This window comes from Peromyscus californicus, unplaced genomic scaffold (assembly GCF_007827085.1).
Source record: "Peromyscus californicus insignis strain IS unplaced genomic scaffold, ASM782708v3 Scaffold_19__1_contigs__length_69161282, whole genome shotgun sequence".
In the NCBI taxonomy this organism is placed as follows: domain Eukaryota; kingdom Metazoa; phylum Chordata; class Mammalia; order Rodentia; family Cricetidae; genus Peromyscus; species Peromyscus californicus.
The window spans coordinates 60,302,309-60,444,171 of record NW_026294491.1 but is presented as its reverse complement, the minus strand read 5'-3'; the positions used below and the strand labels follow the sequence as shown (position 1 = coordinate 60,444,171).

General features: G+C 43.7%; 2 protein-coding genes and 2 long non-coding RNA genes across 6 annotated transcripts; 2 read left to right on the top strand and 2 right to left on the bottom strand.

Annotated features, from left to right (window-relative positions):
• Positions 1-29,379: 29,379 nt before the first annotated feature.
• On the top strand, positions 29,380-71,615 carry Spats1 (spermatogenesis associated serine rich 1). Of its 3 annotated transcripts, none has more exons than XM_052745415.1 (9): positions 29,382-31,732; positions 32,050-32,184; positions 40,833-40,983; positions 44,797-44,951; positions 48,147-48,308; positions 52,315-52,435; positions 53,707-53,769; positions 63,273-63,388; positions 63,625-63,870. In XM_052745415.1, the coding sequence occupies exons 2-9, from the start codon at positions 32,058-32,060 to the stop codon at positions 63,651-63,653; spliced, it is 924 nt and encodes a 307-aa protein (XP_052601375.1). In that variant the 5' UTR covers positions 29,382-31,732; positions 32,050-32,057; the 3' UTR covers positions 63,654-63,870. The 3 variants fall into 3 exon arrangements, with proteins under 3 accessions (XP_052601373.1, XP_052601375.1, XP_052601374.1); XM_052745414.1 differs by lacking the exon at positions 63,625-63,870 and adding an exon at positions 70,482-71,615 and having other exon boundaries at positions 29,385-31,732; XM_052745413.1 differs by having other exon boundaries at positions 29,380-31,732; positions 63,273-63,870.
• Positions 65,108-77,341, bottom strand: LOC128114955 (uncharacterized). Its single transcript, XR_008219948.1, has 2 exons — positions 77,272-77,341; positions 65,108-68,736 (listed from the first exon to the last, which is right to left on the bottom strand). It is a non-coding gene; the product is annotated as an uncharacterized LOC128114955 (long non-coding RNA).
• Positions 77,342-77,419: 78 nt separating this feature from the next.
• LOC128114954 (uncharacterized) lies at positions 77,420-80,574 on the bottom strand. The gene is made up of 2 exons (XR_008219947.1): positions 79,972-80,574; positions 77,420-77,969 (listed from the first exon to the last, which is right to left on the bottom strand). It is a non-coding gene; the product is annotated as an uncharacterized LOC128114954 (long non-coding RNA).
• A 153-nt stretch (positions 80,575-80,727) lies between these two features.
• Positions 80,728-121,519, top strand: Cdc5l (cell division cycle 5 like). Its single transcript, XM_052745412.1, has 16 exons — positions 80,728-80,888; positions 83,510-83,613; positions 84,883-85,044; positions 85,848-85,975; positions 87,078-87,177; positions 91,376-91,594; positions 94,560-94,704; positions 96,023-96,211; positions 97,169-97,317; positions 98,462-98,624; positions 99,743-99,907; positions 102,596-102,676; positions 102,978-103,220; positions 109,178-109,375; positions 120,211-120,423; positions 121,098-121,519. Exons 1-16 carry the CDS (start codon positions 80,844-80,846, stop codon positions 121,200-121,202), a joined length of 2,409 nt encoding a protein of 802 aa, XP_052601372.1. The 5' UTR covers positions 80,728-80,843; the 3' UTR covers positions 121,203-121,519.
• The last annotated feature ends 20,344 nt before the right edge of the window (positions 121,520-141,863 follow it).

The following is a 141,863-nucleotide window of genomic DNA, read 5'->3' as shown; positions in this document are numbered from 1 at the left end:
GTCTGGGAAATGAAGCAGATCTGGAGAGAGAAAGGGATTTGCCAAGTTTCAGAGTCAATAGAGGTAACAGAACTGAGGCTGTTGTGGTCAGAAAGATGGCCTTGGCCACCCAGGGGCTCTTTTGGCCCTCAGTCTTTCCGTGTTATTTGAATCTTCTGAAATACAGTTTCCTCGCAGGGAAAGCACAGTCTATTTTGGACTTGAGTTTCTATAGCAATAGTGAATTCTGACGAGCCTGTCATATCTACCCCATGCTCCTCTGGTTTTCTCCCTTTTCCATGTAGGTTAAAGGTATTGTTTTGGTTTCCCCCAGTGTTTTTGGAACAGATGGGGATTTCTAAGATCGGTGACCTTGAAAAAGACTGAACTCCTTTCCTGACACTGCTTTCCAGATAGAGTAGCTTCTCAGTCTAGCACTGATATTACCCACAGTCATTGTGTTATAGAAGGGAAACTGTAGTTTAGACTAACCTGGATCTAGTGTGGCACTACAATTTTAAAAATTAGATTTATTGAGCTGGCATAGTGGCTCGCACCTTTAATCCCAGCACTGGAAAGGCAGCGGTATGTGGATCTCTGTGAGTTCAAGGCCAGCCTAGTCTACATACAGAGTTCCAAGACATCCAGAGCTACATAGAGAGACCCTGTCTCAAATAAAAAAAAAATAGCTTTATTAGTGAATGAAAAAAAGAAAAAGAAAGTTTATTGTGGGTATGAGGGAGAGCACAGTCAGAGGCAGAGACATCTGGGAGAGTCCAGAGAGAACATGACCCTGTGCCAGACTATGAGAGGAGAGGGGGAGGGGAGAGAGGAGAGCCAGGGCACCAGGAGAGGGCTGGAGAGATGGCTCAGAAGTTAAGAGCACTAGCTGCTCTTCCAGAGGTCCTGAGTTCAATTCCCAGCAACCGCACGGTGGTTCACAACCATCTGTAATGAGATCTGGTGCCCTCTTCTGGCCTGTAGGGACACAAGCAGGCAGAACACTGTTTATATAATAAATAAATAAATCTTTAAAAAAAAAAAAAAAAAAGAGGCCAGGAGAGTAAAGCGTAAACAAAAAGGACCAGATAACCAAAATGCCTGGATTATATAGGGAAGGGCAGCTGGGGGAAGGGAAGCTCAGCCCCTGGGCTGGAGCAGTTTAGGATAGGGGATGGGGTATGCCAGCCACACCCTGTAACAGGTAGGGACCAAGGATGCTAGGAGATATGTTAAATAGACACCTCAGTTAGCCATTTGTCCCGAGCTTGAGACCTAATAATTGGGGCCTTGCCTAGCATCTAATGAACTACATAAACTGGGCACTCTGAAGCATATCTGTAATCCCAGCATTCCAGAGGCAGACGCAGAAGGATGGGAGGTTCAAGGTCATCCTCAGCTACACAGACAGTTTGAGTCCAGCCTGGGAGAAATATCCTATCTCAACAAGCAAAGAAAAATATTTTTTTCCTCCAAGACAAGGATTCTTTGTGTTGCCCAGGCTATCCTAGAACTCTCTCTGTAGATCAGGGTGGTCTCGAACTCAAAGAGATCTGACTGCCTCTGCCTCCTGAGTGCTGGGATCAAAGGCGTGCACCACCACTGCCTGACCAAAAGTAAAAAAAATTCTGTTGAACTAAAACTTAAGACTAGAGTGATGACTCAGGGCAAAGTGCTTGCCACGCAAATGTGAAGATGTGAGTCCAAATCCTCAGAACCCATGTAAGGTCAGGCAGATGTGCACATCTTCCCAGTGTTCCTACATTGAGATGGAATGCAGACTCAGGCTTCCCAGAAGCTCATGGGCCAGCCAGAGTAACAACTGCAGTAGGGTCAGCAAAGACACCCTACCTCAGAGGTGGAAGGCAAGGACCGACACCCTAGGTTGTCCTCACACCTCTACACTTGTGTGTGCACAGACACATGTTCGCACTCATCACATACCCAAGAAAATCCACACCACACATACAGTTCACCCACGTAGAGAGAACAAAGCTTTTAGCATGTCCGCAGCCATCGCTTTAGAAACCAGTCTTGCATTCTTGACCAGTAAGTACCCTTAGAAACTTCTTGACCAGTACCCTTAGAAACCAGTCTTGCATTCTTTAACCAGAACCCTCCTGTCCTTCCTTCCCTCCTAGCTCCAGGCAGCCATTAATCAGTTTTTTGTCTTTATATAGATTTGCCTACTGTGGACATGTCTATCAGTGGCTTCATTTATATGTGGCCTTTTGTGGATGGCTTTTTTTTTTTTATTTTTTATTTTTTATTTTTTTTGGTTTTTCGAGACAGGGTTTCTCTGTGTAGCTTTGCGCCTTCCCTGGAACTCGCTTTGGAGACCAGGCTGGCCTCGAACTCACAGAGATCCGCCTGGCTCTGCCTCCCAAGTGCTGGGATTAAAGGCGTGCGCCACCACCGCCCAGCCTTTTTTTTTTTTTTTTTTTTGGTTTTTCGGTGGATGGCTTTTTTTAAAAAAGATTTATTGTTTTAAAAATTACATGTGCATTCATGCAAGTGTGTGTGTGTGTGTGTGTGTGTGTGTGTGTGTGTGTGTGTGTGTGTGTGTGTGTGTACATGCATGTGAGTGCCGGTGCCTGTAGAAGTCAGAGGTTTTCAATTCCCTTGGCGCTGGAGGCGTTACAGGCAGTAGTGGGCCTCCTGGTTGGGTGCTGGGAACCGAATTCTGGTCTTCTGGGATCAGCACACGTGAGGCTAAAGTTAACTTGTAGGTCCCACTTGCCCAAGGACAGAAAACTTCCTGGAAAGCTGAGGGCTGTTGTTCTTGTAAGATAACAAGTCATGTGACTTCCCTTCAATAAACAAGGTTGCTTGCCCCAGTTGCACAAGATGTGCTTGATCACATATAGGCAGGAGGTATGTAGGCAGGAGGTATGTAGGCAGGAGGTATGGCGGGATGTTTGCTCGCCCCCCAATACCATGAAGGTGGGAAGTCCTGTAGCCTTGTGAGTTTGGACCTTGACCGACCTAATTCAGCACCATTTCTCTGGAAATCCCAGGTATGGACCCTGCCAGTGCCCACCTTTCTGGCCAGTATTTAATAAAGCTTGCCTTCATTGGATAGTTGTGGAACTGGTCTTTCTCCTTGCAATTCTCACGTTTAACACACATTCCTAATCGCTGAGCCCTTCTCCCAGCCCTCACCACTGGCCTCTTTCATTTAATGTTTTGAGGATCAATCATGGGGAGCATGTATCATGGATCTTAGAAATGCATTTTTTGGGGGTTTCTATTTGAAGTAGGCTCTCCCCTCTTCCTATTTTGCGCTTGCTGTTATGCGGTGATCATTTTCTTTTCTTTGAATGTGGAGTTCTAGGTGGTATTTCCTGGTGAAGCAGAGGTTGGTCTGGGGACACAGTTGTTTTCAGTTGCCACTGTCACCTGATGAGGAAGTTAAACGGAAGGTCTGTACCTTCCCGAGATAGCTGGAGATGGAGAGACTTCGTCAGACAGGAAGTTACCAACCTGGGGAAGTCTCTCGGGAGAACCGCTCCACTGCCTTAGTATTTGGAGGAATTTCACTTTGTGGTTTAAAATGCAGATGTAGACTGTCTTCTGGCCATTCCCCAGCCGGAGCTCCGTGAGCACTACGCTGAGAGCAGCCTACATGGTTGTTAAGAAATCGGGACTTTTTCTTCTCAAGGGCTTTCTCTTTCGCTGACACCTGACCTACTTATCGTGGAAGATACAAAGCGTCCGCCTCTGACACCTTTCTTCTGTTTCACTTGTTCAAAAGAGGTGACACCCTTGTGCTGGCGATGGAACATGTCTTTTCTGGTTTCCCCTTTGCTTTAAGAGCAGGAACTCAAGGTCAATGAACTCTCTGTCCTGGACTGATGGACAGAACCGGAAGAGGGACTTTTCACCCTTAGAGCGCAGCCAACCAGCTCTGGGAACTTCCTCCTAGGAAGGCTGTTGAAAGTTTACTCTGTAAGAGGCCTCTCCACGGGATGTATTTGTCATGGAGTTGTCTCATCTGGGGTATGAAAAATAGGTCTCCTAGGCTATGGCTAAAGGTGCAGATACTGGAGGCTGAGGATTTATCTCAGTCACTAAAGTGCTTGGCATGTGAGCATGAGGACCTGGGTTTGGTCCCCATTCCCCTCATAAAGATCAGGTCTTGGTGGCAAGTGCCTGTAATTCCAGTGCTGGAAGGTGGGCAGGAAGCTCTCTGGGTTGGCTGGCCAGCCAGACTAGCCTATTTTGGGTGATCTGTAGGTCCTAGAGTCTCAAAAAATGAATATTTCCTGAGAAATAATACCCAAGGTTGACCTCTGGCTTCCAGTCAGATGCACATACACAGGCATCATCTTCGAAACACCCATCCCACAAAAGTGCAGACACTGATTGATTAGGTCTAGGATGGGGTTCCAGAGCGAAGAGAAGTCATTGCTGTCTGGTTTTAGTGGGATCTTGTCTTTCTTTTTTCTTTGATAGATGTATATCATCTATCTATTTTATCTATCATCTACCTATCTTATCTATCATCTATCTATCTGTCTGGGTTTGTTTGTTTGTTTTGTTTTGTTTTTCAAGACAGGGTTTCTCTGTGTAAAAGAGCCCTGGCTGTCCTGGAATTTACTCTGTAGACCAGACTGGCTTCAAACTCACAGAGATCCACCTGCCTCTGCCTCCCAAGTGCTGGGATTAAGGGTGTAAACCACCATGCCCGGCGTCATCTGTCTTATTAATGTGGGCATACACATACCACAGAGTATCTATAGAGGTCAAGGGGACAACTTGCAGGAGTCAGTTCTGTCCTCCCACTATGTGGGATCTAGGGATCAGATTGTCAGGGTTGGCAGCAAGCACCCTTACCCACCGAACCATTTCACCGGCCCAGGATCTTGTATTTCTAGCAGGTTTCCAGGTGATGCTGTTGCTTGTCTTCTAGATTGTGCCTTAAATGGCAAGGGTAAAGTAGAGGGCTTGAGTCTAGGCCCAGGTCTAGTTGGGGGCCTAGTGTTTGGGTGAACCTAGGTTATCATTTCTCTTGGGCGTCGTGCTCCATGCTTTTTCTGAGCAGTTGGGTGGAGCCCAAGCTAGTCCTGTGGTTGTGCCTGCATGGTGGCTCCTTTTCTCCCGTTGCTTAGAGACAGAAAGAAGTTGCTCTCAGCCCAGCAGAGGGAGGGAAAGGCACCCTCAGGGATGGGACACTGTGTGCAGTTGGCCAGGTGGGAACTACCAGGGATTGGGAATGCAAACAGTAGTGGTCCCCCAAGGTCAAGAGCGCTACAGACATAGGCTTAGTGTTAAAAAAAGTTGTTATATAATTGCATGCATAATGTCCTCAGTTTGGGCACTTAGCCTGCAAAACCTGGTCCTTTTAAAAGTTTCCCCGTCTCCAATGCCAGGCTGTGGTGGCACACACCTTTAATCCCAGCACTTGGGAGGTAGAGGCAGGCAAACTCTGTGAGTTCGAGGACAGCCTGGTCTACAGAGCAAGTTCCAGGACAGCCAGATCTATGCAAAGAAATCCTGTCTCAAAAAACCAAACTAAAAAAATTAAAAAGTTTCCCAGCCTCTGCATGAAAGATTGTTAAACAAACAAGCAAACAAAAATACATTTATAGCTGCCCCATTAAAGTCTTTAATCCCAGCACTAGAAGGGTAGAGAGAGGCAGGAGATGTAAGTTTCAGACCAGCCTGATCTACATAGTGAGTTTCAGGTCAGCTAGGAATACGGTGAGCCCTGTCTCAAAACAAACAAACAAACAACCCCCTCAAAAAAACTCAAAATAAAACAAACAAACAAAAATTATTTAGACATCACAATAAAACAAAAATATAGAAACTCAAGCAAGACAAATGTATAGCTTAATATTTAGAAAGCCAATATCATGGGCTGGGATATAGCACACAGGATGGAGAAATGGCTTAGCACTGGCTGCTCTTCCAGAAGCCCTGAGTTCAGTTCTCAGCACCCATATGGCATCTCACAATCTGATGCCCTCTTCTGGTGTGCAGACATACAAGCAGATACAGTACTTATATATATTTTTTAAAGTGTCTATATCATGGGCTGGAATAAAGCATACAGGAAGAGCGTGTCCAGTATGTATGAGGCCTTGCTTTGATTCTCCAGCAAGCAAACAAAACAAAAACAAACAAATTAAAATCCCCCACACAGGCCGGGTGGTGGTGGCGCACGCCTTTAATCCCAGCACTTGGGAGGCAGAGGCAGGCGGATCTCTGTGAGTTCGAGGCCAGCCTGGACTACAGAGTGAGTTCCAGGAAAGGCGCAACCCTACACAGAGAAACCCTGTCTCGAAAAACCAAAAAAAAAAAAAAAAAAAACCCCCACACAAAAGAAATCAGCATTTCTCTCTATTGTCTTGGATGTGAAATAGAACTTGGCAGTTATATTCTCCGTCTTCTGCCTCAACCCCAACCCACTTTCCTCCTTCCAACTTGTAGTTCTTGGCCCTTTATTAGTGCTTTTTTTTTTTTTTTTTGTTTTTTTGTTTTTTGAGACAGGGTTTCTCTGTGTAGCTTTGCGCCTTCCCTGGGACTCACTTGTTAGCCCAGGCTGGCCTCGAACTCACAGAGATCCGCCTGGCTCTGCCTCCCAAGTGCTGGGATTAAAGGCTTGCGCCACCACCGCCCGGCCCTTTTTTTTTTTTTTTTTTGAGACAGGGTTTCTCAGTGTAGTTTTGGTGCCTGTCCTGGATCTCATTCTGTAGCCCAGGCTGACCTCAAACTCACAGAGATCCACCTGGATCTGCCTCCCGAGTGCTGGGATTAAAGTAGTGCACCACCACCGCCCAGCTAGTGCATCTTAATTGTACAAAATAATGTTTTCATATTGTACAAAAAAATTTTCATATATGTATATAATGGACCTTAATATTCACATTCAATTTGCATTTTCTTTTTTTGAGACAAAGTCTCAGGTAGTGCAGAGTGGCCCCCAACTTTGAAGAGCATCATCTTCTTGTCTTGTCTCCTGAGTGCTGGGATTATAGGCATGAGCCACCACGCCTGGTTTATGTGATGCTAGGGATGGAACCAGGGCCTTGTGCGTGCCAGGCAAGTACTTCACCAAGGAGCTCCACCCCTGCTTTGCCTTTCTTTCATCAGCCAAATGTGCGGATTTTGTTTTTTTGTTTTTTGTTTTTTGTTTTTTTTTGAGACAGGGTTTCTCTGTGTAGTTTTGGTACCTGTCCTGGATCTCGCTCTGTAGACCAGGCTGGCCTCGAACTCACAGAGATCTGCCTGCCTCTGCCTCCTGAGGGCCTCCTGCCACTACTAGTCTTATGCTGAAGTGGTCCTTGCAGTTCGGCCCCTCTAGCATTACTGGCAGTGCAGACCTGCAGCAGCACAGTCAGCCTGATGATTTAGGACGCGTTTCGTCTTTCCATCTAGGGGTCCTGCTTCATCCTTCTCCTCTAACTCCCGCTGCAGAGCCAGGCACCTTGACCCGCACTGTTCCTCACAGTCTGGGTGTTTGTGAACTGTATTCAACACTCAGTTGATGTTCCTCTGTCTTCTCTGTTTTATGCAAGTTAGCACCTGGCTGTGGAGACCTCTTAGGCACAGGTTTGGGTCCCTTTGGGAAGACTACAGTTGCTCTTTTGTTTTGCATGTGTGCTGTGCATGTGTGTGGGTTAACATTGTGTGTCCCTGTGTGTGGAGGCTTGAGGCTGACCTTGGGAATCTTTCTCTATTGCTCTCCACCCTATTCTTTGAGGTGGGGTTTGCCAGCTGAAGTCAGGGCTCACTGAAATGACTAGTCTAGCTAACCAGCGTACTCTGGGGAACTCTACTTTTTGAGTATTGGAATTCCAGGGGGGCTACCAGCCCTGCTGGGATTTATGTGGGTACTGGAGCTCCAAACTCTGGTCCTCAAACTTGCTCAGTATGCACTTGACCAGCTGAATCATCTCTCCAGTCCCTGGTAGATGCTCGTATCCCACACAGTGCGTTCCAACTCGGATGGCTGTCTTTTTGTCTCCTCATCAACATCAATAGCATCATGCCTGTTCCTATTAATTTGATAGAAGTTGCAATTCTAGTTCTTTCTTCTCACTTTTATTGTTCAGTTGGAGTCTTGCTATGAGGAGACACTTCCCCTGACCGGTTGACTAGCCAGCAGCATATTCAGTATAGAAAAGGGCAAATGTTTCATTTCCCTCTTTGTGTGAAGGTCAGAAGACAGCATCAGGTGCTGGACCTCACCACCCACCTGATTGAAGCAGGCCCCGTTTTTTACCGCTGCTGCTGCTGCCAAGCTAGCTGGTCCACCAACTTCAGGGGATGCTCCTGGTCTGTCTTCCATCTCCGTGTAAGAGTGCTGGGATTACAGATGTGCCCAACTGCATCGGCCTGAATGTGGGCTCTGGGGGTTGCAGTGCCAATACTCACACTTGTGTGGCAAGCGCTTTATCCATTGGGCCATTTCCCCAACACCCTGGGTCCTTATGAATGATTAATAATATAGTCTCATTATTATTACTGTTACTTCCAACTAGTAGTAGGTTTTTTTTTAATTTCAGTGATATTTATGACTTATCTGATACATTTTTTTCTTTACTTTTTGTTTGTTTGTCTTTTTGATATAGATCTCTTGTTGCTCAGGCTGACCTCCAGCTGACCACATAGCTGAGGCTGTCCTTGAATTCCTGATCCTCATAGCCCCACTTCCCATGCACTAGGATTACAGGCATGAGCCACTATGCTTGAGTATTTTATATATTTCTTGCCTTGGACCTGGAATCAGCTATTTCTAAAAGCCTGAGGTTCAAAATTGTAAGGATTCAGTCCTTAATTACGTCATCAGCCTGCGACGGTGTCCCAGCCTAAAAAGCGGGTAGGCCTTCTGTGCGTCCCTCTCTTTCCTTTCTGCTCCTTCCTTCCGTCTGTCCTCTCTCTCCCTCTCTCTCTCTCCCTTTCTCTCTCCCCCTCTTCTCTCCCAATAAAGCTCTAAAAAGGTAACCATAGCCTGTGATTCCTCCAATCAGCACTCTCCTTTGCCGGCATGGCCGCTGCGGGTGGCGGCCAGCCACAAGCATCACCGTTTAACCAACAAAAATGCCTTCCTTCCTTCCTTCCTTCCTTCCTTCCTTCCTTCCTTCCTTCCTTCCTTCTTTCTTTCTTTCTTTCTTTCTTTCTTTCTTTCTTTCTTGTTTTTCAAGACAGGGTTTCTTTGTGTATCTCTGGCTGTCCTGGAACTTGCTCTATAGACCAGGCTGGCCTCGAATTCAGAGATCTCCTGCCTCTGCTTCGAAGTGCTGGGATTAAAAGCGTTCACTACTACGGCCCAGCTGTGAATGCTATTTCAAAACTATAATTTAAACTGGGCATGCTGGTGCACACTCATTATCCTAGTTAGTACTTAGGAGGTAGAGATCAGAGGCTGGCCTTGAGGCCAGCCTAGGCTACCTATGAGTTTCAGGCTAGTCTGGGCTACATGGCTAGAGTCTGTCTCAAAATCAAACATAGCATAGTAAAATGAAACAAGTATAAGGTAACACAGGCAAGAGGGATACTGTGTGGGTTGCTTTTAAATTTCTATTTTATTGGGCTGGAGAGATGGCTCAGAAGTTAAGAGCACTGACTGCTCTTCCAGGGGTCCTGAGTTCAATTCCCAGCACCCACATAGTGGTTCACAACCATCTGTAGTGAGATCTGGTGCCCTCTTCTGGCCTGCAGACACACATGCAGACAGAACACTGTATACATAATAAATAAATCTTAAAAAATTTCTATTTTATTTTGTTTTATTATCAGTTTCTTCCATGTTCTAGATTGTCCTCCTTTGCTCAGTACAAGCAAGCCTGCATGCTGCTTTCTTCAAGACCTGCAAACGTGAAAAGAAAGCTGCTGCTGGGGTGGTGGGTGCTGCCACTGTGCGCAAAGGCAAGCGTCTTTGCATCTGCTTGTGTAGGTGTGGAGAGGTATCTGAGGACAAGGGCTTCTGGGATTCAAAGGGGTGGGGCTAGGCTAGATGGGTGGGGTTTCTGGAAGCTTCCTCTGGATGCTTTTTTGTAGGTTTTTTTTTTTTTTCTTTTTGAGGCGGTGTCTTTGTGTGCATATATTTGTGCATACGTGTGTGGTATGCATGCACATGGAGACCAGAGGCTGGCATCTGTGTCTTCCTCAGCTGTTTTTCCTCCATGTGTTTTGCAGACAGGGTCTCTCACTGGACCTGGAGCTGGACAGTTTGGCTACACTCCTTGGCCAGAGAGCCCCAGGACCCCTGTCTTCCCATCCCAGCGCTGCTACACTGGTTTTTTATAAACACTGGGCTTTATAAGTACACGGCAAGCATGTTACAAGCTGAGCCATTTCTCCAGCCCTGCTTTTGTAGTTTCAGAGTTTGTAAACGAGATAATTGCTTTCTTGTTCCAGATTAGATGAAGCACAAGAACAAAGCATCTGAAATAGCATTTGCTTATTTTCCAAGGATGTTTCTCATTGAATCCCTCTCCGTTTACAGACATGTGGCCGGGTTTCTTTCCCAAAGGTGGGATTCGTGGTATGAAAAGAGAGCTATCTTCTGGAACACACGCTACCACAGCAGGTGTCATGGGACGCCTGCGGCTCTTGACACTCAAATGGGCTCATTTATCCAGGTAGCTGATGTCCTTCTTTGTCACTTAGCTGTCATGGGTGGAGGCAGTCACTACGGCTTTGATTTAGAAGCTCTCTCACAAAAAAATACTTAATAAATCAGAACACAGAGTTCCATTATCCCATCCTGAAGTGGAGCCTCTGTCTGTCTGTTAGGACGTCTGGAGCGTAGAGATGTAAACACAGAGCTGAAGATCTAACCGTAGTGCAGTTTCATTTGCTATCAGCTTCCTCCATTACCCTTTGAGATGTCATTAAAAATGCATTCAGGATGTGAGCGAGATGGGCATATCAGAATACAAGTTGATTCTAATTGATGGTGGCACTCCATTTCCCTGGCCCTTTAGTTTCCAGTGGCTTTCAGCCATCTGGGACACGACCCAGAGCAGAACATGAGTGTGGATGATAAGTGCTGTCAGAGGCCTAGGAAGCCAAACTCGATGAGGCTGTCCGCCATCCTTACTCGGGACCTGGGACTCTGCAGAGTTCGGATGTTCCTAATGGTAGCCACTCTGCCGAGCACCCCATATGTGTCCGGTGATGCATTTTTCTTCCCCTCAGTGCTGGGGCTCCCACCCAGGCCTCCCGCATGGTAGATGAGTTCTCCACCACTGACCCTACGTACCCAGTCTCTGGTGACATGCTTTATATGTAGTAACATGTAGTTCTCACGTTAAGCTCTTATTAACCTTATTTTACACATGAAGAGGCTGAGACTGGTTGAGTGATGTGTTTAATAACATGCAGGCAGTAAGTGGTAGAGAGGGGATTTGAACTCAAGAGCCTGGTTCTAACACACATGCTGTTAACTCTGTGTGTGTGTGTGTGTGTGTGTGTGTGTGTGTGTGTGTGTGTGTGTGTATGTGTGTGTCTGTGTCTGTGTGTAACACACAATTCTGGAAGTCTATGTATCTGTGATCCTAATTCTCAGTAGAGTAGGAAACAGGGTCACTAGGAAGTCCACTCATCACAGTGAAGACTTTACCGAGGACCCTGGCGGCTGAGTTTCTTGCTGCCAGGCACAGGCAAGTAGCTCAGAGCTGTCCCCGGATGGGGGTAGAAACAATCTGTTCCAGGTCATACAACCTCTCCCCTTCTGCCTTCTGTTCTTCATAGGCTGAGACACAGACTTACAGGTTGGATTGATGGAAAGGGCCACATCTGGCCATGCCAGAGAAAAAGGATGGAAAGACCAACATGTCTGACCCTGCACAGTCACGCGGGAACCTCGGGCTGCATTGCTACGGGCGAGAAAAATAGACCTTCTTGTTAAAGTCACCTGACTCTCTATATGCACAGCCAGATTCGCAAGCTGACGGAGGCACCACGGGAGGCAAAAGACAGATTGGGATATGTTTGCCTCATTTTGGTAGCAAGCCAAGGAAACATTCAAAGCATGTTAGAATAAGTGCAGTAGCCCATGGAGCTCTGAGGATCAGCAGGGGCACTTCAGTGATTCAGAAACGTCCTTGGAAAATTCCCCAATGATAGTAGAAAAGGGAGGGCTGAATTCTATTTGGTTGATAGAACTCAGAGTATACATAAGTTCCTTTCAGTTCTGCAAATGTGTGGAGTGACTACTGTGTACCCAGCAAGGCTGATGAGCCCTTGCCCATAGGGGGTTTGTGTGTGTGTGTGTGTGTGTGTGTGTGTGTGTGTGTGTGTGTGTGTGTGTTTGTGTGTGTGTGTTCCCAGGAAAAGGCGGTGGAGAACAATTGACTCCAAAGATGCTAAGGGACAGAAGAAAAAGACAGATCCAGGGTCACAGTTTATTGGGGACCTTCGGGCAGAAGCATGGCCAAGGGTAGCAGCAGGACAGCTGGATCCCTGCCATTTGGGTCAGAAGGAGGGGCTCCTACTGTGGTCAGGAAAGAAATGACTTTCCTTTTGGCTACAATACACCTGGTTTACCTCAAGCTCACATTATTGGCTCTGAGAGCACCAGCGTCCAGTCACAGAGCTTTGCATAACCTTCCCATGGTTTTGACTGTCTGTAGCTCTGGGAAGCAGGTGGAGAAACAGGCCAGGGCCAGTGTTATGGTGCATGATGGCTGCACTCAGGTCAAGCCGCTGTGGTGGCAGAGGATACAGTCAGAAGAACATGTGGAGACCAAAAGAGGTCAGTAGTCGGGAGCACACAGTGTGACTTTGATTTGGGGACCAAGATGCTCCTTGGGGGTCAGCTGGTAGAGTGCAGATGTGATGGTGTGCACCTGTAATCCCCACACTTAGGTGGCAGAGGTGGAAAGACAGATATTTCCATCCTGTTTCTCTGTCATGGCCAAGAGGATCAGCAGTGCAAAGCTATTCTCAGCTATATAGTTACAGTGAGTTCTAGGCTAGCCTGGGCTACATCAGACCCAGTATTGAAGAAAAGAGATTCTAGTGGCGTCCAAGCAGACTTCTGTGCTGGGCTTTGGGGAGCTTCTTTGCTCAGTGATATGGAAATTCTCTCTCTTTTTTTTTTAGGGTTTTTTTTTTTTTTTTTTTTTTTTTTAGGTTTTTCGAGACAGGGTTTCTCTGTGTAGCTTTGCACCTTTCCTGGAACTCACTTTGTAGCCCAGGCTGGCCTCCAACTCGCAGAGATCCACCTGACTCTGCCTCCCGAGTGCTGGGATTAAAGGTGTGCGCCACCACTGCCCGGCGGAAATTCTCTTAAATAAAGGCTTATTCCTGTTCTATAGAAGGGAAGCCAGAGGGCTTCTCTGTCTAGAGAAATATACATGGCCACAGAAACGTCCATCCTCAGTTCCTCGGTTTCCCCTTTGTTCCAGGGTCCCCCCACCTGGAGGTAGGTTCTTGCAGACTTTAAGGTGACCATGTGGCTCTTGGTCAGTAGGTGTCACCTCCAGCTGTCATCTGGGCGACAGAGGACATTCACCTCTACTCTCTCCCTTCACCCTTTTCCAAAAGACAAGGTCTCAAGTTCGAGACCAGGCCTTCCTTCCCTCCTCCCCTCCCTTCCTCCCTCCTTCCCTTTCTTCCTTTTCTTTTCCTTTCTTTTGAGATGTAGCCCTGGCTGTCCTGGAACTCACTATGTAGACCAGGCTGGCCTCAAACTCAGAGCTCTGCCTGCCTCTGTGTCAACCGAGGGCTGGGATTAAAGGCACGTGCCTCCATGTCCAGTGGTCTTGAACTTTCTAGGCAGCCAAGAATGACTTCGAACTTCTGATCCTTCCTGCCTCCATGTCTTAAGTGCCGGGATTGCAGTATGTTCCTCCATCTCCAGTCTCCTCCTTCATCCATCCTTAGAAAGTGGTGAGGGTGGAGGGGGCAGTGGGGCCTCAGGGATAGAGCCAGCACTCACAGACAGTGTTGCCCGCAGTGACAGGCAGACAGATACCAAGTTAAAAACCCTGGCTGTCAGGTCTGTGGATGATGATGTTGCCCTTCCGCAGGCAGGGACCGCAGGGAATGATAAATTGAAGGTATTAAATGGCACTTGGGAAGCTGGGGGGAAAAAAAAGTCAGTAATGAATTACTTTGGAACAGTCTTGCAGAAATATCGATGCCTGCAAGACACTTGACATTTTCTTCTCTTCAGACACTGAGCTCAGGAAGAGTCTGGATGATGGCAGCTGGCAAGAGGGAGGTGAAACTCGGGGAAAGGCAAGAAACAGTGGGCTCAGCCAGGCGAGGGAGCGCGTCCCTCAGAGCTGGCTTCCCTGGAGTCTCGGGCGACCTTACCTTACTTCCCAAGTCTTCAGAGATAAGAGTTGAACTGATTTGGGCTGAGCTTTAAGTCAAAGCCAAATCCAGCAGCAGATGGTCATGAGCTTAAGAACTGTCTATAATTTTATTGTCAGGAAAATTGCTTTCTTTTACATAAACTAATGTAAATACATATGCATGTACATATGTATATATACACAGATATATACACACAGTACACACATATTCATTTGGCTTTCTATTTTATTTTTCACAGTGCTCGGCATGCAACCTGAGCTTTGTGTTGTCAAGTAAACATTCTAGTGCTAGGCTACAGTCCCCGACCTTCATTTGACTTCAATTATTTTTACACTTTAAAAATTTATTTGTGTGTGTGTGTGTGTGTGTGTGTGTGTGTGTGTGTGTGTGTGTGTGTGCATGCGCACACATGTGCACATACGTGCATGTGGCATGTGTGGAGATCAGAGGACAACTTGAAGGAGTCAATTCTTCCCTTCTACCGTGAGTGCCAGGGGACATCTCAGGTCATTAGTCTTGGTGGCAGGTGTTTTTACCCGACGAGCCACCTTGCACGCCCTAATTTGGCTTTCAATAAAAAGACTCATCAGAATTGTTTTTCATGCAAAACTTTGTGAGCAGATTCAAAAATTTATACTACCACATAGTAAATAAGATATCGAGATGGAAACCCTTGAATATGGCCAAAATTAAAATTTAATTTCTGTGCATGAGAAATCCTGCAGTTTATCCCCAGTGACTTGACATTGTACTCTTTGACATAATAAATATATCGAACCATCAATGTTTAGTATAGTATACCCAGCACTTGAATTTTTGTCTATATTTCCCCCCAAATAGTATAAACTCGATTCTTGATGTTCATAGGAAAATTAAATTGGTAACATGGTCCACCATGCCCTGAGGACGCCAAGCCCTGCCTTTTCCCTCCATTCCTTACACATGCACAATTTCTCTTTCTTCTTAGAGTTCAGTTCCCTCCTCACTTCCATATTTATTTCTCTGTCCTGTAAACACGGCCAGCAGGACTGGGAAGATGGCTTAATTGGTAACATGTTTGCTGCCTAGGTGTGAAGACCAGAGTGCAGCTTTCCAGTTCCCACATAAAAAGCAGGGCATGGCTGTGTGTTCTTGTAACTCGATGCTGGGTAGGGAGCTGAGGCAGAGGCAGGAGGATCGTCGGGGCTTGCTGGCTACCAGCTTAGCTGAAAGAAGAAAATGGCAGGGCCCGGGGAGGTCGGCCAGTGGATGAACCACTTGCTGTGATGTGTGAGGACCAGAGTTCAGCTCTCCAGGGCCTACATAAATGTCCAGGAGTGTGGCTCTGTCTGCAACCCCAGCAGTTGGGAGGCACAGTCAGGAGTTTCCCGGGACAATCTGGTTGACAAGGCTAACCAGATCAGCCAGAGACCCGGGATGGAGAGTTCAATAAAATGGAGAGCAGTTGAGGAAGACACAGAGCATCAGTTTCAGATTTCCACAGGTACACACAGGCGTGTGCACTCAACATATGCAAACACAGTGTAAACCCCCCCATACCTACACATGATCAAACACACACACACATACTTGCACTAATGAGAGTGCACACACACACACACACACACACACACACACACACACACACAAATAGTGATGTCCATCTTAGTGAGAGAGCACATCTCAAAGGAATAAGGCAGAAATCAATAGAGGAAGGCCTCCATCTTTCTCTGGCTTCTCCATACCCATGCATGGGCACCTCACCCCCACCTCAGTTACCACCAAAGTATAACACAGATGCAGAAAGGTGGATTTCCCAGTGATTACAATTTTTTTTTTTTTTGGTTTTTTTTTTTTTTTTTTTTTTTTTTTTTTTTTTTTTTTTGGTTTTTTGAGACAGGGTTTCTCTGTGTAGCTTTGCGCCTTTCCTGGAACTCACTTGGTAGCCCAGGCTGGCCTCGAACTCACAGAGATCCGCCTGGCTCTGCCTCCCGAGTGCTGGGATTAAAGGCGTGTTTTTTTGGTTTTTTGAGACAGGGTTTCTCTGTGTAGCTTTGTGCCTTTCCTGGAACTCACTCTGTAGCCCAGGTTGGCCTTGAACTCACAGAGATCTGCCTGGCTCTGCCTCCCGAGTGCTGGGATTAAAGGCATGTGCCACCACCGCCTGGCGTAAATTTTAAAACTAAAATTATTTATGTACTAGTTTACCTTTTTTTTGTTTTGTTTTTTTTCTTGAGGCAGGTCCTCATGTAGCTCTGGTTAGCCTGAAGCTGACTACATAGATTAGGCTGGCCCTGAACTTTACTGATCCTCCTGCCTTTTGAGTGCTGGGGTTACAAGCATTTGCCATCACTTCCCCCAAACATTATTATTATTATTATTATTATTATTTTGAGACTTTGTTATCTTGAGGCAGGGTTTCAAGTAGGCCAGGCTGACCTCAAACTCTCTATGTAGCTGAGGATGAATGACTTCGGACCAGATCATCCTGTCTCCACCATCCAATCCCACCTCCATCCTTGAGCACTGGGATTGTTTGTTTTGTGAAGTACTGGTATTGAACATATAGGGCTTTGTTTTTTGTTGTTTTGTGTTTTCAAGACAGGGTTTCTCTGTGTCCTGGAACTTGATTTGTAGACCAGGCTGACCTCAGACTCACAGAGATCCTCCTGCCTCTGCCTCCTGAGTGCTGGGATTAAAGGTGTGCAGCACCACACCCAGCTTAAAATTATTTGTAACTGTGTGTGTGTGTGTGTGTGTGTGTGTGTGTGTGTGTGTGTGTGTATGCGCACATAAATACTGGTGCTCAAAGGAGCCAGAAGAGCGTGTCAGACCCCCAGAACTGGAGTTATAGGCCATACTTATAGCTGTGAGCCATCTCACTTGGGTGCTGGGAACCGAACTCAGTTCTCCATGGGAGCAGCGAGACCTCTTAACTGTTGGGCCATCTCTCCAGCCCCCATTTAATCACTTTAAAGTGTCCACTCACGTTATCGTGCCCATCGCCGTTTTCTATCTCCATACTGAAGCTCCGTGCCCTCTGCACACTCCCCTGTCCCTGGCGGCCACCAACCCACTTTCTGTCTCTGTGAACGGGGCCATCCCAGGTATGGCCGTGTGATGTGTAGCGGACCAGCTGTTACCCTGAACACCAGGCGCCTCCCGCTCTGGTCTCTTTATACTTGACATAAGTTAATTAGTGTGCAGCTGTGTGATGGCCGTCCCCAGCCAGCTGTGGTGCGTTCAGGGCCGTTCCTGTGGATTTTCCTCTCGTTACCTGTCCCCACTGGGAGAAGCTGCTAGTCAGCTGGCATTCAGACTCCCATCGTGGTCCAGGGCATGTGGAATAGGAGCTGCCGACTTCATAGCCAACAACATAGCATCACAGTAAGCAAGGTGGACGGCATGGGGCGGGGTTCAGCTCAGTGAGCCCGGCCTCTCAGGCATGAAAGCTGTGTTTGGAGCTGCCGCCGCCGCCGCCCGCCTCGGCCAGTGATGGTTTTGGAATCTTTCTTCTTCGTTTTTTTTTCATTTTTTCATCGGCTCTGAAAGTCTGGAAGATCTCTCTCTCTCTCTCACGCTCCATCTCTCTCTCATCTCTCTCTCTCTCTCTCTCTCTCTCTCTCTCTCTCCCCTCACGTGCCACAGCATGGTGTTGAAAGGCAGCTGACAAACTTCTGGAACCCCATTCTCTCCTTCCACCACGTGGGTTCTGGCAACCAAACTCCAGTTATCAGGCCCCTTTACCTGCTTAGCCATCTCTCTGGTCCTTCTCTGAAAGGATTTCTTTCCAAATTGGTAGGCTTTGTACCCAAACATGTGCTTATTTAAAAGAAAAAATAGTGTTGGAGGCTGGAGAGTGGTCAGGGAGTGCTTGCTGTCTCCAGCAGCCCTGAGGAGTTCCTTTATCCTTTAGAGACTTTCCACTCAGGTAAAGCTGGATCCTTTGCCAAAAAGAATTTCAAGGTGAGCCGATATGAATCAGGGTTGGAGTTCATTAAAAGACATTTAAAAACAGGGCTTAATAGAAAGAGGCGCTTGGAAGCTGGGCCATGGTTCCACACGCCTTTGATCCCAGCATTCAGGAGGCAGAGGCAGGTGGATCTCTGTGAATTCCAGGCCAGCCGGGTCTACAGAGTGAGTTCCAGGACAACCTGAGTTAGCTACACGGAGAAAATCTGTCTCGAAAAACAAACACAAACAAACAAACAAATCCCTATGGCTGGAAAGATGACTCGGTGGTTATGAGTGCTTGCTGCTCCTCTAGAGGACAGGAGTTCTGTTCTGAGCAACATAACTGCCTGGAACTCCAGTTCCAGGGGATCTGGTGCCCCCTCTGATCCGTATGGGTGCAGGCACTTGCCTGCACGCACACACACACACACACACACACACACACACACACACACACACACACATACACACACACACACACACACAGAGTACATTAATTAAAAAAAGAAAGAAATACTGTCTCTATGTCAGCAACCTTCCCAGCAAATCTTTATGACGTTGTAGTTGATTCCCAGCCTGTGATGAGAGGCTCCAACCAGACTCCTTTCCCTTCCCATGGCCCCTTCATTTCTTCTTTCTGCCCTGCCTCAGATGAGATCTATGTTCTCAACTCCCCAGCTTGGGCTTTTCCCGTGGGACTCTGAGTAACAGCCCGGAGGGAAGTGACAATATGACATTTTCAGAAAGTCGAATCATCAGGCATTCTGTCTCGCTCACCTCCTGCCGTTGCCATCTGACATGAGAACACCCTTCCTTGGGCAGCTGCTGCTCCCAGGAGAGTGAAACAAATCCAGGAAGCAGTCCTGAGCCTGAGCTGTGCCCAGCATCCGGGCCACCTTCAGCCCAAAGCTGACAGGTACTCACTGATCTCCAGAGTCACGAATGAGAAAATCCCATGCTTGCTGTTGTAAGCAGTTGAGTCTGGGAGCTGTTTGTTATGCAGCATTGTTATGGCCAGAGCTGACTAATACACAGAACCAATGACAGGAGCCAGGGGTCAAGGGTAAGGGAAGCAGATGCTGGCGTGTGAGGCAAACAGGAAGTGACAGTTGATGGTGCAGTTCCTTCAGAGCTGAGCAGCAGGAAAAGGACACACACACACACACACACAGAGTCATTTGTGAACACTGTACCTGTCTGGTGTCTTTGACCAGTACTGCCAGTGACTGAGAGTTTTCCAGAGTTTGATTCCTATGGTGGCCCAGATTTCTCCTTAAAAATAAGAGAAAGGGGAGGATGCTGTGTTTTCTCTCCCTAGACACTGACCAACAGCCCAAGTCTGATGTAATGAGGGCAGCACCCTCTGAACTGGTCAGCGCCCCCCATTTTGTTCCCTCAGCTTCTCATTGGCCAGCCTGAGGCTGGCCTTAGTTTTCTCTTTTCTTTTCCCAGGGAAACTGTCTATTTTCACGCTTGTGTAGAAGGTGGAGTTGGCCCTGGGGATTGGCCCGCAGAGCTCAGCAGGTCATTCCATCCTATGACCAGCCTGGGCTGTGGGCACACTCTCTTACACTCTTTCAGGGTGACTGGCGACCACGCCACAGCACGCGTGTTTGTGACCTTTAGTCGTAGCACGAGCTGGAGCGTTTTCCGCTGGACTGACGCCTTCACACTAATGTGCTGCCTTTCCTCCTCTCTTGAGCTGTCCTCCGGTTCAGCTTTGCACTCTTCTTTTCAGGCCGAGGATATCCCACACCGAGGTCGAGGATATCCCACACCGAGGTCCCTGTCCAACCCAGTCTGCATTTTTTTTCTTAGAGTTTGTGTGCAGAAGCCCATCTGTCCCAAGAAGGAATCTTCTTCTTCATCTCCTTTCTAAAACCATCTCTACTGGATGGAAGCTCTTTGCCCCTGGTTCTGATCAAAGGTCAGCAGAGAGGCAACCAGGCTGGATTAGGGACTTTTCTCTTTGCTGTGACCAAATCTCTCACAAGAAGCAACTTCAGAGAGGAGGGATTTCTTTGAGACACAGGTTGAGGGGATATAATCCATTACGGCAAGGGTAGACATAATATCATTATTTTAGATACAGGTTGAGGGGATTTTATCCATTATGGAAGGGAAGACATGATGTCAGTGTGATGGGTGAGATAATACAGAGGCTCCTTCATCTTGTATTCTTTCTGAGGCCATGTTAGATTTAACTAGAATTTGATCTCCTGATGAGAAGCTCCGTGGATTGGTTTAATAAAAATCTGAACAGCCAATAGCTAGGCAGGATTTCCAGGGCAGAGAGGATGCTGGGAAGAAGAAAGGGAGATGCCAGGAGACACAGAGAACAAGCAGGATGGGCAATACAGCGATGAGGTAATAAAACCACAAGGCAGAAAGTAAATGAATAGAAATGGGTTAATTTAAGTTATAAGAGCCAGTTAGAAAAAAACCTAAGCTATCAGCCAAATTTTCATAATTAAGAAGTCTTTGTGTCATTATTGGGGAGCTGATGGTCCCGATGAAAAAGTCAGACTACAAATGGTGTCCAATGTGGAACCTCAAATAGCCAAACATAGGACCTGAAAAAGAAAAAAAAAATTCTGGACAAAGAGCCAGATGTAGCTTCCTAGTCCTGCAGTCTCAGGCAGGCTGGTTCTTGGTGGGCTGGAGCCGGCTGCCAGCACCGTGTGCTAAACTAAGCTGCATGGTGGTTTAGGTTTTGCTCATGCAGTCAGAAGGAGTTACAGGTATGTAGTCAAGACAGATCGAGATGAAAAAAACCCTCTAAACAGGTTACAGCGTGTTTAAAAAATGTTCATTAGGCTTAAAAAAGAAAAGAAAATAGGTATAGACATAGAAAAAAATAGTTTATAAATAATAAGATAAAATCTTTAAAGAGAAAATTAAATAATATAAAAAGGATAAGACATGTAGAGAGGGGAAATACACGGGGAGTTTGGATCCTGTAGGGTGTTGTATTGTCTTTAAATTTTTTGATTGGTGATGGGCAAACAATAGCTGCTGAGAGGACACTGGATTATGAAAACTCCTAAATTAAACCAACCTATATATTTTAAAAATGTTTTAACTTCAAAATGGAAGTCAAAAAATATATTACTTTGGGGAAGAGGTTATGCTGTTTCCACAGAAAATGAAAGGCTGTGGAATTCATTAAGGTTGATATAGATCAGATTTGATCAGGGGGAGACCTCCTGAAAATCCTGGTTACAGACATAAAGAAATAAACCTAGGGGGCTAGAGAGATGGCTCAGAGGTTAAAAGCACTGGCTGCTCTTCCAGAGGTCCTGAGTTCAATTCCCAGCAACCACCTGTAATTCTCATTACAACCATCTGTAATGAGATCTGGTGCCCTCTTCTGGTGTACAGGCAGAACACTGTATACATCATAAATAAATAAATCTTTGGAAAAAAAAAAAGAAAAAGAAAGAAACCTAGAAAAACTACAAGACAGGTGATATATATTTTACCTGCTCAAACAAAGAACAAAAAATCATCTTTGCCTGGCTTGTGCACACTGCACAATCCGTATTTGTGTTAATGCAGATATGCATGTTACCTTTGAAAGTTTATGTGTTTTCAGAGCCAGGGGGACCAGACATCAATGAAAATGGGTGGCCCACGTGATCCAGCCTCCCAGAGTGCCTCTGTTCAGAGTTCTGCATCCAGAACAGCTTCAAGGTTGCTGGCCGAGAAGGTCCAACCTCACAGACTATTCTAGCCAGACTTGATTATTATTCTAATTTCCTCAGGGTCCCCCAAAGATGCCAGCACCCCCAGACAACATGAAGCAGTCTAGAGAACATAACTCAAGGGGTGGGGTGGGTGGTTTTGGTTGTTTGGTGGGTTATGGATATTTGTTATCATTTAGGGGGGTTGGTTACAAATTGTTACTGGTCATGGTCAGGGAGAAGGCTAAACAAAGATTAGATTCAGGGATCTCTTTCTGAAGGAAAAAGAGGAATGTAATATAGAAATGATGAGATAAAATGGTCGATTGCTGAGTCTACTTTTGAACAACCACTAGTCTCAAATATTTTACATTGGTATGGATTTTTGCATACTGATACACTTTTTTTTTTTTGGTTTTTTGAGACAGGGTTTCTCTGTGTAGCTTTTGGAGCCTTTCCTAGATCTCGTTCTGTAGACCAGGCTAGCCTCGAACTCACAAAGATCCACCTGCCTCTGCCTCCCAAGTGCTGGGATTAAAGGCGTGCGCCACCACTGCCTGGCACTGATACACATTTAAGGTTATTTTTCTTATACTGTATATATGTTTCTTGTTTAAGACATTGTACCTCTACAGTTCATTTTAAAAATGTAATGTACTTGAAAGCTATTTAGGATAATAAAGAAATACAGGTTAATAGTTAGTCACCTATTACAATTAAGTTTATAATCATGTTACATATGTTTTCAAAGTCATACAAAGATATATTTTAGATAGAGAAGCCATCTTCAAAGACTTCAGAGACCTGCAGAATATGGCATTTAAAATGTTTTAGGAATAGAAGGCTTTTCATGACAGTGAGACACATCTGCTCTTGGAAGTACCAAATTTACTTCAAAAAAGGATGATGGGATCAAAGAACCTCCATATGGAGTTTGCTTTTTTTGTGGCAAAAGCTAGCCATTTAGGCAAGAAAATGACCTTGCCTGGATGGCTGACAGCATGCTGTCCAAACAGGACAAGCAGGGCACAAAAGAAGGCAACTGCCAAGACGAGGTAGGACAGTCCTTCAGAAATTACTGCTTCACAGAAAAGTCTGTCAGATATTCTAGATCTGTAGGCCATAGTTGGATGCCCCAACATTACAGAGGAAACTTGAGTGACTGTCCAGGCAGCCAGAGGTTTCTGTCATTTCTTATAGTTTTTGGAAGATGCTTGCTCTGCACTTCCTGTTTACTCAGGTAATATTATATCCTTCTCAGGTCTTTGATGCAGTTGAAGATTAGATAGTTATAGAGTTTTCCTTAGTCATGATAGAAAGTAAATTAGGTACAAAACTCTGGACTCCTCAAGAGAGGATAAATAATGGAGTATTTTCTCTGAATTTGCCAAATACAAATGGACTGGACATTGTGAATATAATTCTTACTTGATAATTGTTTCTATTGTATGTAGTTTTACTATGTTAGAGCTAAAACTTTTCCTTTTTAGACAAAAAGGGGGATATGTAGCTGAAAGTTTTCCTGTGTCCTGCCTGGCCAGTGGTTGGGACAAATCTCTTCCACTTGAGCCCCCCAAGTGAGCACACAGAGGCTTATATTAATTACAAACTGTATGGCCATTAGCTCAAGCTTATTACTGACTAGCTCTTACACTTAAATTAACCCGTAATTCTTATCTATGTTTAGCCACGTGGCTTGGTACCTTTTTTCAGTTCTGCCTAGTCATCTTGCTTCCTCTGTGTCTGTCTGGCGACTTCTGACTCAGCCTTCCTCTTCCCAGAATTCTCCTCATCTGCCTGCCTTGCCTATACTTCCTGCCTGACCACTGGCCAATCAGTGTTTTATTTATCAATCAAATCAGAGCAACACATATTCACAGCATACAGAATGACATCCCACAGCAGGGAAATGTTGCGGAAGAATCTATTTGTAGCTGGGCGGTGGTGGCGCATGCCTTTAATCCCAGCACTCAGGAGACAGAGGCAGGCCTGGTCTACAGAGTGAGATCCAGGATAGGCACCAAAACTACACAGAGAAACCCTGTCTTGAAAAACCAAAAAAAAAAAGAATCTATTTGTACACTGTGAAGATATGTCACTTGGATAGCTTTAATAAAAAGCTGAACAACCGATAGCTAGGCAGGATATTTGGGGCAGAGAGGATGCTGGGAAGAAGAAAAGGAGATGTCAGGGTACACAGAGAGCAAGCAGGATGGGCAATACAGAGATGAAGTAATAAAGCAGAAAGCAAATTAATGGGTTAATTTAAATTATAAGAGCTAGTTAGAAACAAGCCTAAGCTATGAGCCAAGCTCTTTTTTTTTTTTTTTTTTTTGGTTTTTCGAGACAGGGTTTCTCTGTCTAGCTTTGCGCCTCTCCTGGAACTCACTCTGTAGCCCAGGCTGGCCTCGAACTCACAGAGATCCGCCTGGCTCTGCCTCCCGAGTGCTGGGATTAAAGGCATGCGCCACCACCGCCCGGCTGAGCCAAGCTTTTATAGTTAATAAGAAGTCTTTGCATCATTACTGGGGAGCTGATGGTCCCTGTGGGGAAAGTCAGAATACACTTACTCTAAACACTCCAAGTGAGGCTACACTTGGGTCCCGAACACCTGAGTGTAGTTCCATTGGCTGGAATAAAGCCTTTCAGTTGACTATAGACTGTCTGAGTGGTCTTCTCTGTGAGTATCTCATAGCAGCAGGAGAGTGAGGGGTTAATCGCATTACTTCTGAGGCAGAGAGTAGAGAGCAGACAGGAAGTGGGGCCATAGAACTTTAAACCTCACCCTCAGTGACCTACTTCCTCCAGTGAGGCTCTACCTCCTAAATTTGACAAGCTTTCCCAAACAGCACTATTAGTTGGAGACCAAATGTCCAAACACACTTGCCTACTGAGGAAATGGAAATGGGGGCATGGAGTGTGGGCAGGCTGTCCGCTGACAGGTCATCTTCAGTCCACAAGGATCTAGCATCCCTCCTCACAGCAGGCCTGCTGAGCACAGTTAGAGGGTAGCCCAAGGTTGTGAACCCTCCCAGGGGGAGGCACTGCTCATATTCTGCCCCACAAGTAAGGGGCCTAGGCTCTGGAGGGTTCTGCAGGAGTCAGCGTCAGGTATCCATGTTACCATGTTGATTTTCACAGTACTGGCTGGTTTGATGGCTCCAATAACACACACACACACACACACACACACACACACACACACACACACACACACACATCTTTTTGGAAAAGGGACAAAAGTTTTGCAGCATTTAGCTGTTAACACTTTTTTTTTAATTAGGCCCCAGGAAGAGTCTGCCCCCTGCTGGCAGATGTTCTCTTTTTTTTTTTTTTTTTTTTGGTTTTTCGAGACAGGGTTTCTCTGTGTAGCTTTGCGCCTTTCCTGGAACTCACTTGGTAGTCCAGGCTGGCCTCGAACTCACAGAGATCCGCCTGGCTCTGCCTCCCGAGTGCTGGGATTAAAGGCGTGCGCCACCGCCCGGCGGCAGATGTTCTCTTTAGGAATGTGGATCACTTCTGCAGGATATGGTGAGGCGCATCTGTCTTCCCAGTATTTGGAAAGCTGGGGCAGGAGGAACTCAAGTTTGAAGTTAGCCTGCACTAACAGTCTCAGAATCAAATCAAAACAAAAACAAGAACAATAACAAAATAATATGGATTATGTAATGCTTCTGTTCCCAATTCGGAGGGCCAAGTACCAATTCCAGGCAACAGAAAAAGTTCAACTACCCATAAATATGTGACATCTACCCTCAGCCTGCCTGAACCCAACTTCACGACCCCTATGACCTCTCTTTCCTTTCTAGCTTGTCCAGAGATGAATGCACCATCAGGTCCATTTTAAAGACATTTCTTTCTCAGGTCCCAGGTCTCGATGTTGTCTTTGCTGCCCAGGGCTGTTTTCTTGTGTCTAGTAGGTCCTTGCTGGCCTGCTCTCTTCTGAGCATCGTTTCTAACTGCCTTTCCGTCTTATCAGATGAATCTCCCTCTTGGGTCTCAGTAGGAGAGAGATGTCACACTTGACTCAATGGGGTGGCTACGGAGTGTAGTAAATGACTATTTATGAAGGCGCAGCTTTAAGGGATGGGGCGGTGCCCAGGACTGGGACAGCAAAAGCACATTCCTACTTCCAGGCCTGCAGGGTCCATGAAGGAAGCAGTTACAGGACATTTCTCGGTCTGTCTGTCTGTCTGTCTGTCCATCCGTCCGTCCATCCGTCTACCCACCCATCCATCCATCCATCCATCCATCCATCCATCCATCCATCCATCCATCTATCTATCTATCTATCTATCTATCTATCTATCTATCTATCTATCTATGTCTGTGTGTATGGACAGGGCCTCTGACAGAAGCTGTGGCCTCAAGGAGAGGACATGAACAAGACGGACCACAATGGGGAGCTGGGGAAGAAGTACCCCAAATTTGCTTCCCTCCCCTTCTCTCCTTTCCTCTGTGGGAGCTGGGGGTTGGGGATGTACAGCACCTAGAGGTCAGTTTCCCAGACACAAAACAGCGTGGGGGCTGTGGGGAGTGGATTCAGAGGGGCAAAGGAAGCCTGAGGATGTGCACAGGTTTCATTACTCGCCGATCACTCCTCTAACAGCACAGCAGAGGCTTTCTAGTCCGTGTTGGATTAATTTTAGTATTCAAGGAATCCCACAGCAGCCCCACCCACTTCAGCCTTCTCCCTACCCATCCCAAAGAGCACAGGCCCTCCACCCGCCTGAGTGGATACCCTGATCCACTTGTCTGGGTGGATACCCTGATCCGCTTTACGTACTGCACATGTTAAATACGCTTTAGCATCGTGGGTACTGATTTACATCACCCTGACATCCTAGAATAAAGGTACTTCCCCTTCTTTCTCTCTTTTCTTTCTTTTTCGGCACTCCACCCACCTGAGTGGATACCCTGATCCGCTTGTCTGGGTGGATACCCTGATCTGCTTTACGTACTGCACATGTTAAATACGCTTTAGCATCGTGGGTACTGATTTACATCACCCTGACATCCTAGAATAAAGGTACTTCCCCTTCTTTCTCTCTTTTCTTTCTTTTTCGGCACTTCTGGGAATACTCATCATCTCAGATCTCTCCTGGGCAAGCTGTCCGTCAGTAATGGGAGTGACGATGGTCTGGCTAGTACCGAGATGACAAGTGGACCCCATCATTGCAGAGAGCCTGGGATACGGGGCTGAAGTGAGGACCCAGGCCCCCTACGAAAACAGGAGCAACGAAGTCGAGTTCTGAAGTCCCATCCCTGTCTCTTTATGAAGTGAGAAAATGAAGGTCTGGCTCTTTTACGTGGGTACTGGGAATTGAACTCGGGTCCTTGTGCTTAGGGAGTAAGCACTTTTCTACCTGAACCTTCTCGCCAGCTCCAAAGAAGACTGTTGTATTCACCTCTGAGTCTCTGCACTGAGAACTGTTCTCGGGACACGGAAGATATGTGACTATGGGTCCTTCCTGACCTGAGCTGATAGTAAACCTGGAGATGAACTATCTATCCTCCACTGTGGAGCTGGAGGCTGGGTCTGGGGCCAGGCGTGCTTTCTCACCCCGTTTTTTAACTCAGCCTGTCACCGAAGGCTCAGCAGACGTCAGTAATCACTCCACACCCCACCCACCCCGCCCCGGGGAGGCTTCAGCCTTGGGGTGACAGAGCTGGCATCCTCTTCCCCATGCCTGGGGTTACACTGCCCTCTGGTGGACACCGATGGTACAAACGGGAGTCGTGACTTGCGGTGGGTGACCTTTTTCTGACATTGAGGAAGAAGTGCTTCTGTAGGGTTTGGGCAGTGCCGCTGGGCCTCCAACCCCCGATTTAACTTGCAGCTCGCCGGCCTGAACAAACACACGGCCTTCTTACCAATGTATGCGACTCCTCAGCCATCAGATAATGCCCGACTCAAGTTTCTGTTCACGGCCTCACTTCCTGTTTTGCCAAGACCCAGGCAGGAAGAGGGAGAGTTTATCTGATACCTTTCTCCTCGGCTGCTGGTTTTCTCTTATCCCCAGACACCTAGATTTTGCTCCTGCTGCAGCTTTTCTCAAGGGTGGGGTTGCAGGAGATGTGGGAAACCAAAGACCAGCTGCTCTCCCTGTCCAGGGTCTGCAGCTGTGCACGCGGCCCGCCGCAGCTCCTGCTTCCCTGCCTGGAGCCAAACTCCAGGTCACTGAACTGAGGACGCTGGGCCCCATGAGAGTGAAGGTCATGGACCTGCAGGCTTACGTCAGTTCCTCTCTCTGTCCCCGATCAGATATATAGCAGGAACCCTATAGGAATCACAGAAGGTTGAGGACAAGATCTTCTGCGCCCGGCAAACTGCGCTGAGTGCCCAAGCCCCAGAGGTTTAGAGTTCTAAGGCCTTTCGAAGCCAGAGACTTACAGCTCTCAGGTTGGAGGCTAACTTGACCGTCAGTGGCCAGCACTCGGCAGTGTTTTGGAATCCTCCGCTTCTGGCAGGAGTGGCAGCAAATGGCACCTTCTGTGGTTACAGTTCTTGTACAGGTCTCAGGTTCCGGGGCCCTTACTCATGCAGCAACCAATGTCACGCGTGTTGTGTTTAGGGTGTTGGAATCTTAGCGCTCCACAGCTCTCTGGAACTTTCTCTCCTGCTTTCTTTCGCGATCTATAGCCGTTATCTCCACTGTGGCCTGCTTCACCGATGTATCCTTCCTTCTTCCTGTTACTAGATGAGTCCACTCGGCTAGGGAGCCGGCTCAGTCTGTGGAGAGCTCAAAAGCCTGAGTTTGATCCTCAGAATCTGTCTCCAAAAGCTTGGAGAAATGGGGCTGTGATCCCAGCCCTAGGGAGGCAGAGATGAACGGATCCTTCGGGGTTGCTGGCCAGATAATCTAGCTGATAGGTAAACTATTCAGTGAGAGACCCTCTATCAAAAAAAAAAAATAACGGGGAAAGCTGGGCAGTGGTGGTACACATCTTTAATCCCAGCACTTAGGAGGCAGAGGCAGGAAGATCTCTGTGAATTCGAGGCCAGCCTAGTCTACAGAGTGAGTTCCAGGACAGCCAGGACTACACAGAGAAACCTTGTCTGGAAAAAACAAAAACAAAAGGAAATAAGGTTGAGAGTGATTGAAGAAAACACTTGCCATCGACCACCGTCTCCACATGTATGTACAGATGCATGAATGTGCGTTCACACACACATGCACACACACACACACACACACACACACACACACACACACACACACACACGAAAAGATCACTTGAGAGAAGCCTTTTTATTGGGTCTACCACTGTAATCCCAAGAGGCAGCACAGAAGAATGTTTCCCACTTATCTGTTCACAAAGGGAGCCGAATACATGCTCACACAGCCAGACATGCACCAACCACAGCCGACTCTCGTGCAATGAAGGACTATGCTTGTGTTGTATACGCGTCTTGAGATCCCCCAACAAGACCACCACAGAGCCAATATCCGATGCAAACCACACAGGAGTTTATTGATAACAAGCAAGCCCGGGCTTGGTCCGAAGCCAACATCCGACACAGCGGGTGCAGGAGGATGGCCCTGAACTCTCAGGGTGAGGGGTTTTCAAAGGGAAAAACTTCAGACAGGGTGGTATAAGCCTTGGTATCATATGATTGGGTGAGGGTATGTAACCTTTGAATTTACTGGTTGGGGGTTACAGTTATCATTTTAGGGGCAGGCCTGGATAAGTCCCAGGCTTTGTCCTTGAACTGCCATGGGGGCTGGCTGGCCTTGCACGTTCACATTGACCCATGCATGTAGCTCTAAGTTGGTGAGGGGTCCCAGACAGTAAACAAATGGCTGAACCTTGAACAGTCAAAGTATGTGCAGAAAGGGAGCTACTGCAAGGACTAAGTCATATCCCTCCCAGAAACTGCTTGCTTGAGTCTCAGGAAACTGAAATTGAGGCCTGACCTCTGAGAAAGGACTGAGCAGTCTCTTATGGCGTCTGCTTGGTCCTTTCACTTGCACCAGTTACAGGCTCTCTGCTGGGCCTCCAGGAAAGCGTTCCTCTTCTGGTCTGGGTGGGAAAGGCAAGATCATCCAGAGTTTACCAGAGCGTTTGATGACGGTGAGTTAGTTCAGGGCAAGCTGCTGGAAGCAGTCATGGGCGGGGCAGCGCCTCTAACAGCCAGACAGCTTCAGCAGCAAGCAGCTGTGGTTGTGGGTAGCTGTGCAACTTCCTCGAGCCCCTGGAGTGTCGGAGTGGCTGCTGCCACCCTGGGGGCAGTCCGCCTGACTGTGGATGACAGTCCTGCCCAGCAGTCAGGGCTCCTGGGAGAGAGCTAACACAGTCGGTGGAGAGTCAAACCACCTGATCCCAGCACTCAGGACACAGTCTGCTCTACACTGAGAGGTCCAGGCTAGCCTGGGCTACCTAGTGAGACCCTGTCTCAATAAAATAAAACAAGAATCAGGCTACTCTGGCCCCCAGAAGGGATGCTTACAATAAAGACTTACCATTAATGTGAAAAGTACTTCAGCTGTAATGAACAGTACCTTAGTAATGCTCCGCTTCCACTCCAGGGAGAGCTGGGGCCTTCTAATCTGTCTCTTGCCTGGGACCTTGTTGTGGACCCTGCTAGGAATTCTAACATTTTATTACATGTTAACATTTATTAAAACCCAACCCCGTGAAACTGACAATATTCAACCGTGTTTGACCTCACAGGTGGCCGGCCATTCAGTCTTTTTTTATAACACCGGCCACTAGACAGCTCCTCAGCGAGGGGCGTGGCCTGGAGAGCACCTCTCCCATCTATGCAAATTTGGGCCGGCACAGTTTCAAGAGTTCCAGTCTGTCGTTTCTTTTTACAATCAATAAAAATATTAAATATAAACCACCCTGTGGAGATGGCCCAGTGGGTACTGGGTTCAGATCCACAGCCCACTAAGGGCCATGTGCCCTGCTTAGGTGGGGCAGAGGTAGGTAGATCCCCCGGGACTCCGGGCCACCCGGCTCTAACAGTGGGTGAGCTCCAGGGTCAGTGAGGGGCCCTGTTTCAAAAAATAAGGTGGAGAACAATGGAGGATGACACATGACCTCTGGCCGCTGCATGCTCGTGCATGGGCTAGTGTGCCTCACACACACGTGCACACACACATGCATGCAGCACACGCACAAATGAGTATTTAAATTAATTAAAACATTCGTATTTTTTCCCCACTTAACCATAGGAGAAAGTAGGTCTCAACATAAATTTAGAGACTAAGCTTGATTTGAGGGAAAAAAATCCCCAAACCCAACAACTTTCTATGTAAGATTTACTAGGGAAAAGGGTTAGAAAGATAAATTTCAATCTATACCATGGAAAGAATGATGGATTTGTGAGGGTGACTCCGTTTTCTGGGTGACCTTGAATGAGCCTTTGCTCAAAGTCAGTTTTCTATTTTGAAAAACGCAACTGGCTGTTGAAGGATCCAGCAGGGAGCCTGGCCCAGAAAAAGGCACTGTGAATGGTGGGTGAGCCCTGCCTAATCAGGGCCCATTCTAAACCCGCATCTGCAAGCTTTGCGAAGGATGCGTCGCTCACGGCCACTAGAGGTTACAGGAGTAGCAGTGACGATGGCTTGGAAAAGACCCACAAGTTGAAACAAAATCCCGAGGTTCTGCAGCCCTTAGGCCTGAGACCCCCCCATCTTCAAGCCAGGCCAGGGCGCGGGGTGCAGGGAGAGAGGCGCCAGGACGAGCGCCCCAGCCCGCAGGAAGGGGCGGGTTGTCCTGGCAACCCTGGACCGAGCCTTGCAGGCGGTGGCATGCGCCCGTGCTTTCGCTTCGCATCCTGGCATTCGGCAGTTCGGCTGCCGGTTGGAGCGTTGATCGGGGCCATATCCTCCATGGAGTCCTCCAAGGTTAGATCAAGGGCTCCCCCAGGGCAGTGGGTGTAGGACTCAGAGGTGGAAAGGAGACTCTGGGGCTGGGCGGGACGAGGACTCTCTGCAGCCCTGAGTCGGGAGGGAGGGCGGGCGGCCGGGGTGGTGGGGGTAGGGAGAGTTGGCATCCAAACCAGGAACACCACTAGGAGGACCACCGAGGTTTAGAGCCCCCTGCTCTGCCTCTTGACTTTCAAAGGCTTAAGGGGTATGTTGGTTTTTGAAAGACAGCCTTTCTAACAAGACGCTTTGTTTGTCTCGGTTGCTTTTCATGTTTAAAATCACCACGCGCGCAGGGGAGCCCATGAGCGCTGGAAACGGCAAACCTGGCTGCCAGCTTCCTTCCACTTCAAGAGCGGCCTGTGCTAGAGAGCTGGAGAAGGTTCCAGAGAAAAGTGACTTGGGCATGACCAAGGTGGAAAGGAGATACAGTTGAGTTCTGGATGGGCTTATAACCTCATGGCTCGTGGCTTTATAGTCTCTGTCTCTCTCTCTGTCTCTCTGTCTCTCTGTCTCTCTGTCTGTCTCTCTGTCTCTCTGTCTCTCTCTCTCTCTCTCTCTCTCTCCCTCTCTCTCTCTCTCTCAAAATAAGATCGAGCACCACTGCTACCCCCTTATGTAGCCCAGGCTAGCCTGGAATTCTCCATCCTCCTGTCTCAACTCCCCAAGTGCTGGGATCGTCATCAGCCTCTGTCGTTCCAGGCTTGGTTCATAGCTTTAGAGTTTCTGTTCATGCCCCTGTTACTTTGGACCTCTTGGTGGCGTATCATGTAGTGACATCACACGTCAGATCAAAGCATCTCCCCTCTTGGTCAAGAAACGATGATCCCCCAATGACCTCTTACAATTGTTTTTTAAAGACGGTCTTTATTTTATACGTGTGTTTGCACGGATGTCTACTGCTTACGCGCCCGGTGCCAGCAGACATTAGAGGGGGGCGCTGGGTCCCCTGGGACTGCAGGTATGGATGGTTGGGAACCACCACGTGGGTACTGAGGGTAGAAATCCAGTCCTCTGCAAGAGCAACAGGTGTTTTAACTGCTGAGTCCTCTCTCCACCTCCGTGATCTCCCAACAGTGTGACTTAAGGGAACTAAGCCTTTAAAACACGGGCTTCTGGAGGACATTCCAGATCCCAGCTACGGGAGCTAGTTAGGGGACATACACAATCAACTCCCGTCTATATTCAAGATCTGATCAGGCAGAGCCACAGCTGGCGTGCTCACACCTGCCATGCCCACACTCAGGAGGTGGAGGAAGGAGGATTAATTCAAGGTCATCCTCAGTGACATAGCAACTTCGAGGCCAGCCTCGGCTACCTGAGACCCTGTCTCAACAACAAAGACAAAGCAGAGATTTGAATGTGTTGTTGACTGGAACTCCAAACAGCTGGGAAGTATATTGCAACCGAGTAAAGGGAGTCAGAGGTTTGAGCTGCCCGGGCTTTGGTTAATAAATACCGAGGCTGGTCTTCGGCCTGATTCTGCTTGCCTCTAGAGCCTGTCCACATCCATTTTTTATCTTGCTCAGATATTAGTAGATATATGGTACTGCTTATTGGCTGGGGCACTTAAGGTGGAAATTGTGAGCACTCTGAGGCAGGTTTAAATTAAATAATGGCTCTTACTCCGTAATTGGCTCTTAAGGTGGAAGAGGAAGGATGAAAACAAGGTTCTCTTGAGGGCGGAGAGGCTAGAGGACAGCCACAGTTTCCCAAAAACCCGTTCAGGGTGAATCCAGGCTCAAGCCAGAGTGCTGCAAAAGGAGCTGGAGAAGTCTCGTCTTGGCCCAGCTGAGCCTTGTCCCCAGTCTCCTAGGTCCCAGGTCTTCATATCCGATTCTCCTTCATAACTTAGAGAGAGGTGGGAGGGATCCCTAGCCTCAACTATAAACTGGGCTGAAGGAGCTGGAGGATTTCGAACCATCAACCGCCCAACATGGCTAGGACAGCAAGGAGAAAAGAGGGCTGGGATCCCACCTTTCCTCCCTGCACGTCGTTTCCTCCTTCCTTCCCAGTCTCAGGTAGTTCATATTAGCAGAGAGTGCCCCTGAACTCCTGCCCCACCTCCTGAGTGCTGGGATCACAGGCATGCCCCACCTCCTGAGTGCTGGGATCACAGGCGTGCTCCGCCATTGTCTGGTCCTGTGCAGTGCTGGGATCACAGGCGTGCTCCGCCATTGTCTGGTCCTGTGCAGTGCTGGGACCAGAGACGTGCTCCACCTCCTGAGTGTTGGGACCAGAGGCGTACTCCGCCATTGTCTGGTCCTGTGCAGTGTTGAACCCAGGGCTTCATGTACGTCAGGCAAGTGCTCTGCTAACAGAGCTACCTGGGAACTTAACTTTAAGCTTCCAGAACTTTGTTTTTCCAATTTGGTTTGGAATAAGGAGGAAGCCACTTTGAGGGTGAGCTAGAGAGGACCCGTGCTTTTTAACTGGACGTTCTGCTCTCAGTACGTCCTTTCAGAAGACACGTCTAAGGTTCAGCTTAACAGGGAGTCCAGGGCTGGGCGGTGGCGCACGCCTTTAATCCCAGCACTAGGGAGGCAGAGGCTGGTGGATCTCTGTGAGATCGAGGCCAGCCTGGTCTACAGAGCAAGATCCAGGACAGGCACCAAAGCTACACAGAGAAACCCTGTCTCAAACAAACAAACAAACAAACAAACAAACAGAAAACCAGGGAGTCCAGGTCTTGTGGAATGGAGGGGCCAAGCTAGCCACTTGTACAGTGTGTGGGTGTGTGCCTTTTTCCAGCAGGGAGGGCCGTGACCTCCCGTACTACTGCAGATCTTTAGCTTGCTTGTTGAGCAGAAAAAGCAGGAAGTAGGAAACTGTTTTTTTTTTTTTAAATTAAAAACACTCCATATTAAGCCAACATAGTTTGCTGAATTATTCTTCCCCTGCCAGACAGAGGGATTTGAGTTAGCAGAGAAGACAAGTGTGAGGAGCCAACTTCATTTGTGTGAGGTGTTGTTCCTGCCCAAAGATGTGGAAATCTCCATGAGTTTCACAGATGGCACCAAAGACATAGACTTTCTTCCAAATTCCCTTTCCCCCTGAATTCCTTTCTGGTTTCCAAAACCTTCCTTTGGTCTTTAAAAAGAAGAATTTCCATTTAAAAAAATTAATGTGGCCGGGCGGTGGTAGCTCACGCCTTTAATCCCAGCACGCAGGAAGCAGAGGCAAGCGGATCTCTGAGTTCGAGGCCAGCCTGGTGTACAGAGTGAGGTCCAGGATAGCCAGGGCTACACAGAGACCTTGTCTTAAGAAACCAAACCAACCAAACCAAACCAAGCCAAAAATGTGTATGTAGTCACAAAAATGAGTGTAGTCACACATGGGTGCCAGAAGAGGGAGCTAGAGTTACAGATGGTTGGGAGCCTCCTGAAGAGGGCGCTGGAAACTGAACTCAGGTCCTCCACAGGAGCGGCAAGGGCTCTTAACCCCGGGCCTATTTCTCCAGCCCCCACTTTGCTTTTTTAGATAGTGTCATCTTTCTTGTCCTACAGTGTTTTAGAGTCATGGCTTACTTGGCATTCATTACGGCAGGTTTCCTGAGGAATGGTGAACTTCTGGAGGAGCGTATGAATCCCAAGTTTATTATTCCTCACCACAGTCTTTGAGCTAGGCAGCCAAAGGTGGCGCGAGCTGGGAGCTGGGCGTGGGAGGTCTGCCAACATTAGTAACGGAAGGCACTCTGCCTGTGCCTGGGCAGGGGAGGCATCTTGAGGCTGTGTTCAATGCTCCAGCCCACTTTTGACACAGGGATACTCCTAGGGAGATCCTGTAGTCAGCTTAAAATGGGGACCATGACATTTAGCAGAGAGATGGCTCTGACCACCCTTGCATCAGACAAGCTTTCCCATCCCAGAAGCTTTGGGTCACTGTTTTATTAGAGTGTTGCTACTGTAAAACTTACTAAGAAAGTTAGGAAGTACCTTAACTCATAGGTGTAACTTACTGTTCACTGGTGTGGGGGACGTAGGACTTTTAAAATCTCCCTGAATCCTGCTGGTCATGGTGCCACACCTTTAATCCTAGCACTTGGGAGGCAGAGGCAGGAGGATCTCAGTGAGTTAGAGGCCAGCCTGGTTTACAAAGGGATTTTTAGGATAACCAGGGCTCTTTTACACAGAGAAACCCTGTCTCCAACCACTCTCCCACCAAAAAAAAATCCTCCCCAAATTCCAACACAGACAAAATACTTGTGAAGTGACAAGACCTTCTGATGTTATTCATAGGGGTCAATTACTTCTGTGTGAGTGAGTGAGTGAGTGTATGTGTGTATGTGTGTGTTGTGTGTGTGTATGTGTGTGTTGTGTGTGTATGTGTTGTGTGTGTATGTGTGTGTGTGTTGTGTGTGTATGTGTGTGTTGTATGTGTGTGTGTATGTGTGTGTGTTGTGTGTGTATGTGTGGTATGTGTGTATGTGTGTATGTGTGTGTGTTGTGTATGTGTGTATGTGTGTGTATGTGTATGTGTGTGTGTATATGTGTGTGTTATGTGTGTATGTGTGTGTGTTGTGTGTGTGTGGTGTGTGTGTGTGTGTGGTGGAGGTCAGAGGACAACTGTTAGACCTTGCTGAGGCAGGGTCTCCTTTCTTTGTACCCCCGACCACCTGGCCTGTGAGTATATGGACAATTCTCCTGTCTCTGTCTTCCATCTTACTGAAGGAGTTCTAGAATTAAAAATGTATGCATGCCACCACATCTGGCTTAAACTATATAACTGTATAATTATTATTATTGTGTGTATATATTTGTGTGTGTGTAGGTGTGTGTTTCACAATGAGTGTAAGGAAGTCAGATGACAACTCTCTGGTGTCAGTTCTCTCCTTCCTAGTTGACGAGGGTTCCGGGTGTGAAACTCAAGTCACTGGGCTTACAGGACAAGTGCCCGTCCCCTGATGAGCCACCTTGCGTTTCTGAGTTAGAGCTAGCATCACCAGATCTTCAGGTAGTGAGAGGTGTACAGCCATCATCCATGTCCTTCCTGTGTGTGCACCGAAGCTTGAAAAACACCTCCATAGCTTGGAAGAACATTCTGGAGACAAGGGAGAAGAAGCATCCATGTTTCACTGCACTGAGGTCACTATTAGGTAGAAAATGTGGACATCAATGGCTGAGTTGGAAAACGATTGAGAAGCCAGATTTTTGAATAAGGTGTAGGAATACCATAACCAATTATTCTTTGTATGTGCACATGTGACAGTATGATTAAAACCTATATCCAAGTCTAAAAGAATACCTCAATAGGGATAAAGTAAAAATTCCAGGTCAGTGGTCCAGGGCATTTGCTGCTCTTGCAGAGGAGCTGAGTTCAACTCCCAGCACCCACATGGTGGTTCAGAACCACCTGTAACTCCAGTTCCAGGGGATCTGATGCCTTCTTCTGGCCTTCTCAGCAACCTGCATTCACATGGCACATATACACACTCTGCTATGTTATGCCCAGTCTCAGGGACCCCCAAAAGACCACCGCGGAGACCGAATCTTATATGTAAAAGCAAAGAGCCTTTATTCTCTTCAAGCTCCGAGCTTGGTCTCTCTGTCTGTCCGGCGCAGTGGTGAGATCAGAGAGCCCTGAGCTCAGGTGGGGCAGAGTTTTTTTTTTTTTTGGTTTTTTTCGAGACAGGGTTTCTCTGTGTAGCTTTGCGCCTTTCCTGGAACTCGCTTTGGAGACCAGGCTGGCCTCGAACTCACAGAGATCCGCCTGGCTCTGCCTCCCTAGTGCTGGGATTAAAGGCGTGCGCCACCACCGCCCGGCCCGGGGCAGAGTTTTTATCATAGCAGAGGTTGGGGTGAGGGCATTTCCAGGGTCCAGGACCCTGATTGACTGACAATTGTCTAGGGTATCTGTAAAACAAAAACATGTGTGTTCTAGACTCAGGGACATCTGATCACCTTATCTAGTGGTTGGAATGTTTGGGATGTCAGGTCCTTTCCCATCCCTGGGTGGATTCCTGGGTGGTGTCAGTTTAAGGCTTTTCCTGGATCTGGGTGTTGCCTGCCAGTAAGCCTGTCACAGAAGCTGTGTCTAGGCCCCTAAGCCTGTCATGGCAGCTGTGTGGTCAAGCTACTCTGGCCCCCCACCCCCAACATGCTACACGTACATACAGATAAAACAAAACAAAATGAAAAGGGTTGAATTCCAGGCCATGAAGCATCGTGTCTTAATTGACAGCCCTTGTTCTTTGTGGTACATAAAACAATGTTGTTAAAATTGATGGTGCTGGCCTGATCTCTGTGTGAGTTCGAGGCTAGCCTGGTCTACAGAGAGAGTTCCAGGACAGGCTCCAAAACTACATGGAGAAACCTTGTCTTGGAAAACCAATAAAACAAACAAACAAACAACAACAACAACAACAACAAAAGATGGTGTCTTATACTCAGTGAAGTACAGTATTTGCATGTAAGGATCCAAGTTTCTAATTACTGTTTTAGTTGAGCCCCACAGGATTTGATGTGTAGGACCTAAGTTCATTGAACGTTAATGCGGTTTCCATTATGATTTCTTTTTGATGAATTATTCAGTAGTGTGGTTTGAGCTCCCAGGCTTACGGTGGGGTTTTGGCTTGGGGCTGTCTCTATTATTGATTTCTAATTGTGTTGCTTTGAGGTCTGAGTGGAGTCTATATGCTATCTTTCGTGGCCTAGTATAAAGGTGGTTCCTTCTCTGGTTGCTGGAGACTGTCTTGCCCTCCTCACGGCTCTGTCCCTTTCCTGTCCCTTTCCCTGGCCTTGACTATTGTAGCTACTCAGTCCTCCGGCCACCATTGGCCTCGCTGTACTAAGGCTACTCTGGGTTCTGGCTCCCAGAGCTCTGGGGGTCTATAGCTGCCACAGGCTGCAGTCCTGTGCCACACCCCAGAAAACCTGAAGGTGGGGTGGAGGATTTTGAAGAGAGGAAGTAGCTCAGCTGAACTTTGATGTTTGTATTCACAAGTAAAATGCTGGAAAGGGTGTGGTGTGTGTGTCCACCCTATCTCACTCACCAGTGTGATCTGGGAAGGGTGTGGTGTGTGTCCACCCTATCTCACTCACCAGTGTGATCTGGGAAGGGTGTGGTGTGTGTCCACCCTATCTCACTCACCAGTGTGATCTGGGAAGGGTGTGGTGTGTGTCCACTCCTTTCACTTATCCTCCCTTCCCTCCCTTTCCATCTTCTCTTCCTCTTCCTCCTTCCTCTCTCTCTGTCTCTGTCTTTCTCTCATTTCTTTTCTTTTTTCTTTTCTCTTCCTTCCTTCCTTTCTTTTTTCTTCTACTTTTTTTAAAAAAATGGTGGCGCACACCTTTAATCCCAGCACTCGGGAGGCAGAGCCAGGCGGATCTCTGTGAGTTCGAGGCCATCCTGGTCTCCAAAGCGAGTTCCAGGAAAGGCGCAAAGCTACACAGAGAAACCCTGTCTCGAAAAAACCAAAAAAAAAAAAAATTTTTTTTTTCAAGAGAGGGTTTCTCTGTGTATCTGTGGCTGTCCTGGAACTCACTTGGTAGACCAGGCTGGCCTCAAACTCACAGGGGTCCTCCTGCCTCTGCCTCCCAAGCACTGGGATTAAAAGTGTGCACCACCAAAGCCTGGCCTGTATGATTTTCTTATCAGAAGCCATTACACTGTGTTACTGAGTTTCTGTGCTCTATGAAGTTATGCACAAAGAAATCCAGTGTCTACTCATCTGACCTTTAGAAAAATTGGTTGAGGGGTAGAGAAGTGGCTAAGCCAGGAAGAGGACTTACTGCTCTTGCAGAAGAGTCCACACCAGGCGGCTCACGACCATCTGCAACTCTAGCTCCATGGGATCTGATGCCCTCTTCTGGCCTCCATGAGCAGCAGCACACATGTAGTGCACATACAGACATGCAGGCGTGCACATGTACACATAATTAACAACAATAAAAATAAATCTTAAAAAAGTAATTAAACAGGGCACATGCTGATGTAAAATGGTAAAGAACAGATTGACTTTTATAAAACATAAATCATACAGCAGAATAAAAAGAATGGTTCATCTGTCCTTATGACAGCCACAGACTTAAAGGACTCTTTTGTTACTATGGGTGGCTGGGAGGGTTAGAATTATTTTCCTTCTTTTTCTTCTCCCTCCTCCTTGAACTCTTTATGTAGCTGAGGGCAACCTTGAACTTTTGATTTTCATGCCCCTACCTCCCAAGTGCTGGGATCACAGGCATGAAGCACCATGCCTGCTTTCTTGTGCTGGGGGTGGAACCCAGGGCTTCCTGCACACCAAGCAAGCATGTTACCAACTGACCCACAGCCCCAGCCCATGTAGTTGTTTACATTTATTCATTCAGATGCTGCTTGAGAGCTGACTCACCTTTTCCAGGCGCTCTTCTAGACGCCACTGGGGGCAAAGTTACGTTTGTGGTTGATAATGGGAGGTGACCTGTGGAAGTTTCGGAAGGCACTTCTTCAGGTCGTGAGCCAACTGCTGGAGAACGTGCCGAGGTGTCCACACAGTGAATAGCGACACCTAGCTGCTTCAGAGCTCTCCTCCACTCAGTTTAGAGCAGGCGAGCCGTGTGGAGGCACAAGCAGTCTGGATTAGTGCCCTGGATTTCAGACTCTGGCACCACAGTATTGTTGTCAAACTTGGGTCTAGATGTTTAGTTTTTCCCTCAATGCAGGCATGTGCATAATCTTTTGAACCTGTTTCCTCCTCATTGTGTGTGTGTGTGTGTGTGTGTGTGTGTGTGTGTGTGTGTGTGTGTGTGAATGTGAGCACTTATGAGAGCTAGATGTGATAATGTGTTAACACGACCCCCAGGACACAATGAATACTAAATACTAGCTGCTTTAAAATTGTACTTACCGTGTGTGTGAGTATAGGTGTGCTTCTGCCTGGTGCCCATGTGGAGGTTAGAGGACAACCCTAGGAGTCAGTTCTTTCTTGCCACTCGTGAGATCTGGGGATTGAACTCAGGTCATCAGGCTTGGCCTCAAGCCCCTTTACCCACTGAGCCACCTCACCAGATACCCCTCCCCCATATTTCAAATATCATTTAGGAAATAAAATAGACTGTCAGGTATTTCATCAATATACTTAAATGGAGACCCTGTGTTACAGATGCCAAGCACGGTGATGTTCTAGAATCCAAGAGTTCTTTGGCCAACAAGATGACCTCTGACAGAAGGGCCAGTCTTTCGTCTTCTGATGAAGCAGGTCTGAGAGTCACTGAGCCCCCGGGACCACCCACTGGGGTGGTGATTCACTCTGAGTAAGTAATAGGGTGTGTGTGTGTGTGTGTGTGTGTGTGTGTGTATGGGGGTGTCTGTTGAGATTTTGACACTATTGGGGTGAACTATAGCAAGAAACGGATAGCCTGAGATCAGTGTGCCCTGCTAGGCAAGAACTTTAGAGCTAGACTACCCAGGTTCAAATCCCAACTTTTCCACTAATGGTCTGTGTGAAGTCGAGCAAATTGCATCAATCTCTAGGCCTTGGTTTTTTTGAATCATTTATTTATGTATCCCTCTCCCCATGTGTGTGCCTGCATGCCATTATGAACATGTGGAGGTCAAAGGGACAACTTGAGTTACACACACACACACACGCAAACATACAAAAGAATGAAAGAAAATAAAGAATGAGCATCCTAAGAGATATATATAGTCAAGACTATAATTACCGGGGCTGGAGAGATGGCTCGGTGGTTATGAGTACCAGCTGCTCTTCCAGAGGTCCTGAGTTCAATTCCCAGCAACCACATGGCGGCTCACAACCATCTATAGTGGGATCTAATGCCCTCTTCTGGCATACATGCAGACAGAGCACTTATATACATAAAATAAATAAATAAATAAATAAATAAATAAATAAATAAATAAACAAACAAACAAACAAATAAATACATCTTAAACAACCCCCCCCCCCAATAACGACAAACTTCTTAAGGTTGAGAATGTAGCTCAGCACAGAACACATACTTGCCAGAATGCCAAGGCCCTGGGTCCAACCTAGGTCCTTCTTTTTAAAAATGATACAAGAAAAAATCAGAGTGATAGAGAGATGTGCATACTTCTTATGAAGACCACAGATTTTCCAGTGTTCTACCTCCCGTCGCTCCTTCGAGCAATACAGGAAGACAGGAAAAAGTAAGAGGACATAAGTGGACATGGGAAGAGAACGGAGCCCCTCACCTGCACTCTGGTTGAAGTCTCTCACTGGCTGAGAGCCAAGAATTCCAGCGCAGAGGGCTGGAGAGATGGCTCACCTGGCTTTGGTTCCTAGAACCCACAAGGTGGCTCACAACCACCACGAACTCCAGTTCCAGGGGGTCTGATGCCCTCTTCTGGCCGCCATGGGCACTGTGTGTACATGGTACCCTTACATTGCAGGTAAAACACTCATACACAAAAAATAAATCTTTAAAATACATATAACAAAACAAAGGCATTTTATCCTTATTTATTTATTTATTTATTTATTTATTTATTTTGGTTTTTCGGGACAGGGTTTCTCTGTGTAGCTTTGGAGCCTTTCCTGGAACTCACTCTGTAGCCCAGGCTGGCCTCGAACTCACAGAGATCCGCTTGGCTTTGCCTCCCGAGTGCTGGGATTAAGGGCGTGTGCCACCACTGTCTCACTTTATCCCTTTTTAACTGCACAGTGAAGTGGCATTAATTACATTCATAGTGTCTTACAACCATTGCCACTGCCTATATATTTTTTTAATTATTTGTTTTTATTTTACGTACATTGGTGTTTTACCTGCATGTATATGTCTGTGTGAGGGTGTCAGATCCCCTGACATTGGAGTTACAGACAGTTGTTGCCCCGGCCAGCGGGGTGTCAATGGGGGTGACCCACCTGCGGGAGAGAATGAAAGGGATGGGGGAGACACGAAAGGAAGACAGCAAGACAGTGTGTTCTGATCAAGCTGCAAATTTTATTCTCCTCAGCAAGGCATATATATAGAAGGGGAGGGGGCAGGAAGGAGGGAAGGGGTACACGACATGCCGTACGTGCAGGTGAAGGGGGACATGCAGGTAAAGGACTACATGCAAGTTGTGAGGCTGCTAGGTGGTAAGGTCACTGGTCAGTTCTTTATCTTTGGGCGCATCTGGTTTAGGGCAGGGGCTTGTTCTCTGGCCTAGCTAATACTTTTCCATGGTTCATGTTTGGTCCCTGACAAGTTGTGAGCTGCCATGTGGGTGCTGGGAATTGAACCTGGGTCCTCTGGAAGAGCAGCCAGTGCTCTCAACTGCTGAGCCATCTCTCCACCCCACCACTGTCTATTTTCAAAACAATTCATCAATCTAAACACAAACTCTGTATCCACTGAGCAGTATTCTTTCTTCTTCAGCTCCTGGAAACTTCTCAGCTACTCTGTCCTTGTATTAGTAGGGTCATATCGATTTGTTCTATGTCTGGTTAATTTTTACTTCAGATAATTGATTCAAGGCTCACCCATGTGGTAGCATGTTGCGGAACTCCACTCTTTGTAGGCCGAGTTTTATTCCTATGTGTAAGCTGAACTTCATCGGTTCACCTACCTGTTGCTGGATGCTTGGAGTTATTTTCTGCAATGCACAGCCATAGACCAGTGTCTTCCTAAGTTTTTGTTCTCTGTTCTTGTGAGTATATACATAGGGGTAGAGTTGCTGGATCATGGAGCATTTCCATGTTTTACTGTATGAGGAGCTAGTACTTTGATTGCTTTTTAAAAAATGTTGGTTTAAATATGTATGTATGTGTACCATATGCATGCCTGGTGCCTGTAGAGGCTAGAAGAGGGCATCAGATTCCTTAGAACTGGAATTACAGGTGGTTGTGAGCTACCATGTGGGTGCTGGAAATTGAACCCAGGTTCTCTATAAAAACAGCAAGTGCTCCTAACTGATTAGCAATCTCTCTAGCCTGTTTTGAAAAATTACATTTAATTTATTAATTAATTTGGTGTGTGGCTGGGTGTATGCCTGGGGGCTAGAGGACTACTAACAAGAGTTGGTTCTTTTCTTCTGGAAACATGGGTTACCAGGGATCAAACTCAGGTCCTCAGGTGGCAAACAGCTTTACCTGTTGTTGGTTGTTTTCACTCTTTACTCTTTGGGGGCCCACCACCCAGCTCCCAGATAAATCACACGGAGTCTTATTATTACTTATAGATGCCTGGCCTTAGCTTGGCTTGTTTCTAGCCAGCTTTTCTTAAATTATCCATCTACCTTTTGCCTCTGGGCTTTTATCTTTCTCTAGTCTATATCCCTTTCTTTCCTTCTTACTCCATGGCTTGCTGTGTAGCTGGGTGGTTTGCCCCTAGAATCCTCTCTCCTTTTCTCATTCCTTCATTTCTATTCCCAGATTTCTCCTTCTATATATTCTCTCTACCTGCCAGCCCCGCTTATCTTTTCTCCTCCCTTGCTATTGACAGGTCAGCTCTTTATTAGACCCATCAGGTGTTTTAGACAGGCATAGTAACACAGCTTCACAGAGTTAAACAAATGCAACATAAAGGAATGCAACACATCTTTGCATCATTAAACAAATGTTCCACAGCATAAGCAAATGTAACACCTCTTCGGATAATATTCTACAACATTTACCCAATTGTTTGTTCTTTCTATCTCTATCTATGTATCTATCTATGTATCTATGTATCTATCATCTATATCTATCTCTATATCTATCTATCTATCTATCTATCTATCTATCTATCTATCTATCTATCTATCTATCTTTATTTATCTATATATTTGGTTTTTCCAGACAGGGTTCTCTGTATATCCCTGGCTTTCCTGGAACTCACTCTGTAGACTAGGCTGGCCTTGAACTCAGAGATCCACCTGCTTCTGTCTCCTGAGTGCTGGGAGGCATAAGCCACTACTGCCCAGCTAACCTGATTGTTTTAAGGCATGGATATTTTGAGTAAGTTTTAGTACCTTCAAGTTGTGAGTCAGTAAAACTGCTCAGGGACTTTATAGAGACTGAGGCCAGTCCTGTTGCTGAGATCTCATGTGCTGCTAATGTAAGATTAGTTTGATTTTTCAGTTTGAGCAGAGAGGCCATTCTAACCCTGCCACTTGCCTTCCAGCACAGCTGCGGAGATGGGTCAGAAGTCCTCCTCCTCCTCCTCCTCTTCCTCCTCTCCTTCTTCTGCACAGTCTAATCGCTCCTCTGAATTTTCACTGCCTGGATTCCAGAAGGAAAAATATCCTGAGGAATTCAGCCTGCTTAAGTCACAGACAAGTGAGTAGGCCCCAGGTCTTCCTCCATAGGCCTCTGCTCCTGGGGCCTTTTCAGAAATCTGTCATATTATGGGCCAAGTCACGGAAGACCTCCCCTGCCCAGTGCCAGCTCTGGCATGTTTCCTCTTGGGTCCTCATGATGGCTGTGTGGGAGGTATGTATAGTCATATGGTTTTCACAGGTGAAAGGTCTTAGTGTAAGTGCCATAAAAAGTATTAAAGCAATATAGAAGTGTATAGACTACAAACCCCTTACTCAGTATTCTCCAACAATATTCTTCCCCATAGCTGTGAAGAGCTGACTTTTGAAATATGTACACCTATGTATGTATGTACGCACATAATACAAAAGCAGCCATATGTTGTATGATGCAGCTTTGGCCAACAGTGGCCTGCATATATGACAGCGTTCCACCAAAATATGATGAGGCTGAAAGCTTCCCATTGTCTGGTGATGTCATAACTCTCCTAATATGATAACACACACGAGATTTGAGTCTCTGGTGATACTGGTGGCCAGTTACATAAAGGCATAGCACACACATCATATCTGATAATGATAAATAACTATACCACTGGTTTAGATATTTAGTGTACTACACTATACCATCATTATGAAGTGTACTCTCTCTACTTATTATGAGAAGTTAAGGGGGCCCTGGCAAGGGAGCTTAGTGGACAAAGGCCCTTGTGTCTGAGTCTGAGTCTGGAGGAGGAAAAGGAGGAGGACTTCTGACCCGTCTCTGCAGCTGTGCTGGAAGACAAGTGGCAGGGTTAGTTAGAATGGCCTCTCTGCTCACACTGTGTCCACAGTCAGGAAGGAGAGGGGTGGTGATGGGAATGGCTGGTGCTCAGCTTGTTTCTCCTTTTTATTCAATCCAGGATTTAGTCCACACCCCAGCCTTCCTACCTCAGCTAACCCAGTCTAGAAACTCTCACAGACGTGCTCAGAGATGTGTCTCCTAGGTGACTCTGGATCCCATCAAGTTGACAGCAGCAGCTACCTCGCTGACCTCTCTGTGTAGGTCTGTGTAAGCACACTGTGGTGTTCAAAGAAGAACGAAGCAGCCTAATGACACATTTCCCCAGTCACTCAGTGGCACACATGTAGAAAAACTGAGTTGTGGTATATACAGTGTTTTCCCTCAATCGTCGCAGAGACCACAGACCTTTCCCTGCATCCACGCTTTAGGTCTATGTGACTGTTTGCACCAGTTATCTTTCTTTTCCTAAAAGATCATTTTTATTTGATGTATATGAGTGTTTGCTTGCATGTATGTGTGTGCACCTGGTCTGTGTCTGGTGCCCATGGGAGCCAGAAAGGGGGTATCAGATAAATAACTATACCACTGGTTTAGATATTTAGTGTACTACACTATACCATCTTCTTTGGAACTGGAGTTACAGATGGTTGTAGGCCATCATGTGGGTGCTAAGAACTGAACCTGGGTCCTCTGGAAGAGCAGTCAGTGCTCTTAACTGTAGAGGCACCTCTCCAGCTCCAGTATTAGTTATATATCTGTTGCTGTGATAAAATGCCACGACCAAAAAGAAAGATTTATTATAGCTTACAGCTCCAGAGGGATGGACTCCAGAATGTTGGGGAAGGCATGGTGGGGGAGGCAAGGAGTAGGAAGCAGAGGGGTCCCATTTCACCCTGACATAGGAAGCAGTGGGGGCAAGGAACAGGAAACAGGGCAAAGCCATAAACCCCCAGTACTGTACTTCCTTCATTAGGGATTGGGATGGGGTGGGTTAGGGGGCTGAGGGAGCTGAGAAGATGGCTCAGTGGGCAAAGTGCTTGCCACACAAGCATGAGGATCAGAGTTTAGATCCTAGCACCCATGTAAAAAGCTGAGCATGAGAGCCCGTGTGAGCATGAGAGCCTGTGTGAGCATGAGAGCCCGTGTGAGCATGAGAGCCCGTGTGAGCATGAGAGCCCGTGTGAGCATGAGAGCCTGTGTGAGCATGAGAGCCTGTGTGAGCATGAGAGCCTGTGTGAGCATGAGAGCACATGTGAGCATGAGAGCCTGTGTGAGCATGAGAGCCTGCGCCAGCATGAGAGCCCGTGTGAGCATGAGAGCCTGTGTGAGCATGAGAGCCTGTGTGAGCATGAGAGCCCATGGGAGCATGAGAGCCTGTGTGAGCATGAGAGCACATGTGAGCATGAGAGCACATGTGAGCATGAGAGCCCGTGTGAGCATGAGAGCCCGTGTGAGCATGAGAGCCCATGGGAGCATGAGAGCCTGTGTGAGCATGAGAGCCCGTGTGAGCATGAGAGCCTGTGTGAGCATGAGAGCCTGTGTGAGCATGAGAGCACATGTGAGCATGAGAGCCTGTGTGAGCATGAGAGCCTGTGTGAGCATGAGAGCACATGTGAGCATGAGAGCCTGTGTGAGCATGAGAGCCTGTGTGAGCATGAGAGCCTGTGTGAGCATGAGAGCCCATGGGAGCATGAGAGCCTGCGCCAGCATGAGAGCCCGTGGGAGCATGAGAGCCTGTGTGAGCATGTGAGCCCGTGTGAGCATGAGAGCCCGTGTGAGCATGAGAGCCTGTGGTTCAATTCCCAGCACCCACATGGTGGCTAACAACTGTAACTCCAGTTCCAAGAGAATCAATGCCCTTCTCTAACTCCCAATGGACACCAGGCATGCACGTGGTACACAGACATACAGGGAAAACACCCATATTCATAAAGGCAAAAATAAATATTAAAAAATAGATGAAAAAGCAATTGAGGAAGACATTGATGTTGACCTCTGGTACATAAACACACACCTTTATCCACACATACATGTATACACACACACATACACACACACACACACACACACCACAAAAGAGTTCATAGTGAGATTATCTCTAAAAGCCGAAAGAGTGTGAGGACTGGAGAGACGGCTCAGTGGTAACAGCACTGGCTGCTTTTCAGAGGACCTGGATTTGGTTCTTGGCACCCACATGGTGGCTCACAACTGCCTGTAACTTCAGTTCCAGGAAGATCCAAGGCCCTCTCTGGCCTCTGCGGACACTGCATGCCTGTGGTGCACATACATATTTGCAGACGAACACACATTTTTTAAAAGTGTACATGTGAGAAAGCTGTAGGCCAATAGAACCTGGGGAGTTTTTACATATTGCCATCTAATTGTCTTGAGGGAGGGAGCAGGGCTAACGGAAAGGTTTCTGATATCTTGCAGAAGATGGGCAGCGTCCTGAGTGGACATTTTATCCAAGGTTTAGCAGCAATATCCACACCTACCACGTTGGAAAGCAGTGCTTCTTCAGTGGAGTCTTCCGGGGCAACAGGAGGTCTGTGGCAGAGCAGACAGTGGACAAGAGCCTTGGGAGGAAGAAATATGGTAACGTGCCTCATCCCATCAAGGATGAAACAAACACACAGCAAGCCCTTAGTTGTGACTCTGTGGACTCTGTTTTCTCTGGCTGGGGACAGCTCTGCAGGGTCACCCTGCTGCCCACAGTGTAGACAGGAAGACAGAGAGCCCAGTTCACAGGTGACAACTTTCTGTGAAGGGCTCGGAATGCATGCTGAACCTCACTTTCATCTTTCTCTAGCTCTTATAAAATGCTAATGTGGCATTTAAGTCACCAAATGAGTCACTCCCGATTCTTATTAGTAGATGCCTCATTGAAGTCTAAGGACAATCATGTACATTTTCGTTAGATGTCACCTGCCATGTACATTTAAAGTAAGCTTTAGCATGTCATATACAATGTTATTTTTAATTTAATTAAAGGTAATGAAGGTAAAAATATTATACATACACCATATCTAAGCCATGTATCACCTTGGTTCATAACCTGGTGAGTTCTTTGCTCCAACTCCCTCAGAATATATTTTTCAAAAGATCCCGAGAGGTTGCTGAGCACCAGAGGGCCATTTATGGCATTTTCTTATAGGAATACCCATGTAGGCGGTGGCAGCCAGCGCCGAAGGAATGACTAAGATTTCTGCAGAAGCTATGCAAAGAGAAATAAGTACCAACGTCTCTTGTAAAACTCATGCAAAAGGCAAATGGATTTTCAGATTGAGGCTTGGATTTATCTGGATAAAGGGCCATCCTGGGGAAGCCCCAAGCATGGTCCCTGATGTGGAGCCTCCCAGGAGTCCCATGCCTTGCCTACATCCTAAACTTCCCATTCAAGAGAAAATGCAGAGCCACAGAGATGGCTCAGTGGTGAAGAGCCCGGGATGCTCTTGCCGTGGGCCTGCTTCTATTCCCAGCACCACGTGGTGGCTCACACCTGTCTGTAATTCCAGTTCTGGGGGATCTGATGCCTTCTTCTGGTCCCTGTGGCCACCAGGCACACAGGTAGTGCACAGACATACCTCATACACATAAACTTAAAAAGTTAATTTTTAAACTAATGGCTGCTGCACAAGTGTGAGAACCTGAGTTCAGATTCCCGGCACCCACACAAAAGCCAGGTGTAATGGTCATTTCCTGTAACCCCGGAACTGGGGAAGCTGAGACAGGCGGATCCGTGAGAGACTCTGAGTAAAAAAATAAGGTGGAGAGCAATTGAGGACAACATCCAGCACTGATGTTTGGCTTCCACGTGCGAGACCACATATGCATATTGTGCACCCATGTGCACTCATGTGCACATATATAAACACGTACATGTACATATACTACACACCCAAATACATTTAGAAAGGGAAATGCATGACATTTAATTGAGATCCAGAATGTATACAATTTACTTTTTCCTCACTCAAATATTTTACTGTTTTTGTTATTTAGAATTGAAGCAAGAGTGTTATACAGATGGACCACCACGATAAGCAGAACTTAATGAGTTTAGCAAATACCTAACGTTCAATACCTAGTGATAATCACTTTTCTGTTTTTAGTTTTAAAAATATAAATCGCCAGGTGGTGGTGGCGCACGTCTTTAATCCCAGCACTCGGGAGGCAGAGCCAGGCGGATCTCTGTGAGTTCAAGGCCAGCCTGGACTACCAAGTGAGTTCCAGGAAAGGCGCAAAACTACACAGAGAAACCCTGTCTCGAAAAAACCAATATATATATATATATATATATATATATATATATATATATATATATATAAATCATGGAATAAAATGGTGCTCAGTTGGTAGAGTGCTTGCCTAGCATGGACCAAGTCCTGGCTCTATTTCCTGCACTCCCAGCAGTTGGGAGATGTCGTCAGGAGGATTAGGCGTTAGAGGTCATCCTCAGCTACACAGTGAGTTTGAGGGCAGCCTGGGACACATGAAGTTCTGTCCCCGAACAAACAGAGTTCCACCCAGAACATCAGATTAGTGCATGGCTCAGTCTTCGTTAGAGAAACTTCTCGAAATAAAAGGAAATTAACACACAGACCCACAACTTGACAAGGCGCAGAGAGAGACTTGGGAGTGCTCAGGTCTGAATGGGGTGTCTGTATCATGCTCCTCCTCTCAAGGCTCAGTGATACATGCAGGAGAAGGGGCAGAAAAACTGTAAGAGCCAGAGGTGGTGGATGTCTCCAAAAGGCAGCATTTTCCTGACACGACAGGGCAGAAGCGCATATGAATTTACAGACTAGACAGCGTGCACATGACCTGCACAAGCTCAAGCCAGACAAGAATCCCAGCACGGAGGTGGGCATAAATTCCCATCCTCGCCAAGAAGCTGCCTGAAACTGGTGGCTGGGAGAGGGGAAATCAGTTTTCTTCAATGGAGTGACAGTGGGCATATCAGCCACATGCCAGGGCAGGCCCCATGCTCAGGAGTGCTTAGCCAACACAAATTAGATTCCTTTCTCTCTCTCTCTCTCTCTCTCTCTCTCTCTCTCTCTCTCTCTCTCTCTCTCTCTCTCTCTCTCTCTGTGTGTGTGTGTGTGTGTGTGTGTGTGTGTGTGTGTGTGTGTGTGTTTCAAGACATTACATGAAGTTAGGGAGAATCTAGAAGGAGTTGGGGGAAGGGAAAGAATATGATTAAAATACATTGTTTGAAATTCTTAAAGAATAAATAAAAACATTGAAAAAAATCAAGGGGCTGGAGAGATGGCTCAATGGTTAGGAGCACTGGTTACTCTTGCAGAGGACCTGGGTTTGTCCCTCAGCACCCACATGGTGGCTCACAGCCATCTGTAACTCTAGTCCCAGGGAATCTGACGCCTCTTACGGCCTCCGAGGGCATTGTACACACTGGTACATAGACAGACATGCAGGCAAAACACTCATATACACAAAATAATAAAATGTTAAAAGATCAAAATAAAAGCTACATGTCTTGCATGTCCAACAAAACCAACCAACGAACCAATCAAACAAACAAAAAACCCCAACAAGCAAGCAAATGTGTATAGTTCTTTTTTTTTTTTTTTTGACAGAGTTTCTCTGTGTGGCCCTGGCTGTCCTAGAACTCACTCTGGAGTGCTCGGATTAAAGGCATGCACCACCACTATCTGGCTTGTGTGTAATGTTTTATAATCTATAATGATAGAATACTTTTTCTTTTCATTTTAGGGTTTTTCGAGATAGGGTTTCTCTCTGTAGCCCTGGCTGTTTTAGAACTCACTCTGTAGGCCAGGCTGGCCTTGAACTCACAGAGATTTGCCTGCCTCTGCTTCTGAGCTGGGCTTAAAAGCATTCGCCCGACTCCTTTGCATTTTTTTACGGTGCTGGGAATTGAACCTACATGCTAGCTGCATGAGCTATATTCCCAGCCCTCCATGTTTTTAAAAAAAATTTTAAGTTATGATTTGAAAATTTCACACATGCACATGGTGTGTTTTGGCCATACCCTCACCTCACTCCCCACCTCCAATCCTCTTGGACCCCCATTATATCTTCTTCCCAACCTTTTTTTAAAAAATTAAAAAAAAATAGCTATTTTTAACCTTCAACTGGGGCTGCCCATATGTGTGAGGTCATCCACGGGTGCGGGGAACCTGCCAGTGGCCATGCTCTTAAATAAAAGTGACTCTCCCTCTCCCTGCAGCTATCTGCTGCCAATAGATCCTCAGCTCTAAGGCCTCAAGCTGCCCCTGATTCATGTGAAATTTTAACTGGCTTGATCTTGTGCAGATGTTGCCAGCTGCTGTGAGTGCATGCGCCACAGCCATACCACCTCCAGGGGACGGTATTTCACAGCCCTCCTCCTACCCTCTGGCTCTAACCTTCTTTCCACTCCCTCTTCCCCAGCCGTCCATGTTTTAAAATAGTCATGTATGATAACCCAGTGTAGTGAACTCGACTTTCCTAAGGCAGGGTAACGAGAACTCCGTCTCTCAATAAGCACGAAGATACTTGACTTTCACTGTCTTGTTGCTGCTCACAGCAAAAGGGCATTGGCTTCTGCCTTCTGTGTGATGTTTTCAAACATTTCCCACAGATATTGATCCCAGAAATGGAATCCCAAAGTTAACACCAGGGGATAATCCGTACATGCTCCCAGAACAGAGTAAAGAGTTCTTCAAAGCGGGAGCAAGTCTTCCACCTGTCAACTTTTCACTGTGAGTGCATGCTCGTTCCAGAGGAACTTTAGGGACTGTAAAGGGATCGGGTTTCTTCTGCCATATGTAAATTATTATTATTATCATTATTTATATATGTATTTTGGTGTGTGTGTTATAAGCACCTATTTGTGCAAGCATGCACACTCATGCATGTGTGTGTGTGGCGGCCAGAGGACATTGAGTATTTTCCTCTGCTGTCCCCACCTTATGCTTTTAGACTAGCTCTCTCTGACTGAACCCAAAGCTGGACATTTTGGCCAGGGCAGCTGGCCAGTGAGCTCCTGGGATCTGCCTGTCTCTGCCCCCTAACGCTGGGGTCACATGCAAACACAGTTGTGCCTGGCTTTTATGTGGGTTCTGGGGATTTGAAACTCAGGTCCTGCTGCTTTCATAGCAAGTCTCATACCTACTGAACCATCTCCCTAGTCCTTGCATAGAAATTATTTTTGAAGGGGTGGATCACATAAGATGTGATGGAGTGAAAAATTCGTTAAAAAGTTCTTATTTAGTTCATTTGTGCCTATACACACTGTGGAATTGACATGATAAGAGATACAAGAAGGACTGGGGATATAGCTTATTGGTGGTGTGGACAAAGGCAAGGCCTTCATTTCAACTCCCGATACTACAAAAAGGACACTATACTTTAAAGAAGCTATCTATCTATCTGTCTGTCTGTCTGTCTATACATATGTACATATGTATGTATGTACAGTGCATCACTGGGTGGGGGAAGGAAGAGGAACAGTGGGGAGGGGGTAAGAGAGGGGGATAGAAGGTTGAATATGAGCCAACTCCAATGATACGCATGTATAGAAATGTCATGAGACCCATTATACTGTACTTTCAAAAGCTGATAGAACAAGAAAGAAGTAGTTGTTTATTGGTCTGATTTCTATTACCACATACTTGAAGGCTTCAGAGCTTTCCTACCCAGTCTGACTGTTAGTGACTAGTATACAGCTTGACGTTAAATGTGGAAGTGAACTTGGGAAAAATACAATCAAAGAGAAGTCATTCAACTAAAAGGAAAACAGTAGTTATATTATATTGAAAATAACTAGAAAACCAGTCACCTGAGAGTCAATGATCTTGATGAAACACAACAAAAAAATTAAACACTATTCCCTGTCCAGTTTTGAAGCCCACATGTGAGAACTGATACCAGAAGGTAGGTATCATGGTTTGGGAATGATGATGTGTTGCTCTCCATGCTTAAAGTGGTCATTGCCATTTTATGGTTTTTTTTTTAATTGTTCTCTTTTCAGGGTTCCTTATGAGAAAAAATTTGATACATTTATCCCATTGGAGCCACTTCCACAAATTCCCAAGTGAGTTTTCTCACCAAGTTTCTATGATACTATCTCTTAGAAAATGACACCCTTTCCTCCCATGGAAGAGCCTGTAGAACGTCGAACCATGGGGACCCTTTGTGTCTCAACAGCAGGGTCAGTGCAGTATATAAGGTGGACAGTTGGAGAGACACACAGAGGTCAAGTGTCTGTGGCATCTGGCAAGGAGAGGGGGACAAATTCTACATAGGACACTAGCTAACTGCCAGATGCCACTGTGTGCTTAAGTATGCATGGGAGGGGAGTTAACATGGAGCAAAAGGGCTGATAATACCCCGTTTTCAGAGTATTATCACATTTGAGTGTTCTGGGAAAGAAAAGCACATGTTTAATGATTGTAACTGGGAACTCAGAGCTTCAAAACCAAAGAGAAACCCAATAGAACACCCCTATATTTAAGGGAAGGACAATCTCTGTTTTTATACTAAAATTTAAAAAAAAAGACATGCGGGCATGGAGGCACACGTGCCATGTGTGAGGGAATTGGTTCTCTCCTGCTATGTAGAGGGTCTCGAGGACTGGACTCAGAGTTTCATGCTTGGCAGCAGAGGTCATTACTTATTGAGCCATCAGTGGCCCTAATTTCATGCTTATAGAATTAAATATTTTTTAAATTAAAAAATATGTGTGTGGGTGTTTTGCCTGCATGTATATCTGTGTACCATGTGTGTGTCCAGTACCCAGAGATACCAGAAGAGGGTTTTGAATTCCCTAGAACTGAATTTCAAGCCACTATGTGGGTGCTGGGAATCAAACCAGGGTCTTCTGCAAGAGCAGCCAGTGTTAACCACAGTGAGCCATCTCTCCACCCCTGATTTCACACTTTTGCTCTGCTCCAGTCTGAACCTCATTTACCTCTCCCTCTCTCTCTCTCTCTCTCTCTCTCTCTCTCTCTCTCTCTCTCTCTCTTTTCGAATATAGTCTCATGTAAGTATGGTGAGGTAGGCGCATGTTCCTTAGTCTCACACGTTGAGATTCAGTGGGAGTACCCAACCTCAGAGCTCGGAGGAAATAAAAACCTTTGATTCTAAACTTGGCACCTCTAATGCCTTCATTATACTTCATTATTCCTTATAACATGTAATCAGGCTCCTCATGTCTGTACTTTCTTTTTTATAAACACTATTCTAGAATACTCAAAATACCAGCAACTGCCTAATCTTACCATTCTACCCAACTATTTTAGTTTTTGTAAATATATGCAAATATATCTGTATGTATAAATCATAAAATACCAAGCAGTATGGTTTTTCTAACCTATTACATTGTATTTATTTTTGGTTTTTCAAGACAGGGTTTCTCTGTATAGCCCTGGCTGTCCTGGATCTCACTCTGTAGACCAGGCTGTCCTGGAACTCACAGAGATCTGCTTGCCTTGCCTCCTGAGTGCTGGGATTAAAGGCGTGCGCCCTAGGTGCTCTTTTGTACTGGGGGCAATCTATGAATCAGGAGACTTGGGCTTTCTTCATTGCACATTGACCTGGAAGTCATCTAACCAACTGATCACATCAGGAGACAAAAGGGCTCCCGTTTCAGGAGCTGTTGCTGGAAATACTACTTACTGTTTCTTAGATTTAGTCTCCTACTCCCTCAGGACACAAGTAGTCGAAAATCTTTTTTTTTCTTTTACGTTTTATAAAATCTTCATTGACAAATAATTTACATAGTATACAATTTGCCTGTTTGCACAATTTGATAGACTTTAGTCCAGCATCCTCATAGGCCCATGACACCATCACCACTTTCTATTTTAGAACATTGCTGTCTTCAATTTCATACACACATATAATGTATGGTGATTACACTCCACCTTATTTTTTTAAATGAATATAGTATTTGCAATTGTAGCCATTTTTAAGTTCAGAATTCAGTGGCATAAATTACATTCAAGATATTAATTACACTCATTATATTCATTAATTACACTCATATTAATTACATTTGTGGTATTCATTGATTACATTCTCAGTATTCATTAACTATATTTATGATATGATTTATTACATTCATGATATTATGTCTTGATACTACTGTCTGTTTGTGGGGCTTTTCCATCACACAAAACAGAAACTCTGTACTTAAGAGATCATTGCTCTATATTCCTTTCTTCTCCATCTTGAGATAACGTCTAATCTTTCTGTCTCTATGAATTTGTATATTTCATATATTTTATGTAATACAATTCTATAGTATTTGTCCTTTTTTGAATGTAAAAACATTTTATGTACAACTGCAGGAGAAATAATACACAGATATCTTGAACATAAAAACAGGTTATAATTTAAAAGTCCAGGGTTATTTGAAACTGGAAAACATTTTCTCTGTAGATAATAGTAAAAATGATAACATTTCCCAATAAGCCCTTTTAAGCCAAATAATAGCTGAATTATACATATAAATATTGATTAGCTTCTGGGATACAGAAGAAACCTATCTTCATCTGTTCAGAGAGCTATGTTTTACTTAAGTAGTGTAAGTGAGATTCCTATTCATATTCCCCTTCACTGTTTGATTTACAGCAGACATTTTTCTATAGGCTAATTCATATTCTAAAAAAATTTTATCCTCCCCTCCTGAAAGTATATCCAGTATATTCTTTCATTAGATTGATCTGGTACAAATTCTTATCCTAATAGTGAAATGTTTCACTAAAGCTTTCCCAGTGATTGGGCAAAATCAAAACTTATTATAAGCTACAGTCATCCTAGGGTCCCCCCTGCTATGTAGCCTCCCTGGATCTGTGGGTTGCAGTCTGATTGTCCTTTGCTTTATATCCAGTATCCACTTATGAGTGAGTACATACTATGCTTGTCCTTCTGAGTCTGGGTTACCTCACTCAGGATATTTTCTAGTTCCATTCATTTGCCTGCAGATTTCATTATATCATTGTTTTTCTCTGCTGAGTAGTACTCCAGTGTGTATATGGACCACATTTTCTTAATCCATTCTTCAGTTGACGGGCATCTAGGTTGTTTCTAGTTTCTGGCTATTATGAATAATGCTGCTATGAACATAGTTGCGCATGTATCTTTGTGGTATGATTGAGCATTCCTTGGTTATATATCTAAGAGTGGTATGGCTGGGTCTTGAGGAAGATCGATTACCAATTTTCTGAGAAACTGCCATACGAATTTCCACAGTGGTTGTACAAGTTTGCATTCCCACCAACAGTGGAGGAGTGTTCCCCTTGCTCTACATCCTCTCCAACATAGATTGTCATTATGGTTTTTGATCATAGCCATTCTGACAGGTGTAAGGTGGTAACTCAGAGTCCTTTTGATTTGCATTTCTCTGATGACTAAGGATGTTGAGCATTTCCTTAAATGTCTTTCAGCCATTTGAGATTCTTCTTTTGAGAATTCTCTGCTTAACTCTGTAGCCCATTTTAAAATTGGATTGTTTAGTATTTTGATGTCTAGTTTCTTGAGTTCTTTATATACTTTGGAGATCAGCCTTCTGTCAGATGTGGGGTTGGTGAAGATCTTTTCCCATTCTGTAGGCTGTCTTTTTGTCTTATTGACTGTGTCTTTTGCCCTACACAAGCTTCTCAGTTTCAAGAGGTCCCATTTATTAATTGTTGCTCTCAGTGTCTATGCTACTGGTGTTATGTTTAGGAAGTGGTCTCCTGTGCCAATGCATTCAAGAGTACTTTCTACTTTCTCTTCTATCAAGTTCAGTGTAACTGGATTTATGTTGAGGTCTTTGATCTACTTGGACTTGAGTTTTGTGCATGGTGACAGATATGGATCTATTTGCAATCTTCTACATGCTGACATCCAGTTTTGCCAGCACCATTTGTTGAAGATACTTTTTTTTTTCCATTGTATAGTTTTGGCTTCTTTGTCAAAAATCAGGTGTTCATATGTGTGTGGATTAATGCCAGGGTCTTCAATTTGATTCCATTGGTCTGTATGTTGGTTTTTATGCTAGTACCAAGCTGTTTTTATTACTATAGCTCTATAGTAGAGCTTGAGGTCAGGGATGGTGATGCCTCCAGGGGTTGCTTTATTGTACAGGATTCTTTTAGCTCTCCTGGGGTTTTTTGTTTTTCCACATGAAGTTGAGTATTGTTCTTTCCAAGTCTGTGAAGAATTGTGTTGGGATTTTGATGGGGATTGCATTGAATCTGTAGATTGCTTTTGATAAGATTGCTATTTTTACTATGTTAATCCTACTTATCCATGAGCATGGGAGATCTTTCCATTTTCTGATATCTTCTTCAATTTATTTCTTCAGAGACTTAAAGTTCTTATCATACAGGTCCTTCACTTGTTTAGTTAGTGTTACCCCAAGGTATTTTATATTATTTGTGGTTATTGTAAAGGGTGATGTTTCTCTGATTTCTTTCTCAGCCCTTTTATCATTTGTATATATTAGGGCTACTGATTTTTTTTTTAGTTGATCTTGTACTCTGCCACTTTACTGAAGGAGTTTATCAGCTGTAGGAGTTCCCTGGCAGAATTTTTGGGGTCACTTATGTATACTATCATATCGTCTGCAAATAGTGAAAATTTGACTTCTACCTTTCCAATTTATATCCTTTTGATCTTTTGTTGTCTTTTTGCTCTAGCTAATACTATATTGAGATTGTGTCTCTATGCAGTTGAAAACCTTATCTAGAGCCTATTGTTTTTTTTTTCTTCTTTGACAGGGTCTCATGTAGATTAGACTGACCTTAAACTCACTATGTAGCCAAAGATGACCTTGCATTTTCAGTTGTGAGCCTAGCCTTTAACAGCTGAGCCATCTCTCCAGCCTGACCTTGAATTTTTGATCTTCCTGCTTGCACCTTCCAAGTGCTGGGATTACAGGCATTGTCATACTTGGTTTATGTGGTACTGCGGATCAAGCCACAGCTTCTTGCATGCTACAACAGCACTCTACCAACTGAGCTACACCTCCTTCTGTCACTGTTTTTTTTTTTTTTTTTTTTTTTTTTTTTGGTTTTGGTTTTTCAAGTCAAGGTTTCTCTGTGCAGCCTTGACTGTCCTGGAACTCTTTTTGTAGACCAGGATGGTCTCAAACTCACAGACTTACCTGCCTCTGTCTCCTGAGTGCTGGGATTATGCACCACCATATCTGGCTTAATATTTTTAATTTCTAGAAGTTCTGTGTGACTTTTAACATTATTTATTGTGTGTATGTATGTGTGGGTCCTGGGGATGGAACTTGGGCTGTCACATTTGTTGGCAAGTGCCCTTATCGACTGAGCTATCTGACTGGCTCCCCATCTGATTTTTTTTTTATATCTTTTATTGATTCACTTGTTTTCCTTAAATACTTCAGCACAGTTATCATAGTTGTGTTGGTATTTTTGTTCAATAAATGATTTCTGTCATTGCTAGGTCTGTTGTTACTGATTTTTTCATCTGATTATTGATCACAGTTTCCTGTCTTGGCAAGACTAGTAATTTTTGCTTGGATATAGAACATTGTGATTTTATGGTGTTGAGTATCTGGGCTTTGTTATCTTTTAAAGAACGTTCAGCTTTATTCTGACAATCATTTTCAATTTGGTATGATATTTTGATATTTAGTTTTTGAAGTGGTGATGCTTTTGAGGATGTTTTGACTATTGTTAGGACTTCTCTAAGTTTAGAGTAACTAACCATTCCCTTTGGAGTCTCTACAAAATGCTTGGAGTAATCAATGAAGAGTTTTCAACTTAGTTGGTGAGATATAGAAGGATTTTTCAGTCTTCTGTGAGAGCTGGAAAGAATTCAGCTAATATCTTAGTTAGAGGTTTATTCAGCTTATACTTCCATATCACTGTTCATCACCAAAGAAAGTCAGGGCAAGATCATGGAGGCAGGAGCTGATGTAGAGGCCATGGAGGGGAGTTGTTTACTGGCTTGCTCAGTTTGCTTCCTTATAGAACCCAGGACCACTGGCCTAGGAATGGCACCACCGAGAATGGGCTGGGGGCCCTCCCCTATCAGTCACCAATTAAGAAAATACCTTACAGGCCTGCCTACAACCAATCTTATGGAGACATTTTCTTAATTGAGGTTCCCTGCTCTCAGATGATGTTTGCTTGTGTCAAGTTGACATAAAACTATCCAGCACAGCTCACAATAGACTACTTTATTGTTCTATGGCATCCTGCCCTATGCACGCATGTCCTAACATCCAGCAAAGCTCAAGGGGACTGCTGCATACATTTTGGAAGCTCATTTTCTATGCAGCTCCTCCCTTCCCACAGCTTTGCCCTGCTGTTTCCGTACCTCAAAGCTTCTGTAATGACTTATCTCTGGCTTGTTGAGAACATTGTGCTCTGTCTGCTTGGATTGTCCATTTCCTCAATTATGAAACAAAATTTGCAGGTGGCCTTTTATTTCCCATGTCATTGGATGAATGAGTTTTATATAATTGCATTACTCTCATTATCCACATATGTAAATATTAAGATTACACTTCTCATTCTCTTTCAATTGCATTTAGCTGATATATCTTGTCATTCTTTTGCTTTTGTATTTAGGTCTGCCTTTTTAAATATATATACTTATATATATTTAAAATACTTATATATATATATATATATATAGTTTACTTATTTCATCTGTGTGTGTGTGTGTGTGTGTGTGTGTGTGTGTGTGTGTGTGCACTTATGTTTGAACGTGTGCATGTGGAGATTAGAAGTCAACCTTAGGCCGGGCGGTGGTGGCGCACGCCTTTAATCCCAGCACTCGGGAGGCAGAGGCAGGCGGATCTCTGTGAGTTCGAGGCTAGCCTGGTCTACAGCATGAGATCCAGGAAAAGCGCAAAGCTACACAGAGAAACCCTGTCTCGAAAAACCAAAAAAAAAAAAAAAAAAAGAAGTCAACCTTAGGTGTTGGCCATCTTTTTATTTTGAGACAGGGTCTCTCTACTGCCCTGAAGTTTGCTGACTGGGCTAGGCTGGCTGGCTAGAGAGCCACTAGTATCTGCCTCTCTCTGCCTTCTCCAGTGCTGGGATTACAAGTAGACACCACCACATCCTGCTTTGTTATGTGAGTTCTGGGGATTGAACTCAGGTCCTTGTGGCTGCATGGCAATCACTTTACTGTTGTGATATATATATATATATATATATATATAGATATATATATATATCTCACATATATCCTTTAAAAGTTTATGTGTCAGAAAAAAAGAACTAGAACCAATAAAGACAAGTAGACCAAGTGATCCAGCTCTCAGAATGCCTCTGTTGAAGTTTTCTCAAAATTCTGAATCCAGAACAACTTCAAAGCTGCTGGCTGAGATGGTCTAGCCTCACAGACTATCCATCCAGAACTTCAGATAAGCCCATTACACTGAGACTGGACAAGCCAGCTTTCCCAGGACTTGACCATTATCCCAATTTTCTCAGGGTCCCCTAAAGATGCTGTCACCCCCAGATAGCAGGAAGCAGTCTACACAACACCCACATTCCCAAGAGGTGGAGTGGGTAGTTTTTGGTCATTCAATGGACTGTGGCTGTTTATCATTGTTTGGGGGGGGAGGGGGAGCTGTTGGTTATCAGTTGTTGGTCATGGTCAAATAAGAAGCTGAACAAAGGAGATTAAATTCAGGGATCTCTTTCTAAAAGGAAAAAGGGGGTTATAATACAGAAATGCTAGGATAAGAGGGTGGATTGTTGAGTCTGCTTTTGAACTTGTCTCAAATATTTTACATTAGTATGGGTTTTTGTATATTGATACAAATTTAAGGTTATTTTTGTTATACTGTATATATGTTTCTACTCTTTTTTAAAGTATTGTACATATGAGCTCATTTAAAAAGGTAACATCGGGAGGCAGAGCCAAATTTCTAGTCCTTGAAACTTATTATTACAAACTATTTAGGATAATTAGAGAAATATAGGTTAGTAGTTAGTCATCTAACAATCAAATTTGTGGCCATGTTAGGTATGCTTTCAAGGTCAAACAGATATATTTTATATAGACATATAAACTTCAAACACTTCAGAGACCTGCAGAATATGGCATTTAAGATGTTTTAATAAGCTGGGCAGTGGTGGCGCACGCCTTTAATCCCAGCACTCGGGAGGCAGAGCCAGGCGGATCTCTGTGAGTTCGAGGCCAGCCTGGGCTACCAAGTGAGTTCCAGGACAGGCGCAAAGCTACACAGAGAAACCCTGTCTCGAAAAACCAAAAAAACAAAACAAAACAAAACCAAAAAAAAAAAAAGATGTTTTAATAATAGAAGGCTTTTCATGACAATGAGACATGTCTGCTCCTGGCAGCACCAATTTATTTAAAAAAAAAAAGGATGGTGGGCATCAAAGAACCTCCATACAGAGTTTGCATTCTTTGTGCCAAAAGCTAGCCATTTGGGCAAGAAATTGCCCTTGCTTTGACTGCTGACAATATGCTGTCCAAATTAGACAAGCAGGGCACAAAAGGAGGCAACTGCTGAACTTTGCCACGACAAGGTAGGACAGTCCTTCAAAATTCCTGCTTCACAAGAAAGTCTGTCAGATATTCTAGGCCTGTAGGCCAAGGGTGGATGCCCCAACATTACAGAGGAACCTTGGGTGACTGACTAGGCGCCCAGCTGTTTCTGTCATTTCTATAGTTTTGGAAGTTGCTTGTTCTATACTTCCTGTTTACTCAGGTACTATTTTATTCTTCTTGGTTCTCTGATAGGGATTGAAGACTAGATAGTATACAGTTTTCAGTGTTACCAAATTCAGAAAAAAAACTTACATAAGCGATAAAAAGTTTATAAGGTTAAGAAACATAAAAGCTTAAGTTGTTTATCTAAGATGGTTTTAGGTTTAAAAATATATTTTTAGGATGGTAATACAAGTTATGATAGAAAATGGTTTAGGTATAAAACTTTGGACTCAATATAGGATAGATAACACAATAATGTCTCTGAATTTGCCAAATACATATGTACTAAACATTGTGAATGTAATTCTTACTTGATAATTGTTCTTATTGTATATAGTTTTACTAGGTTAGAGTTAAAACCTTTCCTTTTTATTTAGACAAAAGAGGGAAATGTTGTGGGATATTTGTGCACTGTATGAAGATATATTGCTGTTGATTGGTTTAATAAAGAGCTGAATAGCTAATAGCTAGGCAGGAGGTATTAGCAGGACTTCTAGGCAGAGAGAGGAAATAGGAGGAGATAATCAAGGCACAGAGGAGATGCCAATGAGACATGGAGGGAGTTGGATATACAGAATGAAAGAAAGGTAAAAAGCCACATGGTAAAACATAGATTAATAAAAGCTGGCAAATTTAAGTTGTAAGAGCTAGTGGGACAAGCCTAAGCTAAGAATGAGCTTTCATAATTAACAAGTCTCCATTTCATTATCTGTGAGCTGGTTGCCCAAAGGAAAGTCTGACTACACTTTACTCAATTACCCCAGCCCCCTGATGTGGAGGCCTCCTTAATTTTGTGGGCATGTAGTGCCTTATCTATTGGTGGTGTTTGTAAATTTAACATGGCATACATTCAAACTCATCAGGATTGTGTTTTTCCTCCAGCTTGCCTTTCTGGGAGAAGGAGAAGGCCAACAACTTGAAGAATGAGATCAAAGAAGTCGAGGAGCTAGACAACTGGCAGCCACCACCACCCTTTCTACACAGTTTTTTCTCCTCTGGTAGGTGCAAGAAATCTCAAAAAATGATAAAACCTGGAGTTCAGAAGAACAGTCTTTTGGGAGGCTTCATTTGGAGCTCAGAGATGGCAGAGCCTCTCCTGGAGTGGGTGTGTCTTCTTCCTCAAGGGGTCCTCTGGGCAGAGGTCCCCACCATGCATTGAGCATTGAATGTGTTGGTTTAGACCTGTTGGGCTTGTAAGGGAACACACTCTTTAATGCTGTACCTCTATTCACAGGTGCTTCCAACTTTCCAAGACATCCCTGAGCAGAAATGAGCACCCAAGCATGCACTGACTGACCTCCAGCCAGCCTCTGCCATTGCTGGGTTTTTCTAGTCTTTGTTTTTGGCATTGTCTCTGTCCTAAACCAGTTATCTGACTCTAGTGAGGGATCACTATGATTTGCCTTGTTTAACTGTCAACTGTAAAAACTTTCAAAATGTATAGAGAAGTTGCACCAACCATAAAGTAGACAGCAGCATATCTTTCATCTAGATTCTACCACTGACAGCATTTATCCCAGTTCTCTCCCTCTTACTGTTTTTTGACCCACTTGGGAGCTAGTGACACACATCATAATCCTTTACACTTTCAGACCTCATACCTCAAGCGTGTGTCTCTCGAAGTGGTGGGTATTTTCTACCCAGGGTATGCAAATTTCCAATGCAAGGTATTTAGCACTGACAGTAATTAATATACAGCTCACATTTGGTTTTACTCATTTGTTTTCTGAAGAATGCCTGTAGGTCAGTGGTAACAGGTAGATTCCTCAGACTGCTACAACAGAATACTAGAGACTGGGTAGTTTATAAACAAAAGGAACTTCCATCTCATAGTTCTAGAGGCTGGGAAATCCAAGGCCAAGCTGCTGGTGGATTTGGTATTTGGTGAGGCACTGCCTTCTTGCCACTTAAGGGAAAAAGGGGTTTTTGGCTCACAGTGCCAGAGGGATCCAGTCAGCCACAGTGGAGAAGACATGGCTGCAGGCAGGGAAGGCACTGTGGTGGGAGCAGGAGGCTGGCTGCTCACACTGTATCCACAGTCCAAATGTGAGCAGGAAGAAGGACCAGGGCATAAAGCCAGGAGGTCTGCTCCAGTGACCCACTTCCTTCCCTGATGCTCCCCTCCTAAAGGATCTAATCTCCTCCTTAAAGACTCCTTGCGACCAGACCAGCATTACCTTTTACATGGACAGTTCCCACTAAATCGCTTCCCTTTACGCCTTGCACTGTCAAAGTCCTATACAATTTCCTTCCTTCCTTCCTTCCTTCCTTCCTTTCCTTCCTTCCTTCCTCCCTCCCTCCCTCCCTCCCTCCCTCCCTCCCTCCCTCCTTCCTTCCTTCCTTCGAGACAGGGTTTCTCTGTGTAGCCCTGGCTGTCCTGGAACTCACTCTGTAGACCAGGCTGGCCTTAAACTCAGAGATCTGCCTGCCTCTGCCTCCTGAGTGCCAGATGGTGGTGATGCAAGCCTCTAGTCAATTTTCCATGTCTTTGTGTCTGTATTAGTTTCATTTCTCATTGCTGTATCAGATGAAGCAACTTAAGGTTTATTTTGGCTTACAGTTTGAAGGAATATAGTCTTATCATGTCAGGGAACGTACAGCAACAGTACTATAAAGCAGCTGGTCATATTGTATCTACAACTGGAAAAACAGAGAGAGAGAGAGAGAGAGAGAGAGAGAGAGAGAGAGAGAGAGAGAGAGAGAGAGGAACGCTGGTGCTCAGCTGGATTTCTCATTTTTATTTTACCTATGACTCTAGCCCATGGGATGATATTGCTCACATGCAGGGTGGGTTTCTCTCCTCTGTTAAATGTCTCTGGAAACATCCTCAGAAACAGACAATCTTCTAAATCTATCACCACAATATGGCCAATCACTATAGGGACCAAGCCATATCCAAACTATAGCAACATTAAACTCCACAACTCCATAAAAGATTTATGGACATTCTATAGCATCCCCCAGTACTTTCCAAGTTTTTGGTGTGAAGGATTAGTTTGGTTGGACTGTTTATAGAACTTGACATGGCAAAGTATTTTAGAGTTTTGCTCCTAATGCCATGCAGCAGCTCTTCAGACTCTTCTTGCTTTGTTGGACAATCCAGACAATATATCTGAACACATGAACACACCTACACCTTGACTGAGGAATATGCCAGACATGGGTGGTGCACTTTTTAGTGACCTGATGGGCCAGCTTCCCAGTGGATTTGGAAAAGGACAGGGAAGTCAGAGAGATGGCTGGTGTCCTTCCAATGCAGAGTGATGGTCTGATCTCACACTAAGTATCTGGAAGACTACTGCTGCCTTGAGTTTCTGTATGCCGAGGCTCCTCCCTGTAAACTCTGTGAGAGACTGGAGTAAAAACAGAGACTTCTGCTAGAAAATGAGGCCAGAATGGATGGTCAAAGCATAACTGCATTAAAATGAGTTCTTCTTTAATAGAATTTCAAATAGAACTCAGAATTCTGTGTTCATATTATCCAGATTCAGCAGCTTAATGTGACCATAAGAGAGAGGACATAGGAGATGGAGGGCCTAAGGGAGCCTTTGGGATGATTTAGTTGTGGGTGAGGGGAGGAAAAGTGGTCACAGGGAGGGAGATAGGACCGTGTGTAACCCAGAGTGCATCACTGTATAATTAGGAAACAAAACACACCTCCTTCTCATTGGGCACAGCTGGGGGATATACAAGTGAACTGTTTGTAAGCTAAATCTCAACCCCTATTTACCCATTGCTGAGTAAGCTTCCTACATACCCACAAACATCAATCTGGTACTATTTCCTGAAATAAGAAATTCATGTGTAACACAAGTTTTCCAGGAGAAGTTCAACATCTGTAGTTGAACTTTTCTTTGGGCCACCAACCAGCTTCCAGAGACTTGGAGACTTATTATTAATTATGAATGCCAGGCCTTAGCTTAGGCTTGTCCCACTAGCTCTTTTAACTTAATTTAACCTGTTTCTGTTCATCTATGTTTGGCCTCTGGGCTTTTAACCTTTCTTTCATTTTGTATGTCCTACTTTCCTGCTTCCTCTGTGTCTGTCTGTCTGTCTGTCCCTGGTGTCTGTTTTTCTTTCTCCTTTCTTTTCTCCCGAGCCTAAATTCCTCCTCGTATTTATTCTTCCTGCCTGGAATGTTTGCCTATCTCTCCTCCCTTGCTATTGGTCATTCAGCTTTTTACTAGACCAATCAGGTGCCTTAGGCAGGCAAGGTAAGACAGCAACACAGCTTTACATAATTAAACAAATGCAACCCATCTTTACATAGTTAAACAAGTATTTTGCAACAAATATTGGGCAAACTGATTTTAAAATGCCTGTGATACACACTGATGAAAGGGCCTATGATACAGTTGGCATAAAAGTCTGGGGGCTAAGTATATGCATGTGAAAAAGAAAACCCCTGTGAGACATATGGTTTTGGGGTCTAGTTTTAATGACCAGATTAGGACATTGGTCCCAAACAGAGAATGAATTCAAATGACTCTTGAATCCCTAGGGCCTGAGGAAAAGCAGATTCTCTTTGGGAACACTGTCCCACCTCAGGGCACAGGAAACTCTAGAAATGAGACCCATAGAGATGAACTCAAGAAAAAAAAGAAAAACTACAACTGGAACCACCACAAGGAAGGGCTGGTAGCTGAAACTCAAGCCAGATTAGGTGACTCAGACTGTTTTGCAGGGACTGGGGAGATGGCTCCACGGTTAAGGGTGCTTGCTGCTCTTCCAGAAGACAAGAGTACAGTTGTCAGCACCCAAGTCGGGAGGCTCACAACCCCCTGTAACTCCAGCAACTTCTTCTGGCCACATCGGATATCCTCACACGTGTTGCATACACATGCACGCACATATACACATAAATAAAAAATAAATCTTGAAGAATGTTTTGCAATATGGTATTAATTACCATGGCAGGGTGCATGCAATTCATTTTGCAGTAAAGACACTAGGACACCAGTTTGCCCAGTGGTGGCTAATGAGTAAAGGAGAGGAAGGGTCTAGGAATGCCAATCTGGGGGCTGGGGGTGGAGCTAGAGAGCTTGTCTTAAATTGAGTACACTTATTTGGGGGAGATTATGAGGACTATGGGTGGTGACTAATACTCTTCCTAACTATGCCTTGATGCTGCTGTTGACTTTCATCCCTAATTTTAGCCTTTTTCTGTTTAGTTTCTTGGTGTTAAAAGATAGGTGAGGGCTGCTAACATGGTTCAGCAGTAAAAGCACTTACCGAGCAAGCCTAGTGACATGATTTTGATCTCTGGAAGCCACTGTGGAAGGGAAGAACCAACTCCTGGAAATTCTCTTCTGACCTCCACATATATGCTGTGGCTGCAGCATCCCTCCCCGTAATAAATAAAATTGAAAATAGTAAAACAAAACAAAACAAAACAAAAAAACAACAGGTGAGATAGAAACAGATATTTTAGGTATTTTCCTCAGGTAAGTAAATGTCAATTTAGTCAGATCCAGTTCCAGGTGATTACGGTGGCAAAATGGAGAAAGATGTAGCCTAAAATTCCTTTGTAAGTTAGGGAGACCACTAGTGTCTTTCCAGATTTCCTTTTAAGTTAGGGAGACTACTAGTGTCTTACCAAATTTCTGGACTCTCCCCAATTGTGCTTCTTGCATAGGTATTATTTGAAAAAGGGTTTCTGTGTCAGATCAATTTGGAAATTCTTGAAAAAAGCAAAGAAGAGCTGGGGAGATGGCTCAGCAGTTATGAGTGTATACCATTCTTATAGAGGACCTGAGTTTGATTCCCAGCACCTACCTGGTAGCTCACAACCGTCTGTAATTCCAGTTCCAGGGCATCTAATATACATGCATGCAAAACACTCATATGCTTCAAATAAAAAGAATAAATCTAAAAATGAAAAAGAAAAGTATATTATCTTCTAGAGCTGCCATGGCATTAAAAAAAGAAAAGTGGGTTCTGGGCTGGAGAGATGGCCCAGCTGTTACAAGCAATGATTTATCTTTTAGAGGACCCAGGTTTTGGTCCCAGCACCCACATGGTGGCTCACAACAGTATGTAACTTCAATTCTAGGGGATCCAAAGCTATCATCTGGCCTCCTTGGGTACTGCACAAATGTGCACAGACATACATGCAGGCAAAACACCCATACACATTTAAAAAAAAATAAAAATCTTTGAAAAAAAGAAATGGATTCTCTCTTGACTTCAGAGCAAGAGTTGGAAAACAAGTTGTTCACAGGGTTGGGTCCTTCTTGGAGGTTCAGGGGAAGAGTGCATTTCATGACTCTCTTACCTCTAGTGTAGCAGTTCTCAACCTGTGGCTCACAACCCTTTGGGGGTCGAGTGACCCTTTCACAGGGGTTACCTAAGACCATCAGAAAACACGGATATTTACATTATGATTCATAACAGTAGCAAAATTAGTTATAAAGTAGCAATGAAAATAATTTTATGGTTGGGAGTCACAACAGGAGGAACTGTATTTAAAGGGTCGCAGTGTTAGGAGGGTTGAGAACCACTGCTCTAGTGTTTGCTGGCAAAATTAGGTGCTCTTTGTCTTTGAACCATCATCCCCTACAACTGCCTCATTCTCCACATACTGTTTATGTTGTGTATCCAAGTCACTTCTATTTCTATCAAGCAATATCTGAATGTTGTCTTCAACATTTATGGATATTCATTTTATAAGATTATTTTCAGCCTATCAGCTGTTTCCAGCAAATGGTTATCACAATACATGTACAGACATGCATGATTCTTGGGTCAGGAGCATGGAAGAGTAGATATCTCAAGATTACAGCTGTGTGCTGTGGGATGATCCTTCTGTACACAGTGAATGTGTATTGCTGTAATTGGTTAATAATAAAGCTGTTTGGGCTGGTAGCCAGGCAGGACAAAGTTAGGCAGAAAAACCAAACTGTGGGGGGGGGGGGGAATGAAGAAGGGCAGGGTTGGAAGAGTTTCGAGCCAGATGGAGAACGAGTCAGACATACAAAATTAAATGGGATAGAGGTAAAGGCTATGAGCTTCAGGGCAGGACATGGATTAATAGAAATGGGTTAAGTTGTATGAGATAGTAATAAGCCTGAGCTAATGGCTGAACATTTATAATTAATATAAGCCTCTGTGTGGTAATTTGGGAAGTGGCTGCCAGGTATTTGGGAACAGGCAGGACAAAAACCTCAGCCTCCATTTACATATGGCACTCCAATGTGCCGCATGTTCATCCACATAAAGCCTGAGAAAGCTTTAAAAAAAGGGGGGGGGGTTCTAGACATAAAAAAATGGAGCCAAGAGCAGCTTCTTAGTTCATGTCTTTCATGTGGGCCATAGTACAGAGACGTGTCCCCGTCCCCTGGCTGCTCTGTGCAGTGCAGCTTGAACTGCAACATGGCTGATTATCCGTCTCCCACAAGTCGCAGTACAGAGTGCGCAGTGGGTTTAAGGCTTTTGCTCACACAGAAAAAAGGGGTTAAAGATACACAGTAAAGACAGATTTAGACAAAAAGGCCTCTAAATAGGTCACAGTATGTTTGAAAAATATGTGTAGGCCTTGGGAAAGAGAAAAGGTAGAGACAGTCATATGTTTAAAAATAATTTAAAAATAAAGTCCTTAAAAAAGAAATAGAGTAATAACAAAATTATAAGCCATGTAAAGATGGAAATACACAGAGTCTGGATTCTATATTCTAGTGTTTTCTTTAGATTTTTGACTATTAATGGGCAAATGGTAACTACTAAGAGACATTTGTTTGTAAAAGGTACTAAATTAAACCAACCTATATATTTAAAAAAAATCTTGATTCCAAAGTTTAAGTCATAAGCTATGTTACTTTGGGGAAGAGGTTATGTTTTTCTTTCCACAGGAATTGAGAGGCTATGGATTCATTCTGGGTTAAGAAAATTCAGGTTTGATTGAGGAAGACCCCCTGAAATCGTAACTACAAACATGGAAAAATAAACCTAAAGCAACTACAAAACATGTGACGTGTATTTTACCTGTTCAGACATAAAACAAAAAATTATGTTTGACTGGCTTATGTACAATGCAGTTTATATTTGTATTAATACAGAGATGTATGTTACCTTTAAAAGTTTATATATTTTCAGAGCAAGAGGACGAGACACCAATGAATATGATGGCCCAGATGATCCAGCATCCAGAACAGCTTCAAGGCTACTGACTAAGATGATCCAGTCCAGTCTCACAGAATACTCCAGTCAGAACTTAACCATAATCCTAAATTTTCTCAGGGGTCCCTATAAGATTACCAGCACCCCCAATCAGCCAGAAGTAGCCTAAAAAACTACACCTACATACCCCCAAAATGGATTATGGATGTTTGTCTTTGTTTAGGGGGTTTGGTTACAAATTGTTATTGGTCATAGCCAATCTCTTTCTAAAAGAAGAAAGCGGGATATGATACAGAAATGATGGGGAAAAGGGTATATTATTATGATGAAAAAAAAGATGGTATGGATTTTAGTTTATTGATAAAAATTTAAAGTTATTTCTGTTACTGTATGTACATTTTTACTCCTGTTTAAGATATTGTGTTTATACAGCTCAATTAAAAATGTAATGTATAATTAAGAAATACAAATTAATAGTCATCTATAATAGTCAAACTTATAGTCAGGTTAGATATGTTTTCAAGTTATACACAGATATATTTAGATAGATGGTCTTCAAACACTTCAAAGACCTATAGAATATGGCATTTAATATGTTTAATGACCTAAGGCTTTTCATGACAATGAGATATCTGCTCCTGGCAGCACTGGAGTTTACATTCTTTGTGGCAAAAGTTAGCCAGTGGGCAAGAAACTGTCCTTGCCTTGACTGTTGACAGTATGCTGTCCAAATTAGACAAGCAGAACACAAAAGGAGGTGATTGCTGAACTTTGCCAAGACAAAGTAGGACAGTACTTCAAAATTTCTGCTTCACAGATAAGTCTGTCAGATATTCTAGGCCTGCAGGCTGAAGATGGATGCCCCAAAGTTAGAGAGAAACCTTGGGTGACTGTCCAGGCAGCCTAACGTCTGTCATTAGGTAACATTTCATCCTTTTGGGGGTCTTTGATGGAGTTGAAGACTAGATAGTCATAGTTATAATTTTTTTAGTTATGATGAAAGAGTAAGTTAGAGATAAAGTTTTAGACTCACCAAGATAATATAAGATGGTAATTGAATGTTTTCTCTAATTTTGTCAAATAAAAATAGACTGGATATTGTAACTATAATTCTTGCTTGATAACTTTTTTGTTATATGTAATTTTACTATGTTAAAGTTAAAACCTTCCTTTTTGATTAGACAGAAAGGGGGAAATACCATGGGATGATCCTTCTGTACACTAGGAATGTGTTACTCTAATTGGTTAATAATAAAGCTGTTTTGGCCAGGCAGGATAAGGTTAGGCAGAAAAACCAAACTAAGGGGGGATGAAAAAGGGCGGGGTTGAGAGTCTAGATCCAGATGGAGTACAAATCAGACATACAAAATGGGATAGAGGTAAAGGCTATGAGCCTCAGGGCAGTACATGAATTAATAGAAATGGGTTAAGTTGTAAGAGCTAGTTAGTAATAAGCCTTAGCTAATGGCCGAACATTTATAATATAAGCCTCTGTGTGGTAATTTGGGAAGTGGCTGCCGGGTGTTTGGGAACAGGTGGGACAAAAAACTCAGCCTCTGTTTACAGCTATGTATTAGCTTAACCTACAAAAGTTGATCATATGGGCTGGGCATGGTGGTACATGCCTTTAATCCCAGCACTTGGGAGGCAGAGGCAGGAAGATCTCTTTGAGTTGGAGGCCAGCCTGGTCTACATAGTGAGTGCCAGGACACCCAGGGCTACATAGAGACCTAGTCTCAAAAACAACAAACCCATTCCAAACTAAAAACAAACAAAAAAACCAACAAAACATAACAAAAAATCAAAAATTGATCACATGGGAAATCTAAGGCAAGTAAAGTTGGCTTTTACATTGTTCTCTTAAAGGCAGATTAAACAGGCTGAGCACACAGTAGGATAGCAGTCTTAAGTAACCTCAAAGTGTATTATTAACTCTGGCTTTGAGGTCCAGTAAAAGTTCCATTCTCTTAGAATATATTTTTTATATGCACTCCCAGTTTCTCCTTTTTGTTTTATTAAAGAAAAAAAATGTTTATTTAGGTGGGCACTGGTAAAGAACTGGTCAAGGCATGGTGTACTATAGGGACAGTCTGAATCTGTACTACTTCATTTTTCCTTCTGAAAAGTTGGCAAAGGCACGATAAGACTTTGAGAAGGAAGACAAACAGAATGGCTGTACCTGTAAAAGATCATACCCTAAGATTTAGTCCTTGTGTTAGTCAGGGTTCTCTAGAGTCAGAGAGCTTATGGAATGAATCTCACTCTCTCTCTATATATAGGGGACTTATTGGAATGACTAAGAACTTGCAGTCCAGCTACTCCAACAATGGCTAGCTGTGAATACAAAGTCCAAGAATTCAGTAGTTGCTCAGTCCCACAAAGTTGGATGTTTTAGCTGGTCTTCTGCATATGCTGTGATCCCAAAGAAGTAGGCGCCAAAGCCAGTGAAAGAATGGATGGGCTAGCAAGGTGAGGACAAGCAGGCAAAGAGCAAAAGCTTCCTTCTATGTCCTTATATAGACTTCCAGCAGAAGATATGGCTCATATTAAAGGTGTGTCTTCCTACCTCAAGATCTGGATCAGAGGTGTTTTCCTACCTCAAAGGTTTGGATGAGAAGTGGATTCATCCACTTCAAACCAAGCAGAAAATCTCTCACAGGTGTGCCCTCCATTTCTGGATTATAGTTCATTCCAGATATAGTTAAGTTGACAACCAAGAATAGCCATTACAAGTCCATCTCGACACACAAACATATCTCCTTATTCATGATTAATTTCCAAATGAAAACAACAACCAGGTCATAATAAATGCCTAAACATAACTATCCCACATACAATCACAAATGCATTATATATTTAATCAGGTCATAATTACACCTAACTTGATAAAACTGTCCCTCATACAAGCGAAAATACATTATAAATTTAAGAACAGGTGGCAGTGTCCCTTGGGGGACATCCTATTAGTATTCTCTTAATTCATGTTATGATAAAGAAATTGAAAGAAAACACAAATATCTGTACACATGTTCTTAACAAAATACAGCAGAGACACTCATGTCATGTCAACTATAATCTTTTTTTTTTTTTTTTTTTTGCACAATTGGTCACATGGCCTTGGCTGGTATTTATAAATACCTTCCTCTACTACCATTCTGTATTTCCTCCACCCTCGGCAAGCAAGTCTTGGTTCTTTCCTGGAGGAGTGACCCACACCTTCATTTCTGATGTGTCTGTATCCTGTCGTCCTGCCTGTATTAGGCTGTTGTAGTTTCCCACTGACTTTAATCACAGGACATGGTAGCACCAAGAGCTGCCCTAAAGGTCTCCTGCATTCCAGACATAATCTTTCTTATCTCGATTGTGGAGAAGCAATCCACTTCCCCTTTGGTAATCTGGACTAATCATCCCTAACACTGTCATTCCTTTCTTTTTTTTTTTTTTTTTTTTGGTTTTTCGAGACAGGGTTTCTCTGTGTAGCTTTGCGCCTTTCCTGGAACTCACTTGGTAGTCCAGGCTGGCCTCAAACTCACAGAGATCCGCCTGGCTCTGCCTCCCGAGTGCTGGGATTAAAGGCGTGCGCCACCACCGCCCGGCTGTCATTCCTTTCTTAATCTGTTGGTTTAAGGACATCAGAAGGACAAAGTGGCCAGAGGGAAGCTGAGCTTCCAGTTCAATGGAATGTTTGTTGTGATTCCTGGTAGAAGTACTCTCCCCCTTGGAACCAAAACTTCTAGGCCAACATAACTTAAGGTCATGGGGAACAGGAAGCAAAATTTTTCCTAGTGAGTCCCTAGGGGTGATAGTGAGAGAAACAATTCTCTTTTCCACCTCTTGATTCCTCTATCTGTGGATCCTTGCTATGAGAGAAACTGTACCACATATTGGACGCTGAGTCAAAGCATATACCACCTTTTGGAGAACCCTGCCCCAGCCCTCCAGGCTACTGCCACCTAATTGGCCCTGTAACTGTGACTTCAAAAGGCCATTTCATCCATGAAGCTGGCTGCTTCAGGATGGTGGGGAACATGATAAGACCAGTGGATTCCATGATCTTGGGCCCACTGTTGCATTTATCTGGCTGTGAAGTGAGTTCCTTGGTGAAGCAATACTTTGTGGAATACCATGTCGGTGGATCAAGCATTCTCTAAGTCCACGGTGGTGGTTTTGGCAGAAGCACTATGTGTAGGAAAGACAAATCCATAAGTATCTACTCCAGTAAGTACAAAGTGTTGTCCTTCCCACAGAGGAAGTGATTCAATGTTGTCAACCTGCCATCAGGTTGCTGGCTGGTCATCCTGGGGAATGGTACCATATCTGGGGCTCAGTGTTGGTCTCTGCTGTTGGCTGATCTGGTACTCAGCGGAGGCTGTAACTAGGTCAGTCTTGGTGAGTGGAAGTCCATGTTGTTGAGCCCATGCATAATCCCCATCTCTGCCACCATGACCACTTTGTTCATGGGCCCGACAGCAATGGCTGGGGAAAGAGGCTAACAGTCCATAGAATGGGTTGTGCTATCTACTTGATTAATTAACTCCTCCTCCTACCAGGAAGTCACCTTTTGTTGAGCACTTACATGATGATCCATCTGTCTTCTGCACTGGCCAAATAGAGTTAAAAGGAGATATGGTGGGAACTACCACTCCTGCATCTTTCAAGTCCTTGATGGTGGTACTAATTTCTGCAATTCCTCCAGGAATGCGATACTGTTTTTGATTCATTATTCTCTTTGGCAGTTGCATCTAAAGGCTTCACATTTAGCCTTTCTAACCATAATAGCCCTCACTCCACAGGCCAGGGATCCAATGAGAATTCTGCTAACTTCTAAGTATATCTATCCCAATTACACATTCTGGAACTGGGGAAATAATCACTGGATGAGTTTGGGGACCTACTGTGAGTCAGACTTCAGCCAAAACTCCATTAATCACCTGGCCTCCATAAGCCCCTACTTTAACTGGAGGGCCACAGTGTTTTTTGGGATCTTCTGGAATCAGCGGCAATCCAGCATCCAACTGACCCCAGAAAGTCTGATTGTTTCCTTTCCCCCAGTGTACAGTTACCCTTGTAAAAGGCCGCAGGTCCCTCTGGGAAAGGGCTGGAGAAAGACTTAACTGTAAAACTTTTAGGTATCTTATCAGGGTCCTTCCTCAGGGGAACTTGGCCACCCCTTCATTCAAGAGGTTCTGGGTCTGTAAACTGGCTCAAAGTGGAAATTGATTCACTAGCCAAGACTGCCTTTTGTCAAGATCCAATGTAGCCTTTCTTTCACTTGAGAATTTTTCTGCTTATCCAGATCAAACAGAAATACAGTAGGCTTCTTATTGATTGGATGCCTGGAAACACCATGATTGATTAGCCAGTACCAAAGGTCCATGAGTCATGCCAAAATAAAATTTACTTTGCCTGTGCTGACCATTACTGGTTAGTCTATTATGAGACCTGTTTTGTGCCTCAGGTAATTCAGTGCTGCCACCTGTCCCCTGCTATCTGGAGGCTCAATTAAACCCATTGTATTTAATTCATCCAATTGAGCAGCAGCATCTCCAACCCTGAGGTTTGGCACAAGGAGAAGGGCGACAACAAAGCTCTTCAAATGTTCAGGTGCCCCTCTCACTATTTTTCGTCTTATGGGATTAGTGAAGGGCATGTCTTCTGGACCTTCCCATTGAGGAGGATTAGGTTTTACACAGTATACCCACTCCAGCATAGCAATTTCCCTGAGCCTTAAAATTCCTTCATCAACACTAAACCAAAGGATATCGGGCATCTCCAACTCCTTTTCAGTAGGCCATCTTTTGATAAACGCTTCAGCCAACCATTCAAACAAACTTTTGACACCTCTTTTAACTGTGCGAGCGTCCATATTAAACCTAGAATCTCTACTCAGAGGGCCCATCTCAATAAATGCAGCCTGATCTAGTTTTATGTTCCTTCCACCATCATCCCACACCCTTAAAACCCATTCCCACACATATTCTCCAGACTTCTGCTTGAATGAATTCGCAAACTCATTTAGCTCTTTAGTAGTGTAGCACAGCTTCTCATGGACTACACTTTCTATCTCCCCTTGAGGAGCCTGCTTTGCTTTAGGTCCAGTTAAAAGTTGAGAGCCAACTATTGGTGGGCCTTGAGGGACAGCAGTATTGTCTTGCCTGGCATTTTCTTCAGAGAAAGTCACTGCTGGTTTATCAGACAATGAAGGATTAATTTCCTCAATGAAAGGAGAAATAGGTAGTATTTCAAGGGGTGGGGCTGAGGGTACTATTTCGTCTGGTGAGATAAACCCTTGAAAATCTGAGGGTTCAAAGTTCTCAGCTTCAATAGGGTCCTCCCACACATCCCCATCCCAGGTTACAGGATCCCATTCTTTACCAATTAATGCCCTTACTTTAACTGCTGACACTCTCTGAGGCTGAGACTTGAATTTTCGATGTAGTTCAGCCAACCTTATTATGAGGGCTTCAGTTTGATTTTCTACAACTTGAGCTCTGTGGCTGCTGGAGAGAAGATTCTCTACCAAGGTACACTTAGAAACCTTTAAACTGTTTACTTGCATCTGGAGCTGGTCAATTTTATCACTAAGTTTTTTGTTGTCCTTCATCATATTCTGAAGTTGATTAATTTTATCACGGAGCTCATTCCTATCCTTTATTAATTTATCCAGAGATGCTAAGAGCAACCAACCAGCAGCATCATTTTCCTTGTTTTCCCCCAAACTGTCAAAAGTTTCATATACAGAGTCATCAAATCCATTGCCACTTACAATTGGTGAATCAGGATAATCAAACGCATCTAACTCTTTAAGTTTGTAATATAATTCACCACCATGGGCTTTTCAGCATTCTCCAAGCTCCCAGGAGAGAAAGTGACTGTAGCTGAAGGTGCTGGTGAATTGAAAAGCCTATTCCAGATACTTAAAAGATTCATCTTTATATGTCTGTTTCTCTAGAACCACTTCTGGTACCAAAATTTGTATTAGTTAGGGTTCTTTACAGTCAAAGAACTTATGGAATAAATCTCTGTCTCATGGAATGACTTAGAATCTGCAGTCCAGCTACTCCAACAATGGCTAGCTGTGAATGAAAAGTCCAAGAATTCAGCAGTTGCTCAGTTCCACAGGGTTGGATGTTTTCACCTGGTCTTCTGCATATGCTGTAATCCCAAAGAAGTAGGCACCAATGCCAGTGAAAGAATGGATGGGCTAGCAAGGTGAGGAACAAGCAGGCAAATAGCAAAAGCTTCCTTCTTCTATGTCCCTTATATAGGCTTCCAACAGAAGGTATGGACCATATTAAAGGTGTACTTTCCTGCCTCAAGACCCAGATCAAAGGTCTGGACAAGAAGTAGATTCATCCACTTCAAACCAAGTAGAAAAATCTCTCACAGATGTGTCCTCCATTTTTGAATTGTAGTTCATTCCAGATATAGTCAAGTTGACAACTAAGAATAGTCATCACAGTCCTGAAAACCATAGAAGGGTTCAGTCAGTTATCAAACACCATTTTAAAATATTTATTCTGAAAATAGGAATTTACAGTTGCTATAGTTTGGCTGGAAGGAGTTAAAGCCACTGTAGCAGTTGCAGTGGTAACTGTGGCAGCTATAATAACTGCCATAATCATTCCAATGAATCTTTTCATATGTATATGTTCTGGTGCATAACTAAATTATTTTAAAGCAGATCCCCCATGCCACAGGCCAATCATACAGGAATCTAGGCACTGATTGTCTAAGATTTAAAAAAAATCTTAAAATCACCATTTAATTTAAAATCACAATGTAATAAGAGGAAGTTTGGTGAATGGGGTAAGAATTAGAAGTGCATGCCACTTTTCTTATGAGGACACTGATCACTGGCTAAAGAGTTAGGTCCATACCAGTATAATCTCATCTGAACTTGATCTACAGTATTCCAAATGTGAACACATGTACATCCAGGGGTTAGGATGTGAATATATCTATCTGGAGATGTATTTCAACATACAACAGGGAGAAACAGATTTCCTTATCTAACAAGGTCTTATTGGCTTTAATTTGGTAAAGTGGAAGATGGGGAATGCTGGTTTTGTTTGTGTGCTTGTTTTTTTTTGGGGGGGGGGATTGAGACAGGGTTTCTCTGTGTAGCTTTGGAGTCTTTCCTGGAACTTTAACTCTGTAGCCCAGCCTGGCCTTGAACTCAAGACATCCGCCTGTCTCTGCCTCCTGAGTGCTAGGATTAAAGGCATGTACCACCACCACCCGGCTGCTTTTTTTTTTTGTTTTTTGAAGTGAAATCATGAAACATTTATTTATGGAGTTTTCTGTGTGATTTCCTGAGGGACATTTGGGGAAAAGTATCTTGGGTAAGACTCGGAGGCCCAATTCACATAATAAAAGGGGCAGGGTTGGTGCGTCTGACTCTAATTCTCACCACAGACATGGGAGATCTACATCAGTTGCAGAAGAGTGTCTTGTTCTCAAAACACCAATCCTTTGAGACAATTTTCTAGCAGATGACATTATCATGTCTTATGGAAGAGACACTCTTTCCTTGAGTCTAGCACACACCTATTTTTTGTTTTACAGATATTCCTAGACAATTGTCAGCCAATCAGGGTCCTGGACCCTGGAAATCCCCCCAACCCAACCTCTGCTACGATAAAAATCCTGCCCTGAGTGGGCTCAGGGCTCTCTGCTCTCACCACAGCGTAGGACAGAGAGACCAAGCTCGCAGCTTGAAATAAAGGCTCTTTGCTTTTACATACGGGATTCGGTCTCCATAGTGGTCTTTTGGGGGTCCCCAAAATATGGACATAGCATGGACCTTTGGAATATTCTATTTGAAAGCACTCTGGGAGAGGGCTGGTCCAACTGTGGACTTATTAGGACTCTTGCTTACAAATATTGGAAACCTAACTCCAATGGCTAAATCCCAAAGGGGACTATGGAAGCAGCTATGACTTGGGAATGTTCTCAATCCAGGGACCATGTTGAGGCCAGGACCTACTTCTAAGTCTTTTTTTTTTTTTTTTTTTTTTTTTTTTTAAAGACAGGGTTTCTCTGTGTAGCTTTGGAACCTGTCCTGGAACTCTCTCTGTAGACCAGGCTGGCCTCGAACTCACAGAGACCCACTTGCCTCTACCTCCCAAGTGCTAGGATTAAAGGTATGTGCCACTGCCGCTCGGCCCATATGTTCTTAACACTACACTACAACTGCCTCCCTTTGCACAGAAAGCAGTGACATTTTATTGATTTCCCATTTCAAGGAAAAACAACAACAATCGAATCAGAAAATTCGTCATGTCTTCTAGAAGAGGCAAACGGAAGTGCAAACAATCACCGCCACCAACAAAAAAACCAAGAGCTACTATTTCCCTAGCGACCCGGGGTGGCGTCAAATAATTGCTCTGGTCTAAGAGTGAAGAAGTCTGCGCGGGGTAACGGGGAGAGGCGACGGCAGAGCGCTGGACAGCTGACACCTTACCGAGCTTTTGTGGAACCGCAGCTGTGGTCTGAGTTTACGAACAAGGGTGCGTGTGTCCTCAGTTCCACTCTTTCCTCAGGTGAAAACACAGACGACAGGGGCCAGACTCCCGCCACGGACCCAGGTTGCCCCGCAGAGGCCCAGCCGCGAGTGAGGAGCGAAACCCGCGGGCGTGACCACGCACGTTCCTGCGCGTCTCCAGGACATCTTCCCGAGCCCCCTGGGGGCGGCGCTCAAGTTAGCGTGGCCCGTCGGGGGACAGCAGCTAACGCGTGGGGCAGCGGGCACGTCAGCAGGCGGCCCGGCTGGTGGCGCTTCCCGGACGCGAACCGCCGCAGCCCATGGCACGTCCCCCGGGATCCCGTGGAGCCCTCCCGGCCGGGACGCCCAACATGGCGCTCCGGCAAACCACAACGCGGCTGCTTTCGGCTTCACCCCGGGTTGGCGCGCCACACCCCCGACAGTCCCAGTCGCCGCCCCCCTCCCCCCGCGTGACGCCCGGACCAATCCCGGCACGGCGCTCCCAGCCAGGGCCCACCCCGGCCCTCTCGCGAGAGTTTAGTCTTGCTCCCACCTGCCTCGGACCTGCGCGCGACGCCGTCGGGCGCTCCGGCCCCAGCGGTTTGATGATTTTCTGTCAGTCTTAGGATTCCAAACAGGCCGTGTCTTTTCCCTGCGGCCATTGAGATCTCGCGAGATTTACCGGGCTGCCGCCGCCCCCCCTCCCACCCTCCAGCCACGCCTGCGCAGATCTCGTCAAAGCAGAAGGTCGCTCTTGGAGGAAGTGGCCTCTTTGCGCCCCGTGACCGGAGCGCCGTTACTACTTTCCCGAAGCTCCCCTCGGCCGCTGGCCGCGACACTCCGCCGCCAAGATGCCTCGGATTATGATCAAAGGGGGCGTGTGGAGAAATACCGAGGTGAGACAGCTTTTCCCGCCGTCCGCTGCCCTCCGCCGGGTCCGGTAGCGTGTGCGCACGCGCGGGGAGGTCCGGGGAGCCGCGGCTGTCCCGCGGGGTCTCCGTGGGGGGACCCCCGCCGGGCCCGGGTGCGGCCGCGCGTCACCTGCGTCACCTTGTCGCCCCGCGCTCCCCGCCCGGCATCTGCTAGGCCCTCGGACGCTCATTTGTCCAGTGTAGGGACGCGCCCCCTCGCTCTCCCCGGGGGACCCCGTGGCCGCCCAGGCGGGACCTCGGCGGGAGCGTGGTTTTTCTCCAGCCCCTTCCTTTCTTAGCTCGTGCACAGCGCTTCGCCCTGATGGAAGTCGCTGTGGTGGCCGCAACTTTGTTTTTCATTGACTTCCTTTCAGTGGGGCGGGCGGCGGGTTTCACGTCTGCACCTCTCTTGCTTATCTCGTACCGGGGCATCATGGGTCCTCTCTGCAGTTCCCAAGGTCTTTCCTCTTACCTTTCAGTCGCACCGCCCTTGCTGGGATAGAAGCCAGTTAGGACAAACTACGTATTTGCTTCCAGAAGTGTAGTAGATCATGCCACGGGTAAACGGGACGGGAGAAGAAAGGAAGGAAAATAGAAATTACGTTTCCGTGCATTTGATCGAATGCACTGAATGTATGAATAGCTTTAGTCTTGTGCTTTCTTGAGATGCCTTCCTGTTGCTTGGCATCTTTCTGACCGTCCTCCAAACTTAGCTCAGAACACTTCTTGGATTTAGTTATCTAGTGGTTTTGTGGCACCCATCTTCATTTGCTGCAGCTTAATTTGTTTTTGTAGGCGCTTCTGTGTGTGGTTCCAGCTAAGTTTCAACTTCTCAAAGCCTCAGTTTACTCATTTTTATAAAACAAATAGTATTTACCTCTTGGCAGTGAGTTAGTAGTTTGAAACATTAAGAACACAGCTGAGCACATTAGTAGACTTTCAGTAAAACCGGGTTGCTGAGCCAGGCGGTGGTGGTGCACGCCTTTAGTCCCAGCACTCGGGAGGCAGGGGCAGGTGGATCTCTATGAGTTCAAGGCCAGACTGGTCTACAAAGTGAGATCCAGGACAGGCACCAAAGCTACACAGAGAAACCCTGTCTCAGAAAAAAACAAAACAACAACAACAAAAAACCCCGAGTTGCTGTTGTCCTCATCAGACATCACTGCAAAGAGGACCAGGCTTTGGTATTCTAGAACCTAGTATGAAGCAGGTTGCTTGGTGATGTTTGGGAATCCATCTTGTAGGATAGGTACCTGCCATACATTCTTGGTTGAAGATACGTTGAAGTATAGAAAAACTATAAAAGTTTATTCTATTAAAGTTACAAATGAAGGCACTGAAAGGGACTTGCTTGCACTGAGGCTATTTCAATTAGAGAAGAGATGACTTCTGAGGGAGAAGCGGAATCACAAAATCAAGGAGCAGCAGGATTCCTCTGTACTGGTCAGAACCTTGCCCATGTGTGTCTCATGTGGCCCAGAGTGGCTTTGAACTTGTTATGTAGATGAGGATAACTCTGAACTTTTGATCCTCCTGCCTCTACCTCCAGTGCTGGGATTACAGGTGTGTACCACCATGCAAAGTCTTATGGGAATCTAACCCAGGACTTCGTGCATAGTAGGTGAGCATTCTACCAGCTAGTAGTGAGGGAGAATATGGAGTGGAGAGGCTCAAGTCCCAGGCATGCAATTCAAGTTCATTGTGGGAAAAACCTGAAAGTACAGTGCTCAGGTGCATTCATCTGTGGCTCTCTGACCTCTGGTGTCTGAGTTCACTTGGCAGGTTGTCCTGGGATTGGGGCATGCTTTGGGTACTCTGGTGAAATAGAATTGGAGATTGGAGTAGGCAGGGTGAGCTGACTGATGTAGAGGGAGCTGTGGGTTCCTGGACTGTTGTGGTGAGTAGGATGCTGGAGAGGAAATGTCATGTTGTACCAGAGTCTCAGGTTGCTTCTTGAGATCTGGGTAAGTCATCTTTGATTCTCTTTCCTGGAGTACACAGACCTGGTTCAAGGTAGATATTCAGAATTTTTTCTTTTGAGTAGATATACATGCGAACTTTACCTTTGTGAAGAGAATGATAGGTGCATACTGGTGAATAATTTTTGTAAGTCTGTTATAAAGTAGTATTTTCAACATTGACTTTTTTCCACTTCCAGTTTGTTGAGGAGCAGGTAAGATGTCCTTCAGGGGATTTTTTTTCTTTTTTCTTAAAAACAAAAAGATTATTTTCATTTTTAAAATTATGTGTCCGTGTATGGGCATGTTCAGGTGAGTACAGGCGCCCTCAGTAGCTAGAGGCTTTGGATCCCCCTGGAGCTGGAGTTACAGGTAAGCTGCCTGATGTGGGTCCTGGGAATCGAATTCAGGACTTCTGCAAAGAACAGCACATGCTCTTAACCACTGAGCTATCTCTCCAGTCATCTCCTGATTTTTTTTTATACTATTTATCATTAACTGTTAATGAAGTTTTCGTGCCTTTTTTTTTTTTTTTTTTTAAATGATTGTGTGTCTCTCCATAGGAAATCTGTAGGGGTTAATTTAAATTTTGTCTTTCCTCATCTGGAGGCTTGTGACTGAATGCATTCTCTTTGGCAACTCTTTTAGGATGAAATTCTGAAAGCAGCAGTAATGAAATATGGGAAAAACCAGTGGTCTAGGATTGCCTCCTTGCTGCATAGGAAGTCAGCAAAGCAGTGCAAAGCCAGATGGTACGTACCCACCAGTAAGTGGTCCTGATTGTGATGAGTGAAGTGTCTCTTTGAAACCTCCCCCAGAAGAGCAAGAACTGTGATAGAGAGGGAAGTATGAAAAGAGATGGGCTTCCTACGTGCTCTTAAACGAACCATTTTCCCTCCTCTTTACCATGTCTGTTTTCTCACAGTTGAGCGTAATAATACTTAGTACTAACTGATCAGTTGTGATGCCCAATCTAAGTGAGTTTATGTATTTATTTGAGAATGCCTTGAGAGACAAAATACAAAATCTTAGGAGAGATAGCTGACCCTCAGCTCAGAGAATGAGTTGTATTCTGAAAGTTTATGAATTGATTGATTTAGCATTTATTTACTTTCCCAAAGAAGTAATGCTAAACAATGCTTGATTTTTCTAGGCCAGGTCACAGTGGTTGGTTTCCTTGTAATAAGGTGGCAATATTTCATACTTGCTACATGAAAATGCATCAGACACCAACATTCCACCTGTGCTGTCACCTTATTAAGTAACAGGGTAGTGGACACCAGCATGTGTTCTTGGCTTGAATGAACAGGCCCCACTGTAGCCCATGAGGAATGTAGTTTAGATTGTAGGAAGTGACCCCATTCCCAGGCTTCTGGATGCTGGGAATAGTCAGATGCAGAACAGAAGTGGGGTGGTTCTCAGGTTGTAGTAGTTTGATTCCCTATTGTCAGTGGCTTTAAGCTCCAGCCCAGCTTGACCCTAGTAGTGGTGAGGACTTAGGAACTTGGATAGACTCTGACCCAGCTAACCATGTGATAGACGAGGCAGATTGGGGAGACATTAGAAGGGAGACGATGCCATAGTAGTTTTACTTTAAATTTAAAAGTACAGCAGATGAAAGCATACGTTTAGTGGGCTTAAGCCAAATGCTTTACATTCCAAAAAAAAAAAAAAAATCAATGTGCTATTTTTTGGTTTTTCAAGACAGGGGACAGGGTTTCTCTGTAGCCTGGGCTGTCCTGGAACTGACTTTTTTGTTTTTGTTTTTGTTTTTGTTTTTGTTTTTTGAGATAGGGTTTCTCTGTGTAGTTCTGGTGCCTGTCCTAGATCTCACTCTGTAGACCAGGCTGGCCTCGAACTCACAGAGATCCCCCTGGCTCTGCCTCCTAAGTGCTGGAATTAAAGGTGTGACCACCACTGCCCAGGCGAAAGCATGTGATTTAACAGTCAGTACATCTGATATGTAAACTAGAGATTTATTCTGGGTAACTGACTAATGTTTCAAATGTTGTCTCTACTAGGTATGAATGGCTGGACCCAAGTATTAAAAAAACTGAGTGGTCTAGAGAAGAGGAGGAGAAACTCTTGCACTTGGCCAAGCTGATGCCAACGCAGTGGAGGACCATCGCTCCAATCATTGGAAGAACAGCAGCCCAGTGCTTGGAACACTATGAATTCCTCCTGTAAGTGGACCTCCTAGAGCATCGTGAAGAATATGTGTATATGGTACTGTGTTGAACAAACTTACAGCATTTCCAGCTTAATGACGACTGTGATTAAATTGAGGGAAACTAAAGCCGTGGAATCCTGTATTCCAAATGTCACATGGCTGAGTATATTATGTCTTCTGTTACCCCTTAAAAGAATAATTTACCGGGCTGGTGAGATGGCTCAGTGGTTAAGAGCATTGGCTGTTCTTCCGGAGGTCCTGAGTTCAATTCCCAGCACCCACATGGTGGCTCACAACCATCTGTATTGAGATCTGGTGCCCTCTTCTGGCATGCAGACATACATGCTGGCAGGATACTGAATGCTTAATAAATAAATAAATCTTAAAAAATAAAATAAAATAAAACGTATGAAACAAAAACTTTATATATAAACTATAAAATTCCAAAAAAAAAAAAAAAAAAGAATAATTTACCAAATGTGCAAGTCATACTCATCTTAGAAAAGTGAGAGACGGAGTGAGTGCGTGTCACCTGTCACCAGCGCTGCTGAGAATTTGCTAGAACCTTCTTTATTTGAATGTTGCACATTTGTGAGTAAGGGCTGCCTGGTTCATTGTGAGTGAAAATACTGAAATTAGAGAACTTTCATGCCACTTTATTCACAGGAAGCATTAGTAAAGATGATGTTTTCCCATAATGCTCATCTGTTAGTTATTTTAGCGAGGAAAGAGTGCCAGAGCTAGGAACCTTGGTAACTCTAATACCAGATGGTGTGATACTCTGATGAACTCATCTGGGCTTTTTCCCCCCACAAGGGACAAAACTGCCCAAAGGGACAATGAAGAGGAGACAACAGATGACCCCCGGAAACTTAAACCTGGAGAGATAGATCCAAATCCAGAAACAAAACCAGCTCGGCCTGATCCAATTGATATGGATGAGGGTAAGTGGATGCTTGGCAGTGTTTCTTTGGTAACTGTAGGGGACTCAGGCCTGCCTTAGAGTCTTTACAGTTCCTTCTTGAGCTCCTGACTTTAGAATCCCAGTTTGTCAGTGGTTATTATCTAAGTATCTCCCCAGATATGTCTGCCCCCATTTTTTATTACAGAGTAACTTCTTTTTTTGGCTGATACCCCTTTATTTTCCATTTCATTTGATGAGTTGAGCAGTGTAGTAGGCAGATGTCTCAGAGATGAGTGGACCCTGTTTCACATTCCCTTTCTAGAAAGGGAGGCAGCAAGCTAGCATATTGGACCTCAGCATTTCTTTAGCTTTAGGCTGATGTATTCTCCACGAAGGGCTGTACTGCATGACAGTCTGGAGACTCACTGTGATTCCGTGAGGCAGTGAGGCAGGAGTCAGGGATTGGGCTTTGGACCTCTCTCTACTCTATTAGCTGTTTGACCATAGCCGAGTAATACAGGCTCTCTGAACTTGAGTCTTCCATGCTTGGGGTAGAGAATAGTATCTACTTTCCCTTCCTGTAGGCACTCAGTAGTTTTTCAGGTTTAAAAGTCTGAGTGCAGCAGTTCCCAAGGGCAGCTAGTCAGTGACTAGGCTGTAGATGTCCTTGTGACTTAGGAAACTTTTAAAGCTGTAGACACCAGGCCCTCCCCTGAGATACCGAGTTGGCAATTCTTACTGAGGGAAGAATGGAGAGAGGAGTGATGTGAGTGGAATCTAAGTCTTGGACTTGTTGCTTGGATGGTTAGTTGGTACAGTGTTTCTCCACTTCTAATGTGCACGTTTGTTGATGATAGGATGTTATAGTAGAGCTTCCAGGGAGGGAATACTGGCTGCATGCTCGATAACTCATTTCCCTTAGCTCTTCTCAGCACCTCTAAGTAAAGGGAAACATCCGCAGAGGTAAATATGAGACCAGGTTTACATAGCTAGCAGGTTAGTGCTGGGGTGATCTGTAACCTGGCTCTCTGACCTCACAAGTTTTCTTTACCTGGTACCAGTGGTGAGTGCATTCATGTTCTTGTCTGTCTGACTGCTGGTGTTGGAGAGGAACTTACACTTTCTTGTCTTTACTTTTGCAGATGAACTTGAGATGCTTTCTGAGGCTCGAGCCCGCCTGGCCAATACTCAAGGAAAGAAGGCTAAGAGGAAAGCAAGAGAGAAGCAGCTGGAAGAAGCAAGGCATGTTGTTTTCATTCCATGTCCAAGAATTAGCTGTGCATCCGTGGCTTAGGAAAACTGTATGGTTGTCAGCTGTGGCGGTGACTCTCTGAACTGGCCAGTCCCATTCTGCTGTTACTCCTCAGTTTATTGATTGTTCTGGAACAAACAAAAACAACTTCTGTATTATCTCCCTAACCATTTCAGAGTAGTTATAGGAAAAATACACTTAAAAGTTGGCAAAGCATGGCAGAAGTTGTGGACATTTGAGCCAGCATGCTGTTTGATCTCTTGTAACTTCTTGGTATTAGGTGACTTACATGACTGTCAGTTACCAGGTCCTCACCCTCCTTGATTAGTGTGAGCTACTGGCTGGGAGGCAGGAATCTCAGCTGAACCAAATTCTAGGTTCTCAGAAATCTTTATTTAAAAAGTGAGTGAACTATATTAGGCATTGTCTTTTACTCAGGCTTTCCCCCACCTTTTTCCTTTTGGTTAAATTCATAATTAATACCATTCTGTTGCCCAGAAACCAAGATAAATTTGGTAACGATACCATCTGAACTGTGTGCAGCTTGTTAGCTTGTGGGATTTGGTTACTGGACTAATTCCCCACCTCACAGTCTACCCAGGGCCTTTTTTGGCTCCTGTACTGTCTAGAAATTGCTTCTTGACTGGTGGGTAGTAAGCACTGTGTTCGTATTCACAGTGCCCAAATCCTGGGATGGAGGATGCTTTTTGGCATAGCTGGCCATTCATTAGTGTAGTCAGGTTTGGTAGGAGTGTGACACACGGATAGTGAACAGAACTAAGAGGAGGCGCTACATTTCTAGCTACCTCCCTATTCTGTGTACCGTTGAGGGTTAAGTAATGTAAGGTTGGGAAAATACTTTTTTATTTTGTCTAAGGCTCTTTGAGAGCTCAGTTTTTTGAAAGCCTTTTTCTCATGTGAGTTGGCAAAGAATACAGTAATTGCATCTGTGAAAGATTTTTAAGTTTGGTTAGGATTGATTGAAGTACATCTGTGCAGATTTTAATTTACCCTACTGTTTCTTGTAGCAGCTGTGTGTTTATGTAAGCTGTGCACTGCATATATCTTACAACAGGTAGGACTGACCTGTGTGTGAAGCACCATGGTACAAGACTACTCCAGATGTTAAATTGCTTATCTGTTTCTTACAACTTAAAATCACTTTCACTGATTATAAATGAGTATGCTTTTCCTTCCACTTCTCTTAATCTTTTCTTTTTTTTTTTTTGTTTTTGGTTCTTTTTTTCGAGACAGGGTTTCTCTGTGTAGCTTTGCTCCTTTCCTGGATCTCTCTCTGTAGACCAGGCTGGCCTTGAACTCACGGAGATCCGCCTGACTCTGCCTCCCGAGTGCTGGGATTAAAGGCATGCGCCACCACTGCCCGACTAATCTTTTCATTTTAGGTTGTGGTTGATACAATAGCATATGCTTTTGTTAGATTCACTTAGCACGATGTCGGGAATGATCTCTACTGTGCTTAGTCTTTGTTTCTGTTATTTCTGTTATTTAAAGAATGAAATTTGCTTTTGAAATATATCCTTTAAGACTTCTCTTTCATTGTAGATGGCTGTAAACCTCTTAACATGTATACTTAATTGGATCATTCCATATACAATCACATCTCATATACAGGCATTTGTTAGTCTTACTAGGGTTCCTCTGTAACTGTCTCATTTCTTCACAAGTCTCATTTGTTTTCTTGAAAACTGCGTGTTTTATATATGGTAGCATTATAATAGATGTGGGTACTGTACTCCTTCCCCATCCAGTTTATTGGTAATTGTTTATCTGTTTTGAGATCCACTCTTTGGTTCTTCAGTGAAGTCCATTCTGTTGCTGTCGTCAAGAGAGCAGCAAGCTCTGGTGTTGCTGCTCACGCTCAGAGAAAAGCCTTGGAGCCCACCGTCACTGGGAAGGCATGGTTTGGGCGGGTTTCTCACTGACAATTTCTGATCACCACAGCGGTCTGCTGCGGTGCTTTGAGCGGTGTTCTGGGTTGTGCGTGGACTGTACTGTCGACGGATCTGGTCTAGTTTGGGGTCCTTTGAAGAGAGAGTTCTGAGATCAGCCTTTAAGATTTGTTCTCACTCTAGGAGAGCTCTGTCCTCTATCTTCCAGTCTGTGTCAAGCTAGTGGTAGTGGGCCCACAGATTGACCTCGGTCTAAATGGAATCCATTCCCTTTCCCAGTTGCTGTTTACCACAGCTGCTTCTGCCCTTCCTTTCGCTGGAGTGATGATGCCTTAGGTCTGACTTCTTCTTCAGGACTCGGACTGTGCACTTCTGATGGACACTCTTGCTTAAAGAGCTGAATGTGCCGGGGAGCAGGGCTGGTAGGCAGTCCTTGACTCTCTCCCAGGGTGGAATCTCCATTCCAGAAGTTGGAGCAAAAAAAGCTCTCAGGGCTGTATTCCCAGCTAGTGTGCTCAGGGGAGAACCCTTGTTTGGGTGGAAGAAACCCCTGCAGCTGGGTGTCTGGTGGTAGGGTGAGAAATGCTGATGTCCTGTCCTGGTTCTTCTGGACTGAAAGCCTGTGACACTAGCTGTCAGGGAGAGGGAACCATATCACTGGCTGTACTGAGTGGTGTTTCCTCCTCTAGGAGCTGGTGGGTAGAAGAAAGATGGTCTCTTTGCAGCTGTTAACTGCTTGCCTTTCTCACCAAGTTTAGGTAGATTTTCTTGAATGTTTATATATTTGCCATGACCTTTTATTTTTTTCTCAGGACTGTTTATTGGATTCTTTGTGCTTTTATACTGGTAGTCACCTTTGTGATATGGTTTGTGTTGTAGTTTATGATTTGTTTCTCTATCTTTAATACTGTGAATGACTTTTGTCATCAACTCACTAAAATTGTAGCATCATTGGGAAATACAAAGGAAAACCTGAATTAAATGGAATTTTACCCTCCATTGATTGCCACTGTTAATATTGTCCTTGACTTCTTCACACTGGCTTATAGAAATGCATGTAACTTTTGCATGCTTCTCTATTTGTCCATTTTACTGGGCTCTGCCTTAAGCCTCTTTCTGTGTAAGAGTATTGTTGTATAAAGAGTATTTTTGTATAAAATGTTTTCTTAAGATGATACAGAAGTTATATACTTCAGAAGTTGTGTAAAGTCTACATAGTACCTTATATCTTTTGTAAATTCAGTTAATTCTTATTGGTGGGTTAGATTGTGGCCAGTGTTCAGCAAAAGACTGGTTAAGTACTTGCTTGTGTTGATTTATTTTCTTGGTTGAAGTCAGAGAAGTGACTTAAACATATGAAAAATGTTAGGTTTTTAATGTATGTTTCTGAATTCTTCATTTTTTTTTTTTTTTTTTTTTTTTTTTTGCTGTTGTTTTTTCAAGACAGTGTTTCTCTGTGTAGCCTTTCCTGTCCTGGAACTCCCTCTGTAGACCAGGATGTCGATTTCGAACTCAGGGCTCAGAACTCAGAAATTTGCCTGCCTTTGCCACCTGAGTGTTGGGATTAAAGGTGCACACTACTACCTCCTGGCTCTAAATTTGTTTTGAAGAAAGCTATTTGATTCTCGTTACCTTTGCTGGAGACTGTCTGCCCTCTGGGCCCTCCCCCCTTTTTTGAGACCATAGTTCTGTTGCCAGCTTACAACCACCTGTGACTCCAGCGCCAAGAGTCTTAACGCCCTCTCCTGGCCTCCTTGGGCACTGCATGCTTGTGATGTTCACTCACAGACATACATATGCATAAATAAAAATAATAAGTATTTAAAAGTTTACATAAATTTTAAAAATAGTGTTTTATTAATTCTTTGAGAATTTCATACACTATATTTTGATCATATTCACCTCCAACTCCTCCCAGCCCCACCTTGTACATAAATCAAATTTAACCATTTTTGATTAGTTGCAAGTATTTTTTATTTTAATTTTGTTTTATGAATTTTGTGATGTAGTTAGAAAATTTAAATCTCAAAATTTGCTACTTAATTAGTAGCTATGTTCTTATTCAGAGAGATAAGGTACATACTCACTCACAGTTTCTCTGCTCTCCCTTTTTGCCTTATTGTATTTTTAAATCAGAACCAGAATTTGGCACATGGTATGAGCTAATGGTTTGAGTAAATACTTCTTTTTCAAGTAACAGTTTTCTTATCGCTGTTGGATTAACCCACCTCTGCCCGGCAGTGCTGGTTTTCAAGTGACTCTGCATTCCTTTCTCCAGGCGCCTTGCTGCCCTCCAGAAAAGACGAGAGCTTCGAGCAGCTGGCATAGAGATCCAGAAGAAGAGGAAGAAGAAGAGAGGAGTTGATTATAATGCCGAAATCCCATTTGAGAAAAAGCCTGCTCTTGGTTTTTATGATACTTCGGAGGAGAACTACCAGGCCCTTGATGCGGATTTCAGGAAATTACGGCAGCAGGATCTTGATGGGGAACTGAGATCGTGAGTCCCTTTGAATTTGGAAATAGGTGCAGTAGGACTTTGGGAAGGCCTTTGCTTTATCAGCCGGGTTTTTAGGGTTTAGAGTGATGAGGCCTCCTTATGCTCTTGCTTGTTTAATGGGTTTACCTTTGTGAGAACATCAGTGAACCCAGGCTGTCAATGTTTTTAGATATAATATGATGTGCAGTTCTTGCAAAAAACCTTTTCTCTATTTACTGTAAGTGTGTGTATGTGTGGCGTGTATGTCATGGCACTCGTGTGGAGGTCAGAAGGCAGGATTGTCTTTCCTTCTACCATGTGAGTCAAGGGTTGTCAGGTTGGGGAGGCAGGTCCTGGGAATCAAACGGGGGTCCTCTGGAAGAGCAGCCAGTGCCCTTCCCCACTGATTACCATTACTCATGACGTCTTTAGTTATTTACCTTTGTGTGTGTGTGTGTGTGTGTGTGTGTGTGTGTGTGTGTGTGTGATTGTATGTATGTATGACAGTTTCTCACCATGTATCCCTGGCTGTTCCGGAACTCACTATGTAGATCAGGTAGACCAGGCTGTCCTCAGACTCAGATCTGCCTGCGTCTGCCTTCCTAGTGTTGGGATTTAACACCACTATGTCCCACTTATTATTATTACTATTTTTTTTACTAATGACATCTTAATATTTTTGTACATTTGTAAACAAGTTAGATTTTTTGCTAAAGACCTGAAGAAATCTTATCAAAATGTAGTCTGGCTTTTTTTTTTAATCATCATTTGCTTGTGTATGTGTGGGTGTGTGTTTGCATTGGTGGGTGCATGTGAGTGTGTGCTTGAGTATTTGGAGATGAGATCAGCTCTGAGTGCTGTGCCTCAGGAGCTGTTTCCTTTGTATCCTGCCTACTCCCATCCCTGCTAGGCAGGCGCTCTACTGTGGAGCTATAATCTCAGTCCTACCTTGTTGGGTAAGATGAGCCTTCACGTTGGCCTGGAGCTCACCAGTGTTTGGTCTTTGAGCTCCAGGGACCCACCTGACTCTATCTCCTTAGCTCTGGGAGTTCCAAGTGAGTGTGTTCACTCTTAGTAGTGTGGAGGTCACAGTCAGGTGTGTATGTGTTCACTCTCAAGTAGTGTGGAGGTCCCGGTCAGGTGTGTGTGTTCACTCTAGAGTAGTGTGGAGGTCCTGGTCAGGTGTGTGTGTTCACTCTCGAGTAGTGTGTAGGTCCCGGACAAGCCTCCCTGTGGAGGTGGTTCTCCTGCCATCCTTTCAGGCCATTAATGCCCGTGTGTTGAGCCAGCTCATTGGCCTAACCTGCTTTATTTTTAAAGTGAAAAAATTTTGCTTTTTTTTCTTTCTTACCAAAAAAAAAAGAGAAAAAACATTTGCTGCATTCTTAAATCTTTACATTGATTTGCTTAAGTTTTTGTCTCTCTGCCCATTTTAGAGATATCTAGGACTTTCTTTGAGTCTTAAACTATTTGCATGTTGTAGGGTGGGCTTTATGATTGCCAGAGGGTTTTTATTTTATTTATTTATTTTTGTTTTTTTCGAAATAGGGTTTCTTTGTTGTTTGGTGCCTGTCCTGGATCTGTACACCAGGCTGGTCTCGAACTCACAGAGATCTGCCTGCCTCTGCCTCCCAAGTGCTGAGATTAAAGGCATGAGCCACCACTGCCCAGCCGGAGGGTTTTTATTTGCTACTCAGATCACTTTTCATTTCTATCCATAGAATTTTTTTTTTTTTTTGGTTTTTTCGAGACAAGGTTTCTCTGTGTAGCTTTGCGCCTTTCCTGGAACTCACTTGGTAGCCCAGGTTGGCCTCGAACTCACAGAGATCCGCCTGGCTCTGCCTCCCGAGTGCTGGGATTAAAGGCGTGCGCCACCACCGCCCGGCGAATTTTTTTTTTTTTGAGACAGGATTTCTCTGTGTAGTTTTGGAGCCTGGAACTCTGTAGACCAGGTTGGCCTCAAATTCACAGAGATCCACCTGCCTCTGCCTCCCGAGTGCTGAGATTAAAGGTATGCGCCACTGCTACCCAGCTGTGGATAGGAATTTTTACTTAGCTATACTACCATAAACCAGAATATGTATTATATAGTATATAATAGTATAATACATATTATAATATATAATATGTATGTATTCTATGACCACTATAAAACATAATTTTCTTGAATGTTTATGTGGGCTCTTCCAATAGATCAAAACGAAGAAAACAAGTCATTTGGAAGGAGCAGATGTGGCTGGGGTAGGGAAGAATACGGGTAGAGCTTTCAACGAGTGCCTGCGGCAGGGCTAGGCTTCCAACAACCTTTGGGTATCATTTGTTCTTATGAACATGCTCTCAATAGTTTTTTCTTTAGTTGGGCAGCAAGATGGCCCAGTGGGTAAAGGGACCTGCTGTCGAACATGATGACCTGAGTTCAATGTCTGGGACCCACATATTGGAAGGAAAGAGCCAGCTCCTACCAGTTGTCCTCTGAATTCCATATATACATCACTGCACATGGGTGCATTGCCAACCCCCAAAATAAATAGTTACAATGTTAAAAAAATGTATGAACTTTTAAAATCAAAATAGCTTAATAATGGGAGATTGAAACATTTATGATGTATTTTAATTCTGTCTCCTTCATTTATCCTTTTCTGCATACTCATCTCCATTATTTTCTTACGTTCACATATATTTCTATGTGAATATAAACAGTTGTTAAATTTTTGACATATATAATGTTTTACTTTATAGTTTTAAGTTTTAAATTTTAGTACTTAAGTTAGTGTCCTGTGTGTTGTTAATAATTCTGTTAAGTTTATATTCTTCTCAAATATTCTAGATCAGTTATGATGTCAGGACAGCCTAACATATTATTTTTGTTTTTAAAAAATTATTTTCTGAGAAATGGAGTTGTTTAAAGTCTTAATATTTATATAGCTTTTGATATGATTACCTATGTATAACTCAAAAATCTTTTTTCTGTCTTGATCCATGATAGTGAAAAAGAAGGCAGAGATAGAAAAAAAGACAAACAGCATTTAAAAAGGAAAAAAGAATCTGATCTGCCATCGGCTATTCTTCAAACTAGTGGTGTCTCGGAGTTTACTAAAAAGAGAAGCAAGTTAGTGCTGCCTGCCCCTCAGGTAATTGATCAGCCCGTGGTTGTGTGAATTACATATGTGTATCATATTCAGCAGACTGGTGGGCTGCTGTCTTAGGCCTGTGCTTACGGCCCAAGAAACAGTCTAATGGAGATGCCATACAGAGACAGTCCATTGATGAGGCAGAAACACAGTTTGTCATATGCTTCTGCTTCTAGTGGTGGTAGTTCTTAATTGAATTTTTCCTTAATATTCCTTAGAATTATTTTTTTGGTAAAATTACCGAAGTAACTGAGTGTGATTCTAATTAGTCTTACCAATAAAAACCAGGAGCCAGATATGGAGGTAAAGCTGAAAGATCAGAGAAGCAGAGGAGCGGCCAGTCACTTCTTACCTCTCAGAATCCTCAGGCCATAGGGGGCTCCACCTGCTTTAAATTCCTGTCTCCACCTCCCTGGTGCTCAGAGGAAAGGTGTGTGCCACCACTCCCTGGCTCCTATAGTTAACTAGTGGCTAGCTCTGCCCTCTGATCTCCAGACAAGCTTGCTTTGTCAGAACACAAAATATCATACAAGTAATACTTTTAGATTTTCCTAGATACCTTGTGGTTCAGTATAGTGTGTGTGATAGTTGATTTTCAGTAGTATTTTCTTCTCATTAATAGTTTTGTACAAACACGTATGTTCTTGGTGCAAGCAATCTTTCAGTATATTTGTATAAAACATTCTAAGTATGGTGAGCACATACGCTAACATTGGAACAATACGAAGATTTGCATGGCTTCTGTGCAAGGGTGTCAGACAAATTTATTTATTTATTTTTTTTAAGATTTATTTATTTATTATGTACACAGAAGAGGGCGCCAGATCTCATTACAGACGGTTGTGAGCCACCATGTGGGTGCTGGGAATTGAACTCAGGACCTCTGGAAGAGCAGTTGGTGCTCTTAACCGCTGAGCCACCTCTCCAGCCCCAAGTCAGACAAATTTATAATCCATTCCATATTTAAAAGAAGAAAACGTGAAGCTGGGTGGGTAGGGAGGGTGGAGTAGATCTGGGAGGAACTTGGGGTGTTAAATATGACCAGTAAACATTGTGTGGAATTCTGAAAGAATTGATTAAAAATACCAAAAATGGCAATATAGCTATTGTAACCAGTTGTTTATAATGTGAATTTTTCCCCCACACAGTAAAAGGAAGGCTTAAAACCTTACTTTGGAAATTTTAAAGCCAGGCAAAGTTAAGCAGAACAGTGAGGTCTGCCCTGACCCAGCTCTACCAAGTCATCTTTCTGAAATGGGAAAAGTTTATGCTACTCTGTTCTCTGTTCAAGAGTTGACCAGGTTGATGGTGTTTTTAGATTTCAGATGCAGAGCTCCAGGAGGTTGTTAAGGTAGGCCAGGCCAGTGAAGTTGCTCGGCAGACTGCAGAGGAGTCTGGGATCACAAACTCGGCTTCCAGTACTCTCCTGTCTGAGTACAATGTCACAAACAGCAGCATTGCCCTGAGAACACCGAGGACACCGGCCTCCCAAGATAGGATTCTGCAGGTACGCTGGCACGTCGGACAGTAAGCCTTTCACATGTTGATCTTTTTTAAAAGTGTCACTGTGGATGGAGGACACCACGTGGTTTGGTTGTGTATGGGTAGGGCCAGCAGTTTGAACTAGTCTTGATGAACCCAGAGCATTTCTTACAGCACAGAAGCTGAACTAGCAGGTCAGTGGTGACCGTCTGTTTATTTACAGCATTTTGGTCTGGCCTGGCCCTCTGCCTTCATTTGTACTTGTCAAGAAGGTGCAGGCCTTACAGTTTCATGCTCCTAAGTTTTATGTGTATGCCTGTTTTTTTCTGCATGTATTTATGTGTGATCCCTGTGCAGGTCAGAAGAGGGTGTTGGATCATTGGAACTTGAATTACAGACAGTTGTGAGCTGCCTTGTGGGTGCTGGGAATTGAACCTGGGTCTTCTTTAAGTGCAGTCAGTGCTCTTATCCTCTGAGCCGTCTCTGCAGCTGTCCCCTCCAGTTGTTGACTCTTGGTGGCCACTGTATCTGAGACTTTGTGGGCCTGCTTCTGTTGGTCCCCAGGGCTGACTCAGACACTGGAGCAGAGCAGAGCAAGGCCACTGTGTCAGCACCTTCCACAGATGGCGGCCGCCGCCTCATGGTGCATCCTGACCTTTGCTTTGCTTTTGACAGCTAGGGGGAGGGAGAATGCAGAATACAGACTGTCCTGCTTCTCCATCCTGGGTGCTGGCATGTGGCATCCACACCTGGTGACAGTAGCATATCTTAACATGTAAACTTTATTCAGAACTCCTGATGTGATGTGTTAGGTTGACAAAGGAATGAAAATACTGAGCTCTCTTATGGCACAGTATTCATTTTCTTGGTTTTCATTGGTAGAATGTGTACAAATTCTGTCGGTGTCAAGGTTTGTGTAATAGGACCAGAGGGAGGGCTCTGCTAGCCTTTTGATCTATTGTGCATTCTTCTTTATCTTCAGGAAGCTCAGAACCTCATGGCCTTGACCAATGTGGACACTCCATTGAAAGGTGGGCTGAATACCCCACTGCATGAGAGTGACTTCTCTGGTGTGACCCCACAGCGGCAGGTTGTACAGACTCCAAATACGGTTCTGTCTACCCCTTTCAGGTATTGTGAAAATCAACATGTTTTATATTTTAGAAAAACATGAATCTAAGGACCTGGGCAGCATGTTTTTTTTTTTTCTTTTGTCGTTTTTTGTTTGTTTGTTTTTTGTTTTTTTAGGAATGTTGAAAGAGAATGGAAATAGTGTTCAACATGTCTTTTTGATGTTCCCTAATTGGGTGTGCCTGGTGTCTTTGGAGGCCAGAAGAGGGTATTGGATCTCACAGAACTGTAGTTAAAGATGGTTGTGAGCCACCATGTGGGTACTAGAAGTTGAACCTGGGTCTGGTCTGCAAGACTTGAACTGGTCTGGAAGAGCAGTCAGTGCTCTTAACCTCTGAGCCATCTCTCCAGCCCTGGTATTTCTTTTTAGGTGTTCGCTCCTCCCTCCATGAGTTATTTAGGATAGCTATCCCCAGAGTCCATTACACTTCTGGATGAGAGCAGAATCAAGAAGCATTGGAAGCTAGTCTTTGTATAATATTTATTGCTTCCTGTGAGGCTAGAGAGCCTAATCTCTATTTTCCTGTGTATATCTTGTCTCTCAAATAGATTGTAAGCTCCTTGGGGGCAGGGACCATGTCTTAAATGATAACACCGCACCTGTTGGGAACAGCTGTCTGGCGGTATCATCAGTCTGGAACACAGCCAAGATACAGGAAGTAAGCACCCAAAACCAGAAAGGCTTTGAGTAATTAAAATATAAGTAGCTGCTGGACTTTATTGTTAAGAAAGTCTAAACTCAGAGCCTGTTCATACTTAGATGTGACTCTAAAAATGTGGTGTTTGGGTTCCAAACAAAATATAAAAGCATAAACCACTTAAAGTGTACATTTGATGGGAATGAATATGACGTGAAAGCTAAAGACTTAAGGAGGCAATAAATAATGAGTACATTGAACTAAATGAGTCACTGGGGGCCAGCCTCCCTGCCAGCTGACTGTTCTTAGTTACCCCAACGCATCAAAGGTTGAAAAATGTTTGGTGGACCTAATACAGGAGGGCAAAATGTTAGATATTAGGTGTAGAAGCCAGTTGTTCACCAAACCAAACTTCTCTCTTAATCTGGATAACACACTGAAAGCAGATAGAGGTTTTGTGTCTTTATTTTATGCATTTATCATGACTTAGAGTTCTGTTTGTCTAGGACTCCTTCTAATGGAGCTGAAGGGCTGACTCCCCGAAGTGGAACAACACCCAAGCCAGTCCCTAATGCTACCCCAGGTAGAACACCACTTAGAGACAAGTTAAACATCAATCCGGAGGATGGACTGGCAGACTACAGTGACCCCTCTTATGTGAAGCAGATGGTGAGTATCAGTTCTCCTTATAGTTACATATTCAGTGCTTGGCATTGAACCCGGGACCTGCAGTCTGCTAAGCAGTGTTCTGCACTGAGAGATACTTCCAGCCCTAAATTTTAAAACTTATTTTTTTTGTTTTTGTTTTTTTTTGGTTTTTCGAGACAGGGTTTCTCTGTGTAGCTTTGCGCCTCTCCTGGAACTCACTTGGTAGTCCAGGCTGGCCTCGAACTCACAGAGATCCGCCTGGCTCTGCCTCCCGAGTGCTGGGATTAAAGGCGTGCGCCACCACCGCCCGGCAAAACTTAGTTTTTTATATTTATATGCATTGGTGTTTTGCCTGCATATATGTCTGTGTGAGGGTGTTGGATCCCCTGGAACTGGAGTTAGAGACAGTTGTGAGCTGCCATGTGGGTGCTGGGAATTGAACTCAGGTCCTCTGGAAGAGCAGCCCGTGCTCTTAACTGCTGAGCCATCTCTCCAGGCACCCCCCCCCCCCCCCTTTTTGTATTACCAAATCAAATGCAGATCCTAATAGTTTTTTTCTGTTTCTGAAGAATTAGTTTTGAGACATTTTGAAAACCACAAAATACACTGATTTATTACAAGTCAAGGTTTTGTTTGATTTTAATGTAGGAAGATAAGAGAATAAACAAAAACCATATTTCTGAAGTTGGGATTATTTCTAGAGTCACTACTAAGCTAATTGTTTTATTTTTATATATTTCAACATTTATGAATTATATTTTTGAATTTGGTGTGTATTCATGTGGTATATGTGGGTGCACATAGACCATGGTATGTATGTGTGGGTTGGAGGACAACTTGCAGGAGTTAGCTCCCTCCTTCCACTCCTCTGTGCGTCTTCTGACTCAGACTCATGGTCAGTCTTGGCAGCAAGCACCTTTACTGGCCGAGCTATCTGACTAGTCCTGAGACAACTGTTTCAGAAACTGTTTTGTTTTTGAGACCCAAGCTATTTTTGCATTTGTGCCCCAGCCTCATGAGTTTTGTAATTATAGGCATGTGCCACCATCCCCTGGCGTTTTATAAGTTCTTACAGAATGTTCGTCAGTAATTAAAGTACTGTAAAGTGTGAATTGAGAAGGACCGATTCTTTTCTACAGGAAAGAGAATCTCGTGAACATCTCCGTCTAGGGTTGTTGGGCCTCCCTGCACCTAAGAATGATTTTGAAATTGTTCTACCAGAAAATGCTGAGAAGGAGCTGGAAGAGCGTGAAATAGATGATACCTACATTGAAGATGCTGCTGATGTGGATGCTCGAAAGCAGGTGAGAGTCTTTAGAAAGCATCATCAGTGTGGCCAGGTATCTGGGTAGGCTTTAGAGCAGTGGTTCTCTCTCAGTGGGTCTCAACCCCTCTGGGGTCCATGTCAGATATCCTGCAGTTCAGATATTACTATTCATAATAGTAGCAAAATTGCATTATGAAGTAACAATGAAATAATTTTATGATTGGGGTCTAGGTTTGAACCACACCATGAGGAACTGTGTTCAAAGGTCACAGCATTAGGAAGGGTGGGAACCACTGCTCTAGAGGGAGGAGTGGCTGCCAGTGTTTCCAGTTGCTGCTGTGACGTTTTCTAATACTGCAACAATATCTCTGAAGTTATGTCATTTAACAATAATATGCTCACATGAATGAATGATTGTGTACTCAGAATACCTTAATGGTTTCTTAAAATGTGTGTGTGCATGTGTGTGTGTTTAAACACTGAAATTCATTATACTTTTTTAAATAACACACATATAAATCTTTTAAACTTTGCTTCAATCTAGTGAAGAAAGGATGTTAAAGACAAAAATTGGGTTAGTTTTGAATAGTCTTCTATTAGTGCAGACTGATAAAAACTAGGTTTGGAATGGGAAGTGTGTCAGAAAATGGTATCAACCTCCTACACTGATGCAGCTTAAAATTGCTTATTCATCCATCATCTGTTCATACAGTGATGCAGGTTTTAACTCCATTTGCAAGGAGAAAATGGGTTTCAGTTAGTTTTCTCAGACTGCGTGGCCCTTTCAGCTGAGTTCTGCCACCTTTTGTCTCAGGGTGGCTGTGAGAACAGCATCAGCTGGAGATCATGCTTTGTTTTTTTCTGTAGCATGCTGCAGTTTTTCTTGCAACAGGGCAGATGTGAGGGTGCAGCATTTGAAGTCTAAACTGTTGGGTAAAGTTTTAGTACAGAAACTGCCATGGTGAACAATAGTACTGTTGTTAGTTTTGATATGTGCTAAACATCAGACTCCTACCTTGCTCAGCAATGGACCTGGAACTTGTGAAAGGCATTAGCTCCCACAGCTGTTTCTGTGCAGGTGGAAGAAACACTGTGACATTGTGATCAATTGATGGGATGGTTAACCAAACTTAATTGGCAGTCCTTTACTACAAAACAAAGTGCCTTTAATGCATAGCATTTTATATGTGCTGCTATGTCAGAAACAGGGTTGTCAAGGCAGGTGGTGCCTGAGTGCTCCAGCATTTCATGAAATGGTAGTCAAGGGTTCCTCTGAAGAATGTGGAAAGCTCGCACCTTGACCAGTGGCTAATACTTCCAGGACATTCAGTTCATTTGCCTTCTGCATTATTCTAAGCTGTTTACATGGACATTCACATCAATTGTAGTGTGTACTTTGCGCAAAGCATATTATTAGCTTTGTAAGTCTGGTGGCAGTCATTGCCAGGCTGCTTGAATGCTGAATCTCCTTTTTTTTTTTTTTTTGTTTTTGTTTTTTGAAACAGGGTTTCTATGTGTAGCCCTGGTTGTCCTGGAACTCACTCTGTAGACCAGGCTGGCCTCAGACTCACAGAGATCAACCTGCCTCTGCCTCCCTAGGATGAAAGTGTGTGCTGGGATTCAAGGAGTCTGCCACCACCACCTGGCAGAATGCTGAATCCCTTTCTCATTCAGTTCTTGGAAGGGTGTAGTGAAGAGGGAAAACAAAAAAGAAATCCAGTCCTGTTGCTACGACTGAACTGGAGAAATGAAGTCTCCTGAAGTCCATGTGGCACTTGACAGTTATTTTATAACTGTTTTCCTTCAAGTAAAATTGCTACATTGCCTCCCAGTTTATACCCAAGTGTTGATCATCAGAACACTTTACTCAACCTGTAACCCTCTTTTAAATGGCATCTTTAGAGGTAACCTAAACCTGTTTTATAGTGGTATACTTTTACTTCTTCTGTCTTATGAGACTCTTTGGTGCCCATATGGCATTATACAGAGTATTCAGGCAATCAGTCGGGGGCACTTCACAAAAGATGTGTAGGGGTTGTCCTCTACAGTGTCACAGGTATTACCACCAAGGTCTACAGTGCTTCCTCTGTGATTATTTGCTTTTTATACTGCCATTTAATAGGAAGAGAACAACTTTGTTTTTTGGATTTCCTCTTGTGTTGATTTCTTCCACATCATTTGAAACTTTGATGATGTCATTACTGGTTATAACACCAGATGCCTCAGTGCCTGTGGGCTGTGGCTGAGGTGGTTCTTGCTAACCTTACGGGAACTATGTGAATGTGGGCAACAGAGGTGGATACTTTTTGTGTTTTCTTGTTTTGTTCTTGCAGCTACTTCAGTTACATTTACTTCACTTCCTCAGAAGTGGCATGGAAAATTAATGTGTTGTCCCATCATTGTAACTGGAGGGGCAAAGAACATTGGCTGGTTGAGGTTTGGGTGAAAGTGAGTAATTGGGTTGTGGGAATCTCTTCTATGCTTATGCTTGTCATTTAGACAAGAAAGATGGCTATCTGGTGGGCAGAGCCAGATCAGTCTGGAGAACACTCTAGTGTACCTCAGGTGTCCTTAGTGTCTGTTGTAATGAGAAGGAATAGATTGATTCCTGGGGCCTCGACATGACCTCTCTACATCCTTATATGGATTTCAATAGCTAAGCTTTTGAAACTAGTTGATTAGAAATGTCAGCTGCTCCAGTAATGGACATCAGTTCCCTTCTTAGGCCATACGAGATGCCGAGCGTGTAAAGGAAATGAAGCGAATGCACAAAGCTGTTCAGAAGGATCTACCAAGACCGTCTGAAGTAAGTGGTGAACCTTCTGATTTAGGAAGTTGCTTTCTTTAGATGGTCTTAGTGCTTTTTTGTCTCAATCATAAAGACTATAACAAATTTCTTCTGTGCTTTGGAATATAGTAGAGTGGTTCTCAAATCCAGTCTTGAGAATATTGCACTAATACCATTGGGATTTAGAAGTGGGAGGGTTTTAGAAATGGAGGGAGAAGTTGCTCTTGAGAATATGAAACTGCTGTTTAGTTCATGCTGTAAGAGCAGGCACAGTATATTATGGATATGTCTGATAATTTTACTTGTTTTAAAATTTTAGGTAAATGAAACTATTTTAAGACCTTTAAATGTAGAACCACCTCTAACAGATTTACAGAAGAGTGAAGAATTGATCAAAAAAGAAATGATTACCATGCTTCATTATGACCTGCTACATCACCCCTATGAGCCATCTGCAAATAAAAAAGGAAAAACTGTTGGATTTGCTACCAACAATTCAGAGCACATTACCTATCTTGAGCATAGCCCTTATGAGAAGTTCTCCAAAGAAGAACTGAAAAAGGTATGGTACACAGGAGAATCTCCATTGTGAGATTTAAACACTTGTTAGATACTGTTTGTCACAAAGTCAGAACTTCTGTGACCACACTGCTGCAACTCAGAACCAAAGGAAGCGTGGCCAGGAGATGATGTTGTGTGGAATGCTTTGAAAAGGAGATGTTGTTTTTCTTTTAGTTGTGTGTGGTGTGTGTTTATGTGTGTGGGTGCTTGAGCCTGTGTGCATGTTCGGAGGCCACACACAGGATGATGTCAGGAGTCATCCTCTGTTGCTCTTGACCTTATTTTTGAGATAGGATCTCTCTTACCAGACTTGGGGCTTGCCATTTTTGCTAGACTGGCAGCAGCAAGCTGCAGGGATACCCCCATCCCATGTTGGGGTTACATGGGTCCCCTGTTGCACCCAGATTTTATGTTTCACATTCAGGACCTTGTGCTTGCACAACAAGCACTTTATCCACTGAGCTGTGTTCCTAGCCTCTGGGATATATTTTACACACCCTGTGTTATTAGTAATAGAGACTTTGGTGGCAGGTAGTTTTGATTCATGGGTGTTGCTAGCAAGGTTGACAATTTTTTTTTTAATTATTCTTTTCCCTGTGCTAAAGTCTGCATTTGAATTCCTTTAATAATTAAGTGTTGTTTAGACTAATGCATTTCTGTTATATATAATAAGTTAAGTAAATAGTTTTTAGTTGGAAGCTCTAATGGTTTGATTATCCCTTCTAGGGCTCCTGTTGAAATTAATTACATTGTAGCAGTATTAGGATGTGGAGGTTCAAGAAGTGATTAGTTTTTGAGGGCTCCATCCTCATGGATGGGTAGTTGTTCCTGGAGTGAGCTAGTTCTTTCCTGAGTGATGCTTTCTGACACTTTGTGATTCAGTCAGAAGGTCTGCTGTGGATGTTACCCTTGACCTTGGACTGCCCAGCCTCCAAATCACGCAGTCTGTGGTCCTGGTATAGCAGTGGAAATGGATTGAGACAGGGAAAAGCACTGGCCTGAGTCTGTCTTCCTTCATCATGCAGCCTTGAAGGCAGTGACAGATAGGGAATGGGCCACTGCACACTTGGCACACTACAAGCAAGATTCTTTCCCCTCTCGTCTTCTGGGCACTCCTTTTTGCCCCATCTCAGCTCTTTCTTTCAGTTTTCTTTATTGCATAAGTGATACACATTACTATGATTTTCAGACAGTAAAGGGAGGAAGATCTAAGAAGAGCTAAGAGCTCTGATTTCTGAGTGACTTTGAGTTACTTCTTTTTAGTAAGTTGGACAGGAATGTGCCATCTTACTGTTGGCTAGGGTTGAGTTAGACTCGAGCCAGCACTCGCAGTTTCCTTTCTTCCAGAGTGAAACATTAACAAAGACTGCTGGGGTCCAGCCTCTTAGACAGCCTTTCCCAGGGTCCGTGGAAGGATCTAATCTTAGCTGTAGCAAATTAATCTAAACACAGTGAGGTCTTTAGTCCATTCACTTTATTCTTCTGAGTCAGTTCTCTCTCTATACAGCTTCAATTCTGTTCTCATACTTAGCTTCTCTCTCTCCCTTCTTCTGCTGTTCTCTCATTGTTCTTAGTTCTTTGTTCTCCTAGTCTCTGAAGTTTCCAGTTTATATGCGCACACAGTCAGCAATTCTCGAGCCAAAGCAAGGTCACTTTCAGGGTCATAAAGGCAGACAAAAGTTTACACCAGGCAGTGACTGTCAGGCTTTTTTACAACTCAAGGATGAAATCTTAAAGGGAAAAGGTCAAATGAAGGGAGAGGGACCTAGAATCAATTAGTGAAAATCCAAGAAGGGAAAAGGGGGGTCCATATCTAACACTGCATTCCTAAGTGTGGTTAGATAATAAGCTGATTAGTAAGCCAAGGTGAAAGGAAAAGGGTTAAGGATTTGTTAGTTTGAGGTTAGCTTGGGGCAGCACTTTCTTATCTGCTGGCAGGGGATGTGTTCAGGGTTGCTAGGCAACCTGGGTCACAGCATGATGCACCTGGTTTGTAAAAACTCCTTCTGAGTTAATGCTGAAGGGGGCATCTTTAGAACTGGTGATAACATTTGGGCTATGGGAAGAAGGAGGAATTAAGCTTAATTTGCACAAGAAACAAAACTGTATCTAACATCCACCTGGCCTTGGTAGTTGTCTCAGTGAAAATGTTTACCTTATCTCAGGAACTAGCAGTAAGTCTGCTTATCTATCTGCAGTCTGTCCTTGGATGTTTGAGAAGTATCTCAGCTAAAATACTTTTGTCTGGAGATGGTCCCTGCCAGATGTTTGCTAATGACGGTAATTACAGCAAGGCAGACTTCTGAGTCTAATGCTAAAAGGGAGAACAGAGGCCTGGAAAAAGAGGTCTTGACTGGGTGACTGCTGTCAACACAGTTGGGGGTGCTGTCCAAATATCCCAATAGTGTAGGGGACATTGTGCCCAGTGAGGGATCAACCACACTGTTAGAGGTTCTTGAGAAAAGAATCAAATGGGAAAGCTGTAATAGCACACAAGAGATTCACTGCAGGATGCAGCTAATACATTTAAAAGCCAGTGTCACCAAGACTCCTTGAGTTTTGGCTTCATCCTCTGGAAGAGCCTATAGTTTTGCTAGTGTCAGCTGAATTCCTACTTCACATTTCTGCAGCTTGCAGCAAAAAATAGGAGAAAAGGAATTTAGGAAATAAATTTTCCAAAATTTATTGCACTTTTGGACACATGAAGTAAGGTCACTTTTTTAGGTTCTTCCTATAGGGAATAAACTTGAATGTAAGGTTTGAAAGTAATAATTCTAATTACTTTGGGATTATTTGAAACAAATACTAAATGTTCTGTGTTTCATCTGTTTTTATCCTTCTTTGTTCCAAAGAGTTTAAAGCAGCTATTTGCTTAGCAGATCCTCCTCCTCCTGCTCCTTCTCTCTCTCTCTCTCTCTCTCTCTCTCTCTCTCTCTCTCTCTCTCTCTCTCTCTCTCTCTCTCTCTCTCTCTCTCTCCCTCCCCTCTCTCCCCTCTCTCCCCACTCTCTCCCCTCTCTCCCTTCTCTCCTCTCTCCTCTTTCCTCTCTCCTCTCTCTCCCTCTCCCTCTCCCCCCCCTCCATATCCCCCCCCCCCCCCCCCCCCCCCCCCCCCCCCCGGTATTTTGAAACAGAGTTTCTTTGTGTAATAGCCCTGGCTGTCCTGGAACTTGCTCTGCAGACCAGGCTGGCCTGCCTCTGCCTCCCGAGTGCTAGGATTAAAGGCACGCGCCATCACCACCTGGCCCTTTTTGTAAAATTTACTTTTTATATGTATGTTTTGCCTGCATGTGTGTCTGTATGCCACATGTGTGCATTGCCTGAAGAGGGCATGGGATTCTCTGGAACTAGAGTGGAAAATGGTTATGAGCCACCCTGAGGATGCTAGAAACCAAACCCAGGTCCTCTGCAAGAGAAGTAAATGCTCCTAATCACTGAGTCGTCTTTCCAGCCCCTGAAAATTCTTTAAGTTAAACATTTTTTATTCAGTTTTTTTAACTACATTAATTTTTTTTATTGTGTGTGTATGAGCGGACATGTGCCATGGGTCATGTGTAGAGGTCAGAGGACGACTTGGTGTGAGTCATTTCCCCCTTCCACTATGTTGGAATAGGTTTTCGAGCTCAGGTTGTCATGTGGGTTATGCCCTTGTTTGGGTGTACCGTGTTTGTTAAATCCCTGCTGAGCTGTCTTGCAGCCCAGAGTCTTTATCCTGATTCTTTGATGGCAACTCTCATGACAAAAGCTGAACTTGTAGAATTTTTACTGCGTACAATATCCGAATAAAATGCACTTTGTCTTACTATGAGTTCCAGAACATCACTAAGGTAGCTGGGTTTAAATTGAAGGCCAGCCTGGGCTACACAGTGAAACCCCATTTCTTTTTTCTTTTTCTTTTTTTTTTTGGTTTTTTGAGACAGGATTTCTATGTGTAGCTTTGGAGCCTGTCCTGGATCTTGCTCTGTAGACCAGGCTGGCCTCATACTCACAGAGATCCGCCTGCCTCTGCCTCCAGAGTGCTGGGATTAAAGGCATGTGCCACCGCTGCCCAGTAAAACCCCATTTCTTAAAAAACAAAAATTAAATGAACATATTTTATTGAGTATGTTAAAATTGGCTGGTTTCCATTATTTTTCTTAAGAGGAGTTACTTAAAAATAGCCAGTCTTTATCCTCTATAGTCATGATTTTTCAGTTTTCACTAATCTTTTTGGTTTATCAGTCAGTCGCTTTGGACTTTATGTAATTTTGATTGTTTATTTTCAGTATTAGTAGAAAGACTGAAGAAAGACATAGGTTGTGAGTTTTTTTTGTGAGCCATGGGAAGGACTGGCCTAGGTTTTTGATAGGCTTTTGGAACTCTGCATCTGGGCTTCACGTCTACCATCCGTTTATCTAAGCTCGATCCTGACGGGTAGGCATTAGACATTTTACAGTTGAGAAGTGGGCTCAGAGGAGTTAAGATTGCAGGCAGCTGCTTTTCAACAGGAAAGCCGTGATTAAACCTCGTCTGCCCAGCTCTTCTCTGCTGCTTAAACTGTCTTTAGTAGAGAAGTCAAACTGGTATGGTTCCACTGTCTACTTAGGCCTTCAGTTTTTTTATTTTTTATTTTTTGGGTTTTTTGAGACAGGGCTTCTCTGTGTAGTTTTGGTGCCTGTCCTGGATCTCGCATCTGCCTTCCAAGTGCTGGGATTAAAGGCCTGTGCCACCGCAGCCCAGCTCTAGGCCTTCAGTCTTTGGATACCAGGGATGTTCCTTTAGAATGAGAAAACGGCTTGTGTCAAAGATGCTTGGGTTCCCTTCATCTTGGATAGAGCACCCCTAAGCCAGCATTGGTGCCCTTGGCTTAGATTTTGGCCTCATCTGATTACTTGTGGTATGCTCTTAGGCAAGAGCCCTAGTTTCATCAGCTTTAAAATGAAGTCAGTATTGGCTAGTTTGTAAGGTGGCTAGAATTTTTTTTTTTTTTTTTTTTTAAAGAGAAGATCTTACTATGTAGCCCTGACTACTCTGGAACTTGCTATGTAGACCAAGTTGGCTTTGAACTCCTAGAGATCCACCTGCTTCACACCTGACATGCTGGAGATTTTTGGAGGCAATGAAGATTGTACTTTTGAACCGAGTTTCTGGTCCATAGTGACTGGTACATACCTGAGAGGTGTTGCTGTTATATTGAGTAATAGCAGATGTTTGTACTCCTGCAGAACCATGGGTGCTTGACTTTAAAAAATCAGTTTGTATCTTAGAACCAACCTTCTCTCTCTGTGTGTGTGTGTGTGTGTGTGTGTGTGTGTGTGTGTGTGTTTGTATGTGTATGTGCACATGTCAGAGGGAGACACCCAGAGTGTCCTTTCTCCATCACTCTCTGCCCTAGATCCTTGAGACGTAGGATATAGCCTATATTGTCTTTCACTGAACCAGGAGCTTTCTGTTTTGGCTGGGCTGGCTGGCTGAGGGTAGACATATGTGGTCATGTCTGATCTTTTCTTAAAAAAAAAAAAAAACAGACATGGGCTGGAGATTATGGCTCAGTAGTTTTGAGCATTGCTGTTCTAGGGAAGTTCTGGTTCAGTAACTGGCACCCACATAGAAGCCTACAACTGTCTGTAACACCAGTCCCAGCGGGGCCTCTCAAGGCACTGTATGCATGTGATTCACAGATACACATGCAGCCAAACACCCATACACATAAAATAAAAACCAAAACCCAAAAAACCGTGGGTACTAGAGATTTGAACTCGGGCCTTCAAGCTTGCAAAGCAGGTACTATTAGCACTGGGCATCTCCCCAGCCCCTACTCAGATGCTTCTTAACCCGTTTAGCTTAGGTATTGTCCATCCCTTTCTAGAAAACGACCACGTAAACCCTGCCATTGGTTTAAGGAGGAGGGAAATAAACTAGTCTTATGCTTTGTGGTGGTGGAAAGTGTATACTTCAACTTAGACTATTACTGTGAACAGGCCCAGGATGTTCTGGTACAAGAGATGGAAGTGGTAAAACAAGGAATGAGCCACGGAGAACTCTCCAGTGAAGCTTACAACCAGGTGTGGGAAGAATGCTACAGTCAAGTTCTGTATCTTCCTGGTCAGAGCCGCTACACAAGAGCTAATCTTGCCAGCAAAAAGGACAGAATTGAATCCCTTGAAAAGAGACTTGAGGTTGGTATCCATTTATTTATACATTTGATATTTTATTATGATTGTGTGTATATGTGCATGATGTGTATGTGGGTGCTCATGCTGCAGTACATGTGGAAGTCAAAGGAAAGCTTTGTAGAGCAGTTCTCTCATTCCCTCTAAGTGGGGCTTGCACTGTGAGCCATTTCCACTGCCCTTAGTATCCTTTGGAAAGTCTCCCTGAGGTCTCCCTGAAGTGAAAGGGTGAGCAAGTGATACCTCTAGGGACTTCACTAAACTTGGCCCAGGCAGCTGATTGTTTTGGCTTTCTTGAAAACTTCACTGAGCACCCACCTGTCAATCAGAACCTTTTCCACAAGGAGAAGGAATTACCAAAGTGATGCTGCTCCCTCAAAACAGTCGAGGTCAATGAATCTCAGCAGTAGAGTTTGAGTCTTCGCCCAGACAGCACGTTTACAGAACTTGAGAACATTTTTGTGCATCCTGACATCCAGAAGTTTGAGTTAGAGTAGGGCTGTTAGGTGGACAGTGGCTTCTGTGATTTCCTATATCTGTAAAGCATGAAGCCTAGGAACAGCAGTTCATGGCGTGTGCTTTCTTAATACAATGTGCATAGTTTGAATTCCAGAAGCTCTGTAGGTTGTGGTTCCAGGTTGACTTGTGGAGTCTTTTTTTCTTTTTGGTATTTTTGAGACAGGGTCTTACTGTGTAACTCTGACTGACCCTGGAACTTACTGTGTAGACCAGACTGGCCTGAAACTCACCTGTCTCTGCCTCCCAAGTGCTGAGTGAGATTAAAGGTGTGCACCACTACATCCAGTATGCCTTGTGGGTTCTTAATGGTGGTCTTTAGGGATGTCTCTGAGGCCAAGATGGGATGGGGGAGGAAAAAGGGGTTCTTTAGACCATTGGATGCAGAAAATGGCCTCAGTTTCCTCCGTTTTTCCTTTACAGAAAGCAAATTTGAGAGTATTTTTGTTGGGACCTAAATCTAGATCCAAAAATTACTTGGGGTGGTTGGGGCTGTGTGGGCCCAGAGAAATGAACAGGAAAAAGCAGTATCTTTTTATTTGAGCATCTTAATTTAACCTTAACAACCACAGGTATAAGACATCTATGGTCCTGCCTATGTGCCTGTTGAGTTAGGAAGTTAGTCTTTCTAAAGTAATTCTTGCAATGCCAGGGCCGTCGAGTGCTGTAGTTTTATAGCTTCCAGCAGGTGGTACTGTTGCTCTGTTTAATTCATAGTTAAAAATTCTTGGAGACAGAACACGAGTGGTTAAATTGTAGGTTAGACTGTGTTGTGCAGGCTTCATTTCTTATAAATGGTAGTTAGTGTAATCCTGATCTAAGGCCAGCTTCGTAATTGATTGGTAGGCTGTTGGGAATGCATCCTTGTAACGTTTATATATAAATACTTCAATCTCTCAGTTTGAAAATCTTATTTTGAGGCGGGTAAACTCTTTCTGCTGCAAATGGCAAGGACATTTTGTGCTGTTTAAAAGTTTTTCCCCTGAATCTCCTTTACTCTGCTGAGGTACTAACTTCCATGACAGCACATAAATGTCACAGCGTGAGTGGTACTGTCAGGTACCGTCGTCCTTCCTTCTCTGTTGAGTCAGTCCTGTGAATTCCGAAGGGAAAGTACAGAAAGAGCCTCTGCTGTCCTTCTGTTGGAGATTTATCTGGGTCGTTGATGGGCATCATTAAAACATGTGGTTCCCTTTGTTCAGTTCAGTACCAGGAACTGAAATCTTCCGTTGAACTATTTCTGTTGAAGGATTGGTGATTATAAAACAGTCTGAGTAATTCTTCTTTTACTCCTGGGTAACTTGGCTCATTGTTAACCCAGCTAGTTACTTTTAAGGAATACTTAATTAAATTCTTCAATTAGTAAATTTTTCTTATTCCAAAAGAGAGTTTATTAAATCTTCAGGGAAAAGCAACTCAGAGATCCAAATAAACAAAGCGTCTATCTTTGTTTCCTTCTGTAAAGTAATTCACAGCTAGATTCTCCTAGCTTCTGAAGACAAAGTTGTACTGGTTTGAAATAAATATTTCATTTCAATTGTGTGGTGATTCTTTCATCATCTAAGTTGATTGCTAGTTGTAAACATCATTCAGAGTTTGTTGTGGGAGGGAACTGCAATTAGATGGTGTAAACTAACTGCTAACCCTCCACTGAGGCTCAGGGCTTTCTGGGAAAACTCAGTGTGCCGTGCTGCTAGTGTTGGACTTTGGGAGCCATGAGCTTTGGAGTAGTGAGTCCAAATTGTGGCTCCATCTTAAGCTCATCAGGCAAGAAGACATCAAGAGTTGTCGTGGCTGGTATTTCCTAAGTGTACTAAAAAATATGCTCTGAAGTTTATACTGTGGGTAGTTTTTGAGCCACACTCATGATTAATATTTGGAACTTAGCACTTAAATAAAAAAAATCCTTAAGATAACTTAAAACCAATAGAACCATTTCATTTGATACAGAATGTGGTTGAGTGTGTTGGTGTGCTGCAGGGCCTATTAAACACACACACTGTAGTTACAGCTCAGAAGTGGAAGACTTCTGGATTGTAACTGAATACAGGGATTCCATTCTGCTTTGGAGGCAGAATTAACTAGAACCTTGTCAGACATTTGTTTGTAAAGGGGCAGGCAGAAAAGAGAGCTTAGGAAAGTTGTGCAAGCCTAGCTTACAGAGCCATCTTAGCGTGCAGCCGAAGTCCTGTGCCTGGGCTGTTAGGAGCTCCTGTGGAGGTTAGAGCTTTTGCTGTTTTTAGTGATTTCCCCCAGAGTAACTGAGAGGCTTGGTTTCTGTTATGTGCATAACTCTTGGGAAACGAAGGATGGCTGTCATTCATTGTAGAAGAAATGTCACCAAATTGTTGAAATGCTTTCCCCTTATGTACGCACACATTTAATGACCATTACCAGGTACTGCTGTGTTCAGTCATTGCTCTAGGCTGGACACAGCACGGACAAGACAGACAAGCGCTTCTGTGGGCTTCGTTTATCTGGAAAATGCTAGTAGAGGGCCTCATTTTTGGATGATGCTAGGTACTGAGTCATTTTTGTGTTTGGGAAGTGCAGAGAGAATCTAAAGTGTTCTAATTTGTTTCCACTTCAAGTGGAAATAGGAAATCATCTGAAGGCATAATTAGTTTGAGTGAAGCAATTTCCAGTAGGTATAGAAGTGAAATGAAAAGTCTGAATTTAGGCCCTGCCATTAAATTTAATAGTATTTGAGATCGTAGCTAAACTTCCGTATTGAGGAAGCTTGGCTGGAAAGTGGATTTTGTCATGTTAGCTATAAAAGTGGAAAGGCTTTTCTCAGAGGTAGAAACCAGGCCCAGTGGGGACACCGTTCCCCGTATGTTATTGGCGTAGTCAGTGTAGTCAAGAAATATTATGTAATGTTGACTTCTTGGAAATAAGTGGCTTAAAGAACACAGATAGCAATTTAAAGGCCTTCTTGGTATATTTGTGAAACTCTGCCAAGGACCCTGACTTTCCTGAGGCTTATATTTCAGCAGAATTGGCTCTACAGTGGATCCCATTTTTCAGTTTTTTTCATTATAAAGGCAGGTATTTTAACACAGGGAAAATGTACTTCATAAGCCAGTGTAAAAACTGAAGGATTAAGTTGGTGAGCAGTGCTGGGTAGAGAAGTGTGTACTGGAAATACCTCTGTAGCTGTTTCTGTTCTCCTGAGGCTGGGAAAGCTGGAATAGGTGGCTTGAGGTACAGAGAAGCTCTTCAGTTCTTTGTGATTCTCTTTCCCATATTTAGCTGTTTGTCATTCCCCTTCAGGGCACGGGCAGAGTCTCAGCTGTCTCTGGCAAGAACTCAGATCAGAGCTGGACAACTCGGGTCAGAGATTGAGCAGCACAGCCGTGTTGTTTTCGTCCTTGGCATGAGTTGAGTTCATTACAGGTTGTTTGTGTTTCTCCTCCTAACCTATGCAGACTCACCATGTTCTGTGCTGCTCTACCAGGTGACTGCCTTGCTGTTAGCTTGCTTCATTGGAATGCAGTCTGATGGCTGCTAAGTCTGATGGATGCTGGCTGTAATCACTTACTCGGACCTGCACGTTATCCTAGAGGGAAGCGTCACTGGAAAAACCTGCTGTTGGTGAGGAGTGTGGTGATGAGAGGAGAGGCACTCCTGACTTGTCTGCAAATGTTGTGGTGACTGAACTGCATCCTTGCTGTGACAGGATCACTGAGTGATAGACTGGGCAGGGAGCTGCCGTCCACCGTGTTTATTTTGGGTGTCTCTAAACCTGTTTTTATATAAGGTTATATTCTGAATTCATATTATATTCAGTTCTATTCAGTGAGGGATGCTCTGAATGCCTCTGAACCTCACTGGAATGGACTTAAACTGCAGACAGTACTGGAGACCCAAGGAGAATATGTTTATTTTGGAATTACTTAAGCTTAGTAACCTTAACAAACTGAGTGAGCTTGAAAGTAACAATTACACTTTTATAAGTCCCATACAGCTCCCTTTGTAATGACCCGAGGAGACACTTACGGGCCCACTGATTCATCTCCTGGGGACCATCAGTTTTCCATTGGTCTCTGGCCAGTCTTTTTTAGACAGTTTCTCTTCTATGCACTTAAAAATAACATTTCTGGACGTTTTTCTAAAAATAATACCTGTGCTTTGTAGAAAATTTAAGAGAACTAGAAAAACTGCAGAAGAAAAGAGGCTTACTATTCATGAGCCTGCTCTCTCGATGCAGTCACCTCAGACTCTGTCCAGAACACACGTGAACACACATACACTTGCCTTGTTACATTTCAAAAATGGATTCAGTTTTATGGTGAGTGTGTGTTTGTGTGCGCACACACACACAATTGTATATATATGTGTGTGTGTACCATGTGTGTGCCTCGGCCATGGAGGCTGGAAGAGGGTGTTGGATCCCCTGGAACTGGAGTTACAGATGGTTATGTGGGTGCTGCTGGGAACCTAACCCGGGTCCTCTACAAGAGCAGTAACGTCTCTCTAGCCACACCCACAAACTTTTGTGTGTAAACTCAGTATGTAAGGGAAAGGAAAGTTTTAAAATTAAGTTAAAATGATCATGTGCCATGTTTTCCACCTAATAGTATAATAGTGCAAATAGGAATTTAAAAAAAAAAAGGAAAAAAAAAGAAGCCTATGGTCACTTTCTCCCATTTAAACTCTACAGGAAAGTGTAAATTTTGTAAAATTTGGATAAGCACCAATTATGTTTATGTTTGCTACCGCTTACAAAGTTGTGAAATGTAACCTTTTAATCCTGTGAACTATCTTGGAGGAAAGTATTTTCTATAGTTTTATAGCTTGTTTAGAATAAAAGAATTAGAAGTTTTAATAGTTTCATTCGGGCATTGAAATCTTGTTATGTGGGGGACATACAAGTTCATGTCTTGTTTATGTGTCTGGAATTTTTTTTTTTTTTTTTTTTTTAAGGGGAGTTGTCTAGTAGCATAAAGCAACTCTCTCTCCCTGTTTGACTTTCTTCAGGAACGTTTGTATTTCAGCCCAGGGAGGACATTTGGTTTGTTAGCATTGTGGTCCAGTACAGGCCAGTACAGGGAATGCTGAGGAAGCAGGCTGACAAGAGGGTAGCCTGTTGTTAGAGTCCACTTTTGTGGTGGTGTAGGTCCTGGGCATTGACCTAACCTAGAGCCTTATGCATGCTACGCATTCTCCAGCTTGCTGTTTACTCTGAGACAGGCTCTCACTGAGTTACGATTTATACTCGGGCTGACTTTAGATTTATAATCCTCTTCCTGCACAGGGACAGGCCTGCCTCCAGGTTTGTCATTCTAGGGAGCCGGAGTGGTGCTTTGTGTAGAGATGGATGCTTCCTGTTGGCGGGCACTTTCTCACAGGTGGAAGCCTGGCCCACCTGCACGGGTCATCCTATACAAGATGCAAACCTCAAGGACAAAGGCAATTATTTCATTGGGCTTTTCTCATCTTGAGTAGTTTGTGCATGAGCAGTTTCTGCAGTAGATCCAACAGACAGGCTGGGCAGCTGCCTAAAAGCCCCGCCACCAGATGCACTGTAATGAAAGAAAACGAACTTGACCTCATTGTTCTGAAGATGGGGCATGAGGTTAAATAGTGAGGCGTAACTAGAGTGCTTCTCTCCTTGCCCTGCTGCATACTGGCTGAATGCCCCCGTCCACAGTGTTTAGAACCCCAAATGTTTTGGGTTGCAGAGTGTGGAGTCTCTGTTTGTACACAGTGAGAAGCCTTGGGATGGAAATTCTAAGTTTCTTATATCCTATGCAAATAGCCTGAAGGGAATTGTATTTTTTAAATGTTTAAAATATGGCATTTTAAATAATTTTGTGATCCATCAAATGAGGGTAAATGTATCCAGGTAAATGTCAGTGCTCAGAACATGTTAGAGTTTAGAACATTTTATATTTCTTATTTTCAGTTAGAAGATGTTTATCTTTTAAAAATAATTGAATAGCACTAAAAACATTTGTTTATTTTGGTTTTCTGGGACAGTTTTTCTGTGTAACCCTGGCTGTCCTGGAACTCCCTCTGTATACCAGGCTGGTGGCAAACTGAGAGATTGGCCTGCCTTTGCCCCCCGAGTGCTGGTATTAAAGGCCAAGGTGTGTACCACCTCTGCCTGGTCAGTGTGTATGTGTCAGTGTGTGCATACATGTATGGGTGCCCACGGAGGCCAGAAGAGAGTTGCAGGTGGATGTGAGCCCCCAGGTGGGTGCTGCGAACCAAATGCAGGAGCTCTGAAGCAGCAGCAGCAAGAGCTTTTGAACTGGTGAGCCATCTCTCTAGCCCCCTTCAATAGCAGTTTTTGAAAGATGTTGATAAGTATAAGTGGCTTTTTTTGGTTTGTTTGTTTTAAATATAGTGAGTTTCTCACTGTGTAGCCCTGGCTGGCTTGGAGCATTCACTATGACCTTAAACTCACAGAGGTCAACTTGCTTCTGTGTGCTATCACATTTGGCAGTATAAGTGATCTTTTTTTTTTTTTTTTTTTTTGTTTTTTTTTGTTTGTTTTTTTGGTTTTTTGGTTTTTCGAGACAGGGTTTCTCTGTGTAGCTTTGCGCCTTTTCCTGGAACTCACTTGGTAACCCAGGCTGGCCTCGAACTCACAGAGATCCGCCTGGCTCTGCCTCCTGAGTGCTGGGATTAAAGGCATGCGCCACCACCGCCCGGCTAGTATAAGTGATCTTTAAGATGCAATGGTTTGAAAGCCTAGCCCCCTGCCCCTTTTAGAAGAACATCTGGTAAATCAGCTCTAGGAGGCTGTAGCATTTCCTTAAGCCAGTATTTTTCATTCAAAACAACTTTCATTAGGGCAGCTGCGGATGCCTAATTAAAAAAAATTAAGTTAGCATCCAGAGTAGAGGGCTTGATTATGACAGTTATACACACATATCAGTGTGCATGTTCTTGTTTGTCTCCCTGCTATCTGCCCCTCCCCTGCTGTCTTCCCCTCCCCTGCTGTCTGCGCCTAGCCCTCTGCTTGCCTGGTTTCTAAAGGACTTAAGATTATGGATCTGATAACAGCCTGGCTTCTGTCTTGTATACCACTAGCCTTAACCTTCTGGCACTTCAGGTCTTGGAGTTGTTGAGGGCTGTCTTTTCTTTCTAGTGTGCTTAGCAGTCCTAGGCTGTGTCTTATTGATACCTTCCTTCCCATCTTAATAATTAGACAACTGATGTCCAATAGCTAAAATTTAATATTAAAAGCTATCTTTCATTTTTTTTATGTCTGATGACTGACTTTATATATCTATATTTCGTTACTTAATGATAATAATTTTTTTCTTGTGTTTCAATTTATTTTATCTGAACCTGTAGTTGAGCCAGAAGATTTTTATAAAGCTTGAGGTGAATGAAGTATAATTATTGGCAATAACTGGAAACTAACAACTTTGAAGTTTTAAAGTCTCTGGTGGTTTGGGAATAATAAACAGCTGAACTATATGAGTGAGGTAATTCCCAGAGACAGGGGACTCTGTGCTAAATGGACCACGATGGCTAATTAAATGGTTTCTGCACATAGGTATTAAACTGTTAACCAAACTGGAAATTGAATATCTATGGAGTGTGGTCAATGTAAAGCTAATTGAGATATCTTAACCAATGAAAATGTTAATTTGTATAACTAATTTTTAAGACACACCATATTAACTTGAAATTCTATGCTTTTAAGGGTTTTTGGGTGTGTATTGAAAGCCACATGTGAGTGAGGTCTAATGTGGGTATTAGATCGTATTGAGTTACATACAGTACAGACCTTGATGCAGCTGTGGGATTCATTGCTCAGCTCCTGTGGAAGGAGGACTGTTGTGGGGGTGTGGCAGAGAAGACAGCTGGCACCAGATCTCTGCTGATCCCAGCTGGATCCATTCTCCACCCTGGCTGCTTATTAGAACTTTCTGGGGACTTGGAAGACAGTGGTCTGAGATCACTGAATCAGGGTCTGGGGCTGGTCAGTTTGAAAAGCTTCACAAATAATTATAAGTTTAGCCCTGGTTGAAACCACTAGTTTAAAAAGACAGGCTCCAAGAAGGTTTGATGTGGGCGAGAGTAAGTGTAAAATACTGTCTCTCTCCTTGATTGCAGTGAGTCAAAATTAGGAGGAGTTAACATTTTTTACCGGGCGGTGGTGGTGCACGCCTTTAATCTCAGCACTCGGGAGGCAGAGTGAGGAGGATCTCTGAGTTTGAGGCCAGCCTAGGCTACAGAGTGAGTTCCAGGATAGCCAGGGCTACATAGAGAAACCCTGTCTCGAAAAACCAAACCAAAACAAAATTTTTTTAAAAAATTTATTTTTAATTCTGTGTGTGGGTATGTGTACTTGAGTGCAGGTGCCCAGAGGGGCCAGAAGCATTGGGTAACCCAGAGCTGGTACTTAAGAGGAGGTTGTGAGCTGTGTGACTTGGATGCTGGGTCCTCTGCTTCAGGTCCATAAGGATAGTTTTTTTTTTTTTCTCCATACCACTTCTCTAGAACCTAGATCCAGAAGTTCTGTTTTTTATTTCAAGGAGAGGGGGAGTTCTGCTTATACCCAGACAAACCAATGGTGAGGATTATTTCTCACTGGGAAATAACCTTTTCACTGATAGGACACTCTTTGTGGTGTAAATCACACAGCTCAGACAGCTTCTTTAGGGTAAACAGATTGCTGTTTGTCCTGTGCTCCCAGAGCTGTGCAGATGGCACTACAGTTAGTTACCTTTGGGACGTTTTCCTCACCCCAGGAAGAAACTCCGTGCCCATGGCAGTCACTCCCTTTTCTTAAGCTATGCAGCTGTAGACAGCACTGGTTGCTTTTCATGCTGTAGATTGGTCCATTCTTGATACTTTAAGGAAGTGAAACCATGTAGTGTGTTGGCATTTGTGACTGGCTGCTTTTACTAAACATTGAGTTCTGCAAGTTCACTGAGTTGTAGCATGTGCTAGTACTTCCCTGCTTTTTATGGCCGAGTGCTGCTCCATAGTGTAGGTAATAGCTCATTTTGTTTACCCGTACACAGTGGGTGGGTGGTGGGGTTATGAGTAGTGTTGTGAACATGGTGTATATGTTTTTGCCATGGCGTATCTTCACTTGGGTATATTTTGGGAAGAAAATTACTGGCTCAGAGTACTCAAGAATTCATCACCTTGTTTGAACTTCATGGTTAGAAAACCTTTTCATCAAGTCAAAGAGTACCAAGACTCCATGTTCTGACAGCACTGCCCTGTAGAACAGAGGTCCAGGGTATGTCATTTGAGGTGGTGCTGTGCAGAAGGCACACTAGCACCTCAAAGCAGCACAGCTGCTCTCTGCTTTTGTCCTCAGGACGTCTGCATTGTCTTCTGTTGAAGTTGGAGTGTAAAGATTTTCAGGTCTTTGCCTCATTCCTTTAGTGATTAGAGAGGAGTGGAATGGTTGGGCTCTCCGTATCTGTAAAACAGTCATTGTAATCAGAGCTCACAGTTGGGATTGCTTATTCTGTGCAGGTTATGGGTGCCTGAGGGTTTTTATGTACAGTCTCATCCACTTGAAGTTTCACAGTTGACTGTCAGCAGTGACTGCCATCTTACTGCTGATGGGGAAATGGAGGCAGAGGTTAGCTGGCCTGCTCCATCAGAACAGCTGGTGGCATGGTGGGCAGTCCAGTGGTTCTTAGCCTGCTCACGCTGCCTGCCTCACCAGTACTTGTCCTCCTGGCAGATGTGTCCTGCTGTGGAGCTGATTTGATTGACTATGAGAGGAAAACAAGGAGCACAGCAGCAGTTGACGGGGGCTCAAGTCAGTTGCAGAAGCATGGAAGCTTGAGCTGTCTACAGTGTGGAAAGAATGGCGGGTTTAAAGGAGCGTTATTTAAAGTCATTTTAGCTCCGTTTTAGGTTCCAAGGCACATACATGCAGTACTCTTTCCCCTGCCCCGGTAGCTTACTTGACTCTGACTTCCAGTAAAGTAAGAGGGAGATGGGTAGGTATAAAAATACTTTCCCAGTGGGCCTTTTGTACAGGAGTGGAATATTGTTCGGTATAAAAGGGGAACGGATGTGTGATTCGGAAGTGAATTTTGAGATGTGAAAGAAGATGGCTAGGTGGCAGTCTAGAATAATCACAGAAGTCATTGCACAAGGTAGGCAGCAGTTACCCATGTTCCAAAAGTCAAACCTGCTTTGGGATTGAACTGTGGGTGAAGTTACGGATATTTGGGTGTAAGGTAACTCCTTGCTGAGGCCAGTTTTGTGTTCTGTATTCTATCAGTGAAGTGAGAGGAGCCCCGGTGCTTTGTTACTGAGTCCTGTTAGCTAGTAATCTGCTTTTCTCCTGTGTAGTGATGTGATTCTCCACTCCCTCCCCAACTCCCCAGATAAACAGGGGTCACATGACAACAGAAGCAAAGAGAGCCGCAAAGATGGAAAAGAAGATGAAAATTTTACTTGGCGGTTACCAGTCTCGTGCTATGGGGCTCATGAAACAGTTGAATGACTTATGGGACCAAATTGAACAGGCTCACTTGGAGCTACGCACTTTTGAAGAACTCAAGAAACATGAAGACTCTGCTATTCCCCGGAGGCTAGAGGTAAGAGCATGTGCTGCCTCACTGCTCAGAAGGGAGAACTGTGGAGAGCTTACTCACTCAGACTTCCCTTTTTCCTCGCTCGAGCAGGTTGTCTCTGAAGTTGGTCCTGGTGAGAAGTGGGTTTCTGACTCTCTAATCTAGATCCACCTATGTGTAGTTGGTAACAAGCAAATGATTGCTGCTGGGAAGACTTCTCATTCTGTTTTGTTTTCAAGCATAATGAGTAAATCTGTGACTGGTTCTCCTGAGACTTAATGGCTTGCCATCGATGTGGCTCTGGGGAAACGAAGGCAGCTTCTCTAGTTTTGTGATTGAAGATGCCGAGAGCCTAGCTGCTCAGTCCAGAACATCAGATCCTTTGGCCCAGTTGGGTTTAGATTTAACTCACTCGTGTGCAGCATTCTAGGCCCTGTCCAGCTTCGGGCAGTCAGGGCTGTTTGCAGTGTGTTGTGAGTATTGAGAAGACTGCAGTGGCTTCGTTGTTGAGATAGCAGCAGAGGTTTTACAAGATGGTAATTACATGACCAGAGCAAAGAATGGCGCGGTGTTGTTTTATAGCAAAGATATAGACTGTTTGTCTGGGAACTGTATCCTTCCCGAGAACTGTGAGTTAAACAGCTGTTTGTAAGATGGACTTGGGTTTGAAGTCACTGGATTATTTTTCTCTCTTTAAGTGTCTGAAAGAAGATGTGCAGCGGCAACAGGATCGAGAGAAAGAGCTTCAGCAGAGGTACGCAGATCTGATGATGGAGAAAGAGACTTTACAGGCAAAGTTCTGAAGCCCAGCTGATGCTCTCCACAGAAGAACTAGTTGCTGGTTTCATACTCTGCAAGGCTGAAACTGACGTTTCTCTTCATTGACAAATTCACCCAGCGCCTGTGGTTTTCACTTGCTTGTTTTGAATGATACCGATCTTGCGCGTTCCGTGGTACAGACTTGGACTCCAGGATAATGAGGGTGTAAATTATCCAGACGCTCATTCTTTGCCAGTGTCACATTCGCAAAATTTCGTAGTTTAGGCCTTTAATTTAAAAAGCCTGACTTAAAATACTGCCTGTGAGTAAACCCTTGAATAAAAAGAACGTGAAAAACTGAGAGTGGAGCCTTTTGCTTGAAGTAATTAGATGCTTAGGGTGCCCACAAGCCTCCAGCCGTACTCACTGTGTGCCACACTTAATGAGCACCTCTGGGTAAGCTCTATGACATGGACTCGGTGTAAGTCCTTAGGAGGCAGTCCTTGTGGTGGTTTCTCTACACCGGCAGGATGGACATGCTTGTTAAAACCTAACAGTTTTTCCCAACTATCCTGTTAGGGAATGTTTCTTCTCTGCCAGTTACTGCCATGAAAATTTGTGGATTATAACTTGAAAGATTTGCTTTTTTTTGACTTGTAATATTTTACATGAATTTTTAAAAGACATTTTAAAGATTAATTTTCAACAAGGCCATCAAGCTTTATTTAAAGCTTTGCATTTAGCTTAATATGTCATTTCCATAAGTTTGGAACTTAGAGGATGGGTAGATGTAGGGAGACCTAACTTTAATAATTCCTATAAGGAGACTTAGGAGCAGACTCTACAGGCTGTTGACCCCAACACTGGCAACAATAAACAAAAAACCAGCAACCAAACATGAGGTTTGGTTGTGTAGGCCAACAGCGTGTGACTTGGCAGAAATGTTTGCCTAACCGTAGACTATTAGGGACTAGAGGGAGAAGGAAGCGTTCGTTCGTTGGTTCATTGATTCATTCACCAGGATTTATTGAGTAAATAGTCCTGTGCCAGAGTCTTGGCGCTAGAGCAAGGGATAAAATAGGCTCTGTCTTGTTTTCATGAGAGTGACAGACACTTTTGCTTTTTTGAGACAAGGTCTCGCTCTGTATCCCCGGCTGGTCTAGAACTTCCTCTGTAGTCCTGATTGGTTTGGAATGTGAAGCATCCTCCTGCCTCACCTCCTGAGTGCTGGGATTACAGACGTGAGCTGCCGTGCACCCTGTGACAGATGGTTAAAATCAAGTGTTGGAGATGAGTGTTAGAGCAGAGCTCTTGCTGCTGACGTCAGTTAGGAGAGACAGATGTGCACAGGGAAAGAAGTGTCAAGAATTTTAGATTCTCTGAGGAAACTGAGGAAGGCTGACACGGGTGTGATTAAAGAGCTGCTTTAGAGGTGAAATTTGAGAGTCAACTTGGTTGCCATTTTAGAAAGCCAGGGCCTTGTGAGATCCAGGGAAAGGAGTCCTGCCATAGTGGATTGCCAGCCCCATGCTGCCACCGTGTATTGGGGGGCAAAAAGGAGAGTGGCCTGAGTGTCAGGCATGGCATTAATGCAGGGCCTAACAGTGTGGACCCGTGAGGGAGGAGGTTGGAAGTATTTAAGTATTAGAAGCCATGAGAATCAGCAGAGGGATGACAGGTCAGCTGTGGGTTTGATTCATTGCTGTGGCCATATTGTGAACTGTCTCACCTGGATGGGGGTCAGGAAGCCACCACAGGAGCCAGATGCAGTAATCCAGACATGCTAGGAAGCTGCCTGGCTCAGGACTGGGGATGCAGATCCACAGCGGACTTGACAGTTAGGCTCTGTAGGATTAGACCAGGAGTCCAGAGCTGGTGGTATCTAGTCATGTAGTGTTTTCTCTCTCTCTCTCTCTCTCTCTCTCTCTCTCTCTCTCTCTCTCTCTCTCTCTCTCTCTCTCTGTGTGTGTGTGTGTGTGTGTGTGGTGTGTTCATTCTCTGTGTAACAACAGCCTTGGCAACTCTAACTGGCAGAGATCTCCTGCCTCTGCCTCCCTAGTGCTGAGGTTAAAGGTGTACATCACCATGCCTGGCTGTGATTTGGTTTTGAGCACAGTTAGATTACGTGTGTGCTTAAATGATCACTATAGTATCTTCAGTGTTTTATCAGAGGTTTGTTTTGTGTTTTTTTTTCAAAACAGGGTTTCTCTGTGTAGCCCTGGCTGTCTTGGAACTTGCTCTGTAGACCAGGCTGACCTCAAACTCAGAGCTCCACCTGCCTCTGCCTCCTGAGTGCTGGGATCAAAGACGTGCACCACTATCGCTTAGTGCTTATTTTTTTTTAGGAAATATTTGATACTATCTTTGAATAGTGATACTATTTTAATTTTTTTGCATGTTTTGTTGACTCATGTCTAGAACAATGTTAAGTGATAACGGCAGACAATCTTGTTCTGTTTCTGGTTTTAATGGGGATGTCTATTGTTTCCCATTTAAGTTGGCTGGTTTGACATAGGCACTGTATAGAGAGGTAGCCTCTCTCTGGTCTTAGCTTTTTAGAAGGTTGAGTTAGGAAGAAGGTTGTGGAGTCCTGTCGGGCAGAGCTCTTGAGTTTCTGTTAAGATGGCCTTGCCATAGCTGGGCAGTGGTGACAGGGGATCTCTGAGTTTTAGGGCTACAGAGCGTGTTCCAGGACAGCCAGGGCTATGCAGAGAAACTCTTCAAAAAGTCAAACCAAACAACAACAAAGATGGCCTTGGCGTTTTCTCATGCTGTGTGGTGTTGACTCTGATAGATAATATGAAACCACCTCTCTACTCTTGGAATCAGCTAGATTCATAGAAAACAAAGAGTCATAGTTCATTTGTGTTTTATGTAGACTTGAAGTACATGGGACTAAATTGTCCCTCTATTAATAAAGATTCACTGTCCTTAAAATTTGGACGAGTGCACCTACTTAGAGCCTAAAAGAATCACAGCTTACCTGATTAGGGCTTTTTTTTCCTGCAGAAAATGGTGTTTTGGTTTATTGTGGCTTTGTTTTAAAATATATTTCTCATTTAATGTTACTTTGTTTTCTGGTTTTTGTTTGTTTGTTTGTTTCCCCTCTTAACACTGGGAGTATGGGGTTCATTTTGTTTGTGTGAAGTGCTGTGGTGAAGGCTTTGGGTTTTCTCTGAACAGTGTGAACATGCTGGCCATTTTCATGTGCTGTCACCTTGTTTTCTAGGTAGCTTATCACTGTGTTTCAGAAATTGGTTCAACAGTTAAGGATATTTAAATATTTCTGTGTGGCTAGCTTTAAAAATATTTTGCTATTTTGTTACTTATACGATTTTACATTGTGTAAAGAAAATATGGCTTATGTAGTAGTTTTTGTTTATTTAGAATGTATTAAGATTTTGAGGCCTAGAATCTTTGAGCGGTGTTTTGTGGATGCTTTATTTAAAATGTTTTTTCATTATTTGTGTGCGTGTCTGTGCACGCGCGCGTGTGCGCGTGTGTGTGTGTGTGTGTGTGTGTGTGTGTGTGTGTGCGCGTGCCCATGCACAGCACATGTATGAAGGTCAGAGGACAGCTTGTGAGAGTTGCTTCTTTCCTTTCACCACTTGGGTTCTGGGAATCGAACTCAGGGCTTCAGGCTTGGCAGCAAGTGCCTTTAACCTGCTGAGCCATCTCACTGGCCCCTGTGGATTCAGTTTACATGTGGTGAGTGAACATGAGATTTCTCAGTTAAATTATCCAAATTTAATTTAATCTTTGAAAGATTATACACTTAATAGTGCAATCGTAAGCTCTATTGTAGTTATTTCTGTTTGTCTAGCTAGAGCTTGTGCTGTGTGTATCTTGATACTGCTCTGTGGATTATCTTTTTGCTTTGAGTTTGGCTTCGATACTGGAGTATTTCTCATGTTTATGATGGCTTGTCTGATCGTCTGTCCTCTTTACATCTGACTTTGACATAGCATTTCAGTTTCTTCTGAGGATTGACTTCACTCTGTCACTTGTCCGGCTCCCTCCCTTTTGGTTTTCTACCCTCTAATCCTTTGGAGGTTCAAGAAACCCTGTGTTCCAGGAGGCCAGAGTGCTTTGCCACGCTTCCTTCCTCCGTCCCTCCCTCCCTCCCTTGAGAGAAAAGAAGAGTCCTGACTGACTGGGACCCTGCCCAGACATAGACTTTCCACCATTGCTTCACCTAATCCCATTTCTCTAGAAAAGCTGCTTTTTTTGTTTTGTTTTGATTCCTTTAGGGTAGGGATTTGAGATGGGAGTCTGTCTCCTTGAGGTTTGTTCTTTCTTCTTCCAACTTTTGTTCCCCAAGATTGAGATGGGCAGCGTGAGCACCTCACTCAAAGGACAGTTTCTTAAATAGGGTTGTCTCTGTTGTCTGTTGAGAACCTGTGAAGTTTACTTGGGTCTGATCTGTTGGCTCTCTGTTCATTGCCCACTGGTCCTCTAAAATTGTCTGTGCCTTCTCCCCAGCTTCTCTGTTTCTTAAAGGAGCTGTAATTTCCTGGCTTTAATTTTCTTGTGATTTAGGAAACAATGCATCCTTTTAAACTTCTCAAGTATTTACAGCATTAGTCAGTGTTTGGAATCCACTGAGGACATGGGAACCACAGTGGGAATTTGGAGACCTGTCAGTGGGAAGGGTTACTAATAGTTAACTTGTAGGGAGGGCAAAGCCAGTTCTGAAGATTGCTGCAATAGCAGATGGACCGTGGGAGGGTACCCAGGAAGGACAGGCTTGGAGGGGCCGCCTCCCTACCCCCATACATTGAAACTCACATCTCATTGGAGAGGGTAAGCAGATGGAGGAGCCTGCTGGGCTGCTGATGGTATTTGATGCCTATTGGGAGACCTGCAGAACTCTGAAGGGCATGTGCCTTCCTTCAATGCAGAAAAGGCTGTATGTTGACAGTGATTTGGTTGACTATGAGAAGAGGTGCTAGAACAGGAGAAATGCTCCACTAGCAGTGTTCCTCTGTGCCTGACAGATAGATCTCCCCGGTGCTGTGGCGTGAATGCATTTCCTAAAGTTAAGGTTTGCAGATGAAATTGCTATTGCAACAGTGCTGATTGGCCTTTAAGCTCTGCCTTCATGCACAAATTCATGCTGTTACCAAGTGTGGGGGGCCAGCTCCTACATTTATTTACCCCAGGGACTCTTGAGGAGTGAGGGATAAGAGATTTAGATAGAAATATAGAGGAGAGAGATAGACAGAAACACAGGATAGGCTCGGGAGGGCCTGGGTCAAAACCCACCAGCCCCTTCTGTCTCTTCTCAAGGGCTTTTAAAGGAATGCCAAGGGGTGGAGCAAAAGACCTCCCTGTAGCACAGCCAAGTGCAGACCATGCCAAACACGTGGTAATCATGCACATGGTCAAGCCATCCTCTAATGCAGCCCTGCTGTGTAAAGCAAGCTCGGATCTCACTAGGAAACCTTTGTGGGCTCCCACAACCAAGGAAGTGATAAGAATGGGCTCAGGATAAGAATGGGTTTATCCCCCTTTTGTGCATGTGCTCTCTGGACCTTTGATCTCTTGCTATGAGATGGCCAGCAAGGTCTGTGCCCCTGGAGGTAGCCGTTTGACCTGCCTTCAGAACTGTAGGAAATGATTTTTTTTCTTTGTAAATTACCCAGTCTTGGGTAACTGTTGCAGCCCCATGGAACAGAGAGATCTTTCGCAAAGTAGGAGTGCTTCTGAGTTAGGCCCCAGAGACCAAGCAGGGCAAAAGGTTGACTGTGAAGATAGCATTGTACCCAGAGGTGATGATCCCCTTAATGAGATCTACAGTCACCTGGGAGATGAGCCTCTGGGGGGGTTATCTTAATTAGGTTAATTGAGATGCAGAGACCCTCCCACTGTGGGTGGCACCATTCCCTCGACAGGGATCCTGTGTAGTGATATTTTATTTGTGCTCTAACAAATAAAGCTTGCCTGGGGATCAGAGGACAAAGCCAGTCACTATTAAACATAGAGGTCAGGCAATCACTATTAAACATAGAGGTCAGGCAGATTAAATGCCTTTAATCCTAGCATTCTGGGAGACAGAGATTCATCTGGATCTCTGTGAGTTCAAGGGCACACTGGAAACAGAGCCAGGCATGGTGGCACACTCCTTTAATCCCAGCACTAGTTAACCATAGACTTCTGGAGGTCTGTACAGACAGACAGGAAGTGACAGAGCTGGGTAGAAAGAGGAAGTGATGTAGCTGGGTGGAGAGAGGAAGTAAGATGGCAGGGCACAGAAAGGTATATAAGGCGTGAGTATACAGGAAGCAGCTCTCTTAGGCTGAGGATTTCCTAGCAATAAGAATTTATGGCTGGCTTGTTCTCTTCCTCTGATCTTTCAACTTTCATCCCAGTATCTGGCTCCGGGTTTTTTATCAATAAGACTGTTTAGCAGTTTGTGTCACAATCCTGGAGTGTGTAAGAGGGAAGAAAGACTGAAGATAATTTGTCTCCTGACTGGCTGCCATCTGCCCAGCTGCTGCCAGGCCCAGCTGCTGTAACTTATCCCGTCACAATGGACTGAGACCTGGACTGTGAGCCCACTTCAAGTGTAGTAGTTTGAAAGAAAATGGCCCTCAGAGAGAGTGGCACTATTAGGAGGTGTGGCCTTGTTGGAGGTAGTGTGTCACTGTGGCGTGGGCTTTGGGGTCTCTCAAGCTTCACTCAGTGTAAGTCAGTTGACTTGCTGTTGCCTCTGAGTCAAGGTGTAGGACTCTCAGTTCCAGCACCACGTCTGCCTGCAACCACCGTGCTCCCTGCCATGATAATGGACCTAACCTCTGAAACTGTAGGAGCCACCCCAACTAAATGTTTCCTTTACAAGAGTTGCCTTGGCCGTAGAGTCTTTTCACAGCAACAAAAACCCGAACTAAGACAGAAGCCCTTTCTTCCTTCGGTGGCTTTCATCAGAGCTCTGTGTCACAGCAGCAGAAGTGACTGACACCCTTGTCAGTTACCAGTGTTTGAGAAGCCAGGCCAGAAGTTTTAAGAGTATGGCAATTACCTGAACCGATTTTAATTCCCTAGTGTTTGGATTCAAGTGTTTAATGTCTGCCCAGCCTCTTGGGTTGGGATTGCTTGTTATTTGGACCCTTCCTGCAGCTCGACATTATTTCTTCACGTTTTCTTTACTACATGTTAACAGATAAGGCCGAGGAAGGGAGTTCAGGCAGGGCTGAGGAGATAGCTCAGCGATTCTAGCTTTGACCCTGGTTTGGGGGAAAGGGAGGATGCAAAGTTCATTTTATGAAATCTATAAAATGTGTATATTTTACCAAGTCCAATTCTGTGAAAATGATAGAATAGTTTTGAATATTGTCTTTTTTTTCTCACTCTGTATAGAAGCAGCCACAGCCTTGTGGATAACAACTGCGGCATAACCACACGACACGAACTTTAAAATATAAACATAATGTAATGTAAATGCCAAGACCTGCATGTCACTAGTGTCTGCGTAGGGAAGGCAGGCAGGGTAGCAGTGCCCTGAGTGGCAGCCTGAAGACCACAGGACCCCAGAGTAGCCAGCAGGTAGGTGCTCATGGCCATGTGGCTGAAAACACGGGGTTTTGCCCCCTCTAGCCGTGGGTGAGAAGAGTTTGAAGACAGGCTATCAATGTCCATTGGTGGAATGGCTTAACTGTTTCAAAGGTCCTGTTGGGTCATAAGGGGAGATTCCCCCCCCCCCCTTTTGAGGAAAGATACAGTAACAGCTTACTAATAGGTAGGATTAAAGTGACTGTAACATGTTGGTTTACTGTATAGAGTAGTGCTGTCCAGCCAGCTGATAGAGCTGCTGACCGCTTGAGCAGGGCTACTTCCAATGGAAATGCACTGTTAACTGTCAAATACTGGAGTTTGGAGACGTGGCGTGAAAAAGGATCCTTTGATCTTGCTAGGCCGAATAAGCAGGTTCACCAATTTCTTTCCCCTTTTGTGAGTAGTAGTACATTTTAAAATGATGTTTGTGGCTTACATTCTGTATCTACCGTACTCTACACTATTGTAATATTTTGTTACTGAGTTCTGATTGCATTATGGTTTGAGAATAGTCCTTATGTGATTTAACATGATTTCAATTCTTTTGATTTTTAAAAGTAATTTTATCTTAAATTTTATGTATATAGGTGTTTTGCCTACATGTATGTACTGTGTCCTGTGCGCATACAGTACATATGGAGGCCAGAAGAGGTGTCTGATCCTCTGGACCTGGAGTTATAGATGGTTCTGAGCTGCTCTGTGGGTACTGGGAATTGAACCTGGGTCCTCTGGGAAGAGCAGCAAGTTCTTTTTAACCACTGAGCCTTCTTTCTAGCCTCCTGGGTTTTAATTTTCTTTTTATTTGAGAAAAGCTCTCCAGACTGGACCAGAAGTTATTATGTAGCCCAGGTTTCTGTCTTAACCCATGACAGTCCTCTTGTCTCATACTCCTGAGTTCTTCAATGCTTTAAATACTTCAGGGCTTTAAATGATCAAAACTTGCATGGTCTGGTATATGGTCTTGGTAACACAGTCCACTTAGAAATAATGCCTCTTTTGTAGGCTTCAGTGTTTTCTAAATGGAATAAGGTTGAAGTCAAATTGATGGGTAGAATTTGAGCTTTATGGCGATTGGCTTTTCCTGTTCATTTATTCTGTAAGTTGCCTAGAGACTGTTATGTATTTGCACATGCTTAGTTCTGTCAGGGTTTCTCAGATGTCACGAAGCTTCAAAGTCTGTATATATAACCGGGCGGTGGTGGTGCACACCTTTAATCCCAGCACTTGGGAGGCAGAGGCAGGTGGATCTTTGTGAGTTCGAGGCCAGCCTGGTCTACAAAGCAAGTTCCAGGACAGCCAGGACTGTTAACACAGAGAAACTCTGTCTTGAAAACAACAATCCCCCCCCCCAAAAAAAAAACCAAACCAAACCAAAACCAAAACCAAAACCAAAACCAAACCAAACCAAACCAAAACCAAACCAAACCAAACCAAACCAAACTTGTGATTAGCATTTGTCCAGTGTAGCTCTTCCGTTCTCCTAACTTCTCACCTCTCTGTGGTGTAGTGCTTTTTAAAGATGTGGGGTTGGGGCCCTGGGACCATGCGCCTGGCACTCTCTTTTCAGATGAGTGCGTTTCTCAGCCCTTCTCTGTGAAGCTTCTAATTCCAATAGAGGATGATTAACGTAGAGACCTACAACTGGCCAAGGTGCAGAGAAAGAATGCCAAAGGCCCAGCGCTAAATGGAACGTACACACTGTGGCCCCTCCCCTCGAGGCTCCGGCATCATTGCGGAAGAGGGGGCAGAGAGAGTCAGAGCCAGAGGCAGTGGCTCGCCCCAAGGAAGAGCCTTCCAGACAGCAGGGCAGCTCCACATAGGAGCGTACAGTGGTTGCCGTAGCACGCACAAGATTGTGCAAGCCACACCAGACCGAATCCCAGCACGGAGGTGGGAGTCGGCCCAAGTCCTACCCCAACCATGGAGCCATGGGCAGTTAATTGGTAGCTGCTTTATGAAGGAGCATAGGTTGTTTTTTTGTTTTTTGTTTTTTTTTTTCCTGAGAGTGTAGCCCCTGGTAAGTTGACTACTTTAGTGGAAGAGGGCACATCCAAGAATGTTTGGACAGCACAAATCCGTGTTGATGGGTTAAAAAAAAAAGTGAGGGGGAAGATTACAAAGTTGGGTAGATAGGGAAAGGGGTGGATCTGGAGCTGGGAAGAATTGGGGGAGGGAAGTGAATGTCAAAATACATTGTATGAAACTCAAAGAATTAATACTTTTTTTTTAAGATTTAAAAGTTCTAAAAGTTTTTTAAGTTGGAGTTGGCTTAGATATGTAACAGACTGTTTGATGTCCTACAGGCAGGCCACTGAGGTGTGTTTGTTCCTTAAAAAATACTCATTTTATTTTCTTCTTCATTCTGTGTACATTCCATTGAAGGTTTTTGAGTTTTGGATTTTTTTTTTTTTTTTTTGAAGACAGTGTGGGTCTTTTTATGTAGTTCTAGTTGGCCTGGAACTCACTATGTAGACCAGGCTGGCCTTGAACTTACAGAGATCCTCCTTCCTCTGCTTCCCAAGTACTGGGGTTAAAGTTATATCTCACTGCATGGCTCTTTGTAGTTTTTCAAGTTCCCTGGTTCTCCCTGTAGGATGTCTTTTTTTCTTTTCTTTTCTTGGTGTAGCCCCAGCTATCTTGGAACTCTCTCTGTAGACCAGGCTGGCCTCGAACTCGGAGATTGCCTGCCTCTGCCTCCCGAGTGCTGGGATTAAAGGCTGCTGAGCGTTGTCCTGACTCCCAGTCATGTTTTCCACTCACATCTCCCTTACAAAGCATATGGCACTGTGAATGTCATCCCTTACAAAGCATATGGCACTGTGAATGCCATCCCTCAGCTGTAGCTCTCTTCACTCTTTTTTCTTTTTGTTGTTGTTGTTTTTCAAGACAGAGTTTCTCTGTGTAACAGTCCCGGCTGCTGGCTGTCCTAGAACTCATTTGTAGACCAGGCTGGCCTCAAGCTCAAGAGAGCCACCTGCCTCTGTATCCCAAGTGCTAGGATTAAAGGTGTGCACCACCACTGCCCAGCCTTCTAACCTCCTTTTCTTACTTTCCCCTTGTCTATTTCTGAAGCGTTTCAATTTGAGTAGGTGGTAGAAGTAGCCAGCTGGATTTCGGTTTGATTTATTCATTTTTTCTGAACTGGTATGCACCACAGACGGGAAACCCTAAGCAACTGATACAATGAAGTCTCATTTGCAGGTGAGGTGATGGATATATCTCAGTGGGGAGGGTTCGTTCGCCCAAAGGAAGTTAGTATTCAAGGGCAGTGGCATTGGTAAAGGAGTCATTGACATACTTGAGAGATAAGGCCAAGGTGACCAGTGTGGGGAGAGTTAGTTAGGGACTGGCAGAATTGAGCTTGCCATCTTGGTGTCTACAGCATGGGAAACACAGAAGACTGTAAATTGGAGGTGTGTGTGCTTCTTGTACTTGGAAGTTGTGGTGGTTTGAATAAGAATGGCCTTCATAGGCCCATAGATTTGAATGCTTGATCACCAGGGAGTGGCACTATTTGAAAGGATTAGGAAGTGTGGTCTTGTTGGGTAAGTGTGGCCTTGGTGGAGGAAATGTGTGTGTGTGTGTGTGTGTGTGTGTGCGCGCGCGCGTGTGTGCGTGCTCGCTTTGAGGTTTTTAGAAGCCCGAGAAAGCCTCAGTGACTGTCTCTCTTCCTGTCACTTGTGGATCTGGATGTAGAACTCTCAGCTTCTCTAGCACCATTTCTGCCTGCATGCCACCGTGTTTCCTGCCATGGTGGTAATGGACTCTAAAACTGCGAGCAAGCCCCTATTAAATGCTTATTCATAGAGTTGCTGTGGTCATGGTTTCTTCACAGCAACAGAACACTGACTAAGACAGAAGTCCTTCCGGGTTTCTGTCCTGGTTATATTTGTGTAGTTGGAATTTTCTTTGGGCTGCCAACCGTCCCCCAAATAGAGACACAGAGACTTAGTAATTGTGAAGCCTTAGCTTAGGCTTGTCCCACTAGCTCTTTTAACTTAACCTAACCTGTTTCTATTAATCTACATTTTGCCTCAGAGCTTTTTAACCTTTCTTTCATTCTGTATGTCCTACCTTTCTGCTTCCTCCATGTCTGTCTGGCTGGCCCTTGGTTTTTCCCTGGTGTCTCTTTTTCTTTTCCCCAAGCCTAAATTCCTCCTCCTACTTACTCTCCCTGCCCAGAAGTCCTGCCTATATCTTCTCCCTCACTATTGGCTGTTCAGCTTTTTATTAGTCAGGTGCCTTTAGGCAGGCAAGGTAAAAGAGCAATACATCTTTACATAGTTAAACAAATACTCCACATCATTTCCCCCTTTTTGTCTAAGTAAAAAGAAAGGTTTTAGCTTTAAATAGTAACACTTTATATAATAAGAACAATTATCAAGTAAGAATTGCATTTACAATATCCAGTCCATTTGCATTTGGCAAATTCAGAGAAAATACTCCAGTATCTATCCTATCTTGGTGAGTCCAAAGTTGTGAACCTAATTTACTTTCTATCCTAACTTGTATTACCAACCCAAAATTATCTTTTTAGACCTCAGAAAACATTTTTTTTTACATAAACAATTTAAGCTTTCATGTTTCTCAATTGTATAAACTTTACATCTTTATATAAGTTTCTTTTCTGACTTTGATAACAAGGAAAACTATAACTATCTCATCTTCAATACCATCAGAGACCTGAGAAGGCTATAATATTACCTGAGTAAACAGGAAGTGCAGAGCAAGCAACTTCCAAAACTATAGAAATGACAAAGACATTTGGCTGCCTAGATGGTCACCCAAGTTTCCTCCACAGTGTTGGGGTATCCATCTTACAGGCTTAGAATATCTGACAGACTTTTCTGTGAAGCAGGAGTTTTGAAGGACTGTCCCACCTTGTCTTGGCAGTTGCCTTCTTTTGTGTCCTGCTTGTCCAGTTTGTACAGTATACTGTCAGCACTTGAGGCAAGGGCAGTTTCTTGGCCAAATGGCTAGTTCTGCCACATTGAAAGCAAACTCCATATGGATGTTCTTTGATGCCCACCATCCCTTTATGGAGTAGTTGGTGCTGCCAGGAGCAGATGTGTCTCACTGTCATAAAAAGCCTCGGATTATTAAAACATCTTAAATGCCATATTCTTTAGGTCTCTGAAGCATTCGAAGATCACCTATCTATCTAAAATATATGTTTAACCTTGAAAACATACCTAGTATGACTGCAAGTTTGATTGTTGTAGATGACTAACTACTAACCTGCATTTCTTAATTAACCAAAACAGTTTGTATTAATAGCTTTCAAGGACTAAACTTTATATTCATTTTTTTTTTTTTTTTTTTTTTGGTTTTTCGAGACAGGGTTTCTCTGTGTAGCTTTGCGCCTTTCCTGGAACTCACTTGGTAGCCCAGGCTGGCCTCGAACTCACAGAGATCCGCCTGGCTCTGCCTCCCGAGTGCTGGGATTAAAGGCGTGCGCCACCACCGCCCGGCTTTTATATTCATTTTTAAATGAGCTGCATAGATACAATACCTTAAATAAGAGTAGAAACATGTACTGTATAACAAAAATAACCTTAAATTTGTATCAATATACAAAAATCCATACCAATATAAAATAATTGAGATGAATAGTTGTCTTTTTATCCTGTATTTCTATATCCCCACTAAATGATGACATACATCCATAGCCCACCAAATGACCAAAAACTATCCACCCCCAACTCTTGGGAATGTGGGTGTTGTGTTCTCTAGACTGCTTTCTGTTGTCTGAGGTTGACAGCATCCCCAGGCAACCCTGAGAAAATTAAGATAATGGTCAAGTCCTGGAAAACTTGTAATATTTGTTGTCCAGTCTCAGAACTGTTCCCATGCAGAGGGATCAGTATGCACGTGTCTTATAGATTTTCTTGGTTTATTTCTTTATGTCTGTAGTCAAGATTTTCAGGAGGTCTTCCCCAATCAAACCTGATCTATATTAACCTTGAAGGAATCCACCATTTGCCTTTCCTGTGGAAACAAAAGCATAACCTCTCCCCCAACATTATGTTTTCTGAATTCTGCTTTAAAGTTAAGACATCCCTAAAGTATCTAGGCTGTTCCTTTTACAATCCCATGTCTCTCAGAAGCTACATTTGCTCATTAGCATTCAAAAAGTTCAAAGTCAACTCAACACCATACAGGATCCAGACTCACTGTGTATTTCCCATCTTTATGTGGCTTTCCCCTTTATGTTACTTTACTCTTTCTTCAAAGACTTTATCATTTTTATTTTTTATTTTTTCCTATGACTGTCTATACCCATTTTCTTTTTTTTTTTAAGCGCCTACAAACATTTTTAAACGCACTGTAACCTGTTCAGAGGTATTTTTCAGTCTGGACCTGCTTTACTGTGCACCTGTAGTGAGCCAAACCTTAAACTTGCTGTGTGGCTTTGTACTGGCTCCACCCTGTAGATGTAACCAACTGTCTTATTAAATAAGAAACACAGAGCCGATTCAGAGAAGAAAGCCAAGAGGTCAGAGCTAAGAGCCTCACCCTTCCTGCTTCAGCGATCCTCTTCAGTCAAGAGAGCTCTCTGAAAAGGACCTACTTCCTGTGTGTATGTCTTTATATAGTCTAGCTGTTCTGCCTTCTCATTGGTTGTAAACCCAAACACGTGACTGCCTTGTCACCGCCCTCCAGGTCCTTAAAGGCGTGCGCCACCGCCACCACACACTTGCTATGGCTCTAATAGCTCTGACCCCCAGGCAACTTTATTTATTAACATACAATTAAAATCACATTTCAGTACAATTAAAATACCACCACATTTCCCCTTTTCTATTTTAATAAAAAGGAAAAAAAAAGAAAAAGGTTATAACTAACAAAAGAAAAACTATATACAAAAGTACAATAACTATATACAATATATACAAGTAATAAATGTCTAAACAGGTCTAGTCCATTTGTATTTGACAAATTCAGAGATAATAATTTCATTATCTATCCTATTTTGTTAAGTCCAAAATGTATCTAATTCACTTTCTATCCTAATTAATCTTTAACTATAACTAACTAACCTTCAACTATAACTAACTAATCTTCAACTCTAACTAACTAATCTTCAATTCTAACTAATCTTCAACTCCCTCAGAGACCCAAGAAGGAAATAATATTAGCTAACAAAAATAAAAACAGAAAGTGCATGCAAGCAACTTCCAAAAAATTTGTGAGTTGACAGAAACAGCCAACTGCCTGGACAGTCACCTGAGGTTTCTCCGCAATGCTGGGGCATCATCTTCAGCCTATAGGCTTAGCATATCTGACAGACTCATTTGTGAAGTAGGATGTACACAAGGTCAACAGTTCAACTTCACATTGGGTAAGAGCAGTCCATGTACCAGAAACACCTGAATTCCACTAGTGTCATGTCATGATTCAGGACTTTTAAATTCTGGAAATTGTTGATGGTTTTTTAATTCAGCTGTCCATTCTTCTTGGCTGTGTATATATGGCTTCATCTCAGCATCCCATTCTTCTCCACATCCCTCTATCAAAAGCCAGTCTACTATTGAGAGGCGTGAGCTTAGTTACTCTTCAAGAATAACTGTTTCAGCTGCTGTTCCATTGCACATCAGAAGCCATCGGCCCACTGCCTGTTCAGCTGCCTTTGAAGAAAAGGGCACTGTACCTTTTCCGAGTTGCTAAGGCCACTTCAGTGATGGTGCCATATTGTCCTGGCCTCAGAAGATGCCTTTTGATAAAGCCATAACCACACTTGTTTTGGCAAGAATCAGTAGTCCTTTGTTTCGTGTCCTGTCTGTCCATTTTGTCAGCAGTTGATTCGAGGATACTTTGTTGTCCAGTGGCTAACTTTTGCCACAATGAAAGTTAACTCCATATGCAGTTTCTTCAATGCACATATTTTCTCTGAAGTAGATCGGTACTGCCAGGAGCCGATATGTCTCATAATCATAACAAAAAAAATTTTCTAAGTTATTAAAACATTTTAAATGCCATATTCTGTAGATCTCTGAAGGGTTTGAAGATGACCTGTCTAAAATATATCTGCTCAATTTTTAAAACATATCTAATATGACTACAAGTTCTATTGTAATGTCTAACTACTAACTTTCATTTCTTTATATCCTAATAGTTGGTAATAATAACATTCAAGGATCAGAAAATTGTATTGTTAAATGAACGGTATAAGTACAATTAGAAATATACATATAGCATTTTCTAACAATATCAATTTCAATATAATTTGTATACAATATAAAACAATCCAATCCAATGTAAAGTATTTAAAACTAGTAATTGTCTTTTTCTTCTTTTCTTTTCTTTCTTTCTCTCTTTTTTTTTAATCTAATCTCCTTTGCTTAGCCTTTTTCCTAACCCTTGACAACAACTTGTAACCAACTCCCCTAAACAATGAAAATTATCCCAGACCCAAAACCCATTAAAAAGACCAAAAAACCACCCGCCCCACACCACCTCTTTGGGAATGTGGGCGTCGTATTCTTAAAATTGCTTCCTGCTGGGTATGGGCGGTTATCTTTATCCTGAAAGAAAAATTTTAGGTTAATTGTCAAATTCTAGGAAAGGTAACTATATCCTTCATTATCCAGTCTATGTATAATGCCAAAGTTCAGGGTTTATCTCAAATCCTTATTCAAGTAGTCTTTGAGACTGGATCATCTCAGCTAGTCATCTCAAAATTGCTCTGAGCACCTTGTAGTTCAAAGCTGATCTGTAGATGATGTTTGTCAGCTTAGTGATGTTATTATTGTCCACGTGGAATTGTTGTTGTTGTGGGACCCCATCTTCTTCCTGGAGACTTCAGTTGATGTTAGGCCTGGCCGTGATTTCCTGCAGAAAACTGATAAGAGACTCGAACACAAAGACATATATATGCAGCTAATTGAAGCCTTTTTTCTAGAATTAGTTAGTACTCTATATGACCATTCATATCTTAACAAAGTTTAAAATGTATATGTATCTATATATCTATATATATTAATCTTGTAAATGTTGATATAAAATTTATACTTTAAGAAAAGTTTTAAAGAATCAGAATAGAATCAAAGAGTTGAGATTAGTAATAGAATAGTCCCTTAATTAATTTGGCTTTTCTCCTGTCCCATAGCAGAAGATGGTTCTTTTATTCTGGCATGATACAGGGAGTTTGCATTTTCCTTTTAACAACATGCTTGAGTTTAAAGAAGGAGAGAGCCATTCTCCAACTCCAAAGTCAACTTTAAATTTTAATTGAACTGGGACTGTTAGAAGACCAATAGTGTTAAATTTTTAGAGAAGAGCAGAAACAAACATTTAAGAAGACTTATAAAATAATTTTTTAGATAATATACCCATACGCTGTTTCACTCTGCTTCCTGGGATAGATGATTTGTCCCTTTTCTTCAGTTGTCTCATTTGTACAGTGTTCTTCAGATTCCTTAACCTTCATTCTCCTAAAAGACAAAAACAAAAACCTTTCCCCAAGACTAATTTTGGGGATGTTCCTTTTTGGCAAGTTATTATCTGATTAAATGAAAAGACATGTGTTACTGGTATAAGTTAGTTTAAATTGGATGTTCATGCTAGTTGAAGAACTATCACTTCCTCTAATTAAGAGGTTTCTCTTGTTCAAATCGAACCTTTATCAATTTTGATGGTACCCACAGCTTATCTTCTTCTGTAGAAACAAAAGCAAAACCTCGTCCCCAATGTAACACATACCCTGGTTTCCATTCTGAGGTCAGCACATCCTTAAAGTATATAGGCTGATTTAATTCTGTAGTTTTTTCTATTAGCCAATGTCTCTCTGCAGCTGTTGTTACTTTCTCATTGGCATTAAGAAAATTCAAAGTTAATAGAGCATTATGCAGTCTGTTTCTGGGGGTTTTTGTTACCCCTTTCTGTTTATTTAGCATATCCTTTAGAGTTCTGTTTGATCTTTCTATAACTGCTTGACCTGTAGGATTATGTGGTATGCCTGTAATATGCTTTATATTGTAATAAGCAAAAAACTGTTTCATTTTAACAGAGACATATGATGGAGCATTATCAGTTTTGATTTGTGCAGGTATACCCATGATGGCCATAACTTCGAGCAAATGAGTGATTACAGAATCAGCTTTTTCAGAACTCAAAGCAGTTGCCCACTGAAATCCTGAATAAGTATCGATAGTATGGTGTACATATTTCAGTTTTCCAAATTCTGCAAAGTGAAACACGTCCATCTGCCAGATTTCATTCCTTTGAGTACCCTTTGGGTTACATCCTTGTGGTAATGGTGTTTGATTGTAGAAGGAACAAGTAGGACATTTCTTTACTATTTCTTTGGCTTGTTGCCAGGTTATGGAAAAATCCTTTTTTAAACCTTTACTATTGACATGATGTTTTTTTATGAAATTCTGAGGCCTCCAGCACATTTCCTATCAATAATTTATCAATCTCATCATTGCCTTGTGCTAAAGGGCCTGGCAGACCAGTATGGGATCGAATGTGAGTTATATACAAAGGATGACTCCTTTTCCTGATTGTATCTTGTAACTGAATAAATAGTGAAGTTAATTCTGAAGCATCAGGGATAAATTCTGCAGTCTCAATATGTAATACTACTCTTTCAGCATACTGAGAGTCAGTTACTATGTTGAGAGGTTCTGAAAAATCCATTAATACCAACAGAATAGCATACAATTCTGATTTTTGAACTGAATTATAAGGACTTTGAACCACTTTACTTAAATTTTCTGATTTGTAACCTGCCTTTCCTTGTTTGTTGGCATCTGTATAAAATGTACGAACTCCAGATATGGGTTTTTCCCGTGCAATTCGAGGCAAAATCCAATCAGCTCTCTTTATAAGATCAATTCTATCGCTTTTGGGATATTTGCTGTTAATTTCTCCCAAAAAATTACTGCAAGCTCTTTGCCAAGGTTCACTTTCTGTCCATAATTTTTCAGTGTCCTCCTTAGTTAAAGGTACGACAATTTCTGCTGGGTCTATTCCTGCTAATTGACGAAGTCTCAATTTTCCTTTCCAAATCAAGTCAGAGAGTTTTTCCACATAAGTTTTTAATTTTTTATTTGGCTTATTTGGTAAAAATATCCATTCTAATATAATATCTTCCCTCTGCATTAATATTCCTGTAGGAGAATGCCTAGAAGGTAAAATAACCAAAATGTAATCCAGCTTTGGATCAATACAATCCACGTGCCCTTCATGTACTTTCTTTTCTACCAAGGCCAATTCTTTCTCAGTTTCAGGTGATAATTCTCTTGGACTATTTAAGTCCTTGTCACCTTCTAAGGTTTTGAACAAATTATGCAGTTCATCATTTTTTACCCCAACAATAGTTCGTAGATGAGAAATATCTCCAAATAATCTTTGAAAGTCATTAAGAGTCTGTAGTCGATCTCTCCTAATTTGCACCTTTTGGGGTCTAATTTTTTGTAGCTCTATTTTATATCCTAAATAATTAATAGAATCTCCTCTTTGTATCTTTTCAGGAGCAATTTGTAATCCCCAGCAAGGCAAAATTTTCTTTACTTCTTCAAACATTCTTTCTAAAGTATCTGCATTTGAGTCAGCTAGTAAAATATCATCCATATAATGATAAATTATAGATTTAGGAAATTTTTTACGTATCACTTCCAGTGGCTATTGTACAAAATATTGGCACAGAGTTGGGCTATTCAACATTCCCTGTGGGAGGACCCTCCATTGAAATCTTTTAACCGGTTGAGAATTATTATAAGTAGGCACTGTGAAAGCAAATCTTTCTCTGTCTTTTTCTTGTAAGGGTATTGAAAAGAAACAGTCTTTTAAATCAATAACTATGAGAGGCCATCCTTTTGGTAACAGAGTAGGCAAAGGAATTCCAGATTGTAGAGAGCCCATTGGCTGAATTACTTTGTTAATTGCTCTAAGGTCTGTTACCATTCTCCATTTACCAGATTTCTTCTTAATAACAAATACAGGAGAATTCCAAGGGCTGGTTGATTCTTCAATATGCTGAGCATTTAACTGTTCTTCTACCAGCTCTTCTAAAGCCTGGAGTTTCTCTGTTGTTAAAGGCCATTGCTGGACCCATACAGGCTTGTCTGTTAACCATTTTAAAGGTAGAGCTGTTGATGTCTTTAGAAGATCATCAGTTGTTGTGCCCTGTTCTTGTATAATATGGATGACTGGTGACCATTCAGAATATTGCCTTCTAATATTTCTCTCAGAAACATGTGCTAGTTTATGATTTGTTTCTGAGATTGGAGGGATGTTAATCTGAGTATTCCATTGTTGTAACAAGTCTCGACCCCACAGGTTCATAGCTATGTTAGCTACATATGGTTTCAATTTTCCTCTCTGTCCTTCTGGACCTATACATTAGAGCCATCTTGCACTCTGTTTCACCTGAGATAATGTCCCAATTCCTAACAGTTGAACATTTACCTCCTGAAGAGGCCAAGTTGGATGCCAAAATTCTGGTGTAATTATGGTAACGTCCGCACCTGTGTCTACCAGACCAGACAACAAAACACCATTTATTTTTATTGATAATTTTGGTCTTTGTTCATTAATAGAAGTTTGCCAAAAAATTTTCTTTATGTTTTCTCCTGAATTTTCTATTCTCTCTGTTTCATCATCCTGACCAGCATGACTTATTCCAATAGGCATTTGGTTATTTAATTGCTCTGAGTAGGGGTTTCCTCTATGACTGCAGGAAAGGTTTGAACTGGATTTGCTATTGGGGCCTGCATGAGGCCCCTCTGGGAGTTTCCCGAAGACTGAGGCAAAGGATTACCCTGTCTGTCCCTTGTTGATCTACATTCATTGGTCCAGTGTTTTCCCTTACCACACTTTCTGCATACTCCAGAAGGAAGGGGCATTCTGCCATTGTTCCTTGAAGAAACATTGTTTCTAGGAATGACCTGTTTACAGTCCCTTTTCAAATGTCCTTGCTTTCTACATCCAAAACATCTAACATTCCTCAAACCTTTTGAAATTGTTTCTCCTACCCACGTATCATCATGCTCATGAGCTTCAACATTAACCGTGTCTCTAATCCAATCTTCCAAAGGTGCAGATCTTGCCTTTAACAGCCTGATTATTGTTTTGCATGCTGCATTCACATTCTCAAAGGCCAAAGATTCAATTATTATCTTACTAGCTTCTGAATCCGGGACCAT

Excerpts from the sequence above, each read along its gene's own strand:
- Spats1 (XM_052745413.1), top strand. The coding sequence starts at position 32,058 with ATGAGCGCTGGAAACGGCAAACCTGGCTGCCAGCTTCCTTCCACTTCA. Across the intron at positions 48,309-52,314 it reads CCTTGGGAGGAAGAAATATG|ATATTGATCCCAGAAATGGA; the intron begins GTAACGTGCCTC and ends CATTTCCCACAG. Across the intron at positions 52,436-53,706 it reads CCACCTGTCAACTTTTCACT|GGTTCCTTATGAGAAAAAAT; the intron begins GTGAGTGCATGC and ends TTCTCTTTTCAG.
- Cdc5l (XM_052745412.1), top strand. The coding sequence starts at position 80,844 with ATGCCTCGGATTATGATCAAAGGGGGCGTGTGGAGAAATACCGAG. Across the intron at positions 91,595-94,559 it reads CTTGATGGGGAACTGAGATC|TGAAAAAGAAGGCAGAGATA; the intron begins GTGAGTCCCTTT and ends GATCCATGATAG. Across the intron at positions 98,625-99,742 it reads CCTCTTATGTGAAGCAGATG|GAAAGAGAATCTCGTGAACA; the intron begins GTGAGTATCAGT and ends TCTTTTCTACAG.